A 144179-nucleotide genomic window follows, 5' to 3' on the forward strand; every position below is an offset into this window, starting at 1 on the left:
TGTCCTCCGGGGGGCATTCTCAGAGGTCCGGTAGGGGAAGTGCCCCCCCAAAAAACATGTCTGGAAGAAACACTGTTTGCAACTCGACTGCCATTGGTTGGGCAGAAAAATGTCAGCAATAATAGATATTGCTGACTTAGAGAAGAAATTGCTGACTATTTTGAGAAGAAATTGCTTCATTGGAGTGCTAAGTGCTATAGAAGTTTTGGGTAACAGTAAAGATAAAGAAGGTAAAAAAGAAAAGTAAGTGATATCGTATTGTTGAAACAGTTTGAAATACACAAGAGTATATTCTTCCAATTTCTTTAAAATGAACTACAATTCTCTCTTAATTTAGGGGGAAAAACATATAATTAAATTGTGTGATGCATAATTTTAATATTTATAAATCAAATTTTGACATAGACAACTAATATTAAATTTATTAGACTTCTAAACTGAGTTATCCAGACTTGTAAATGTCAGAAATTTTATAGAATGACTGTTCGTCCATCCGTCCTTCTGTCAACAGATATCAGAGCAAGAAAATTAAAACATATCTAGATGCGGTTATTTGCAATCGATTCACCACCACAAGAATACGTTACATTTTCTCCGTTAACTCTCTATTCAAACTCGAAGTTCTTCAAATTAGCTATTTTCGATTTCAACACGTATCGAGAATATATGAAGCTACAAGCAGTTTCTTGCAATGGATTCAGTGTCTCAAAAAATACTGAACACCGGAAGTGGTTCAAGTTTACTACTATTTCCGGTTTGAATACTGATTTTCATAGAGCAAAAATGGTAAAAGATATCAAAATGAAGTTTCTTGCAATTAATTCAGCGTACCAAGAACAGCTTCCATCTTCTTCGTTAATCCTGTATTCAAACAGAATATGGTTCAAGTTTATTACTATTTCCGGTTTCAATACTGATGTTCGTACACCAAAAACGTTCAGAGACAAACATAAGACAGTAACGTAGTCACTAACGCTCTCGTCTTCGGTGCGAGCAGTCCCGGGTTCGATTCCCGGTGGGGGCACTCGGTCGAAAAAGTGTAGAAAGCTTTTTATGGCAAGTCATTGTGAATGAGGTTTTCCTGAGTTTTCCTCATTCACACCAGGATGGGGTGATACCTAACTTATAGGCCCCAGGCCGCTCCTTCCTTCCCTTTCCCCGAATACTGTGCTCGACGGACGTCATCCCTCATACAAGGCTAACATGGCCTTAGATGTTGAAAGCCCAGAAATCTAAATCCTAAATACTAAACATAAGCCATAATTAAAACCAAAGCCTCTAATTTGCTCGTAACTCTATACTTACCCTTTACCCTCTACTAGGTTACTCCTAACCTCAGTAACCTAGCTTCCCCTTGCTTCAAAGCTCTGTGACTTAACCTCCCTCTACTTGAATGAAGCATTGCTGCTCATAAAAACCACTGCACCTAGCTTGTTTCGGAGCTCTGTGGAGACCCTGCCCTAGGCTGCTCTGGTCTTGGGTCACCTCTCTTTACCCAGTATTAGAGAATATTAAAGTGATATTTGTGATATATTGTTTATAGAGGATTTTGTAATAAAAGTCGGTAGTAGGAAAAACGATTGCGGACTGTAATTTCCTCTACCTATGCTCTACCTAAACCTGCACAAGAACTTTACAATATACTGAATAGACTGAACGTTAGCAAGGTAAGGTAACATATTGATTGCAAATAAATGTGAATAAGAAACCAACCTATACTTTCTGAACCTAGTCCGATACATAGTTCTCGTAGTTCTTTTTCTTGTACCTCTGTACAACTAAATAAGGCTCAAGTAAAAGAAGATAAATAGTAAGGGCTTAATTAATAATTTTTTTTATTACTTTTAAGCAATTTGGCTTACCAAAATTCATTTTTCCTTGTATATTTACCTTGTCTGCCCGTGATCCGTCCGTCTATGGAACAAAAACCTCAAGAACTACTTGATGGATAATCAGTAGGATGTAGAAGCTCAACAGTTACGAATCGAGTTTGGTGAGAGGAGATATTCAAACCAAATGTGGTAGAAATCAACCATTTCTGACATTTACTTTGATCACTATAGAGTTTTAAAAAACGGTGTGGATAACTTGAAGTGGTTTCTTGCAATCGATATTAAATCTCTCAAGAATACATTTCATCTCCATTCTCAATTCATTTACTAATATCAGAAGTAATAAAAGTCCACTACAATTTCCAGATTCAATATTGATCTACATAAAGCCGAAAAGCCTTTAGTTTGGAATCGATTTAGCGTTCTAAGAATAGATACCACCTTGTCTCTTAACCCTCTATTCAACCCAGAAGTAGCAGAGAGTCACCACTTCCTGTTTTAACACTGCTCCCTACAGAGTGAAAATTGAGATAGATAACTTGAAGCGGCTTTCTGTTTATCAATTAAGCGTCCCAAGAATATATTCCATCTCCACTTTAACCTGTCTACTAAAACCGAAAGTGGTAGAAATCTACTACAACCTCCAGTTTCAATATTAATTCAGAAAATAATCACGCCATGCAAACCAAACTCCTTCACGTGCTGTACATGTCACCTTGTTATTTAGTATCTGGTTGAAACTTATTTAAGTCTCTTTGAACCAATTACAGTCGGATACAAAATTTAATAAACAAAGAAAAACTGATTTTTGTATAATTACTTTTAATCATTTACCTTAAGGTCATAACATCATCTACTTCACATACTTATTTATGAAACAGAAATAAAATCTAACTGTTATACTATTCAGTTATTCAGTCGTATTTCCTGTATGGACATAATGCGTGAAGTAAGAATCCAAACTTATTGTACGATTGAGTTCATGTTCGTTACCTTGAAGTATACAGAATATGCAAATTATTGTCTTTTAATATAATTTTAAGAACGGATAGTTTTATGCAATGAAGGTCGGAATATGTTAACTTGAAGAGAACGTACAAGTTCCTTGCTAGTTTTTGGTTCGAATAACTTTTGCCGTACAGAACTGAACTCGTAAGATATAATTTAGTGCATTTTAAAGTTGAAATACAAATTAATTCTTAATGCAAGTTATATCAAATTTACAGATATTAATCGTTAGTATATACATACATAAACTAGTGAGTTACATATAGAAGAACAACGAAACTAATAACCGTTATAACTTACGTTAAAAATTAATCTGATGTCAACTTTAAAATGTATTGAATTAAATCTTAGAGTTCAATTCTGTATAATTCTGAAGAAGTTATTCGAACTGAGAACTACCAAGAAACATGTAAGATCTTATCCGATACATTATACCTCGATTGATCCTAATTCTCGATTGATCCCTGTCTCTAGGTCCTTAATTTTCATTTTCTATACACATTTTAAGTCATAGAGGCAAAAGTCTAATCCATCTACACATTGACTTCGTGGCCACACAAGCTACGTTAAGCTCGTGGGATAGCTGAAAACGTATCTTGATAGGACACTTAGACAGGGCTTCTATGTGTAGTTGGCACCTTTTAATCTGCAGTTGAAAACAATACATGAAAACTGGAAATTGGGTAACTGAAGTGAAGGAATAGGTTTATAAATTAGAGTTAGGGATACGACTTAAACAAGGCATAATTTTTTAAGTAGGATTTCATTACCCAAATATAAATGAATATGCCTCTACAAATCCTTCACAGAAATGACAAGGAACGTAATTTAATACTACTTATTAATAAAATTGTTTACAACTGTATTCTATAATTGAAAACCATTAATAAAAAGGATCGTATTATCATTCCTGTCATTTCAAATAATCATTTATATTTGGAAGTGAATATCTGTGTAACGAAACCATAGTTAGAACCTCATTTCTTGTTTATCCGGGACTCAATAAGATATATTGCGACACTAAGAAATGTCATTTTGTTCTTCTGGAACTTCATTTCAAACAAACAGTTTCCATTTACGGACATTTTTGGGACGAAAATTGCAAGACGGTAAAAGTTCTTTCCCTTCTGTGGAAGGAATAGATAGATGACTGACTTGACTCTTCTCTATTTGAAATAGTTGATGTATGGTTTTATATTACTATCAAATGTTCGAATGTATTTAAACGAAATCGTAATTAATATCAGAAACAGTGATAGGACATGTCAAAACTAGTTTTTCTTACTACTTTAATGCTTGAGAGTTGCATATTTCTGAAACCTAGTGTACCACTTTTCTTTCTTTCTTTTTTTCCCATGGTGGTGTAGAAAATTGTATACTTATACAAGCGTAATCAAATTCTAGAGAGGTGGGTTTTGGAAGCCACCTCTATCACAGATTCTCCTTAAATCCACCTGACAAAACCCATAACCTTCACCATATTTTTTAAATAGAGCGCATAGTCTTCTTGTGGGTTCTTGAATGATTAGACTTTTGATGTCCTTTGAACTTTTCAGAACACCGTACAAATGATTGTTAAAAATAGAAAAAGAAAATATATCTGAAAAGGAATAGCCATTAAGAAAACGATTTTAATTTATTAATTTCTAGCTATGAGAAATAATTTGTCAACTGGAATTATCTTTTCTGTAAAAATATTTTATTGCAAATTTTCTTTAAAAGTTAGAACAGCATTCAAAAATGAAACAAGTAATCATTATGCATTAACAAGTATATGTAGATCATGCTAATTTGCATCATTTTACATAACAAAAATTTAAATTCAAAATTTTAAATAAGCAACTTTTAACTGCAAGTGATTTTAATAAATAAAAACGGAATACATCAAATTGAACGAACAACATTTATTAGAGAAGCAATGTTTTGTTCTAATTATACCTGAGAATGTAAAGTAATTAACAATGCATATCAAATTCCTGACTTTTTCTGATCCAGCACATTTTTACTTATATGCGGAGAAAAATCACATTTTTCCCTACCATTTCACTCTTATGATGGCAGGTTAAAGTTACTTTATTTAGGTCTATATACTTGATTCAAATGAGTGAAACCGTAATAAAGGCAGAAATGTTCTTATATGAAGGTCAAATAAATAAATCAAATAATTTTAATTCTATTGTTACACTATGATGAATAACAGGATCAATCAACTTTAATGAAGTTTCACCTATTTATATTGAAATTGGTAAATTGTTTTCCTTGCATACTACATGCATATTTCCAGCATTTGACAGCAATTTGTTAAATTTCCACCACTCTAAATTTCACTTCATCATTTTGTTCATTAGTATCATCCATATACCATATAATAATTTATGGAATTGTATTATAACTAAGTAAACCAGTTAAGTATGGTAAGAACAGCATGGATCCCAAGTTCGAACCATGAGGAACACTTAAATAAACTGAATATTGTTTATATAAATCATTCTTATAGTGTATACAATGTAAATGTTTGCAAATATAAGATGGTACAAAACAACGTAGCTTATATATAAAATTAAATATAACTAGCTTATTCAACAGAATACCATGTTCAATAACATTTATATACTTCTGAAGGCGGTATATTTACTGTGTAGTTCATCTACTAACTAACTATATGGCCTATGGAACTCGGAGGTTCAATATCGCGTTCACAAAAGCTCTCCGCTGACTTCTATTCTTAGCTAACTGCATCCAGTTTCTACTTTGTATTCCTATTTCTGCGAGATCCATTTTAATATTGTCCTCCCATCTGCGCCTACATCTTCCTAATGGTCGTTTTCCGGTTGGTCTTCCAGTTAAGATTTTGAAAGCGTTCCTACTTTCTTCCATCCTGGCTACATGACCAGCCCACCTAAGCCTCCTAGACTTGATGACCGTAACAATGTTGGGTAAACGGTATAAATTATGTAGTTCCTCGTTATGAAGTTTCCGCCATTCCCCATTCCCGTATCTCTTGGGTCCGAATATTCGTCTCAGAATCTTGTTCTCAAATACTTTCAATCTATGTTCTTCCTTCCGAGTAAGGAACCATGTTTCGCAACCATACAGAACAACAGTCATGCTTATCATTTTATATATTTTAAGCTTCATCTTAAGCTTCATTTTAAGCTTAAGCTGTAGTTCATCTACTTGATTTGAAATCTCAAGTTTCGTTGCTAAATCTATGCATATTCAGCAAAATTAGTAAGTTATTGATTTTTCTGGCTAAGAAATCGTATTGTTCTCGAAAAATAACTAGATATTTGTGACAAAATGTTTGTTTCTATACAATAATTTTGTAAGCTTTAGTAGATAAAATAATTGCTTTCATTAGGATTATTATTACGTCACTACGATACCATTGACTTCTAGAAATTCGGCAGATACTTACTGATTTCATACGTCAGGAACATTAGTACTAGTTTAAGCTCAAAATTAACCCATATAATTTTTGGTGTTTCATTTGGGTCTCACTTATTTTATATCCATCTCTCTAGCTTTTCGGAAAACTTTTTCTTTCTTTCTTTCTTTCTTTTTTTATTTTTTTATTTTTTTTTTTTTGCCATCGCAGATGTTAAACAAACGTCACCATTTTAACACCTTTAACAACAAAAATGATTTTAGTTTTTCGAAACACCGTAATGGATATAAACTGATAAAAACACGAAGTTACTATTGAATGCTACCTACAACAAATACTTAAAAAGAAAAAAATGAAATGAAATCTTAGGTCCCATGATTATGCCTGTTAGGCGAAGGGAGACGAGATACTTAAAAAGAGTTTCAGATTAACCTCTGATGACGTAAGGTGAGACTTTATCAAGTGTATTAGAAGTTCTAGGCTTAAATTGTTTTATTGAATTAGTAAAATCACTAAATTCAAGAAGTAATTCCTAAATTCTGACGTAATACTGTAGGTATAGTTTCCTAAACGTTTCAAGGATTATTGCACTTATTCATAACAATTCAAATCTTAAATTAACAAATCGTTTGATTAAATAACATGAAATAATCACTACATTGTTCATAAAATAATGAAGAAACAAAATTTGGGTAATTCCCTCAGTATTCACCTTTTTTAGTTCTTGTTGTACTCCTACAAGTTGGCATTTTTACGTATACGAAGAACTTCAATATTTAGAAGACAAAACTTTCATCCACTTTGGTATTATTAGGAATGTAGTAACACTATAAACATCAAGGAGACGTTCCCTCCAGTTCTTTTTGTATCTGTCCTAAAGACTTTCCTTTGGTTTCAATAACCATTGTAAACACGAAAATGGCTCCGAATGCACACATCGCTGAAAATGTCCAAAACGTTACGTCAGAACCAAACGCAATTTGAAGATCATTGAAAAACTTAGTCACGACAAAAGTAATTATCCAGTGCACAAAACAGGACGAAGATCCTGCAATTCCTTTTATCCTTGATGGAAATAGTTCACCGATCATTAACCACGGAATTGGACCATTACCCAAAGAATGGGCAACTATAAAAATAACGAGTGAAAACAATGGTAACCAACTTATATATCTAACATCATCTCCTTCGGACTTTAGATAAAAATAAATACCAATGGCTCCTTGGCATATTGACATTACAATATAAGAAATAAGTAAAAGTGCACGACGCCCAAGACGATCAACAACTAATGACGACACAACTGTGGCTACAACCTGAGTGGCGCCGACTATTATTGTTGACACATTTTTGTCCAAACTGCTTCCGGCGTCTTGGAAAATATTAACTGTAAAGAATATTATAGCGTTTATTCCTGTAAGTTGTTGGAACAACATTAAACCATAAGCAATGATAATGCCTCTCCTAGCTGCTCTAGAGGACATAATATCCTTGAAAGAAGCTTGTGCTTCGTTGTTGATTCCGACTTCTAGTTCTTGAACCTCGGCAGCCATGTCGTATTTGGGGCCTCTTAGCCAGCGGAGACTATTAATAGCTTTATCTTTCTTACCTCTTTTTAAAAAGAACAATGGAGATTCTGGCATGAAGAAAAATATTAAAGCAAACACCAGAGGAATCATTCCGCATATTATAGATAACCACATCACATTCACACAAGCACCAACACCATACACAAACAAGATACCAGTACACACCATAATTTGAAACAAAGTACCCAATGTTCCTCGAATTTCCTTTTCAGCTACCTCCCCTATATACACGGGAGCAGCAACACTAAATGCTCCTCCAGCCATTCCAGTAATGAACCTTCCAGCCATGAACATAGAAACATATTTCGAGAAAGCCAACAACGCCCATCCCAAGATAAAAAGAGGAATTGTAAACAACATAGTTCGTTTGCGCCCAAATTTATCCATGGCATATGCCATTGGCACCATCATAGCTCCTGCTCCAATATTAATAATAGCACCAATCCATGAACCATCTTCTTTGCTAATCTGTATAGCTTCGTCTCCCTCTTGTAGTCTCCCAACTGCTGGAGAACTCCATCCATAAACGGTACCCAACGCTAGTGCACCCAGAGTCACTGGAAAGACATAAGATATTGGTGAGACTTTTCTCATCAACGAAATTGGGGAAACGAGAGGAGATATCAAAAGTAAGAAGAATAAAGTTAGAGATTTTACGTTAAGGGTGCTGGTATCCTTTTAAAAACATGACACAGAATAATGAAATCGAAACAGCAAAGAAGGTGGTTAGGTTACTCATAGGTAATTTTCCTGAGAAGAATCCAAATAACTTTACAGACAAAAAAAAAAAAAAAAAAAAAAAAAAAATGTTATGTCAAATATACTGGAAGTCAGAACATGAAGTTCATACACAATTTTTGTACAAATAGATGCAGTTCTCTTTTAAGTTTGATTTTTATATGTATTAAATGGGATAGCTTCATTGAGAACCAAATTGAATGAAACCATAACTACCTTCCGAAAATTCTCAAAATTACATTGGACAATATGGAATTTAAAATCTTTCTATGTCCTCAAAATCAGTTATTTTAATTCTTATCCTCCCGCCCTGTTTTCCTTCTAGACATGCTCTGGATTTGATTTCACACAGAAAAGAATAGTGGAAAGTTGTATTATTAGTTGCTTCCTCTTTAGCAAGAATAAGGAAGCTTCTATGAAACAGAGTTGATACTTTGACCAGGCTCACGTTTACTTTAAATGAAGAATTACTCAAGAAATTAAACTAGGTAAGCAATTCATATTTATTGACTTGTTAGTTTAACATTTCCTTCAGCTATGAAGGATCATGAATTAAGCTTAATATAGGTTTCGAACTGCATGTACACATCGAGAACCTAATACAGGTCTTTAGTACGAGGGACGAGAATATTAACCACCATGTTTTAAGTTTAAGCTATTATGCTATACGCGAAATAAATATTTTCGTAGCAGTGAATAAGAAATTAAAAAGTACCCAAGTTTCCTCGTATTATATAATATTATATTAACTGTTTTTACGAAGATCAAATATACAAATTGTGACTCGCGGGATGTAGGTTAATCATACAAACGGAAAAGACTCTCATGCTTCAGTCTTCCATGTTAAGAGTAAATACTGTTAGTATTGACTAAGGATTTCGATTTGACATATACCATAAGCACTTTTCATTATCTTAATATATTTCGGGTATATTAAAGTTTCTTTTCTTAAAATAAGGTAATAGTTTATTGTTACCGACAGATACGTTAATGCAGCTGCACTTCATGGATATATGAAAGTTGTAATTTACTATATTAATAATCGATTTCCTTATCAAGTTTCCGATTATTAGTATCATCAATTACAAATTTCTTTTACATGGAACTGTTGTTCCAGTTTTCCCCGAAAACCTTCACAGCTCTCACATAATGAAAAGTGTTCATGGCCTATGTTAGATCGAAGTTTTTAATTCATTTTAACTGTATGCATATCTGTTACCTCTTAAATAAACTAATTTCCAGGTATTCAACCTTTATAAACTATATAAGAAACTTCATGAAAATATAATTACAAGATATATTATTGTCAAAACCAGAATTGTTTCAGTACCTTCTATTTCTATATAAATTATCTAGTTATTTACAAAGATAGATTTTCACAGTAGTTGACAATGTTGTTCTTGTGACAACCTCCGTGGTAAGATGATGGAAGATGATGGAGGATGATGGAGGTCAGTGTATTCCGAAGTGCATTAATATTTTGTTTTTTTGTGAATCAAAACGTCAAACCTGTTAAACTGTGAGGGTTAAATTCCCAGAACAAATTGTGATTTGATTTAGTTTCCAGAATAAATTCTAAATAACATGCAAGTGTGTGATTTGATGTGAACAATATAGAAATGAGTACGAATTTGTTTGTAACAATGGAACGAGACAAGCTTGAAATTCTGCAGTCGTGAATAATGTTAATATTGAACCTCGAAATCCTAATCTTGATCGGTCGGTGAGTATCTTTCACTAAACAGTATAGAAAAGAGCCACAAATTTTGACAATGTTGAAAGAAAGAATCTCTGCAATCGCCTACACGTTTGTAAGGTTCCGGCGAGGTGGGTCCTGAGATCATCTTCAAAAGCAAAAGAGTGTTTATTCGAGTCTGTTCAGAACTGATTGATTGTTTGTCATCCATTTAATCATGAAATTTCCAATTATGTCAAATAAGTGCAGTGCTAGGAGCATAAATGTACCTAAGAAAATTGCTGCTCCGCACAGAACTCTCAGTTCTCGGTCATGGGCTTGCACAATCTAACTACCAAACCCTCATGTAGTAATTCTACAAGGATTATACACAAGGCGAGAATTATAAACCCATATCAAAATGAGAAACGAACTGAGAGTTAAAGGGGGTTGCCACGTTAGAAGAACTTGTAGCTGTCATAAAAAAAAATCTTGAAAAACTACCATATTTCACCATGTACACATAGTCTTGAAAGGGTCATAAAACATTTTTTTTTCATCTTGCAAGGAGTTGAACAGTGTGCAACTTTCTGGGACGTCTTGCTTGCTACCTGCTATCGCCCTCCCACTGTCATAAAGGAAAAAGCAGTTTCGTCGATTCCGAAACAACGGATTCTTTTGGACAGGGAAGGGGATTGCGCCAAAATACACGTTTTTAATGAGGAGGTTTACTGTTTGTCCACTAGAGTGCAGTGCTGCATAGGTGGAAGTACCTTTCTTGCTTTCAAGAAGTTGTAATATGTACACAGTAAATAGAGAGATTGGGTTTCAAGATTTTTTTTATGACAGCTACAACTTTATGTAAAGTGACAAGGCCTCTTTAGAAAAAGACGTATTGCTCTGTTGCCACATCGTAAGCATTCGGCTTAGGCGTCCGTTATAACTACCTTCTCTAGTTTTCTATAGTACTACTTTTTTTCGTTATAGAGCGTAGTTACAGTAAACGCCTTAGCAAAATACTCACAATGTGATACCAAAGTAACATGTCTTACTCTAAATGTCAATTCGGTTTTTATTTTGATCCGAGTAAAATTTCTGACTTCAAGTATTTTCAAGCGGATATCTATGAGGGGCAGAGCCGAATTTAATGTTTTACTGTTCCTAGGTTGAAAGGTGTTTGCGCCTTTCAGGTCGACGTACAAAAATTTTTACATAATAATAAAAATATTTTTAAATATTTTATAGATATCTTTGAACTCTTTTGTACAAATTTTAATAATTTTGGTACAGTGATAGGAAATTAATAGGCATCATACGCAGAATCGCTGCAAGGGAACGCGCTGCTTCTATGCTATTGTTTGTGGCAAATACAAAGGTAGAGGTCCACTCAACTTCAATCACTAATGATTGAAGCCAATAAACTCATTAAAGAAGTTATTGCTTAGAGGGCGTTTACCCTGATATTAATCATATTATTATTATTATTATTATTATTATTATTATTATTATTATTATTATTATTATTATTATTATTATTCAACTGTCGTATTTTTCGTCTTATTAGATTTTTCCAACGTGCGCCCCTAGATCAAGCCTAGTAGGTCTATTGGTAAATCTGGCCCCGATTGAGAGGCAGGGAGTAAAAGATAAAGAAACGGCAACTAATAATGTTATAATGGAAAGGATGTAGTGAAATATATATATAGTTTTGAAAACATGGAAATAACCCCACGTTTAAACTGCAGCAATTGGCAAAACTTCGAATCCAATCCAACTGTGTTACTGATGATTATTGGATCTAAAAATTGATCTTCATAAAGTGTCATGTTTCACTTATGACTGTGTGTCGTAAGGTGTCAATCTTTTAAGCCAATTAGATTCCAATGACTTACGTCACACTCTTGTCAACTTCACATGGACTAAATCCTATTTACCACTTTAAATTATACTGATTCTTCCGTGCATATGCGCCAGCAACTAAGTTTTTCTTGTGTTTGTACTTTAAATACTCTTCAACATTAACACATAAACAATACTTACTGCTGTTGTTGCGTGCCACAAAATCAAATCTCCTCCCTCTCCCCATACCGTCAAACAATTATCATATGCAAGCAAAGAAACTAGATTTTTCTTTTTGTGAGAAAGAGAATGGGCATTTAGTTGGGAAGTTCTATATACACCCACTACAGTGTCAATTAGCTCATTCGGATTTACACTTGTTTGGTCCCTTGAGGCGGTAGGTGTTTTCAGTCACAAGATGAGTTTAAACATGTGTCTCTTACTATGGTTCAAGACTCAGGATGACCTTACAATGACCACACATATATATATGGTATTAGTTCTGTCTTTTTTACCTGCCTAGAAACAAAATTCCGGTTTTGACGTAAAGGAGTTTCTTAGAAATAGATGCAGAAATAATTTAAAAACACAAATTCATTCTGACAACTTCTCCATGATAATACAACCTGCACTACAAACAACAAATCAGAGTTTGAAGAGGATTTGGACACTTTTTATAAATGACTTTTGGCCATTGTTTAACTACTCCAAAAATGTCCTGAATTGTCCTATCAGTGAACAAAAACATGTCTAGAATGCCTTCTAACAGTGGTTAATAGAAATTACTCCAAAAATATTCAAAATGTACCTGAACTTCTGATGTATCTGATGAATAAACGGTCACAGGAACGACTTTTAGACAGTGTTAGGACACTTAACACATTACCATTTACATGTTTACAAGTCGTTTTCCCCTGTATGTTCATTGAACACAACAGAATCTCTGGTATACTTTGAATACTCTTAAGGCAGTTCCTATTAGCCACTGATAGAAATTATTCTGGATATATATATATATATATATATATATATATATATATATATATATATATATATATATATATATATATATATATATATATTACTGATAGAGTATTTCAGGGCATTTTATACAATGACATTTATGAGTTCTGTAGATTGAAAAACAGGATATTTTAACTAAATTTATGTTGTATTAACAGCATACGATTGTTAAATGACATATGAAAAAAATTTAAAATACATTACATTATAATACATTTCCCAGTTCTGTTAATAAGCTAAATATTGATTAGTAATAAATTATATACAGCAGTTAGTTAGATTAGAACAATGTTGATTTATATAACTGTACACTGCAAATATTATTGGACTAGTTGAACAATATTTTTCTTCAAATTGACCTATTATAGGCTTATACTGTAGGTTTAACACAAATTTGGCCATTAAATAATCATTAATGGATGTGCAAATAAGTGAAATCCATTGAACTTATATTATCATCCATGTTTCGATACTTATAAGCAGCATGGATAGACATAGTAAAAATGATCAAAAGTCTTAATATTGCTGAAATATATTTTAAAATATTGATAAGATATTCATGAATGTCTATAAAATAACAATCAATGAACAATTTGATCTGTGGACGGCCTGAGATATAGTACAGGCACCGAATGGACGTTACCGGTACAGTCTGAAGTAGCATGATATTGGATGCTAATTAAACCAACTAAAAGGTTGTTAAAATTACGGCTGCAACAAGTATATCATGAATAGTACTAATGTCAATGGGCAGAATAGAACATGGAAGTGAAATTCTTGTAGCATGCTTAATGATGAAACTAATTTTTGTTTATTAGCTTCTAAATATCCTCGTATATTACACTGTTTCGGGGGCAAAAGGAAGGAAATAAATTTTTAAAAAGTTTGTACAAATTTCTTGTTCCGTTAAAACTTGTAAAAGATGACGTCCACCTGAGCATGTAATATGTGATATGACAAAAATCAGTGTTAGTCTTTAATTCACAATCTTCCGACTGTGAGCTCTAGAAAGGGGAAGAATAAGGACACTTGATAAATTTGAAATAATGAATTGGTATACGGGGACTGCATAAATCAGACATAGATAATTTACAAGTATTATGAAGAATAAAGTATATGCCAGCTCAGGTTTAACGAGTGTTGAGAAATTGAAGATCAAATTTCGTTTGCATATTATTCAATTCATGCACAAATAAAAAAAATCGTTAATAGCTTCCATTGGTTGGTTGGATTGGAATTTAACGTCCCTTTAAGCACCAAGGCTATTTGAGACGTGAACTTGCGGTTTAACGTAGGAACCGAACCACATGTGCTCGAATCAAGTATTAAAATTTGGTATCTTATCAGTAGGAACGTTCCTGAAGATACATAGCTTCAGTTATTCAAGTGATAGACTTACCAAACTACAATATCAAAATAACATCAGAAATTGCACTAGAATGTTATCGGAAAAAGAGGGGTCACTCACAAATGTTGCCTTAACGCGAGAGGATATTAGGTGTTGTTTTATTTGATTACATTATTGCATTGATACGTTTTAATACTCCTGGTCAGGAGAACTGTCTGATATCTCCTTGGGGTAACCATGCTTGGAACAATGTCTACTTACAGGACAGAAATAATTTCGGAAGTGGAGGGTATACGGAGAGAAATAGACAGAAATGACCAACCAAAGCGAACAAAATGAGTTACATCTCATTGGGTATAGCTATAATGCTGGTAAAAAAAATATTGATATAAAATGCCTATTTTTACATACAAACACTTGAGACATAGTGGGTTGTTTCAACCCGATGATTTGATGAAGAATGACGGATAGCACTAGAAAATTGTGCTAGGTCCTCTAAATTTAATTCCTGAATAACTCTACAGACCTAATTCCATGCAACGATAAAAACTTATTTAAATATACATTTTTGGGATATTCCTATTGTCAAATTATAGGGGTACAAATATGAATCGCCTGTCTCATTTAGTATATACTTATAGAACTTTACAATCAAAAATCACAAAATTCACAAGGATTCAACTTCCCGCATAAATATCCTGAGCTACAGGTAAACTTTAATGAACATTTCCCTGAAGAAATGTTATGTTTAATAGTATGATTGAACGTTATTTTGATCGCTTAGTTTTGACAGTCTCAACACACACAAATACGAGTATATATATATATATATATATATATATATATATATATATATATATATATATATATATATATATATATATATATATATATATATATAGATAGATAGATAGATAGATAGATAGATATATATATGTGTGTGTGTGTGTGTGTGTGTTGGGAGTTAGACTAGAAAGTAAGGAAGGTAGATTTCCATCATCCATTACTGTATAGGACCGTCATGGTGGCCATCTTGAAGTCCACCATCTTGGATTCAGATCTAAAATTTTTATACGAAGAGGTTTTGTGACATCTTTTAGGATGTTCTTCACCATAATCACACGTATAAACATTACTTATAATTTATGTCTAACCATTTATTAGTTATTACCTTTATAATATTATTTATATTAATATTATATACAGTGCGTCCCACTAGCTTTCGAACCCGAAAAAAACGTTATAATTTCCGAACAAATATACACAGGAGAATGAAATTCACAATACACGTACCTTGTTTCATTCTGAATGCATGACCGTCACAGCAGGTGCTGAAAGTGTCCTCCCTGGACGTCAAGACATGTTTGTACACGGCGTTCCCTTTTGTGAAAAGTCCGATGTAGAGTCTCCGGTGTGATCTCATGAATCGCATTCTCAATGTTGTTTCGCAACTCTTGCAGTGATCGTGGGTTGTTTCTGTAGACACAACCTTTAAGAAAACCCCATAAGAAAAAATCAGGTGATGACAAATCCGGGGATCTTGGCGGCCACAATCTTTGGAGATTATCCTGTCACCAAAAAAGGACTCAATTTCTGCCATGGCCACGTTGGAAATATGGCATGTTGCTTCGTCTTTTTGGAAATAACCGCGACGCAGTTCTTGAATGTCCAACTGATTCACAAATTCACTGAAGATGTGTAAGTAAACTTGTGTGTTTATTCTATCTTCAAAGATGATGGGTCCAATGATACGCTGTCGGGAAATTGCACACCAAACTCCCACCTTGAAGGGATGAAGTGGAATCTCATGGTACACATACGGATTTTCGGCGGCCCACACCCGAGTATTCTGCGAGTTCGCATAACCGGAGAGATGGAACCAAGCTTCATCTGTGAACCAAGTATAGTCTAGGATTCCTGGATTGTCATGCAACAAAGCTTGCAACCAACGACATCACGCGCTTTTCCCAATCTGTAGTCTTTAACTCCTGGACGACTGTAACGCGATATGCAAATAGCTTGGCTCTTTTGGCGGCTCTTTGCACAGTTGACTTTGACATCCCTACCTCTTGTGATAATCGACGCAGGCTCTTCTTAGGGGACTGCAAAAGACGTTGCCGCACATTCTGTACTGTCTCCTCGGACATCCGTGGACGCGCGCCTCCATGTTCCGTAAGCAACGTTCCTGTTGTTTCGAACTTGTTCACCAAATGATGTATTGATGATTTCGATGGTCCTTTACGGCATCCAAATTCACGGCGAAATTCACGTTGAACGGTCTGATACGATCCTGATATCCAATATTTTTTAACAATGAACACGCGTTCCTGTACGGTGTACAGAACCATCCTCGCGATGCAGCGAGTCCAGCGACTCGAGTCACACTAACGCACAGGCACCACGCCAAGCAGCCCTTCCCCTGGCGCCATCTATCGTCTTTGTTTTGACATGTGCGCTTCTGTTCAACTCTTTCTCGTGTTTAACATGGAACAAGGTACGTGTATTGTGAATTTCATTTTCTTATGTACATTTGTTCGGAAATTATACCGTTTTCTTTTCGAATTCGAAAGCTAGTGGGACGCACTGTATAATATTATATATATATATATATATATATATATATATATATATATATATATATAATTAATATTATATATATTAATAATAATATATATAACTTTATAATATTATTAATATTAGTTATTACCTTTATTATCTTTATAATTAACTTACAATTTTCTTTCCAAATTTAAAGGAAGCTTCATATTGTATTTTGCAAATTTATTCAAAAATTCAGCTTGTTTATTCAAAAAACAAATCTTTAAGTTTAACGTATCACGATTATGCCATTTATGGCTAAAGGAGACGGATAATTAAGGCAAGTGAATGATGATGGAAAAATTGGTGGAATGAGATTGTGGGAGGACATGGGAGTATCCCGAGAAAATCTACTTATACGGTATTGCCCACCACAAACTCACTTAGCTGGAATCGAACCAGAGACCCAACACACAAGACGTAAGCGCTCTACCACCGAGCCACGTGCTCCCTTGGAGCTCGCTTTGGATACCATTTAATACGTATTATTCAATTGAGCTAATTTTTCTCATGGGTTACTTTGATATATAGAACCATTTTACACAGTGAGATAAAAAAAAAACTCGTAAGTCGAAAAATGAGGACCACCCTGATATATACAGTGCGTTCCACGAATAACACTAAGGTCCACCTCCTGAAGAAACGAAGGCAGAAACATGAAACCTTTTGGAACCTTCAAGGAACTTAAAAGGCAACATTATGCTGAGAAGGAGAATCCCCCACAAGGGGGACTAAAGGGGGCTACTGGGGGTTACTGGGGGTAACTCAAAAATTTTGAATAGCAACCCCCATCGTGTGGTACCTCACTGGAAAAGTAATCGCGTATAGAGACCAGACCGTGTCGACAACAAACTCTAAAGTCTAACGTAGGTCTAGTTCGGAACGAATGCACAATACACATACCACACAACTAACACTATAACAGTATTGCAAATACAAAACATGCAAATTGAACTGAAACCGACAGAAAAGAGAGTACCATAATATTATTGAAAAATCTGAACCCTCCGAGGCTCGAACCCCGGACCGCACGTGTACTGAACCAACACTTTACCATTGCGCTACTGTCGAACTGCTACTCTTACGGACGAGGAGATGTAGTTCATGACGACGAGTTGCCCGTTGTGGCACTTTGGTGTTGGACACACGTACTTTAGCAAAGCTACTCTGTTTACTCGTGCACCATTATCAGATGTGCTTTTCCGACCAACAGTGCGCTATATTACAGCCCGGAACAGTAGGTCTGAAGGACGTAGACGTGTGTTTGTGCTGGTGCGTTTGACCATCCTACATTGCATACATAATGTGGTCACTTGAACAGAGAATTGAAATTGTGTTACTCTTTGGTGCTACGAATCGTTCGTACAGTGCAACAGCACGGTTGTTCAATGAACAAAATGTGCGCAACCCAATTAGTGTTTCTTCTGTACGCCATTTATTAATCAAATTCTTTACGACAGGCAGTGTGACCAATGCCCCAAAGCCTCGAAACCCTAGTGTTGCTACGGAAGAAACACAGATACAAGTGTTGGCGGAGCTGAATGTGCATCCTCAACAGTCCATAACAACTGTGGCTCAAACGTGTGGTGTGTCACGCACAACGACATACAGAATCTTAAAAAACATACCTTCCATCCATACAAACTACATATGGTCCAGGAGTTAAGTGAACATGATCCCGATATGCGTATCGAGTTTTGTGAGCAGATGTGTGAGGCATTGGCACGTGGGACCATTGTGCTGACAAACGTGTGTTTCAGCGATGAGAGTACGTTCTACTTGAATGGCAAGGTCAACAGGCATAACTGCCGATATTGGTGTGACACAAACCCTCATGTATTTCGTGAAGGCAACACTCAACACCCAGAGTCGCTGAATGTCTGGGCGGGTATCTTAGGTAATCACATAATCGGGCCCATCTTCATCGATGGAATATTAACGGGTGAGAAGTGCCTGGCGCTGCTGCAAGACTTTATTCCACCGTTGATTGTCGAGGCAATGGAAGAGAATCCGCAATAATTTGGAGAGATTCCGCCCGTTTTTCAGCATGACGGCTGTCCTCTCCATTTTCACCGCCTTGTACGTGACTATTTAGATAGTGAGTTTCCGCGACGATGGATTGGTCGTCGCGGCACCACTGAATGGCCAGCCCGTTCGCCAGACCTTGCTCCACCCGACTTTTGTCTCTGGGGCTATTTGAAGACTATAGTGTTCCGCACGCAGCCGAACAGCATTGCGGAGTTGCGCCAACGCATAGTTGATGCCTGTCATTCTATACCGGTAATGACTTTTACCCGTGTTCGAGAGGAGTTCGTCCAACGTTTACATTACTGCCAGGAAGTGGGCGGTGCACACTTCGAGCATCTCCTGCATTAATGAGGTATGTTCCAAATCATACTATGTTACTCTCTGCTTACAGGTTTGCAATGTTTCTTCAACCGTCCTTTACGGATGGCCGCCATGTTGACTACGGACATGCTAGTGACTTACAATTTTCACAAGTGGTCTTTACTCGTGATTACCTTTCAAACGAGGTACCACACGATGGGGGTTGCTATTTAAAATTTTTGAACTGCCTTGTTTGCCTAAATTTTTTGCAAACAATCCATCAAAGATATCTGACATGTCTTTTTAAAAATGATTTACACACTATTTGAGCATTATTTTTTTTTTGTATATCATTACATAGGATTTTATTTTGAGTTGCTTTTTATGAACTTTGCTATATTTAATTTTTTCATTGGTTCATTTGCTTGGTATATTTATTTCCCTCATAAAATATTCGTTACTCTAAAGAGAAATAGTACTTTAAAACTGTTAAAATTATTTGACTCGTAATTTTAAAAATTACTCGCTGTTAAAAATGGAAAGTTATTTGTTAATTATTTGTTGGATCGAATTATGGAAATTCGACTAGAAACTATGTTTCGTAGGAATAAAAAAATATGAACACTAAAATTTATTTATTAGATTATATTAATACGTGTTAACATTCCTTGTTTTAAAACTATAGGACTGAGCCCTAAAAGGTGCATTTCCATTCTAGGATTTGCCTTTTGCGGGACGCAGCAATAACGAAGTTAAAGTTCCTCTTAACATAACTTGACATACGTTAGAGCAAATGTATACACAAAGTGTGATAAAAAAATACAATGAATTAAATTTTTAGCAGCAACTACTGATGTTAAAACCATTTGATGTAATTTGTCCGATAACCTGATTCATTCAGGCATGCAGTGTCAAGTTAGAACACGTTCTGCCTTGCCAGTCAGAGTCCAGAGCCAATAGAGTGAGATTGTGTTTACCGTGTCTGTAGCGCAAAATTAATTTCAAGACACCCATGAACAGTAAGTTGTATCAAATTGCAAAAGAAACTCACGAAATGTTCTAGTGTGTGGAGAGTGTGTGGAGATATGCTGCAACTCTGAAGACTATTTGGTTTGAAGGAAAAAAGTGACTGTTTGTCCACCTCCACCGTACTCTAAAGATGTATGTATATGTTGATATACAACTAGAAGCGATGTGTTATAAAATTTTCTAGATATAACCACCCCTAAGATGTATGTATATGTTGATATACAACTAGAAGCGATGTGTTATAAAATTTTCTAGATATAACCACCCCTAAGATGTATGTATATGTTGATATACGACTAGAAGCGATGTGTTATAAAATTTTCTAGATATAACCACCCCTAAGATGTATGTATATGTTGATATACAACTAGAAGCGATGTGTTATAAAATTTTCTAGATATAACCACCCCTAAGATGTATGTATATGTTGATATACAACTAGAAGCGATGTGTTATAAAATTTTCTAGATATAACCACCCCTAAGATGTATGTATATGTTGATATACAACTAGAAGCGATGTGTTATAAAATTTTCTAGATATAACCACCCCTAAGATGTATGTATATGTTGATATACAACTAGAAGCGATGTGTTATAAAATTTTCTAGATATAACCACCCCTAAGATGTATGTATATGTTGATATACAACTAGAAGCGATGTGTTATAAAATTTTCTAGATATAACCACCCCTAAGATGTATGTATATGTTGATATACAACTAGAAGCGATGTGTTATAAAATTTTCTAGATATAACCACCCCTAAGATGTATGTATATGTTGATATACAACTAGAAGCGATGTGTTATAAAATTTTCTAGATATAACCACCCCTAAGATGTATGTATATGTTGATATACAACTAGAAGCGATGTGTTATAAAATTTTCTAGATATAACCACCCCTAAGATGTATGTATATGTTGATATACAACTAGAAGCGATGTGTTATAAAATTTTCTAGATATAACCACCCCTAAGATGTATGTATATGTTGATATACAACTAGAAGCGATGTGTTATAAAATTTTCTAGATATAACCACCCCTAAGATGTATGTATATGTTGATATACAACTAGAAGCGATGTGTTATAAAATTTTCTAGATATAACCACCCCTAAGATGTATGTATATGTTGATATACAACTAGAAGCGATGTGTTATAAAATTTTCTAGATATAACCACCCCTAAGATGTATGTATATGTTGATATACAACTAGAAGCGATGTGTTATAAAATATTTTCTAGATATATAGTTTTCTTAGGCAAAGATCGTATATGTTCCTGTTTATATTAAAAGGGATATAAGGTGCTCGTTACATAGCAACCACTTAACAATCATGGGAGTACTTCCTTTTAGCATGGTTTTAATTTTTGAGAAGAGACAGAATTCATATGCTGTTCTATCCTTAGAGTACGGTGGAGGTGGACAAACAGGCATTTTTTCCCTTCAAACCTTGCAGTCAGTCAAAAAACAAGGGATAAATTTAGCATTTACTACTTTTATAATCAAGTCGTGGGTTTAAAATCCTTTGCATAAACCGGTACGAAATGTTTTGTTATTCGGTAAGCTCTCTAATAGCTATTTGTCTGTTTCACCGAACAACTCTTGCCACTTTTCGAATGTGTCCTCGGTTTTTGAGGGTAATTTACGTCCCTCAACGTTGCTCGGATCGTACCGACTCATTTCCCCTTTTAAATAACTCATACCACTTAGTCTTCAGAGTTGCAGCATTATCTCCATACACTCTCCACACACTAGAACATTTCGTGAGTTTCTTGGCACTTTATTTTGCAATTTGATACAACTTAATGTTCATGGGTTTCTTGAAATTAATTTTGCGCTACAGACACAGTAAACACAATCTCACTCTATTGACTCTGGACTCTGACTGGCAAGGCAGAACGTGTTCTAACTTGACACTGCATGTCTGAGTGAATCAGGTTATCGGACAAATTACATCAAATGGTTTTAACATCAGTAGTTGCTGCTAAAAATTTAATTCATTGTATTTTTTTTATCACACTTTGTGTATACTTTTGCTCTAACGTATGCCAACTTATGTTAAAAGGAACTTTAACTTCGTTATTGCTGCGTCCCGCAAAAAGGCAAAGTCCTGCGAAAGTACTATACGTACTAAGATTCGCTTTGTGTTGTGTAGGAAGGATAGCGGACAACCACTAACGACATAGCACTGAATACGAAAGATGCAAAAGTGTATCAGTATTTCACTCTGTGAGTCAAATATAAAAGAAACAACTCATAATTCGAATTAAGGATAGGCGGCCTACGAGGCCGGGGTTAGAGCATTGTGTGCCGACGTGCCACTAGCAAAAGCTACCTCTCTTCTCGAAAGAAGATCTTGTGACACTTCTACACGAGGTGTTCGTTGCCTTGCAACCACTAACAGTCGTAACACTATTTCCAAACAATGTGATTTTCTCTTTGTTGTTTTCTATTGTTTGCATACATATAATGTGATTGTAAAATGCATTATTGTTGGAGACAAGTGATGTAGTGAAGAATGTCGTATGATGTGAAACCTGATTTCTTACAACAGTTTATTACTTAAATCTTTAATTGCATAAAGTATTGGTCCCAATCTTAGTTCGTAGCTCGCGTTCTTGAGGCCATATTCTTCATATTCACAGTGTTAAAGAAAACCCTTGTAAGCCGTTCCAACTTCCATTCGAGCTCCATTCTCTAGAATAGATCAGAGGCAATACCCGACACCTCCACCATGTGGTTATGCTTTCATTTTACCTATGAAAACATATATGCTTTGTGTTACCAGATATTTCAGTAACCTAAATATAACCAAACCTCTTTACTATGCTCTCGATAGTTAACTTTTATGAGTGATTTGAAACTTAATTCTAGGCTTGAGTAAAGAAACCCGAATGTTTAATAGTTCTGATTGATTAATGTTTTATGGGGTCTGTGAAATGATTATATAGAGTGACATGCACGGCGGTTGACAAATTGCAATTAAACACATACCTGCTTATTCCAATTGAAGTGATTGTCCTATAACTTAATCACTTTAAGCCCAATATCAGCACATGTACTTGATGAAGTAGAAGTCCAAACAGATGGTTGCTATCTGATAGGAACTGTCACTATTCCAAACTTTCAACACTGAAATCAATTACCTATAACGGAGCGACAGATCCACCAAACACAAAGGAAGAACTTATTCTATTAAATTGCCGGCTTCGACTGTTTTGGACCCGGTTCGTTGGGTGCTAACCAATGACGACGGCGCCGTAGAGTTTTGTACAGGACCCACTTCTCATCACATAACAACCTGTTAAAAATTGGCTCCTTCCTCAGACGAGACAGCAAAGAAACACACTTGTCTGCTCGCGTTGTCTTCTGGCCCGGATCGAATAATGTAAAACCCATCGACGCAACTTGCAGTGCTTCCCAAGTTGATGGAGGTGCTGCCGAATAGTTTCTGCAATCAGACTGAAATTGTAGTCCCAGTTCCTGACATGTTTGATCACTCTTCACCTCAATTGCTGCCTGAAGATCATTTTGTATATGTGTTGGTCTTCCGGCAGTTTGTGCATCTTCGAGAATTTCGTCACGGTCGTTAGATTTGTTAAACTACCACTACTCTTTTCGCATAGTCACGACACACTCACAAAAGGCTTGACATATCTTCCTCCTTGCTGCAGCGGCGTTTGACCCCAGTTTGAACTCGTATAGCATACAAGTCTTTAGGGCGCTCTGTGGAGGTCCCATGTTCACTCTGTCCTTATTGCCTTGAGGTATATTGGATATACCAACACCAACAACTGGCCTTCGCCTTATCTCCATTCACGTTCAACTTACTCTGTGAGAGCAAATTAAACACAGACCTCCTCAATAAGCAATAGAACTTTCTAGATTACCTTTATAGAATAGCTTCGCATTTGCTACATTACAAAACATTTAGGTTTACAACACACCATGCTCCATAATGTAATATGCTATGAACCAGATAATGATGCACCACCTCAAGACGTCGACACTCGTTTCCAACACTATACTACAACACTTACAAATGGACTCTGCCAATCGATACCCATAAGTTTGAAATATATCATCATCAGCTCTCACCTTACATTTATCATTTGCACAGTAATTACATGTACCAACTAACATGGGCCTTTGTTTTCTATGTCAGTTCCTAAATAGCCCCAGGAGTAGATAACTGCATCCATTCACTAACACAAAATTTGCGTTGTGGCATCTAGTCAATTCATTCTCATTTTACTATTTGACTTTATAAATTATTGCAATGAATTATTCCATGTTTTATTTTCACGCACTTATCCTTAATTCACTGAGATTAATTTTATTTTTCTACTTTCATACTTCTAATCTCCTGCATGCATATATATTTATCTTGTTAGATTTATAAAGGTAACCAAGAACGTTTTGACACTTTTTGTAAAGGTCTGTGTTCAATTGGACTTCACACCATGAGTTTAATGCGAATGGAGATAAGGCGTAAGTCAGCTGTTAGTGTAGGTATACCGAACATATACTGTACTACCTGGTTGTGGCTGTTCAGTTACACCGTGAACTTACGTAAAGACAAAGTGGATATGGGACCTCCGCAAAGCTTCATAATGGCGTGTGCGCTATACTAGTTCAAACTGGGGTAAAACACCGCTGCAGGGAGTGGAAATATACCAGGCCTTTGGTGAGAGTGTCCTGACTACGCGGACAGAGCAGCGGTGGTTTACCAAGTTTAAGGACGGTAATTAAATACTCGTAGACGTACCACATGTCGGAAGACCAACACATGTACAAAATTATCTTCAGGCAGCAATTGAGGCGAACAGTGACCAGACATGTGAGAAACTGGGACTACAATTCCAGTGTGAATGGAGAAACCATTTGGCAGCACCTTCAACTTTTGAAAGCACTGCTAGTTGGGTCGTTAGGTCCCACATTATTTAACTCCGGGCCAGAAGGCAACGCGAGCTCGCATCTATGTTTCTTTGCTGTCTCGTCTGAGGAAAGAGCCATTTGTGAGATGGAACTGACATTTCCAGCAACTGTATGTCGTGAAGCTGAATCTCACATTGTATTCCTATATCCGATAACAATAGCCTTCGATTACTTCCTTTTACAAATACCGACGCTATCTTGTCCGTATTTTTCTCCAAGTTCTTAGGATTAGAAGATATATGAGGAAATTGGCCAAGAGGATCACTTGATCTGAACCCCTTTTGCTCAACTGAAGAACCAGAACTGTTTAATGTATTGTACGAGTACATAGTCCGAATAATAATAATAATAATAATAATAATAATAATAATAATAATAATAATAATAATAATAATAATAATAATAATAATAATAATAATAATAGCCTCATGTACCTGAGTGTGCGAAGTAGACTAGGAAGAAGTTTAGCAAGTTAATGATAAACTAGCGAGAAAAATTCGTGCAGATATTTAATTATATTTTGTAAAACTCAATACATGATCCTCAAATGGAGGCAAAGATGATTTTGTACAAGTACACTTAATACGTTGCATAAAAACTGATTAAACATATTTAAAAACAGATAGAGATGTATTCAACGTTATAATAAATTTAATTGAAAAAGATGTTATTACCACTCATTTCATTGCCTTATATAAAACTACATTTAAAAAGATGACGAAGCGTAGTCTGTAAGGAATCTAACTACTCACTGGACTGATAGGGTTCGATACTAGGAGTGTGGGCGATTTATTTTTAATTGTACTCTCATTCCAGTACCTCTGAGAGGTTAACCAAGCCTATGTCAAATCTGAAGAGCATCTGGTGGAAGTGTGTGCTTTTGGGCACCTTGTATATTGAAAGGGAATTTTAATTTTTTTAGAATGTTAGAAAAACATGTTTTATTTTGTAGTAGGAAACTGTAGGTCGCAAATTTTGCGTAATTTGAGTTAAGTAAATCGTTTCAACGAGTATTAAATGAAGAATACATGATTAGTAATTATATTTTGTATATTTTTACGTATTTAGCCAAAAATATAACATTATTTTAGAAAATAAGTGTATATTTTAGCTTTTCCAATGGTTTTCAGTTTATTTTTATAGATATTTCGGCATAGGGAATCTTCACAAGAAAACTAAAATTTTAATTTCGTAAATTTTCTTCAACATTCCAAATTAAGAAAGTCAGCCATAATTTCTTCTTGGTGCATCTCTTTGTTTTCGGAGTAAATTTTTGATTGGATAATCCGCAATCACAGCTGTGGCAGAGATTTTCGGCTTTCTTTGATCTCAACACCGAAGCCTATCATCCTATAGTTACGTCACAATTATCTTCCAATTAGGGATCATCTTCTCTTTGTTCTTTGTCTTGCATCAGAAGTTGTCATCGGATATGGACGTGCTGTGTTCGGCGTCTGTATCAATTTGTTAAAATAGTTATTGTAAAACTGTGATTTCTTCTCGTCTTGCATCTTCAGCCATTATAGGACACAGACGTACAGTGTTCGTCGTCTGTATAAAATTGTTAAAATAATTAGTATTTTAAAACTGTGACTTGTTTTTTCGTCTTACATCAGTGTTGTTCGTATGGAATGGTGCTTCTTGAAAACTTTTACGTTCTCGAATAGCGAGAAATCACGAACGTCTAACCTTGGTACCTTGTTGCTTAATAGCTGGGGCCAAGACGTGGTTTCAGACTGTTTGTAAAGACATCAGTAGTTATGCGGAATTTGTGCGTCTATTCAGGGAACACTATTTTTCGGCAAGGATGGAAAGATTGCAAAAGAAGTTTATTCAAGGAATGAAGTATGATCGAGCGAAATACAACCGGTTGACAGATTTTGCCTAGAAAATTGTAGCGGAATATTATGCGGTGGCAAAGCATCCGGATGAAATCGAACTCATTGAAATAGTCTTGGACTGTTTACCAGCTGGTGATGCCAAGTTACTGCGGGCAGTTGAGCCGAAAAACATACACCTTATGGTTAAAATAGCCGAGATTGAGGGACATCCGGAGCCGAATGAACCGGTCACTGACAAAAAGCTTAGACGTTTTCAGGTGCGTCAGGCAAAAGTAGTCAAGAAGTCCGAAAAGTCAGGAAAACAACCCACCAAGGATACTTCGTCTCAAACGGAGGAAGACGAAGGAAAGAGGAATGAAGGAAATTCCAATGGAAAAAGAGGAGATGACCGATTTTCTAGAAACAGGGGTCGAAGAAGAAACTTTCAGACACGAAGACCTTGGCCCAATAATGGAAGGCCGAATTGGGTAAGAGATGACCATGGAAATCGGAATGCTCCGTATGGGTACAACCAACGCTACCAACCAGCAGCGATGAGTTACGGGTATCCGCGGGGTACATCCCAGACATGCGCGCCAAACGCGATGAACTCAGCAGGAGCGCAAGGCTATCCCGGATATGCGCCGAATTTACTTCCTGGAGGGGGAGTGGCGACTCCCACGTCCACTCCTTCCCCAGGAGTGAACATGGCGATGTCTACTGGATGGCCTCAGCAATATCCGACATTTGTACCTACGATGGCTCAGCCACCGGAATCGAACGGGAATAGTTTGGGAAATGCATATCGCAGCCCTCATTAGGGGAGAGTGTGGACTGCGATGTGGATTCCTCAACTCCCCAAAAAGAACAAGATCAGTTAGCGAGTAGTCAAAATTTCAATTTGGTTAGAACCTCATTCGGTTTTGATACAAACCCTCCAAATTCAAAATTCAATGTTTTGGCAAATTCCGAAAATCGGGAGACAAAATTGGGCACGCCTCTGTTCTCGATTCGTTTCGTGATCGACGAGAAGGAGTGTGACTCCAGTGCGGAGAAAGGTATTCTTTTAACTTACCCTTCACCTACGTTAACTTGTTCAGTTGGGAGTTTGACTTTAGTCTGTATCCTGGATTCTGGAGCGCATACGAATTTGTTGTCTAGAGACGTTTGGAGGAGGATCAAGGAAATTTATCCATCTGCTAAGCTTCGTCCAAAATCCAACATTTCATTACGAGGTTTCGCAGGAGACGAAACTTTTCAGGTCAAAGGTTTCCAAATTCTAAATTTTACCATTCAAGGTTACGTTTACGAGGTTTTAGTATATGTGATTCAGAAATAAAAAACAGATTGTATTCTAGGTTTCCCCTTTTTCATTAGGTATCACGTTCTTCTAAATTGCAAATCGAAAGAAGTTTCTCTTGAGACTGATTCAGGACAGATCATCTCCATTAGCATGGAACAGCAGCATTGTTGCCAAGTCACCGTTGCAGAGGTATCATCGGATAAAGAGGAAGACTTTATATCAACCATCTATTACCAAAGAAGAAATTCAAAATTTTGTTTCTCAAAGAACTGATCTAGATTCAGATTCTAGGAATCGATTATTTTCGTTGTTACTCAGGTTTCGTTGTCTCTTCACAGAGAATCCCAGAGTCGTGAAGGTTGAGCCGTATAGAATACAGCTTTCAGACGACGTTCCCGTGGTAGGAAAGTTGTATCCTATACCCGTTCATCTCCAGAAGGAATTTGAGCAAGTGCTGGACAAATGGTTGAAACTTGGGATCATCATAGAAGGTCCTTCACCTTACAGATGCCCTGTACATGTGGTTCGTAAGGCGTCTGGGGATCTGAGACCGGTGATGGATTTGCGTGGAATCAACGAGCGCGTGATTGCACCAAGGATTCAGGTCGAGCCGATCAATGATCTGATCGCACGAGTCAGTGGTGCCACCATCTTTTCCTCGTTTTACTGTACGCAGTCATATCACAGTGTTCCAATCCATCCAGACTCCTACAAATATGTTAGTTTCATTTACAAAGGTCGTCAATATCAAATGACGCGTCTAACCATGGGTTTGAAATCATCTCCAGCAGTTTTTCAATCAGTCATGCATACTTTTTTCGGCTTAGAACCTTTCAAAAATTTTCTGTGTATCTTGATGACGTCCTCTGTTTTTCATCATCTATTGACGAGCATTTTCAACATCTGGAAAAGGTCTTTGAAACTCTTCGTTCGGCAAATCTTTCGCTCAATTTTCAAAAGTGTAATTTTCTTCAGTTACAAATTCCTTTCCTTGGACACATTATTTCGGGATCATCAGTTAAAATTAATCCAAAGAGTAACGAGGCAATCCGTCACTTTCCTCTTCCGCGAACTAAGAAAGCTTTACGAAAATTTCTTGGTCTCGTGGGATGGCGAAAGCGACATTTCCCTGATTTTGCTGGGTTAACACCTCCATTCTATCATCTTCTCAAAAAGGATCGAAAGATTGAATACTCTCCGGAGTTACTGGAAAAATTTGATCAGCTTAGAGGACTTTTAAGTAGTCCTCCCGCACTTGCGCAACCAGATTTCGGTCTTGATTTTCATTTGTTCACCGATGCCTCTGCGGAGTCATTGGCCGGCTACGTGGCACAATATCCCCGGGACAGGATGATCCGGAGGTTATTGCGTATGCGAGTCGGCGAATAAAACCGCACGAGGCCTCTTTGTCAGTGTTCCAGTTGGAATTAGCTGCAGTTCTTTTCCTCTGTGAAAAATTTTCAAATTTCATTTTAGGTCGACGGACTACGGTCCACTGTGACAATGCAGCAGTCACATATGCTTTCAGTTTGAAAAACCTAGATGCTCGAACTACTCGTCTTCTGCTCAAACTGCAACGTTTCGATCTGCAGTTTGTTCACATCAAAGGCTCCGACAATGAAATCGCAGACCTATTGAGTCGTTATCCTCCAGAAATTCCTCAGGCAGAAGAGGATCATTTTGTAAATTTCTTGACCGCGGAGGACACTGACTTCTTGAATGTCGCGGAACTGAGGCGAGAACAGCGGAAAGATCCGTATTGTAGAAAATTGCATACCATTTGGAAGGGTTGTCAAAACAATACTAGGGTACGTGTGGAGAATAATTTGGTTTACGTTAGAAATTCTCAAAATTCTGTTTGGTTGCTGGTCATTCCTTCCAGCTCAGTGAAAAATATTGTTTCGGCAATCCACAACAAAGGCCATTTTGGAGTGAAGCGATGTTTGTCGTTCGCTAAGGCCATGTTCCATTGGAGAGGTATGCGTGAGACTTTTACAAAGTATATTCAAGAATGCCTTCTTTGTGCACGAACCAAGTACTTCTACAGGGTGATTAGAAAGGAGCCCTGTCATGTTGAGGTGTCTTCTTCCTTTGAAAAGCAATGACTCGATCTGGTCGGGCCTCTTCCTAAGAGCCAGGGATATAAATATATCTTGTCCATCCTGGACGTCTACAGTCGTTTTGTGTGTTTCTTCCCTCTTCGGACGGCACACACAAGAGAGATTGTGGCGGTCCTTAAGAAGAGATATTATTATCAGCTACCATACCCGAAGTACTTGGTGAGTGACCAAGGTCCGCAGTTCTTGTCGGGCGTCTGGAAAGAGTTTTGTCAAAAACACCGGATAAAACATATACTTACCACGCCATACCATCCGGCCTCTCATGGCATTATCGAACGCAGACATCGTGACCTTCATCGCATTCTCCGCCTATATTGCAGTGACAACCTGTCCAAATGGAGTAATTTTCTAAAATCCGCCCAAGATTTGTGCAATCACTCTTGGTGTGATGCTCTCGGATGTACTCCAGCAGAGCGTTTCTTGTCGTATTCAGCATCCAAGAGCTTCAAAGAAAACTTCGTTTGGCCCAAGGAGACTGTGCAAGTAAAAGAAGACAAGAAATTTGTAGTCTCATATTCCGGCAGCAGTACCGAAGAAGGAAAGAAAGCTGCGGAAACAACAAGATACCATCACAGAAGGTTCTTTGGTGATGGTGAACACTCACCATGTATCGTCAATACCGAAGAAGGTATTCGCCAAATTTATGAATACCTATGTTGGACCATATAAAGTTGTATCCTTAACCCGAAATTCAGCGAGTTTGCAAACTCTGAAGGGAGAAAACATGAAGGGAGGGAGTACAGAGTTTTGACAATCTGAAACTGTTCACATGTTCTGAAGAGAAAAGAAAAGAATTATTAGAAGGATGAAAAATAAAGTTTATAGGTTAAGGTTAGGTTAGGATATTATCATATTATATAGGGTGTATGTATAGTTGTGATTAGGATTGAGAATTCATTCAAATTAAAAAATTTTGTTTTGTCTTGTATAATCTTCAGTATTTGTGTAGTCACAAAAAAATCAACTTAAGAAGAACTCATAAGTTCAGATTTTTTTCCGAAGCTCCCGGAGGATGTTACCTTATGCTCGGCATAACGTAACATGGCCCGGTGCTTTTGGGCACCTTGTATATTGAAAGGGAATTTTAATTTTTTTAGAATGTTAGAAAAACGTGTTTTATTTTGTAGTAGGAAACTGTAGTTCGCAAATTTTGCGTAATTTCAGTTAAGTAAATCGTTTCAACGAGTATTAAATGAAGAATACATGATTAGTAATTATATTTTGTATATTTTTACGTATTTAGCCAAAAATATAACATTATTTTAGAAAATAAGTGTATATTTTAGCTTTTCCAATGGTTTTCAGTTTATTTTTATAGATATTTCGGCATAGGGAATCTTCACAAGAAAACTAAAATTTTAATTTCGTAAATTTTCTTCAACATTCCAAATTAAGAAAGTCAGCCATAATTTCTTCTTGGTGCATCTCTTTGTTTTCGGAGTAAATTTTTGATTGGATAATCCGCAATCACAGCTGTGGCAGATATTTTCGGCTTTCTTTGATCTCAGCACCGAAGCCTATCATCCTATAGTTACGTCACAATTATCTTCCAATTAGGGATCATCTTCTCTTTGTTCTTTGTCTTGCATCAGAAGTTGTCATCGGATATGGACGTGCTGTGTTCGGCGTCTGTATCAGTTTGTTAAAATAGTTATTGTAAAACTGTGATTTCTTCTCGTCTTGCATCTTCAGCCATTATAGGACACAGACGTACAGTGTTCGTCGTCTGTATAAAATTGTTAAAATAATTAGTATTTTAAAACTGTGACTTGTTTTTTCGTCTTACATCAGTGTTGTTCGTATGGAATGGTGCTTCTTGAAAACTTTTACGTTCTCGAACAGCGAGAAATTGTTTAGAAGCAGAATAAGACAGTGGCAAAATACTCAAATCTTGAGTTTGGTGTGTTAGCATCAGAGAAGAAGAAGTTGAGTGGCATTCCATTGTCACTAGGAACGACATCGCAGTTATTTGTGGATGTAAACATATTTTTTTAACCACTAAGGAAATCCCGTAAGAGGATTTAGTGGAAACTATTCATCATAATTTTAAACTCAGTTTGGAAAATCGACGTGGAATGGATTCATGTAAGTAGGAAACTAGTGGAAACAAAATTTCATTCAGGTAGTGACAACTTCTAAATTCTTTGTCTTGGCGGAACAGACGAGTGTGGTTTTTCTTGTTCATGTGTAAAATTTTCAATATGATGTGCTAAGTGCATTAAGTTTTCCCCAACACCTCTCACATGCGGGTCTGGACAATGTGACATCGTGAATTCATTCAATGGGGGGGGGGGAAGAAAGCTAGAATTATCTCAACGCAGAGCGATTGTCATAACAACAAGAAAATGTGTGTACCACACACACATTTTCCCCCAGTGAAAGAGATGTTAGATTCCCTGAAACCTCGAAATTATTCATTTTCGGTAGTACTGCTCGAATTAATTTGTATAATTTGGCATGTTTTCTTTGGTTTTAAAATAATCCTAAACGTTATAATAATAATTTTGGAAGTAAGTATCAGAAATCTCGGCTGAAGTCAAGTGCAAGGGTACATGAATTTTTGCGTAACGGTAACAGGAAACTATCGTCAATAGGTTAAATCTCAGTGATTTTATTCTGATACCCATCGAGTATAAAAATTACAGTTCTAATGATTACTAGTAGAAATATTTTAGTTTTTAAGAAAACACAGAATTTCAGAGCGACACTAAAGTAAATAGCCACTGCGTCTTTGGTTATAATGTGGTAGCAAAATAAACATAAATACATAAATGAGAATGGTGCTTCATAAATATGTGTATGATTTTTTTTCTTGCTTAGGTTAAGTTAGTATAATGTAGCTAGGTTAGGATAGGGATTTTAGGTTTAAGTTGTGTCAATATGTTATATGAGTGTCTACCTGTGCTAGGTTGTCCAGTGAGTCCGAGCTTTAAGAGAGGTAGCGAAAAGCGTAAATCCTTTATGCCGGCCACAATCTCAATGCGCAGAGGATTTTTGAGCACCAAAAGAATAGAGATAGAAAGTAAAATGTAGCTAACCACAACCATATGTAGTGAAGTTTTTTTTCAATAGTGTAGTGTATTTATATTGTGTTATTTTCATTTGTTTGTGTCGATCTAATGTGAATGTTTTGAAAAGTCGAGAATATTAATGAATATGAATATTTCAGGAATATCTGTGAAAAATTAAATAATGTTTAGGTTCTGAAAGTTAGAAAATCGATAATGTTAGTTTCTCAGATGGGTATGTCAGTATGAGCAAGTGTAAAGTTTTCTTTTATCAAATTTCTTGTCCAATCCTCTTTTCATGAATATTGTCAAATAAAATTTACTAGCCGTGGAAAACATCTTTCTTTTCAAGTACAGAATATAATTCTTTAGTAGTTTTAAGAAGTAAAATTTGAGTTACAGTTATATTTGGTATGTAAATGAAGCATGATCAAAGCAAAGAGCAGTACGTACAGACTAACTTTACTGGAAAAATGAAATAGCTGTGAATCAAGGGAAGAGACTTTTCCTTAGTGTGACCGGGGTTGGAAACAACCGAATCTGTAGAAATTTTCTTTATTTTATCAGTTTTAAATCAAAATCTCAGTTTGGATTTTTTTAAGTTGCTCGACAAAATTCTGTTTTGGGATTTGTAAGATTTTTTTTTATTTAGATAGGGCTTCTACAGACAACATTAAGTTCTTCATTGTGCTCATTGCCAGCTCCACTCGTAGGTCGATGTCCTGTGTCTGTAGTCGTGGTTCACAACCTATTTCCGGATGGGATGTGGATAATGAACTGCAGGCCTGGATACCGGACTATGAGTTGAGATGGAAGAGACTTTGGAATCTTTACATTTTCGGGCAAGATTTGAGTTCTATTTTCCGTAGATGATTGGCTTGGTGAGTGTATCAGTGACTGTTGATGACAAGCCCATACGGGCCCAGTAGGTTCGGTGTCACTAGTCAGTGATACATTCAGCATAGCCTATAGTCTCAACACATACAAAACACAATAGTATCAGCATAATTATTTTTATTTTATTTTATTTTTGTTTTTATTTTATTTTTTTAAAGTAAAAGTACACTAAGACCCCGACGTTTTATAATTTTATTGATTTCTTCATCTAAATGTGATTGATGGGAATCTATGCATTTAAAATTATATTGAATTTCATGTACGGCATTTTCAGGAACTAAAATCATTTTACATAATTCTGACATAATTAACGGCTAAAAATACTACCCACTGCTGCAAGAAGTGGTTGCAACATTAACGGTAGAAGCGCAATACCCTTTATAATAAATTACCCTTCTTCAATGCAGTACGCTGTTAAGATAAAGCACGTAAGATCCTTTTATGTCTACGTAAACATTGCTTCTGACGTGAATTTAAAGGTAAGCTTCCTTTTTTGTAGTTTTAGCTACTTGAGAAATTGTTCTTATTAAATCCCCTGAAGCATTTTGTTTTCGTTTTTACTCTTTCATTTTTGCACAGAGCACGGAGCGTGTTGTAGTGTTGTTTCACCTTCAACTTCTTGACATAGACTAAACAAAAATTTCTGCATGTCCTTCTTTTACGTTAGCGTACACATACATTATTTCATCAAGAAAAATATTTGTACGTATTCGCAATGCATCATTTGTTTTCTGTGTTGTCAAATAATAAATCAGTGTGAGGCTCAAGTGTTACTACTTCGAATTTATTCATATGTTTACTATACCGAGACATAATTTGAGTAGCTATATATTGTATTTGTATTTTATCACGAGATTTTTAAATACTATAATATAATGTGCAGTTAAACTAATATCACGTGCATGTTTTCCGTTTGGAAATAAATTTTGAATAATAAATGTTACAGTTAATTTTTTACGATTGTGCATACTTCGTAAACAAATTAGCCACATCACCATAAGTTTCTGACTTTAAATCATAAAGTATTAATAATGAATTTTCCTTAACTTCAAAATCATTCATGTCCGATATTTGCTCTACAAAATGTATTTTTGCACTTGCATCTAATTTTGGTTTTAGTAACACCATACATCATTAAATTTTATACTAAACATTTGATCACGTTCATCAAGTAAACGATTTAAAAAAACAAGTTTTATCAGCCCTTGAAGAACCAGCAATTAAAATAGTAGAGTGGTGTTGAAACATGAACATCTTGTACTCAAATGAATGCATACAATAGAACAATTGCCTCATATACACATATTCATACACACATCCACAAACAGTTAATACCGAGCCTCTGCATGAAGCGAACCAACAAAAACTTCACTGGGTCGTAAATGATAAAGAATAAATAAGAAAATTAAGATTAAGAAATAAATATCTTTAAATGGTTGACGCTCACACATTTAACACCGAGCTTCCACAGGAAGCGATCCAACAAAAAAATTTCATAGAAAAAGAGAAGACAAGCATTCACTCGTTCGTGGGCCTATAACCGTAAGGTACAGTTCCTCGTTTTCGCATGGGTTCATAGTCAGTCACGTTATATTCGTGAATATGTTTACGTTTTTTGTTGATCTCACAGTGTCTGGCTTTCTACAGCTAAAGATGCGGAACCCCGGTCTACGCACAATACTATTTGGATTTTCTATTACTGTGGATTCAATTTGTCCAGACACTAATTTATAGAAATTCAAAGTTAATTTTCTGAGAGGTCCTATCGTTTAGTGTTATCCCCCTAACTTTGAGAATATGCCGAACATACCCTTGGCATCTTAACCTCATATTATAATTTTTGCGATAAAGGTTGTAAACTCCGAACCTTCTGGTACTTCATCTATAGATTACCCAAATAGTTTCCGAGCGGTAACAAAGATTCCTCATTTTTTTTTCTGTAAGTGCATAATACTGTCAGTTTCACAATAGATTGCTCTGTCTGGTCCTAGAGTCGTCAGTAGTACGTACACTCTAAGTCTAAAAAATTAAATGAAATCTTTAGTTTTACGTCCCACGATTATGCCGGTTAGGCTAAAGAAGACGGAGATAATGAGAAATGAATGAAATAGTGTAATGAAGAAAGTGGGACGAAACGGGAAAACACCGAGAAAACCCACGAGCACGGTGTTTCTCCACCACAAAGTCTACATGGAATCGCGGACTAAACGGTGCTAAACGCTACGCTTAAATAAAGTAATTATTCGCAGAATCATCATTCTTTTATTTCTGCTGGATGGGTCCCTGGTTCGACCCTCACGTCATGACCGTCTCCTGAACTTATAAAATGCGTGATTTACAGTGAATCAAGTATGCAGATGACATGGTTATAGCTAAAATCCTAGAATGGGAATGCACCTTTTAGGGCTCAGTCTTATAGTTTTAAAACAAGGAATGTTAACATGTGTTAATATAATCGAATAAATAAATTTTAGTGTTCATACTTTTTTATTCCTACGAAACATAGTTTCTAGTCGAATTTCCATAATTCGATCCAACAAATAATTAACAACGACTTTCCATTTTTAACAGCGAGTATTTTTTAAAATTACGAGTCAAATAATTTTAACAGTTTTAAAGTACTATTTCTCTTTAGAGTAACGAATATTTTATGAGGGAAATAAATATGCCAAGCAAATGAACCAATGAAAAAATTAAATATAGCAAAGTTCATAAAAAGCAACTCAAAATAAAATCCTATGTAATGATATACACAAAAAATAATGCTCAAATAGTGTGTAAATCATTTTTAAAAAAACATGTCAGATATCTTTGATGGATTGTTTGAAAAAAAACTTAGGCAAACAAGGCAGTGTTAAACTTAGGTAATTCTCGTTCAACCCCAGTTAAGTTTAAAGTAGACAACATTACATTCTTTCAAAACTCCAAGGTTGGACTGAAACCTCTGGTACGTGAGGGGCCCCTGGTTCGATCTCAGACCACGCCAAAGCTGAAATTCTAACCTTCACGTACCAGAGAATATAGTTTTAATATAATTACAATCATGAATTGTTTATTGGGGACAGGGGCAGGGTTCTGAGACAGATACAAAAGAAATGAAAGCTTCTGGGGGCCAGGAGCAAGGTCCCGGAGCCAAGCGAGGGTTTTAGGAGCCAGGGGCAGGGTCCTGGGACCACAGGAACTGTAAGAGGCCAAGAATCACAGCCCAATGTCATTCAACCTTCGAAGAAAAGTCCACACCAACCTCTACCTTCGTTGCAATCAACGGTACAAGGTTTTCTCTACCACGTAAACATGACACGAACAAAACAGCTCCATTAACTAGTACAGCACGCAAGTTTCTCTGCCTACTTTCTTGTGGGTATCTGCTGGTTAGTGTTTTCTTCGCTAACTTGCTGTGAACTATGAAAAGCGATATTAGACATTAAAGAAAGGTTGGTACGATTTTATACATTAAATTAGATAAGGTTGGTGCCGAGAACTATGAAGATCTCGTGATATTTTATTCAGCAACAAAATCTACATACCCCGGTGCAGAGGGCAGGGATAGGATGGAGCATCAGTAAAGAGCGCAGTTTATAATGGTTTACAAGCAAAAATTAGTAATACTACTTAAAACGCTTCGTACGTTCATTGCTGTGCGCATACTCTCAATCTTGTTATTGCTGATGCTGAAGTCTCCACATCACACCTTTAAAAATTATTTTGATGTTCTTCAAGATATTTTCATTTTCTTTCTTTTCTTTTCTTTCTTAGTTCTAGTGCTCCTAGATGGTCACTTTTAGCTCTTGGGGATGACATGGCTCTAAAATTAAAGAAAAAAGCCCTAGAAAAAACAATGTATACAACAAAATGAACATACTGCTGTTAGCTGTGTAGAAGAGAGAATTCCTCATGTTCAAAAGTCCCTTTCCGATTTGACTGAGAAGTAAGAGGCTAGATAAGTTGAGAGCAGCTGAGCCCTTAAAAGAGGAAATAGAGACATTTGAATTTGTATTGATGTTAGTCATTTGAGAAGAGATCCAAATGTTCATGTATGTAACTTCCAAAATTCTGCAATCTTCGATATTGATCTGCAAGTACCAAAGAAAAATCTAAAGAAATCACTTCAGTGAATGAAATATCTTCGGGGAAAGTATGACGAGCTTGTAAAATCTACAAACGACCTGTGCTTGAAGTTCTGTATCTTAGAAAGATTTCAAGAGAAACACAAAAGGTTTGAAAAGAAATATTTTGATGGACTGGCTACGGATAGTAGACTAGAGGTATCGGAAGATTCATTCCGAGTTACTGTATTTTATCCTATTCTGGATTGTATTGTGTCACAACTTAGCACCTGTTTCCACGGAATGACTGAAGTGCTCAATAGCTTTTCTCACCCCAAGTTTTGTCTGTACCTTAAAAATACATTCAGAAATCTTTATATGACTTAAAGTACACTAGTGATGTAAGCTCAGATTTTCCACTGCAAATATTGGTATTCATAGATTATAATGGGGCTATAAGGTAACCTTCGAGCAAATCGGAAAATAGTTTTTTTGTTCTTTGTGGAAAACGGGTATTCTACGTCTTTTCCTAGTGTGCTTACCGCATTTGTATTTTGGCTCGAGCTGGGATCGAACCAGGGACCCCAAGCACCAGAGATGAACAGTATACCACTGAGCCACCGCGCAACATATTTGTTTGTGTGTGTGTGTGTGTGTAAAGTGTCGGGAACATACATCGAGTTCATAGAGAACAAATATCCCATTCCAATACTTAAAATGTAACAAGAAACTGATAAGAAACCTTTGTGAGTTTATCAATTATTTCAAAAAGAGAAGATTCCACTGTTTCTTCACATATTGCCTTGCCTATGTAATGAAATAACTACCTAAAAGTTCCTTATGAAGATTATTTTAGTAACAGAATAAGGAATGCTTTGATTCTATTATGTTTAACACTTGTAAACCATAATTTCAATATTGGAATTTTGTATAATCAACACCTTAGAGCAGATATCTGTATTGTAAAACTACCATTATTAGGTATAAAATGTATTAGAAATAATTACGATTCCATAGAATAAGTATATAGTGCGTTCCACGAACAACACTAAGGTCCACCTCCTGAAGAAACCAAGGCAGATAGAAACACGAAACCGTTTGGAACCTTCAAGGGACATAAAAGGCACCATTATGCACAAGGAGGGCTAAAGGCGGTTACTGGGTGTAACCCAAAAAATTTAAATAGCAAAACCCATCGTGTGGTACCTCGTTTGAAAGGTAATCACGAGTAAAGACCACTTGTGAAAATTGTAAGTTGCTAGCATGTCCGTAGCCAACATGGCGGCCATCCGTAAAGGACGGTCGAAGTGCGTTCAACGAATAACACTAAAGCTCGTCTCCAGAAGAAACGAAGTCAGATAGAAACATGCAACCTTTTGGAACTTTCAAGGAACTTAAAAGGCAACATTATGCTGAGAAGGAGAATCCCCCACAAGGGGGACTAAAGGGGGTTACTGGGGGTTACTGGGGGTAACTCAAAAATTTTAAATAGCAACCCCCATCGTGTGGTACCTCGTTTGAAAGGTAATCACGAGTAAAGACCACTTGTGAAAATTGTAAGTCGCTAGCATGTCCGTAGTCAACATGGCGGCCATCCGTAAAGGACGGTCGAAGAAACATTGCAAACCTGTAAGCAAAGAGTAACATAGTATGATTTGGAACATACCTCATTAATGCAGGAGATACTCGAAGTGTGCACCGCCCACTTCCTGGCAGTAATGTAAACGTTGGACGAACTCCTCTCGAACACGGGTAAAAGTCATTACCGGTATAGAATGACAGGCATCAACTATGCGTTGGCGCAACTCCGCAATGCTGTTCGGCTGCGTGCGGAACACTATAGTCTTCAAATAGCCCTAGAGACAAAAGTCGGGTGGAGCAAGGTCTGGCGAACGGGCTGGCCATTCAATGGTGCCGCGACGACCAATCCATCGTCGCGGAAACTCACTATCTAAATAGTCACGTACAAGGCGGTGAAAATGGAGAGGACAGCCGTCATGCTGAAAAACGGGCGGAATCTCTCCAAATTATTGCGGATTCTCTTCCATTGCCTCGACAATCAACGGTGCAATAAAGTCTTGCAGCAGCGCCAGGTACTTCTCACCCGTTAATATTCCATCGATGAAGATGGGCCCGATTATGTGACTACCTAAGATACCCGCCCAGACATTCAGCGACTCTGGGTGTTGAGTGTTGCCTTCACTAAATACATGAGGGTTTGTGTCACACCAATATCGGCAGTTATGCCTGTTGACCTTGCCATTCAAGTAGAACGTACTCTCATCGCTGAAACACACGTTTGTCAGCACTATGGTTCCACGTGCCAATGCCTCACACATCTGCTCACAAAACTCGATACGCATATCGGGATCATGTTCACTTAACTCCTGGACCATATGTAGTTTGTATGGATGCAAGGTATGTATCTTAAGATTCTGTATGTCGTTGTGCGTGACACACCACACGTTTGAGCCACAGTTGTTATGGACCGTTGAGGATGCAAATTCAGCTCCGCCAACACTTGTATCTGTGTTTCTTCCGTAGCAACACTAGAGTTTCGAGGCTTTGGGGCATTGGTCACACTGCCTGTCTTAAAGAATTTGATTAATAAATGGCGTACAGAAGAAACACTAATTGGGTTGCGCACATGTTGTTCATTGAACAACCGTGCTGTTGCACTGTACGAACGATTCGTAGTACCAAAGAGTAACACAATTTCAATTCTCTGTTCAAGAGACCACATTATGTATGCAATGTAGGATGGTCAAACGCACCAGCACAAACACACGTCTGACAAGGTCCAACACCAAAGCGCCACCACGGGCAACTCGTCGTCATGAACTACATCTCCTCGTCCGTAAGAGTAGCAGTTCGACAGTAGCGCAATGGTAAAGTGTTGGTTCAGTACACGTGCGGTCCGGGGTTCGAGCCTCGGAGGGTTCAGATTTTTCAATAATATTATGGTACTCTCTTTTCTATCGGTTTCAGTTCAATTTGTATGTTTTGTATTTGCAATACTGTTATAGTGTTAGTTGTGTGGTATGTGTATTGTGCATTCGTTCCGAACTAGACCTACGTTAGACTTTAGAGTTTGTTGTGGACACGGTCTGGTCTCTATACGCGATTACTTTTCCAGCGAGGTACCACACGATGGGGTTGCTATTCAAAATTTTTGAGTTACCCCCAGTAACCCCCAGTAACCCCCTTTAGTCCCCGTTGTGGGGGACTCTCCTTCTCAGCATAATGTTGCCTTTTAAGTTCCTTGAAGGTTCCAAAAGGTTTTATGTTTCTATCTGCCTTCGTTTCTTCAGGAGGTGAACCTTAGTGTTATTCGTTGAACGCACTTCGACCGTCCTTTACGGATGGCCGCCATGTTGGCTACGGACATGCTAGCGACTTACAATTTTCACAAGTGGTCTTTACTCGTGATTACCTTTCAAACGAGGTACCACACGATGGGGGTTGCTATTTAAAATTTTTGAGTTACCCCCAGTAACCCCCTTTAGTCCCCCTTGTGGGTGATACTCCTTCTCAGCATAATGTTGCCTTTTAAGTTCCTTGAAGGTTCCAAAAGGTTTCATGTTTCTATCTTCCTTCGTTTCTTCAGGAGGTGGACCTTAGTGTTATTCGTGGAACGCACTGTATATTCTCTCCCAATACATTGTAAAGTGTTTTACATACGACTTTATACATCAGAAAGGAAAAATAAACAATGAAACACAATTTGCGTGATCATCAAATTTTTTGTTTTCTTTTTGTCTGTCTTCGATGGCAAAAGGTTGACCACCGTTATTATATACATTAAATTAGTTAATCAATAAAGTACCATTACTTGATTTGAAAGATGAAGGTTCTGTGTCTATTTCTTTCCCTACCAATAAGCTTTCAATAGTATTATAACGACACAATATAATTGGAATCTTATATTAAGAGCTAATTATATTAATTGTGTAATTAATATCAGTACTACATACCGTGTAGTATCTGCCAGTGAACTATTATCTAATGAAAATAGTGAAGGTCGACAGAAAGTTGAGTTATGAAAGTTGTTGAATAACCGCTGTTAGTTAAACTCTGATGCAACAAGCACAAAAAATGTCTCTGGAAGAAAGCAGCGCTACCAGTGTGTTGAAGTAAACTACTGTGATTCTTTCTGCACTACCTAATCATGAATTGACTATTGACACGCTACTATTATATGAGATGAATACGCTATAAACGATTTTACAATCTTTGTGGTCACAGCGAGTGGTTAAATGCAACAGCGAAAAGGAACAAAGTCTCGCGAGGATAAATCGAGCATTGTTTCTCTTTCCTGTAAAAGGCACAAACTGATATAATCCTTACTTTGCAGAAAAGTCCGTTAGATGACAATTGCATTTATTTTCTTTGTGACATCTTCACATAAGTTTTCATATCATAACATTTCACTTTACAATCCTGTTCCTGTTTAAATATTAAAAGTAAAGGCCGCATTTTGTTGTCGGAACTGAGCAAGTGTGGAATAAAATATTAGGACTTCGAAAGCATATCGCTAAAAGGAAATAATAACCAAGAAAAAACTGTTAACGAAGTCACTATCCGGAAAGACAGTAATCAAGATAAAAAATATTTAGTTAGACACAAGGACATACAGGATAAGAGGATAAAGGACTTTTTGGTAAACTCCTTAAAAAATTAGTTTGCGATAGTACTGTAATGGAGACATATAATTGATGTCTTAAAATGCAATTATATTATCCTAATTATGTTATTGATATTAATGCGATGTACCGTGTAGTATCTGCCAGAGAACTATTATCTAATGAAAGCAGTGGAAATCGGCCACAAGCTCAGCAATAAATATTATAATTGAGTAACTGTATTTATTTGCTAGAGCAAGGAAAGGTTGATATCCAAAAATACAGATAGTCTGATAGTAGTTGAAATCCAGTTTGTGTAAGTGTGGATATATGTAAAATGATTCACAAAAAGGAAAAAGTATGGCAATTTATATGTTGTGAGTGTAGAAGTTCTGTACACGCCACCAGAATAGTCATTTTCAATTGACCAATGAATGCCATAGGAGCACACGTTTACAAATCATAGGAAGGGGAGAGAGAACATTTAGAGCGAACGAAGGGGAGGATACGAATCTGGGGAATTCAATAAAAATATGCTGATAGTGTATCCTTTGTGATGAATCCATGAGTAATATGTGTGAAACCATAAACTAAATTGTCTTGCTTACAATCATTAGCCTTTCTCAGCATCAGGTACCTGAATTCTCCTTCTCCTCTCGGTGCGATTTACTGAGAAGAAAAGCAGCAAAAATGCGATGTCACAGGGACTTTGTTTCGAAATAGCTGCAGTAGTCTGTTCACGAAATTATACTTCGTCAATGGTCTATTGCTTAGTGACCTAAATTTTTGAGGTTGTTTTCCGTTATCAGTAAGAGAAAAAAGCGCTTAAGAAGACTGACCTCACGAAATTCTATTTCCACTTCATGTCTCATTTCTCCCCTCCCCTTCATTGTCAATATTCATATTTGTTGAGATTGGATGAGTTTGAGTAATGAAGTGTAATTGAGTTCGACCAAGTCAGATCAAAATTCAATTGGTAAGTGTTCTCACAGCAGAGATATTGGTTTTTCAGGTCAAACCTGATTTGAAAATGGTAGAAAGTAATAATAGATGAATGGACTAATAAATTTGACATTTTACCTCAATCAGTGGCGTATTTAGGGGGGGCTTCCGGGCTTAAGCCCCCCGAAATCTTACTTCTATAGTAAAGTATATGAAATATCTTGCAGAATTTTCACATTTTCAGGCAAAACCCCCCTCCCCCGAAAGTTAGCAAAGCCTTCCCCGAAACAAAATCGTAAATACCCCACTGACCTCAATGAACGACACTTAAGGCTAGGTTATAAGGTCGAAGAGCTAAAGAGTTATGTGACAGTGGAATAGAATAAGATTATGGGCATGCACTGTAACATTCTTCAGTATAACTACTATGAACAACTATCACATCGTTTGCAACTTGAGATTGGTATTAAAATAACCACCAATCATCGTTAATATGATTTGTTAAATAATATAATTTGTTGTTATTTTAATATAAAACTTATTGCGAGTCTTACGTTTTATATCATTTAGCAACAACACCATGATGACAACATATTTTTCAACAATTTTGCACAGATAGAAGAACTTTAGATTGTGTAGAAAGTATTTTGAAGTTAACATGAGTAAGCTTTCGAGAAAATCTGATGATGTTCTTGTTACTGCTAGTCATTCCCGAAGATACAGTATATTTGTCTCACCTTATTCAAAACCATTATTATTATTATTATTATTATTATTATTATTATTATTATTATTATTATTATTATTATTATTATTATTATTATTATTTCTTTTGGAAGATCCTGGAATTAATGAGAGTTTTGTTTTAGGTTAGAGTCTGGAAATGTTTCTTCCACGTTTTGCGGTCTTCAGTTTTTACTTTTAACTCCCAATATTTTCTTCTATTTTTCAAATTACCGATCAGTTATGTTCTTTTTCTTCCTATTCCTCGCTTTCCTTCCGTCATTCCCATCTATGACAATATGAAGAAGAAAATTTCTTCGCAAGATATGTCCAATTCAATTGGCCTTCCTACGAAAGATGCTAGCTAAAGCGTCCTCTTCACTCCTATCCATTTTGAAACATCCTCGTTTGTTACTCTCTACGCCCATTTTATCTTTTTCATCTTCCTTGAATACTACATTTCGAAACACTCTAAATATTTCTTCTCTAACTTCTGTAATCTCCAAATCTATGAACCAGACAGTCCAATATTCCATATATAAAACCTGACCAACTTCTTTCTTAGTCAAAGTTAAGAGTGAGCTTTTCATGTTGAATGCTTCTTTCGGCTATGGCAATTCTTGACCTGATCTCTTTGGTGCAGTAAGTCTCTCTCGTCAAAATACTTCTCAGATACCAGAAATGATCGACCTCTTCAAGTTTTCTTTGTTCTAATCAGACCCTTAAAGACACATTTCTACGAGATATTTTCATGACTTTTGATTTTTCGATGTTGATAATCATACTATATAGTTTCCCAGTGTAAACTATTTTGTCAATCATCTCTTGTAGTCCTTGTTTGGTTCTAGCTATAATAAGTGTATCTTCTGTATACCTGATCTTGTTAATGATCTGTCCTCTTATCTTGAAATCTCCAATTCCCATTAATAACATTAGTGTTGCCCCGAGACGAGACATTTCTCGTGTCTCGTCTCGTCTCGTCTCGTAAACGAGACGAGACACGAGACGGGACAGAACCCTCTTAGACGAGACACGAGACGAGACGGGACGTCTCGTGAAATGTCTCGTCTCGTCTCGTGTCTCGAAAATGAAAACGCTGGCGGGAATGGCCAAGACTGAAATTGCCAGTGGTCATATAGATTGCAAAAGGAAAATCCCCTTTGTGAGAAAACATGTTGAAAAGCCTTCATAGAAAAGTGTCCTCTGTCTATTGAATGAAACAATCGTGATACATGAGCTTCCAGGAATATCATCCTTAATGTCTTGTCCCCAATTCCCCTTGCTGTAAACTGAGGAATTCTCATTTTTTTTTTTTAATTTCTGGCTGGAATGATGACAAACAAAATCAAAGACAGGGAAGATTTTTACAAGGTCAAGAAACCGAACTACCACCACCATCTATTCAATTTGAAAATTGGGTAAGGTCTACACTTGTCTTTATTCTCTGGTGGCGGTATTCTTTTTGCTATATGAACCGAAAACGGCAATTGAAGTATGTCATCTTGCAACTAAAATTTTGTCTTCTCTCTCTCTCACACACACACACACACATACACACACACATAAAAACACACTTTTACCATTTTACCTCTTCGTTTGGTAAAATTTACCATTAAAATTTACCTCTTCGTTTGGAAGGCGGGCAGACGACAAAAGAAGCAAAGATATTATCGACGAACCCTTCAAGTTGTTTGCTTTCAGCAAATTTATGATACTAATAATAACACTTTAGGTAAAGAAGTTTTACAGGGGGACCTTCGTTTTGTTACGCGGAAATGTTTGATCTGACCAGAGTGCGAAATTGCCCTCTGCTTCGAGAGGAGGGGAATACTTCCCTTTCCTAGTGAATAATATTCGTTAAGACCTGAATTATCTTCAGAAATTGTTTCTTACAGGCGCACTAAACCTCGCGAACTTGATAAGTGTAAAGAACATTTGGTATAATATTCATGGAACTCCGTTGAAAGCAGAAAATATCATGAGAATGATCAAAATTCGAACATTGAAGAATATAATTAACAGAAAAGAAATAGGATACCCAAACCATATTTTTAAACCTACTATAAAATGTATATCCTACATTTTTACTAATTCCTTACTCCCTTGAAATTATTCTGGGGAGGATATTCTCTCCATTTTTTTCAAACTGAAATCCTTTTATCCCGTACGATTTCCCCCCTGACACAGTACGAAAAAACAAATGTTGTTAAAATCCATACACATGACCCTTCCGGGACTCAACCCGGGGCCTTCAAGCCGATGGTCTATCGCCGCAGACCGCTCGGCTTGGTATGAAGATGTACGTTGTATGATTGCGAATAGATCCCGACAATATAAGGAACTTTAATCCAAAAGTTAACTTTTTTTTTAGCCATTAGCTAATCTGGGTGTACTGTCATGAGTTTGTTACACACACCCCGCGGTTATGGGAACAGATTTGAACCATGGAGATGAAGACTGGCCCCAAGCATTCTTTCGTCCGATGTGTCGTTCAGCTCCCATTACTATGGCACTTTAAGTAGAGCTTAGTGTGCAGTAACATATAAAATTTCAATCAAATACTTTCCATTACTCAATAAAATTATTTGGTTCCGAGCTTTTTTTAAAAAAAAAAAAATTGCAACAAATCTATATATGCTAAAATGAAAGTAGTTTTTGGATTGTTATGGGTTAATACTGTGAAACCTAAAGGCTGGAATATATGAAATCAAAGTGTACACACATATCTATCTCTCTAGTTATCTATATATCTTTCCATCTCTCTCTCTCTCTCTCTCTGTATAAGTGGGCTGATAGTATACGATAGTGTCGGGGATGATGACACCTTTACATCGAACTTTGCTTGTCGTATAAACATTATTTAACATTAGTGTTTTCATCTTCGACGTACCTATGAGCAATTTACTGTATATTCGTGTATTGAAACTGGTGAAACAAATTTCAATGTTTTAGAATAAAAAAAAAAATAAGCCAGGGTCGAGATGCCTCAGACAACTAACAGCAGAGATATATTATCTTGTAAACTATTTGTCCTTGCCTTGTGAGCTTATTTGAATTTATTTTTAAGACCTTTAGGCAACTTTGGCCGAATGGATGATGATGGGAGAATTAGTGGAATGAAGAAAGTGGTAGGATACTAGACAACTTCGAGAAAACACACACATTCGAAAAATGAAATGAAATCTTTGAGTTTTACGTCCCACGGTTATGCCGGTTAGGCTAAAGGAGACAGTGATGATGAGTAATGAATGAAATGGTGGAATGAAGAAAGTGGGAGGAAACGGGAGAACCCCGAGAAAACCCACGCACACGGTGTTTGTCCACCACAAAGTTCACTTGGCGGGGCTGGGATCGAACCCGAGACCCCAAGCACCAGAGGTGAACGCTCTACCACTAAGCCACCGCGGTCCCCACACACATTCAATGTTTGTCCACCACAAAGCTCACATGGCACTAACCGAGATCGAACCGGCTACCACATACACCAGAGGTAAAGGCTTCACGGTGTAGCTACCGTGACATTTCTTGTCTTATGTGTTCTGGGTAATACTTGTAACTTACAAGGGAAGAGAGGGAGATTATATATCGAAGTGGAAGATGGTTTATATACCAATCGAAAGCACTAATGAAGCCTATTACAAAACTGTAATAAAAATTTTCCGAATAGTCGAGCTAATGGCAAACATTATGAAGTGAAGGAATGGGAACCTAGAGTGAATTACGTACCTGGAAAATGCGACGTCAAATACGCTCCTTTGGTAGATCCTAATAAGATATTACTACCGCCACTTCATATCAAGTTAGGACTTATGAAAAACTTTGTCAAAGCCATGGACATATCTGGTGAAGGTTTCAAGTATTTGCGACATAAGTTCCCTAACCTGAGTGATGCTAAGATTTCAGCGGGAGTGTTTATTAGTCCCCAAATTAGGAAATTAATGCTTGATGATAGCTTTGACAGCAAGTTAAACAGTGCTGAGCTAGCTGCCTGGACAGCATTTAAGTGTGTTGTGCGCAACTTTCTGGGCAATAACAAAGCTGAGAGTTACACAGAAATCGTACAGGACATGATACAGAAATACAAAGAGTTGGGTTGTAGGATGTCTTTAAAAATCCACTTTTTGCACTCCCACCTCAGCTTCTTTCCTGCTAACCTAGGTGCTCTCAGCGACGAACAGGGGGAAAGATTCCACCAAGATATAATGGCAATGGAGAAAAGGTACCAGGGACGATGGGATCCTTCAATGATGGGGGACTATTGTTGGGGTCTTGTTAGAGAATGCAACATTTCTTACAAAAGAAGGAAGTAGTGTACGTTTTTGTAACCCAATGGAAGTTTCATATATTGTGATAGTTTTGATTGTCTTTTCATGACCTTTTGGTACATTTGTATTATTGTTTATTGTAAATTGTCACACTTGTAAATTATATTGTATTATATTTTATATATGTGTTTGTGGTAATAAAGCAAAACGTTTTACCTCAACTTAAGAGATCTGAAAGCATTACTATAAGGTGCAATAAACAGTACACACAGTATACATACAAACATATTTATTTCTCTAGAAAGAATAAAGCGATTATTACGAAACTTGGAGGGTTTGTTAAATATGAATCAAAGTATACTTAGGTATAATTTCTATGTTAGTATATGCAAGGGGACAAGATCTTGGGGTGTAAAATAAACGAAAAGGGAAATTTTTGAGGGATTTTCCCGAAAATCCCTCTGTTACGGGAAAATCGTACGTGATGGGGAAAAACCGAGTGCATATTCAAATTCAGCGCAAAAAGTTCCTTTAAGAACGGGTATTTCCTTTTATGTAACTAAACCTTTGTTAACTAGTGACATTCACTGTAAATGTTGAATAATTAGAGAGACATTCTACATTCTTGTCTGATTTCTCTTCCACACTATTGGTTTCTTCTTCATTCAAGTGCAACTTCACTCATTGTCCTATGTACAGGATGCGAATGATTTGTCGGTCTCTATACTAGACTCCGATTAAGTATTTTCAGAAGTTTGGTCTAATTGACCAAGTCGAAAGCTTTTCACCAGTTGATGAAGCACAAACTAAATTCTTCTATCTCATCTATCTTACTTTCAGTCGCCTGATCAGTATGCGCGCAGAGTGGGGAGTAAGACCAATGGTTCTGTGATTACTGCATTTCGTTGCCTGCTTTTTCTTAGGCAATGCATCCATTGTTATATCAAGATTCCCTTGGTCATTCTCTATTCAGGTAGATCATGTTAATAAGCGAAGTCAGTACTTTCATTGCATTCTCCCCTAATCCCTTGAGTAAATATGCTGGTATGTCGTGGACTTCAGTGTTTTTTCTACCTTCGCGTAGCTTGTGCTACTTCACTTTTCACTATACTGGGTCCTTTCTTTTCATCCACCTCCTCCTCTGCTTCGATCGTAATATCTTTCGAATGGCTCTTCTGATCATATAGATCCTTTATGTATTCCGCCCAGATTCGGAGGACAGTGAATACATGATATCGTTGATATTCGATTTCAAATGAGAGTATACTTTTGTTAGCTTTACCTCCTAATTCTGGAACTTTCTGATATGTCAGATCATATCTACCACGTCGTTGAAGGTGAAATATTTCTTCAAATATGTTCCATGTACTTACCTTTGGGCTTGTCAATCTCTCCTCTCAATTTATTATTCAGCGTTATGAATTCTTTGATGTCCGTGGTTTTCTTCTTCTGAGTTTCTCCATCTTCTTAAGCATCGCTTCAGTTAACCATGATTTTCTTAATGCGTTTCCATCTTCGGTGCTGCGGGATATGTTTAGTAGAGTATGTTTAACTTTACCCAGCTATTTTCTACATTATCTACCATATCGCCAACTGCACATAACTTTCTTCAATATTTTCCTTCTCATCACTGTCTATACTTCTTAGTCGCTCTAGATCCAATTTATTTTTCTATATTGGCTTTAACCAGGTTTGTACTTCCGTTAGTAGGAGATTGTGGTTCGAAACAATGTCCGCCGTGGTGGTGTCTTCACGTCTCGTACATTATCCTTAAAATGTTGCTTGACAAGAATGTAATCGATTTGATAGCGTTTCTTATCTGCCAGGCGTTTCCAAATGTACAGGTTGTTTTTTCTTTTCTTAAACCATGTATTCTTCACTACCATATCATGTTTCCTATAGAAGTTGATAAGCATTTTGCCCAGTATATTTCTTCTACCTAGACCCAATGATTCCATCACCTTACTCGCGGCTTTTTCTCCCACTACGCTGTTGAAGTATTCCGTTACTATGGCACTGTTCTTACCATTTCCCTCCTGATTCAGTATGTTTCTAATCTCGTCATTATTCTTCTATTTCATTGTCATCATGTTGTTGGCATATGCACTTGTATTATCACAATATCCATTGATTTTGCACTTGGCGGTCACTGCAACATTTCACATTGGTTACACTGTTTTCTATTTCATTCCTTATTGCTATTGAGACACCATTCTTGGCCTTAACGCTACATGAACAGAATATTGTGTAATATTTCGATACTTTTACCTTTCTCTGACCATTGCAATTCATACAAACCCATTATGTTCATTTTGCATTTATCTAGTTCCATTATTACATTTTCAAGTTTACCTGCATGTCAGAAAGTTTGTATGTTCCAGGTTCCTATGCAGTGAAAGTTATCATTTTCTCCTTTGATGATTCTTCCCGGAATAGTCCCCACTCGGAGATCTAAACGGAGGGGTATTTTACCTCCGGAATATTTCACCTCAGGAAGAACCATTAGGTATTTGTTCTCCTTCTTCATCCATCCTGGAAAAATTACGTGATAGTATTCACATTTCCCTTTCCATGTCTCCATGCCATTGACCACCTTGTGGTTCCTCTGTCTTTCAGACTAGTTTTGCCTCTAAGGTCAAGAAGGTGCCATGGACTCTGCATGCTCATCTGCCCTCCGACGAGACTCTTGGCACCTGGTAAAGACTGATTCCTTATCCTAAGTCAGTTGGGATAGTTCGGAATCAGTTTTCCGCCCAAGACATTGCCCGCTTTCTCCCGCGAGAAGGTATAGGTTGGGATTCTCCCTTCGTTTAAGGTGACACTTGAAGACATTTTTCAAATTTCTGCAGCACTTTTAGAAGCACTAAAACTATCACCTGCAATATTCCTTTTTTCTTGACAACTATAATCCAATATGATTTGAGCTCGTTCCACACTACGTTACTCGTAAACAATGCTCACCACTACAAATTAATGTCTAGAAACTTAAATACTTCTTCATATATATAATTCAAATTGAATTATACTAGGAGTAATGTGTATATTTTTCGTAGAAATATCACTAGTCGGTCATTGCTTAAACCACCATGGGCTGTCAATAGATTGAAGAAAAAAATAGTTATAAAACAGATGTTAGTTTGATCTTTGAGGAACATAAAATCATTTCAAACTGATACTGGAAATTTGAAAAAAAATGTAAAGTACGTCGACAAAGACGTCGCAAATTTGAGGCATACATGCTATCTCGCGCATTAATGAGAAAATTGAAGCCTTTGGCACGGTATGTGATGTGCGCATGAGATCTGGTAGTCATCGTGAATAGTTCACTGTAATGAAACGTGTCTATATGCTATTGGTGATCACTTAAAGCATTAATGTGATGCAGAATACAAATATGACTTTTACCATATGATGATTATGAAGACCTAATATATTCAAGTTTTTATTCAGATGTATTTTGCGTTGAAGTATCTACATAATTATTGGATCCTCTACATAGGCCTATATGTATTTGTTTAGAACTTAGATATATAGAATCTTACCTGAAACTGAAGCCACGTACTGCGGAAAACGTCTCGCTTTCTCTTTTACGTCATCTTCTTTGAAACGATAACACACTACAGCTTCATTGGTAGTGAAGATTTCTGATTTCAATTCCATTGTGTTCTACCTACAACGAGATTTAAAAGTGAAAACCATACTGCTTTGTTTTAAACGCAATACTATAAATTAACGTAATTACACAACTAAATTAAACCTACTTTTTATTATAGCCTAAAAAGGAACACTTTAACCAGATACCACATTTTCAACTTGATATGCATCAGGCCTGTATAGCCAGAAAAGTAAGACATGGGGAAGGGGGATAATTTTTGAGGTGCTAACTTCAGTACAAGACATATTCATAGTGTGTCTATTATGAATGTGTCTTGTATTTATTATGAAATCTGATTTTTCTTAATGAGCTACGTAAGAACAAAGGATTCGAAGTGCATTGTAAATTAGTAGAGTTTAGTGTACTGTACCTAGGTAGTTATAACAGCTTCTGAAAATTTAAGATTTATTACAAAATCAATACGTAGTATTATCAAGCGAATATACAATATAACATTCCTGCTTGAAGAAGATAAAACCACCTGAAACTTTCATGAAAATAAAAATAAAATATTGAAGCAGTTAAATTAGCACGATAAATGAAATGCTGCTTCCGCCAAAAACACTTGAATTTTTGAAAGCAACGAATGACTTAGTTCATCTCTCCTTCAGCAGTGATATCAAATTGTTGTCAAGTCAATAAGAACAGAAACCTCCACGTTAACAGAGGAGTCAGCTAAAAAGAAAAACTCTTGCTTTCTGTCGATAAATAATGGACCAGAAATACTAACATCTGGAACTAAGTTATTTATCCACCCCACCTCACTAGCGGTATCAAATCGTAATAAGAATATCTTAATAGGTGCTTCCTTTCTGACCAAAAGTTGTAATCTATTAATACCGTCGGTATAACTACTCTTCAATATAACATATACCCAAAATCCCAGGAAAATATTTCTTAGTTACAGAGACATAAAGCTTCAAACAATCCAAAAATACTGTATGCTGCTTACGTCATAGCAGCAGAAACAAACCGTTTTGGCGTGACGTCATATATCGGTTTCCGTCTTTGAGCCGTATGGAAAGCTTCAGGGAAAACTTTCATATTGCAGTTTCTTCCCGTAAACTACAAATAGATTTAATGGAATAGTGAAAGGAAAAGTAACAAAATAAATGCTTACTGTATAATAACGTGTTCATAAGACTTATTCTCCTAGTTTAAAATGATCTGTAATGTTCTATCATTACAAATATTTTAAATACATACAGTATATTACGTTAATACGTATAAACAATATTAATTTATTTTATTATTAGACCAGAAACATTAAGAGCCTAACTACTACATCAATTCAAATTAAAAATAATTCACGCGCAGATTGAGAATAAGCTACCATATTATAGCTACAAATATAGCTTTTCTTTATTTTGAAAATTTGGCTCCCTGCACATTGAAAGTTCATGTTTTATTGACGTGTATACATTTCTCAAACTCTTAATTGAACAACATGAAAATTTGTCGGCATACATATTATAAATGTTATGAATCTCATTGCTATTATACTATGGATGTAAATATAGCACTTTCTGCAATGAAAAGCTCTTAATGTCTTTTTAAAAAATCCATATCTCACTCCATTCTTTACATGGTTTCTACCATTTACTGTGCATTGTTAGCAATTGGTCACCACATGCCATTACTATAACTATTCTTTCTTTAATGCTGTAAGAATTGTATTATATATATAGCGTCTTTAATGTTTTACTATGTTTCCACACGGGAAATACTTTCGTGATAACCGCGGTGGTTTGTAGTTCAAAAAGCTATAACAGAGACAGACAGATTGCTAGGCTGCCGAAAGAGCGTTATGAACATGTAATATACCATTACAGTTGAAAGTAATGGCAATTTTTTTTTTACGCACCCTGTACCTAGTAATTTTTTTTTAATTCAATTTCGGTTTAGTTACACAATTTACTTACTCTCTTTACTTCGAATTAAATATAATAAACCCAAAGGTTTTGTTAGTAACCATATTCCCACTGTATAATATATTTATTTATATTTTGATTAAGTGTAAATCCTATTTACGGATATATAACTTGAATAGTTACAAGGTTTACCATTCTGACGTCATACCGGAACATAGTTCTGTTATTGGATATAAATTTCCTTAATTTCAGACCAATGTAGATTTTGGCCAGGTACCTAATCTTTCCCTCACCCCCTCTCACTAGTCCATAGTCACTTTCAGATCCGGTTATATCTGGATTTGCCAAATTTCTATTTGCTTTGTAATTTCCGCGGCTAAAGTTTCGTTCTGATTGGAGGAATTCTCTTACCTCTGGCTTTTTCGGCGCAATGTTATCGGAACAATCGAAGAAACCCTACAAGGAGCAGCTTGTGAATTTTGTGCTACATATTTTTCGGGAAGAATTCCAATTTCCAAGGACAACTAAGGTAACATATAATGTAATCCAATAGTTAAAGATTTACAACAGAATAGGAGCCCGAAAAATCCGCAAATTTTGGTAAAGAAGCTGCAATTCAGTGAAATAAATTCCAGTTCTGTTTGCTCGGAAGCCATGTTTGCTGCCTATCGAGAATAGACAACAGTGAAAGAGTGACTTTACTTTTTTTTATTTCAAACTCAAGTAGGGATTAGGGAAATTACGACCTGTTTGGTGCATGTTGTTCGTGTATTAATTAAATGTGACTTTCTATTATTTATTCAGTAATCGCATGTACGTAGGTTTGATGGTTGTAAAGTGAATAATAATAATGGCAGCTTAAGTTAGCTTAAAAGGGCTCCTATCCCCTTTTCCAAATTGAACCAGTTCTAGCGGGGGAATGGGTTAGTTATTGTTCGTTTTAGGGCCTTTTCCCCTTTCAGGGGAAGGGTCCCTCCATAAACCTCGTTAAGGTGCCCCCCGGGCATCAATTTTTGGCAATCATCATGTAAACAATTGGTCAGGTCAATTAGACCTAGTGTTACCTTTTTCATTTTTGACCCCCTTTAAATTAAATAGAGCCGACTATGTATATATCGACGAGGGAGTAATGTATTCTAAATCTAATGTGTTAGGTTATTTTCGTCAACGTGCATGTAACTAAATGGTGCATGTTTAGTTTAGTTAGTTGTCTTTATGTATAGTACTAACAGTGGTGTATGTAGTTAGTAGTTTTGTGTGAGTGTGTGAATTTTCGATTTGGACAGTGTATAAATATGCTTTAATTTAGTACCATTTTTCTAACATAAATAAACCAGAGTAAATAGTAAATTTCTGATTAATGAGTACAAGTATACATTTCAGTACACGGTAAATTATGCCTCCACTACAGCGCCATAGCGTCAGTTTTCGGTAGTCAATTGTTTGTTGACAGTACGACATCGCATGACTTAGTGATTTAGATTGTTTGATTTTGGACAGTTATTCTCAAATTACTTCCCGTGGACATGGTTTTCGGTTCGGATGAGTATACCTTCATATAAGATAGCATGAGATCTTACTGTACTGAAAATTTCAGTTTGCTAGGTCCAATAGAAAATGAATAATCCGCTGAAATAAAGAACACCTATTTTCTTAATAGAAGTAAAACCCATATGCTGTTACTGTTTGTTTAAAAATGTAGTATTAAATTCTTTTTCTTTCCCGTGGCTGTAGAAAATTCCATTGTTGCTTCAGTTTTATCAACAAATCAGAAATAGATTAATCGTTGACAATTTAACTTTCCGTAAATACATGTATGATTTTTTTTTAAACCTGCAAAGTAAATACAATTTGGGTGCTTCGAAATAAAGAGTACGTGGTTCGATGAATGTGATCGTGTGGTGGTTTGAGCGTGATAGATTGTGATAATTATATATATATATATTTATTACTGCGTAATGTAAATATGTGTATGGCCTGCGTGAAAATGTACGAAATAGGGTGTTTATAAAATATTATTTCGTGCGAAAATTAGTATATAATGAATGAATGTAATGAAATGTTAATAATATGATATATAATGTGAACGAGATGATGACCCCTATAGTTAAATGAATAGGCCTAGTGAATTTTATATAGTGAAAATACGAATGTGTTTACGAAGAAAAAAAAAATATCTCTCGCGTTTAGACTTCTACACCGGTGCATTCATCCAACCGAGTTTGCTACTTGGATAGTAAATTATAGTTGGGAATTGTGTGTCACTTTGCATTTATGTACCTCATAATAACAGCCCCAGATCTTAAGCCTTTCAATAGATAGAGTAGTATCATATGGGAATTACTTCTAAAGGTTGACAGAAATGATAATTAAGAAAACCAACTGCTATTTCCTGTGATCATCGAAAAGTACAGGTTTCGGTCAGTTGTACCTTTAACATTCATAGCCTCTCCGAGATTTTTTTTTTTGTTTTGTTGCTTACCTTATTTATTTATTGTGCAGTGTTCATATAACTCAGTTCGGACTATCCGATTAAATTAACTGCTACTAAATATAGCGTACCCGGATGTCGACCCCTAGTCCCCTTAAGTATTTTCGTTTCTTTTCTTAGTTTAATTAGATGAGGGAAATTAACGACATCCCAGACTGTGGCGTGTCTGCGCGGGGTAGCCATCGGTGATGTTTTGGTTATTGAAATCACCGATCCAAAATTCAGTTTATTTAATTTTTTTTAATTTTGGCAAATCACTAATTAGGGATATCTTAGCTATTACTCTAATTTCATTACTATTCTGGAATCTTCTAGTTTCCAAGTGGTCGGATGATTTTTTTTTTCTTTTGAAAATCTAAATTAACGCCGTCTCTAACCTTCCGGAGGATTTTCGGGACCCTGCTGGTTTGGGCCGGATACGGGGATCGGATTTCAATCTTACAACCAAACTCTTGTGGGATTGGGATCTGATGGACACAGAACTTGCATCCTTGGCAGCAGGGCGCTTCTTGAGTCTACGTATTTGAGTAGACCACCCCTTTTGGCATGTTAAGAATATTTTGGCTATGGATTTTGTTGAGAGCGAAATTCGACTTTTATCTTTGTAGCGTTAGTTATTTCCCACTTAAGTCTTTGGCGCCACTATTCTTCGTCTTCCTTCTTCTCTATCTCTCTCTCTGTCTTCATTACTTAGAGATTTTTTTTTTCAAATTTTTCAACCTCCCCCCCCCCCGGTTTCTGAAACTCATGAAAACGTACAATATTCATTTCACTTATTTCGATCGTATGTACTAACTGAGACATCGAAGGATGCAATTCGTGGAGGTATTGCAGCACAACTCAGGACCATTTTCGCGATATTCAATCCACCACGGGAGAAATTGACGGGAAGGTACACTATGCTTTCAGATTCCTAGAAACCTTCGTTATTCATTGATCATACAACTTATATCAATTGATTACTGATTTCTGGTTTTTATTTCTATTGATTGGTCATATAGTGTGTATGTATTAATAGTTTGGGCCCACTAGTTTTGAATAACATTGATTTTTTTTTATATACATATATATATGTACTTACATAGTTTTAAGAGTTACGTGCCTGCTCTATTTGTTGCATTTTCCACCTCTTATATCAACTCATTAAATAACACCAGCTATTTTTTTTTGTGTATATACGCGGATCTTTAGTAAATTGAAAATGATTATTGATTATCGGGTTTATTCATATGAAATACAATGTTGCAACCTTATGAAGGAAAAAAGGTGAATTTTGATAGTCAGGGTTTTTGTTTTGTCTTTGAGCCAAATAAATATAAATATTTATAAAATATGAATACTTGTCGAATATGAACGGTTATGTAGAATTTAAACGTCGACGAAATATTAAAGTGAAATTTATTGTATGGATTAATATGAATACATATATATATATGCGAGTATGTATGTAATGGGCTCGATATTTACCCTGGTCTTGTTAGGTTGCCATAGATTTTTGACACTCGGTATTAATTAACTATTTGTGATATATAGTATTCCCGCGTAAATTGTCATAAATTACTTTTGTTGAGTTGTTATTAATTTTTGTAACTATTAAAGTGGAATATAATGTTAACTACTGCATGTGAATAAAACAAGTAGCGGGTCGTAAGATAAATAAGAATAACCCTAATCCTTACCCAAATTTACTTTGCGAGTGAAATTAGCAATCTACGAAACAGTGCGCCCCTCCAACGACTTTTTCCATCAGTAAAACATGGAACAAATCCCTCCCCTACGATCGGACACCAAACTATTCAGTATCTAGAATTTTTGACTACAAGATCTATACTAGGAAAAAATTAGTGATCTTAAATTCAACAAACTGAAATCTGTTTAATAAGTTAATGTGAATCCCGGAATATGGAAATATGTTCCCAATATCTGTGACTGGATTTGATAAGTTTTCCTTAATATTGACAAACTTTGAAATTTTAGATAAAGTGCGTCGAGTGACGAAATGAGAAATATAGATATACATGTATGTGATATGAAGCAATTAGTTGTCTATAGTTAAGACAAAAACAATTGAATACTCTCACGGACACAAACCACAGTGCGTAAAGAGAATTGAGAAAAAAAAAGGAGCTATTATCGACGTGAGAACAAAGACTCATAAAACAGTCGATACGTCTCCTATTGAGACAAAGACTCAATAAAATATTACTAAAGTTTTTTTTTAATGATTAACCAATTATTTTTTTCTTTTCCTGCAATGATATGTATTCATAGCACTGAGTTTTAAATATATATTGACCCTTGAATTTTTTTTTCTTGTCTCGTCTTTGGTTTAATTCTCTTTCATGTAATCCAACTTTTAATATATATATATATAAAAAGAGAAATGTGTTATTTGATCTTGTTGAAAGTAGCGAATTTCTGTGCATGTTTATGAAACATTCTTTTCATGTATTAAATTTTTTCTCTGTTATGTCAAACTACATCTTCTTCTATTGAAATGTAATAAATGTCTATAGCATTGTAGTTAGGTTAGTTTAATTCAACCAAATACAACCCGAAGTATACATTGTCCTGTATGAATGTGTGTGTGAGTGAAATGTAGGTTTAGTATTAAGTGCACCAATTATCTTGTCATACATATGTGACTTATTATAATTATTGGTAGTTATCAATTGAACTCATTGAATGTTAATACTAACTTAAGTTGGCTCTATGAAGGAAGAAAAAAGGACTGAAGTAGCCTGAACGAATGATCATCATGAGAGAACTGTGAAAGTCAAAATCTTCGACACATATGTGATACTCTGATTTTTTTTTTTCCTGTGGTCGTTTCTAACATGCCATCAACTTCGTCGTTCATTTTTCAAATATTGAATATTAGTCTAAACCTTCTGGAAATATTGAATAAACGGTAAAATTAAACTTTCTCATCTATCTCCGAGCTAGATTGGGATAATTCGGTAGTTGGGGTCAAATGGATCTAGATCGGGGATGTATGGGTTAACATGTGTCTATCTTTGATCACCCTAATACCAGACATTCACCCAATAGCTAAAGGAAATGATCACAATTAGATAATTATTCACTTTCCTTTACCATATTCCTCAAAATATTTAGTAACAGCTTCCCCTTTATCACCTTCTTACTTTACATCTTTCCTCTTCTATCTTCTTTTTCTTTTCTTCATCTTCTTCTCCTTCTAATTTATTTTTAATAAAACTGAAAGGGGGGTCGTGACTGGGAATTCTATATGTAATAAACACGGTCATGTATTTAGTTAGTTTATTTCATTCTCTTTAGAAGTCCGATAAAAAGTTTTCTCGTTTCAATCGAATCTAGTATGTTCAAAATAAAGAAACGGTAGTTTCTATGGCAACGACGACTTTCCCTTTTCCAGTTTTAAAGTGGCGACACGTGACAAGACTGTTGCCATGGTAACGCATGTTTACTGTGGTAACGGATCTGAAAATGCTTATTGAATAATACCAGTTATCATGCCAATCAGTTTGAATTGGTGAACCGCGACAAGAATGGTTGTCATGGCAACGCTTGTTCCCATGGCAACGGATCTCAGTTTAAATGGCGACCGATAGATTTGAAATTTTTTTTAAGAATGTCAAAGAGTGAGGTTGAAGGCATGTTGAATTGATTACAACATTGAAATTAATAAGAGAAATTTTATAGTCAAATGAAATAAGTAGAGTCGTTGGCTACTTTGTCATTTTTGTTTCCTTTTCTAAGGGGGAGAAAGAGAAGGAGTGTCCAAATTTTTCTAAAATTAGAATTAAACGCTAGAAGGGTTTCAAGGAAGGAAAGAGAATGGGAGTCCTTTAAGTCATGAATAATACTTGTCTGGATAGCAAATAAGTATTTTATAGTATATGTGTATTTTTGCTATATATATCTTGTCTTTTGTAAAGTGTAAAGTGTCTCAAAGCTATGGCAACAAAAAAGGTTGTGGTGTCACAGGGCGAGTGTGAAATCACGTGCACTCAATGCACATTAAATGAAAAAGAGAAAAGATCTCGCGCCCCGCGAAGATTAATTAGATGCACCGGTTGTGGACAAAAATGGATCCACTTTGCTTGTTCCAATTTAGATGATACTGCGGAAAATGCAGAAAAAGTTCAAACCGGCGAAATAGAAAAATATTGTGAGGACTGTGAAAAGGACCGAGGCCAAATATCTCCAGCGGAGATATCTGACCTCGACGATGAGGAAAAGAGTGGAAATCAAAGTGATTCTCGGGATCAGACGGCAAACCCGAAGGAAGGAATGTCATCTGGAGGGTCTGACACGTCTGCATTAATTCGCCAGATGATGGAGATGATGAACGAAAGATTCACTAACATGGAACAAAATAATACAGAAATGAGGCGTGAGAATGCAGAAATGAGGCGTGAGAATGCAGAAATGAGACGTGAAATAAATGAGAAGTTTGATACCTCGAAACGAGAGACCGACGCTCGATTCGAGGTATTAAACAATAAAATTGACCAGATCTGTTTGGACTTTGCTTCTTCGATGAGCAAATTGAAAGATCAAACATCTACTGAACTGGAGCAGGTTAGATACCGGGCCCAACAGTCCACCGAGCAGCTCAGAGACGAAACAAATGAGAAATTCAACGAAATAGATATAAGGTTTGAGAGTACAAACAAAAGATTTGGTGACATCGAACAAAAAGTTGAACAGCAGCAGGCTGAAATAAGTAGATTGAATGTTGTAATATCCGACCTATCAATAGAATCTAAACTAGAGTCGGTTGACCAAAGAATTAGTCGAATTCAAACCGAAGTAGACAGTATTAAGGGGAATATTACTAAATTGCCAATCGCCAAGCCTGATATCTCCTATCCTTTTCCTGATGGCGATTCTCCAGGGAAAATTCTCCCAGAAAGAAGTAACGTCCTCCCGGGTAAGAGTCAAGTGTTGCCTGATGCACGGGACACAGCAATGTATTGCCCCCCGCATCAGCCAACCTCAAAATCATGGTTGAGTAATTTTGATGTACCGATGCAGTCGAGTGTTGTGACTACAACAGTCACTAGCGTAAATGCTCACTCTACCTTTGGAATGGTACAATCGTACAGCGTGCTGCCAGGAGGGGAAAGGAGATGTGCCGGACCGTCGGTTACTACCGTGGTGGGTCCTAAGTTTGAACCTTACATGGTCAACACAAATTACAAAACCTCTCTTGGTCATATGGGAGCGTTCAGTTCAGTGACCACTCCGTCGGTGGCAAATCCGGTTACAACCCCAACTGCTCAGGATAACGCGTTGATTCCACTGGATTATTTTCCTGCCCCGTATAGTATGAGCTCTAAAGTTTCCCTCCGGGATATTGAACGTTTTCCCACTTTCGATGGGAACATTACTAACGGGTTACCTCGAGTTTTCCTGCGGAGACTGCAGCAATATTTAGACATGTATAAACTTACTGATGGGGAACGCCTGCAGATAGTTGAAAAATGTTTGATCGCCGCTTCGGGCGCATGGTTTGCTTCGGTTAAATACCAAATCCGGACGTTTAGTGATTTTTTGATTCTTTTTAAAGAAGAATATTGTAATGAGCACATCGAACGGCTCCAAAAGAGAAACTTACAATCACTCCGGTATGATCGCTCCAAGTATGGGTCCCTCTTGGACTATGCTTGGAAAATTATCGAACTATATTATCAGATAGCTGAACATCCCTCTCAGGCTGAACTTGTAGATATTATAGTTAACGCTCTTCCACCCGATGAGTCCCGGGCCATAGCGTCCCACTTGTGCCAAACGGTGCGAGAAGTCACCTCACGTTTAGCTGCCTTGTGCGGTAAGGAAGTTGGTGGTCCACCAAAACGATACTTCGCCCGACAGGCAAAAATTCTAAAACCGACGAAGACAAAGGTAACGGCAAGTTGCCAGACAGATTTCCTGAGTTATACCCAAGCTGGATCTCGTTATCCTAGTGGGTATGGCTCAGAAAACAACAATAATGGCCGGCGACTATTTAGGAATCGGCCCATGTTCAACAATCGCCGGAGTTATCGTCCCTATGACCGTACCAACATGGCATCGAACCCGGATAGGGGCGATAACACCAGGAGGAATTTTAACAGGACGTACGGAAGAAGCGAGAACGGTAATAGTCAGGGCAATAATAATAACAATAATAGTAACAATAATGTAAATCGACCCCAGAATTCAATCCATTCGCAAGTGCGTGGTAACGGTGAGCCTAGAACAATATTAAATGGCAGTGATAGACGGGAAACTGCGGCCTAATGTCATCAGATATACTAGTCGACGGCTGAAGCCTTACGAATTGTATCTGTCGATTTCTCAGTTATAACTTCTGTCCGTTCTATTGCTATATGAACACTACTGAAAAAAAAAAAAAAAAAAGTATCGGAACTCACAATTTTCGAAATTTAAAGATTTTCAATTGTACAGAAGATAAACGTAGTGAATTACTTGCGCAATACCCCAAGTAGATATAATATACTGTCCTAGTGTGACTGGTAATGTTTGAATGAGATGAATGAGTGTGTTAATTTAACAAGCATCAGTAGTTAGTATTCCCAATTAGCAAAATTTTGTTATTCTAACAAAATTTTGTTAATGGGCCGGGGAAAACTGTAATATACCATTACAGTTGAAAGTAATGGCAATTTTTTTTACGCACCCTGTACCTAGTAATTTTTTTTTAATTCAATTTCGGTTTAGTTACACAATTTACTTACTCTCTTTACTTCGAATTAAATATAATAAACCCAAAGGTTTTGTTAGTAACCATATTCCCACTGTATAATATATTTATTTATATTTTGATTAAGTGTAAATCCTATTTACGGATATATAACTTGAATAGTTACAAGGTTTACCATTCTGACGTCATACCGGAACATAGTTCTGTTATTGGATATAAATTTCCTTAATTTCAGACCAATGTAGATTTTGGCCAGGTACCTAATCTTTCCCTCACCCCCTCTCACTAGTCCATAGTCACTTTCAGATCCGGTTATATCTGGATTTGCCAAATTTCTATTTGCTTTGTAATTTCCGCGGCTAAAGTTTCGTTCTGATTGGAGGAATTCTCTTACCTCTGGCTTTTTCGGCGCAATGTTATCGGAACAATCGAAGAAACCCTACAAGGAGCAGCTTGTGAATTTTGTGCTACATATTTTTCGGGAAGAATTCCAATTTCCAAGGACAACTAAGGTAACATATAATGTAATCCAATAGTTAAAGATTTACAACAGAATAGGAGCCCGAAAAATCCGCAAATTTTGGTAAAGAAGCTGCAATTCAGTGAAATAAATTCCAGTTCTGTTTGCTCGGAAGCCATGTTTGCTGCCTATCGAGAATAGACAACAGTGAAAGAGTGACTTTTTTTTATTTCAAACTCAAGTAGGGATTAGGGAAATTACGACCTGTTTGGTGCATGTTGTTCGTGTATTAATTAAATGTGACTTTCTATTATTTATTCAGTAATCGCATGTACGTAGGTTTGATGGTTGTAAAGTGAATAATAATAATGGCAGCTTAAGTTAGCTTAAAAGGGCTCCTATCCCCTTTTCCAAATTGAACCAGTTCTAGCGGGGGAATGGGTTAGTTATTGTTCGTTTTAGGGCCTTTTCCCCTTTCAGGGGAAGGGTCCCTCCATAAACCTCGTTAAGGTGCCCCCCGGGCATCAATTTTTGGCAATCATCATGTAAACAATTGGTCAGGTCAATTAGACCTAGTGTTACCTTTTTCATTTTTGACCCCCTTTAAATTAAATAGAGCCGACTATGTATATATCGACGAGGGAGTAATGTATTCTAAATCTAATGTGTTAGGTTATTTTCGTCAACGTGCATGTAACTAAATGGTGCATGTTTAGTTTAGTTAGTTGTCTTTATGTATAGTACTAACAGTGGTGTATGTAGTTAGTAGTTTTGTGTGAGTGTGTGAATTTTCGATTTGGACAGTGTATAAATATGCTTTAATTTAGTACCATTTTTCTAACATAAATAAACCAGAGTAAATAGTAAATTTCTGATTAATGAGTACAAGTATACATTTCAGTACACGGTAAATTATGCCTCCACTACAGCGCCATAGCGTCAGTTTTCGGTAGTCAATTGTTTGTTGACAGTACGACATCGCATGACTTAGTGATTTAGATTGTTTGATTTTGGACAGTTATTCTCAAATTACTTCCCGTGGACATGGTTTTCGGTTCGGATGAGTATACCTTCATATAAGATAGCATGAGATCTTACTGTACTGAAAATTTCAGTTTGCTAGGTCCAATAGAAAATGAATAATCCGCTGAAATAAAGAACACCTATTTTCTTAATAGAAGTAAAACCCATATGCTGTTACTGTTTGTTTAAAAATGTAGTATTAAATTCTTTTTCTTTCCCGTGGCTGTAGAAAATTCCATTGTTGCTTCAGTTTTATCAACAAATCAGAAATAGATTAATCGTTGACAATTTAACTTTCCGTAAATACATGTATGATTTTTTTTTTAAACCTGCAAAGTAAATACAATTTGGGTGCTTCGAAATAAAGAGTACGTGGTTCGATGAATGTGATCGTGTGGTGGTTTGAGCGTGATAGATTGTGATAATTATATATATATATATTTATTACTGCGTAATGTAAATATGTGTATGGCCTGCGTGAAAATGTACGAAATAGGGTGTTTATAAAATATTATTTCGTGCGAAAATTAGTATATAATGAATGAATGTAATGAAATGTTAATAATATGATATATAATGTGAACGAGATGATGACCCCTATAGTTAAATGAATAGGCCTAGTGAATTTTATATAGTGAAAATACGAATGTGTTTACGAAGAAAAAAAAAATATCTCTCGCGTTTAGACTTCTACACCGGTGCATTCATCCAACCGAGTTTGCTACTTGGATAGTAAATTATAGTTGGGAATTGTGTGTCACTTTGCATTTATGTACCTCATAATAACAGCCCCAGATCTTAAGCCTTTCAATAGATAGAGTAGTATCATATGGGAATTACTTCTAAAGGTTGACAGAAATGATAATTAAGAAAACCAACTGCTATTTCCTGTGATCATCGAAAAGTACAGGTTTCGGTCAGTTGTACCTTTAACATTCATAGCCTCTCCGAGATTTTTTTTTTTGTTTTGTTGCTTACCTTATTTATTTATTGTGCAGTGTTCATATAACTCAGTTCGGACTATCCGATTAAATTAACTGCTACTAAATATAGCGTACCCGGATGTCGACCCCTAGTCCCCTTAAGTATTTTCGTTTCTTTTCTTAGTTTAATTAGATGAGGGAAATTAACGACATCCCAGACTGTGGCGTGTCTGCGCGGGGTAGCCATCGGTGATGTTTTGGTTATTGAAATCACCGATCCAAAATTCAGTTTATTTAATTTTTTTTTAATTTTGGCAAATCACTAATTAGGGATATCTTAGCTATTACTCTAATTTCATTACTATTCTGGAATCTTCTAGTTTCCAAGTGGTCGGATGATTTTTTTTTTTTCTTTTGAAAATCTAAATTAACGCCGTCTCTAACCTTCCGGAGGATTTTCGGGACCCTGCTGGTTTGGGCCGGATACGGGGATCGGATTTCAATCTTACAACCAAACTCTTGTGGGATTGGGATCTGATGGACACAGAACTTGCATCCTTGGCAGCAGGGCGCTTCTTGAGTCTACGTATTTGAGTAGACCACCCCTTTTGGCATGTTAAGAATATTTTGGCTATGGATTTTGTTGAGAGCGAAATTCGACTTTTATCTTTGTAGCGTTAGTTATTTCCCACTTAAGTCTTTGGCGCCACTATTCTTCGTCTTCCTTCTTCTCTATCTCTCTCTCTGTCTTCATTACTTAGAGATTTTTTTTTTCAAATTTTTCAACCTCCCCCCCCCCCCCCCCGGTTTCTGAAACTCATGAAAACGTACAATATTCATTTCACTTATTTCGATCGTATGTACTAACTGAGACATCGAAGGATGCAATTCGTGGAGGTATTGCAGCACAACTCAGGACCATTTTCGCGATATTCAATCCACCACGGGAGAAATTGACGGGAAGGTACACTATGCTTTCAGATTCCTAGAAACCTTCGTTATTCATTGATCATACAACTTATATCAATTGATTACTGATTTCTGGTTTTTATTTCTATTGATTGGTCATATAGTGTGTATGTATTAATAGTTTGGGCCCACTAGTTTTGAATAACATTGATTTTTTTTTTATATACATATATATATGTACTTACATAGTTTTAAGAGTTACGTGCCTGCTCTATTTGTTGCATTTTCCACCTCTTATATCAACTCATTAAATAACACCAGCTATTTTTTTTGTGTATATACGCGGATCTTTAGTAAATTGAAAATGATTATTGATTATCGGGTTTATTCATATGAAATACAATGTTGCAACCTTATGAAGGAAAAAAGGTGAATTTTGATAGTCAGGGTTTTTGTTTTGTCTTTGAGCCAAATAAATATAAATATTTATAAAATATGAATACTTGTCGAATATGAACGGTTATGTAGAATTTAAACGTCGACGAAATATTAAAGTGAAATTTATTGTATGGATTAATATGAATACATATATATATATGCGAGTATGTATGTAATGGGCTCGATATTTACCCTGGTCTTGTTAGGTTGCCATAGATTTTTGACACTCGGTATTAATTAACTATTTGTGATATATAGTATTCCCGCGTAAATTGTCATAAATTACTTTTGTTGAGTTGTTATTAATTTTTGTAACTATTAAAGTGGAATATAATGTTAACTACTGCATGTGAATAAAACAAGTAGCGGGTCGTAAGATAAATAAGAATAACCCTAATCCTTACCCAAATTTACTTTGCGAGTGAAATTAGCAATCTACGAAACAGTGCGCCCCTCCAACGACTTTTTCCATCAGTAAAACATGGAACAAATCCCTCCCCTACGATCGGACACCAAACTATTCAGTATCTAGAATTTTTGACTACAAGATCTATACTAGGAAAAAATTAGTGATCTTAAATTCAACAAACTGAAATCTGTTTAATAAGTTAATGTGAATCCCGGAATATGGAAATATGTTCCCAATATCTGTGACTGGATTTGATAAGTTTTCCTTAATATTGACAAACTTTGAAATTTTAGATAAAGTGCGTCGAGTGACGAAATGAGAAATATAGATATACATGTATGTGATATGAAGCAATTAGTTGTCTATAGTTAAGACAAAAACAATTGAATACTCTCACGGACACAAACCACAGTGCGTAAAGAGAGTTGAGAAAAAAAAAAAAAAAGGAGCTATTATCGACGTGAGAACAAAGACTCATAAAACAGTCGATACGTCTCCTATTGAGACAAAGACTCAATAAAATATTACTAAAGTTTTTTTTTTAATGATTAACCAATTATTTTTTTTCTTTTCCTGCAATGATATGTATTCATAGCACTGAGTTTTAAATATATATTGACCCTTGAATTTTTTTTTCTTGTCTCGTCTTTGGTTTAATTCTCTTTCATGTAATCCAACTTTTAATATATATATATAAAAAGAGAAATGTGTTATTTGATCTTGTTGAAAGTAGCGAATTTCTGTGCATGTTTATGAAACATTCTTTTCATGTATTAAATTTTTTCTCTGTTATGTCAAACTACATCTTCTTCTATTGAAATGTAATAAATGTCTATAGCATTGTAGTTAGGTTAGTTTAATTCAACCAAATACAACCCGAAGTATACATTGTCCTGTATGAATGTGTGTGTGAGTGAAATGTAGGTTTAGTATTAAGTGCACCAATTATCTTGTCATACATATGTGACTTATTATAATTATTGGTAGTTATCAATTGAACTCATTGAATGTTAATACTAACTTAAGTTGGCTCTATGAAGGAAGAAAAAAGGACTGAAGTAGCCTGAACGAATGATCATCATGAGAGAACTGTGAAAGTCAAAATCTTCGACACATATGTGATACTCTGATTTTTTTTTCCTGTGGTCGTTTCTAACATGCCATCAACTTCGTCGTTCATTTTTCAAATATTGAATATTAGTCTAAACCTTCTGGAAATATTGAATAAACGGTAAAATTAAACTTTCTCATCTATCTCCGAGCTAGATTGGGATAATTCGGTAGTTGGGGTCAAATGGATCTAGATCGGGGATGTATGGGTTAACATGTGTCTATCTTTGATCACCCTAATACCAGACATTCACCCAATAGCTAAAGGAAATGATCACAATTAGATAATTATTCACTTTCCTTTACCATATTCCTCAAAATATTTAGTAACAGCTTCCCCTTTATCACCTTCTTACTTTACATCTTTCCTCTTCTATCTTCTTTTTCTTTTCTTCATCTTCTTCTCCTTCTAATTTATTTTTAATAAAACTGAAAGGGGGGTCGTGACTGGGAATTCTATATGTAATAAACACGGTCATGTATTTAGTTAGTTTATTTCATTCTCTTTAGAAGTCCGATAAAAAGTTTTCTCGTTTCAATCGAATCTAGTATGTTCAAAATAAAGAAACGGTAGTTTCTATGGCAACGACGACTTTCCCTTTTCCAGTTTTAAACAAAAGCAGTCCTCGAAAGTTTTTCTTCTAACTTAGGTGTCAGTTCTCAAAATCAAGCACTGTACTCAAATACAATTTCATGCATTTGCTTACATATTTTGGGTTTAAATTATCTAGGCACCAGTGACCAGACTCGTATTTCCAGTTGGTATGGCTGCATGGTGCTCGAGATCTTTCAAGCCTGAACATGAGGAATATTAGCACATAATTCATTATGTATTCCTCGAATTTATTATGTATTACATGTGTTGTTACTGTTAGGCCAGCCGGCAGTTGGGGGCAGAATGACCAAGTTGTAATACCTAACAAGGTGGTTAAATATGAGCGTAGCAATTTTTACAGTTGAGCTAAGTCCTCCAATCAGACAACAGCTTCCGCCATTTCACTCTAATTCTCTGACCAGATAAAGAGACCTACGTCTAAGACGACCGGATGAGAGATATCTCTGTAACGCACAGCTCTACTAGTCTCCCAGCGAAAAGTGGTAAAAGGGTCATCCAGAACTCATGAATCTACTCTGACAGGTAATTCAGACGGGGGTACTCTAAAGTACTAGTCGCTAAATTGTTAAAGTGTGGGAAAACCCACGTCAGAGAGAATCGATTTCGAGATGTCTGCTAACTGCGTGTCGTCCTATGAAGTGGTAGAGCGAAAAATAGATAAAATGTAACACGTAACCAGACGGTAAAAGCTTCAGGATCGTATACGGTGCTTCAACTCTATTATATCATTTCAGAATTCAGAACTCGAAACTGCATTTGTCATTATTCTTGAATATCGTAACCTCAATTATACATGGCGACTCAAACTTCAATAACAATTCAATATTACAAAAGCAAAACAAAAATACATTTACTAATACTAGTATAGTTATATAGCGCGAACTACATGTTCGGAATTTACAGTAATATTTTACAAAGTATGGCTCTCACGTTATCAACTGATACTCACTGAAGTTACTTAATAGTCATTAAAACTCAACATGACAAACATCTCCTTTAGCCTAGCCGACATAAGTGTGGGACGTAAAACTTAAAGCTTTCTTTCAATGTATAACATTCAAAATCCCAAAGTGTTCCAAGATGGTATAAATATGCAATAGACCGAAAGTAGTGAAAGGGACGTCCGTCTAAGATGCTTATTAAAGTGTCAGTAGGAAGAGAGAGAGAGAGAGAGGGAGAGAGAGAGAGAGAGAGAGAGGGAAACGAAAATATAATAAATAACGAAAAATGATAATGATAATAAATATTAAATAATATTTATCTTCACTGCCCACTAATGTTAATAATATCTCTCCGTTTGTCAAATTTCAATTACTGGTATTCGTTAAAACTAGTGAGAATTTATAAAGGGAAAAGTCATGTTCGTGCTAGATATGGCGAAGCGATGAGAAAATTTCTATCATTTCTTAAGAGAATGTGTTAAAAATTGAAATAATTCCTTAAAAGAGACATTAGAAATTCCTAAGTGACATTCTGTGTGAAAATCTGACAAAGTCTGATTAATTCATGAAAATAACAAAAGGTTTGCGAAATCACACTCTTTGTGGACCTATCGTGGTGCAGTAGGGTTATGATAACTAATTGATAAAATTCAGAACAAAAGTAGGGCATACATTTTCTTCACAAATTAGGAAACTAGACGACATGAGAAAATTTTTAAAACAAGACGAGAAAATCTTATCGAGAATCGAGAAGAGACGAAAACGGTTGAGAACAGATTCAATTCTTGAATAAATTTGAAGATCAATGAATTTTCTAGTAAAATAAAGAAAATGTTTTTCACTAACAGACAAGTGTCCTTAATCGTAAATAGAGGCGGTTCGGACCGAGGTGGTCGATTAAGGTAGCTTGGTGAATCTATTATGGTGGTCGCCAGAAATTGTCTTCTAGCGAAAAGAGAGAATAATTGAATTAATTCCGTAGGGAAAATTCTAAGTTCAAAAGTTAACACACGTGCTAGAAACTAAGTTCAGCTTTCCGATTCGATGACACTAAATCATTTTTAAGTCTAAATTTCTAAGCCCGAACTTACCTAAGATTTACATGGTGGCTTCGTATCTGTCGACCAGAGGGAGAGGTCGAGAGCGTCCTACTTTTGAAGACACAACTTGCCAGCGGGGGCAGAAGTAGCTCCATATAATCTCGGTTTCCGGTTTCATTTCCGGGTTCTAACTGCAGGGAATAATAAACTGGTTGAGATGCTTACGTCTCTTCAAGAACGAATGATTAAAGATGGGTGGACATTTATGTTTATTGTGACTGATTTCATCTCATTAAAAGAGTTTGATGCAACATTATACAGTAGACAGAAGTTAAACTCTCGTCTCGTTTCGTTTTTCTTTTTCTTTCTTTCTTTCTTTCTTTCTTTTCTTTTAGTTAAATTCTAGTCTTGCTTCGACTCTCCAAGAATTCTTTCTCGTCTTTTCTCGATTCTCGATAACCTTTCCTCGTCTTGTTTTAAACATTTTTTCGTCTCGTCTAGTTTCCTAATTTGTGTAGAAAATGTATGCCCTACTTTTCTTCTTAATTTTATCAATTAGTTATCATAACCCTTCTGCACCACGGTAGGTCCACAAAGAGTGTGATATAACAAAATTTAAACCACATTTATTATTGAAGTATAGGTGTAATGATTTGCCTATCTTTAAATGTTGATAAATGCTCTTTATTATTATATCATTTATAGTTTTTTTTTAATTACTATGCATCATGCAAAACTAAAACTGCGTTTGGGATCTAAAACTTGAGTGAACTAGTATTGTTCATGGGATTCGAGAAATTTCTCATCTTGCAGGTAACACTATTAGTATTCCGAAACCTTCCCTCACTGAAATAAATGGAAGTGTAGAAGTGCAGATGAACATATTCGGCTCATTTCCCGGTAACTACATTCCGAATAAAACTAAAATCTTCCGTGTGAATTTCATCAAATTCTGCTGACCTCTATAACCATTGGGATGCACAAAGAGATATGTGTCCAACTGCCAGTGCCACCTAAACTAGAATTCACACTAATTCAAATCGCAATTATTAACAAAAAATCACAAACGTGTCTTTGTCATAACCAAGACACTCTTCATGAATTCATGTATTGCACTGAGCGATTGCGTCCACGTTTTATCAGAACACCTAAAGAAAATTTATAGGGGTAAAAAATTACCATTTCACTTGAATGTTAGATAATTCAGAATACTTTGGCATATACTATATTCCTCTTTATTGGAACCATGGAATTCTAGAACCCCGTACGGTTACGAAATATCTGCGAAGTTTTTCTTCATCTTTTATTTTTTTATTTTTGTTTGTTTGTAACAAAGACAAGTTTCGAGAAGAACACGAACACTCACTCATTCAATGGCTTTGACCTTCATAAAGCTCTTCAAATTAGAATAAAGTTGCATAATATTTAACGTGAAATATAGTCATTAAACTTTATTAATGAGAACACACTTGTCAAAGTTTATGGCACATCCATAATTTAGTTTTTCACACTATAGTTCTTCTCCACCTTTAACAGAAAATCTCCATGTTATGATATCATGCGCGATCTTCATACATATCGTTTCGATAGTCAGTATGAGAATTATAACCCAAAGCAGAACAGATAGGGTGTTTCAAAAAGAATGACCTGATTTTAAAAGTCTACAAGTATTAATAAAAACCTATTACAAAAATAGGATAAATTGCAAAATGCTCACAAAATGTTCAAGTTTTAGCTATGCTATTACAAATGCTCTATATGTCCACCAGCAGCACGAACAACATCTTGATGATAGCCAAGTTCCACCATTTCATCGGAAGTGCGAAGCCGACCTGGACTCTTACCTTTGCACAAGCATCTTATCTTTTCAACTTGGCGATACCAACGACGAATGTTTTTGGTTGCAGGTGGATGCCAAAACGCCGACGGAAAGCACGCTGGACCGAAATCACTGACTTAATCTTTGCAAACTGCAGCTTACAAAACGCCTTCTGTTGAGCGGACACCATCTTACTTTTGATTGACTGCAAACTAAGAAGACCCATTGACTGACATGGAACGGCGATTTTCTTAAACTCTACGCCACACCCAATCAAACAACACTCATTTCCTTGCCAGCACGTCCCATGTTCTGTAATTAAAACCGTCCAAAATCAGGTCATTCTTTTCGAAACACGATATACAGTATAACCTCGTTAACACGAACTCGCTTAAAGCGAACACTCGGTTAGGACGAACAAAATTTCGGTCCCGCCATCGCTGTACGTTATCTTATAGGAAGTTCTATCGGTTAACACGAATTTCGGTTAGCACGAATTACGAACTAATTTTTAGTCCCTTGAGTCAGTAAAGGTTTTCATTTAACACGAACTTTCAATCCTTTTTTTTTTCTTCATATCATTTTTCTTATTTCAGATTTCCCTCCAGATCAGTTTTTGTCATACAGTATTTATACAGACGAAAATTGCCTTGTAAATAGGTACAGAAACAGGTATCTTTCCTCTCTTATGTGGTGTTGATTCTTTCCTCCGTCAAGCGCTGAACATGCAGGACCTTGGCAGACGAGCTGCTGGCGACAGCTCGAGACAAAACATCTCTCCCCTGTAACTCCAAAGCTTACTGTAGTGTTTTCACTTTTCAGAGGACAGTACCGAGACCGAAGCTAGTCTCGATCCCGATCTTAATTCGAATTTGAGACCGAGCTGTGCTTTTCAAAATCGAGACGAGACCGAAACTCTCAGCCTCGTCTCGATACAATTCTGTGGATGGTATCAAGACGGAGAAGAGTCTTGGTCTCGTCTCTAATTTGGAACCGAGACAATACTCAGTCTCCTCTCGATACCATCTCTAGTGTTTTCTATGACATACATAATATACTGTAGTGGTATGTATAGTCTGTATACTGTAGTGCGTATGTATTGAGAAAATGTATTCGAATAATAAAATTTAAGTCCCCGGTTAACACGAATTTTTTTTAACACGAACTCCTGATTTTTCAGTCCCTTGGAATTCGTGTTAACGAGGCTTTACTGTACTATCATTCCATAACTCTCATCTTTTCCATAACCATATTCTTTCCTCTATCTTTTTGAGAAAGATTTGAAGGAGCAACTTTGACATTTTTTAAAATTCTTAAGTAAATGGTTTTACAACGCCTTAGTACTTTCGAAGTGATAACAATGTTTCTGGAAGTTGTTCTACTTTTCTGCACCAGAAATATGACTACAATTACTTTCATCTTTTCTTTAACTAAAACTTTTAAGAAGGTATAAGAGAAAGAAAGATAGTGATCAAGGAAACGGAAATCGAAACTAAACTGTCTTCAGTTATCACACACTAAGCTGAGTTCTGATCTTTACTAAACCAAAATCTGGAAAGAGAAACGGGGAAAGTTTGTCCTTGTCGTTCGTCTTCATAGCTAGAAATGAATGTAACGATATTTTACGTTTGACCGATTTTGATGATTTTTGGTGTATGAGTGGACCCAGTCTTAGGTTTTAAACACACATACTTGTAAAAAATAATCGAAAATGGGCGATATTAGTGTCCAACCGTAATTTTCAATCTCATTGAAATGAATAATGACTCTGGCGATGGCATTTAAGTCCGAGTAATTCCCCATTGGTATGAGGTGGTGAGGGTGGGTATGGGAAACTGTTGAAACGTAAAAATATTCAAAAACAACCTATATTAGTGTAAAATCCATAGTTTGTGGGCCACAGAGATGAATAGTGACATTCCTGATACTTTCGTTTCCAAATTAATTCCCCAAACATGTTCTAAGGGATCATCATTATCATCATCATAGGTATTCTGTCATTATTGGCAGCTTACTTGTCGCAACTGAGAAGCTTCGATGGTCCACGGTCTTCCGCTAACCTCTTAGTCTTCAAGTACGATTTTTCTATTTTGATATCGTCCATTAATTGTAATATCCTTCGCCCTCTCCCTCTCTTTCCTGTCACCATACCTGTAATGTGCCATTACAGTCTAATGAAATTATGTTTTTAATAGGAGGGTGCCCGAAATTTTTTGCACCGACTGTACTTGATGTTTAACAAAAAATTTCTGGCTGTTCATATAATTCGTAATTTTATTTGTTATTCTATTTCAAATTAACATGGAAAAACTGTAAAAAATTCATTGGGAATGATAGTTTTGGGAATCAATATCTTTATTTATATTTTAAATTAGTTATAAGTCTTGCATATGTATATGTAAATGGATTATTACAATTCTTACGGTGTCAGTGCTATCCGAAAATATAGATCCACTATTGGACGGAACTTTCCAGATCAAATAACCAATCTAAAATTCGACAGAATTTTCAGGACCACCCTTCACCTCTCTTTTAGATACCTAGGTCCTTCTAAAATCTAGTTTAATCCAGTTTTTACCAAATTTTATTCGTTTCAAAGCCCCACCGCCAAAATGCTTAGTTTTGATTGGCTGATAAACCCACGCTATGATATTAGGGCGCAATTATTCCATTCCAAGCCGGAAAATCTTGCTGACAACAGCCAGATTTCGATCGTCGAGCTTAAAAGGTCGCAACGGAGTGAGAAAAACTGCAGTAAAAGGTAAAACTAATATAATAGTCGAATAACTACCAAGCAGGAAGCTACGGAGCCATAATTTGTTAGTTTTTCCTAGTAAAAACCGGACTGAAGAAATAAAAAAATAGATGACGCCATGTTGTGCAGATATTGTTAGTTATGGACAGGCTTTGTAAAGTGCATCAGTTTGCGAGTTTTCTTAGGAATCTATAAACAGTTTCGGAGGAGTGGTGTTTTCTCCCTTAAAATATTCTTATCCTTAAAATTATTCCTTTTCTAGTTACGTAAGGCCTGCCTCACTACCGTTTGTGTTCGTGTATGTAGTGGATGTGATTTCTTTTTGTATTTATTTATTAGTAACATGGCGGTATTTAATTTTGTGGTAGTCAGTCCAGTAATCACAATGCACGTGTAAATTTCAGTAAGGGCTCCTATCTGACTCCCAAATTGGGAGTACGGCTTCCAGCGGGATGAGTTGAACATTCAGTTTGTTCCGGGTTCCTGCCCCTTCAGGGCAGGGGTCCTATTGCTAGCTAATACTCCGATATGTCCCCTCAGGGCATCGATTAAACAGGTTGATTTCAAGAATATGATTTGGTAAATATAAGGGCCAGTTGGCCCTGTTCATTTCTTTCCTTTCGTTACCTTTCATAGAGCCGATTTAACATGGTGAAATCTGAATGATTTCTGTGTATATTTATTAGTATAACATGTATTAATGTAGTGTGTAGTATGAATGTGGCATGATGTGTCTTGTAGTTCGAGTAGTATGTGTATATTTGTAATGTAGTATCAGTGATAGTGATAATTAAGTGATGAAAGAGTGTGTTGGACAGTGTAGTATTTACTATGCGATAAATTTTGATTACTCCGTCATTAAGTGAACGTAATATAGTATAATGATTCCGTGTACAAGGTCACTTTCAGTTGTTCAAGGGTTGATTACATCGTCGCTAGCCCTAGTGTCAAAAGTCAGTACTAACCGCCATTCTTCTGTCGAGGTGCTTAGTGATTTAGTTTCCGTGAAATTGACCTTTCTTTCCGAAATAAAACCTAGAAGGTATAATTCACAGCCCATATGAATGTACAGTTAGGTCAAGTGACCCAAAATTAATATATTCTGAAAGTTTCAACATTCTGCCTAGTCTAGAAATCTAAATATTTAAATAAATAAACAATACGTAAATTTTTAACAGAAGTCGGGCGATATGATGCTAGTTCTTCGCTTTGAAAATATATTAAATGTCCATTTTTCTTCGTGGCTGTAGAATTTCATTGTTGATGCAGAATTTTATAAACATTAGACATTATCGCAGATAATTCTATTTTCAGTGAACATACATAGGATTTTTTTTTCTTTCGTTCTTAATAAAGCTACCAAGTATTACATAGTATTGTGTGTGTGGTAAAAGAGTCTTGGGTTCGAGTGAGGTTGTCGTGCGGTGATCGGAATGGGAAAATGTTTGTAGTGATTATAGATTTTAAAGTATTATGATGAAATGTGTAAATAGGCTGGGCGTAGATAGAGGAAACAGGGTGTTTGTAGAATATAGCTTCGTGGCAAATGAATATTAATGTGAATATGAATATTAATAAGTATATGAATATTGTAGTAAATGAATATAGAATATAGGACACCCATATAGTTAAATATATAGTAGCCCAGTGAATACTTCGCCGCGTGTTGATATATAGATATTGAATAGATACGTGTAACTACAAACATCTCAGGTTCTGACCCCTGCACCATAATATCACGCGGACCGGAGGGCGATATATAGTCGGACTACGGTAATACTTTGTAGTTTATGTGTCATAATAGTAATCAACCATAGTAATACCATCTGATAGAATGGGTAGCATCATATAATCGCTGACTAGACATATTGAATAATAAATTATGAAAAGACAATAGTAGTTAGACAACAGGGCTGTAGTGAATCATATCTTCTGGTCGGTTTTAAAAATAGAATGTACCACTCCGTGAGATTTTTTTTTCTTCACGTTACCTACTCAGGCTAGCTTACAATGTTCGTGGAGGCGACAGCTCTGATAGGGTACAGAATCAAAGCAATTAGTTATTGAAATTTATTTTCGCGTACCCGGATGTCGACCCCTAGTCCCTTTAAGTATTTTCATTTCTTTTCTTAGTTTAATTAGACGAGGGAAATTAACGACATCCCAGACTGTGGCGTGTCTGCGCGGGGTAGCTATCGGTGAGGTTTGGCATAGAAATCACCGATCCAAAATTCAGTTTATTTAATTTTTTTTCGGCAAATCATTAGTTAGGGATATCTTAGATAATACTTCTATTCTAGTTTCATTACTGTCCTCGAACCTTCTTAGTTTTTCTAAGGGGTCGAATATTTTTTTTTACTTAGAGATTTCAAAATTGGGGACGCAGTTACCTGGTCCCTTTCCCCCCCTCCTTTTTTCCTGCTGGTCTGGGCCGGATACGGGGATCGGATTTCAATCTTACAAGCCAACTCTTGTGGGATTGGGATCTGATGGACACAGAACTTGCATCCTTGGCAGCAGGGCGCCCCTTGAGTCTACGTATTTGAGTAGACCACCCTTTTGGCATGTTAAGAATATTTTGGCTATGGATTTTGTTGAGAGCGAAATTCGACTTCTAACTTTGTAGCGTTAGTTATTTCTCACTTAAGTCTTTGGCGCCCCTATTCTTCGTCTTCCTTCTTCTCTATCTCTCTCTCTGTCTTCATTTCTTCAAGTTTTTTTAATTTTTTCCAACCTTCCCCCCCCCCGAGATTTTGAACTTGTTACTTACGATTTATTTAACGTACAACTCTGATCTGAAATTACCAGCTGAGACGTTGCAAGACACGATTCATGAATGGAGTAGATAATGATTGGGTCCTCCATCACATTTTGACCTATCGCTGAAATGAACAAAGACTTAGTATTTGACGACACTTCGATTACGTTCTTTCACCGTCGTTCCTCTTAAGTTTTTTTTAATCCGTTGGTCACTTTCCTTTCTGTTTTGGTTTTCAATTACCTTGTAGTTAACCTGGGCCCAGAAATTGTATTTTGATTTACCTAGTTATATCTAGAAATGCTCTGTGTTACGTGCCTGCCTCACAAAGTTTTTTTTTTTTTCCTTCATGATTTAAACACGAATTGATTATATAAAAGTTAAAAATTTATAGACGCGCGGTATCAGATAAAATTTAATTTGTTTCCAAATGTAATGTTGGAAGTCATTTGTTTTCTTGGACAATGTTGCAACCTTGTAAAATTTTATTGTTGGGGATGATTAATTTAAATGTGTGCGCATTTATTATATATATATATATAGAGAGAGAGAAATAAATACTTCGAAATGTATGTGTAATTAGTATGTGAATATGATGTTAAAGTAAAAGTAAAAGTATGATATTAAATGTATTATGAATATATGTAAGAGCGCTCGTGTCTGTCCCCCTAGACGTGTATTGGTTGCTATAGTTTACCAGAAGTCTTCCGACGAATTTAAGAACGTAGATTTTGTTAAGAATACCGCCGTGCACTTAAGTAATTTTCCTTTTCCTCTGAATCAATGTAAGTGATAACCTCTGTACTTATATAATGGCATGCATTGAAAAAATATCGGCAGGTCTAAACGTAACCCCCATCATAACAAATATTATCCCTGGACAATTAACCTAAAACCATTGTGGAAAGTGCACCTTGAATCCTTCTCACCTACATGTGTATCCTGTGACTTGACCAGTTTTTTTTTTATCCTCAATTTGAACCATCATACTCCGTACACCTGTGGAAGATCATTTTTTTTTTAAATCCGAACCATGTATAAACATATACGAAAGTGATCCTAATGAAAGGTCTCGTGAAGTGTCCCAGTGTTGGATAAATAACTTGAAATTATTCGATTAATAAATTTGGAAATAGACCGTCTAAGAGGAGAAACTTCCTCTAGTGAAAGTTATTTTCTCGAAATCCCTAGATGGGTATAGACGTAGCAGTGTGCGATTGCAGATATAAACTGTTACCAGTTACAAACCAAATATAGACGACGAATGGTTTTGTAAACCAATAGATATATATATATACATATAGAGATATATGTAAATGACCACAAACTAAGTTAAATGGAGCGAAACGTTTTGGACACTACGACTAGTGCGTGAGTTGTGATTTGGACGCTCGAAATTATTAATATTTTAATATCTCGACGTGAGGTAGAGACTCATATAAGTTCTAATACACCAAAAAGTTTTTTTTTCTTTCCTCTTTGTCCAATTTTTTTTAAGTGAAATAAGTTTTTTTCTTTTGCGTATGTCGCAAATCATCATTTTGGTTTAGCATGCCTAAGATATGATACGTGTAATTATTTTTTTTCTTTCTTTTTCATTTGTCAATATGATTGAATATATAAAAAATTACTAAAATATAACACTATGTACTCTATTAATATATAACCAAGAACTTGTGCTTTTAATATTTTCTTCATAATTATTTGTTTTGTCCTTTTTTTTTCACTATGAATGTAATAAACTATTTGTACCTTTGTAGTTAGTTGGTTTCCTTTAAACATATATACACTGTCCTGAGTGAGTGAGCGTGTGAATGCATGATAGATTTAATATAAGTAATTTTAGTGATATCATTTGTCATATTAACATCTGTAAAATATGTGTCATGTTTTAATATATGTGTTACGGTAAATAACCTAGGTCATGAAGGACCGTCACTAACGGTTTAAATCGGCTCGAGGAGTGAAGCAAAAATAGCAAGAATAAGCCTAAATACGACATCTTTCTTCCAGGAAGTTGAAATTCTTATTGATACGATACATAAATTTATATTGAGTTTATAAGTTTGATTTTTTTTTCCTTGGCTAATTCATATGTGTGGTCGATCCTAGAGGACAGAGTTCAGATGCTGGATAGTTATCAATCACCGGTCGGAATAACATTACAAAGAATTAAATTTCACTTTTCTCATTTCCAGGTCTAGGTCTGGGCAACCCCATGATCGTGGTGCCTGGAGCTAGGTCTGGGTGGTATGAGGGAACATGTGTCTATTCCGAAGCATTCCAAAATTGATTAGTTGTTAATAACATTTAGAATGATTCATCTTTCAACGACTTTCCCGACCTTTTACTATATTTCCGGAATTATCCAGTAATCTGTTTCTCATTAAAATACCCTATTTCTTTTCTTTCTTCTTTACCTACCTCCTTCTTTTACCCTTCTACTTTCTTCTCTTTCTTTCCTATTTCTAAATGAAAGAAAACGGAGTCATGATTGAGAGTAGTCGCTATTGGCACGGTCAATAAGTTGTTTCGATGAGTTTTCTTCGGGAGTCCGATATGGAATAATTAACAATAACAAAAGGTTTATTGGAAGTTACTCTATTGGAAAATAATCTGGATTTCAATCAGTAAGTGATCTTTCGTAATCGTCCTCATTAAAGAAAATTAATTTTAGCGACTCCTCTCCAACTCTACATTAGCTCTTTTATCTTCGTTGATTTTTTTTAACGGTTTTCTTTCAATTTTGGCGACCGTTGACAGGACAGTTACCATGGAAACAATTGTTTTCCCTGGTAACGAATCTGAAATTATTTATTAAACACTGTTTAGGATCGAGCACATATTGACTTGGCCACAAAAGGTGCATAATTAAAAGTTACAGTGAGATTAAATAATTATAGTCATTGGCTGTTCTGCTATCTTTGTCTCTCTCTGTAGAAAGGGGGAAATGAAGGAATTTGCTAAAGTGACTTCTAAAATTTGAAAATGCTGGAAGTTGACCCAAGGAGGGAATTAGATAGGAGTCCTTAATTTATGAATAGTACCTGAATAATAAGTATTGTTAGTTTATAAGGATATAATTGCATGTGTTTATGTTGTGTCTTTTTATATGGAAACTATGGCAACCAATAGGGAAGTAGTATCACACGAGAACGCGGAAGTCTCATGTACGCAATGTACTTTAGAAAGTAGTGAGAAAAGAGCTCGCGTCTCTCGTAGGCTAGTGAGGTGTCACGAATGTGGGCTGAAATGGATTCATTTCAGTTGTATTAATTTAGAGGATACTGCGGAAAATGCAGAAAAGGTCCGGGCTGGTGAGATAGTCAAATATTGTAAAGAATGTGAGGGGAAGCTCCACCAGTCGCGTGAACCCATGAGTTTATCCTCTGAGAGAGAAAAGGAACATCCCGATTCGGACGGTGAACGAGGGTATAGTACCCCGAAGAACCGAGGCCAAATATCTCCAGTGGAGATATCTGACCTCGATGATGATGAAAAAGATGGGGATCCAATTGGTGATAAACCCAAAGAAAAGCAAAGGAAGACTGTGTCATCTAATAATGACGCTCTCCTCCTTTCATTGCAACAAATGCTACAAAAAATAGATGAGAAAATAGATAATAATAGCCGAGAGATGAGACGCGAAATGAATGAAAATAGCCTGGAAATGAGACGCGAAATGAATAAGAATAGCCGGGAAATGAATGAAAAAATAGATGCCTCGAACCGAGAAACCGAATCTCGATTCGAAGTATTAACTCACAAAATAGACAACATATGTTTGGACTTTGCTTCCTCAATAAACAAATTGAGAGAGCAAACGTCTACTGACATCGATTTGGTCAGATGCGAGGCTCAACAGTCCCTAAAGCAATTTCAGCAGGAGACTGAGGGTAAATTAGATCATGTAAATTCTGAAATTGAAGAAATGGACACAAAATTACATAAAATCGACAATAAACTGGAAACACACCAGGCCGAAATTGATAGTTTAAAGTCAACCTTGTCAGACTTATCATTGAAAACCGAACTGGAAGTAACTGACCAGAAAGTTTTGAAAATTCAAAATGACATAGTAAATATTCGAAAAGAAATGACAAAATCTAGTCGCGAAAAATCAGAGGTAACCTATCCTTTCCCCGGTAGCGATTCCTCAGGAATATTACCCGCTACAACTACCCGTGGCGCAGGAAAAGAAAATTTAATGTCGGTTGATGCACGGGATATTGCGACGCACTACCCCATGCATCGGTCAGAACCCAAGTCGTGGTTCAATTCTAATAGTGTGCCGAATCAGTCGAGTGTTGTGACGACTACGGTCACTAGCGTGAGTGCTCCCTCCTTACATGGAGGTATACAATCACATAGCGTGTTGCCGGGAAAAGGAGATGGGTGCCATTCTGAGTCGTTGTTCATGGGTGCGATTGGTCCGGTGATGGAGCCCAACATGTTCAATACGACCAACAAAATCCCTTTCCCTTACATGGGTAGTTATAACACCGCTACTACGTCGTCGGTGGTAAATCCGGTGACGACTCCGATCGTGCAGGAGAATATGTTAATTCCCAGTAACTATTCCTCTACTCATGTTAGCGTGAGCTCTAAAGTGTCCCTCCGGGATATTGAACGTTTTCCCACGTTTGATGGGAACATTGCGAACTGGTTGCCTCGTGTTTTCCTGCTACCTAAAAGGTGAACTCGCAATTTTCAAGATCTTAACCTTTCAACTGTACTGAGGACAATAAACGGGAACTTCTATCTCAATACCCAAAGTGAATGTTACACTGTCTCATTTGAGTGTATGAGAGTATGAGTGAGTAGTTAGTTTATTAGTATTAATACATGTTAATTCTATTCAACAAAATTTTGTTATTCAAACAAATTTTTTTTTAACGACGCCGGGGAACTGTAATGTGCCATTACAGTCTAATGAAATTATGTTTTTAATAGGAGGGTGCCCGAAATTTTTTGCACCGACTGTACTTGATGTTTAACAAAAAATTTCTGGCTGTTCATATAATTCGTAATTTTATTTGTTATTCTATTTCAAATTAACATGGAAAAACTGTAAAAAATTCATTGGGAATGATAGTTTTGGGAATCAATATCTTTATTTATATTTTAAATTAGTTATAAGTCTTGCATATGTATATGTAAATGGATTATTACAATTCTTACGGTGTCAGTGCTATCCGAAAATATAGATCCACTATTGGACGGAACTTTCCAGATCAAATAACCAATCTAAAATTCGACAGAATTTTCAGGACCACCCTTCACCTCTCTTTTAGATACCTAGGTCCTTCTAAAATCTAGTTTAATCCAGTTTTTACCAAATTTTATTCGTTTCAAAGCCCCACCGCCAAAATGCTTAGTTTTGATTGGCTGATAAACCCACGCTATGATATTAGGGCGCAATTATTCCATTCCAAGCCGGAAAATCTTGCTGACAACAGCCAGATTTCGATCGTCGAGCTTAAAAGGTCGCAACGGAGTGAGAAAAACTGCAGTAAAAGGTAAAACTAATATAATAGTCGAATAACTACCAAGCAGGAAGCTACGGAGCCATAATTTGTTAGTTTTTCCTAGTAAAAACCGGACTGAAGAAATAAAAAAATAGATGACGCCATGTTGTGCAGATATTGTTAGTTATGGACAGGCTTTGTAAAGTGCATCAGTTTGCGAGTTTTCTTAGGAATCTATAAACAGTTTCGGAGGAGTGGTGTTTTCTCCCTTAAAATATTCTTATCCTTAAAATTATTCCTTTTCTAGTTACGTAAGGCCTGCCTCACTACCGTTTGTGTTCGTGTATGTAGTGGATGTGATTTCTTTTTGTATTTATTTATTAGTAACATGGCGGTATTTAATTTTGTGGTAGTCAGTCCAGTAATCACAATGCACGTGTAAATTTCAGTAAGGGCTCCTATCTGACTCCCAAATTGGGAGTACGGCTTCCAGCGGGATGAGTTGAACATTCAGTTTGTTCCGGGTTCCTGCCCCTTCAGGGCAGGGGTCCTATTGCTAGCTAATACTCCGATATGTCCCCTCAGGGCATCGATTAAACAGGTTGATTTCAAGAATATGATTTGGTAAATATAAGGGCCAGTTGGCCCTGTTCATTTCTTTCCTTTCGTTACCTTTCATAGAGCCGATTTAACATGGTGAAATCTGAATGATTTCTGTGTATATTTATTAGTATAACATGTATTAATGTAGTGTGTAGTATGAATGTGGCATGATGTGTCTTGTAGTTCGAGTAGTATGTGTATATTTGTAATGTAGTATCAGTGATAGTGATAATTAAGTGATGAAAGAGTGTGTTGGACAGTGTAGTATTTACTATGCGATAAATTTTGATTACTCCGTCATTAAGTGAACGTAATATAGTATAATGATTCCGTGTACAAGGTCACTTTCAGTTGTTCAAGGGTTGATTACATCGTCGCTAGCCCTAGTGTCAAAAGTCAGTACTAACCGCCATTCTTCTGTCGAGGTGCTTAGTGATTTAGTTTCCGTGAAATTGACCTTTCTTTCCGAAATAAAACCTAGAAGGTATAATTCACAGCCCATATGAATGTACAGTTAGGTCAAGTGACCCAAAATTAATATATTCTGAAAGTTTCAACATTCTGCCTAGTCTAGAAATCTAAATATTTAAATAAATAAACAATACGTAAATTTTTAACAGAAGTCGGGCGATATGATGCTAGTTCTTCGCTTTGAAAATATATTAAATGTCCATTTTTCTTCGTGGCTGTAGAATTTCATTGTTGATGCAGAATTTTATAAACATTAGACATTATCGCAGATAATTCTATTTTCAGTGAACATACATAGGATTTTTTTTTCTTTCGTTCTTAATAAAGCTACCAAGTATTACATAGTATTGTGTGTGTGGTAAAAGAGTCTTGGGTTCGAGTGAGGTTGTCGTGCGGTGATCGGAATGGGAAAATGTTTGTAGTGATTATAGATTTTAAAGTATTATGATGAAATGTGTAAATAGGCTGGGCGTAGATAGAGGAAACAGGGTGTTTGTAGAATATAGCTTCGTGGCAAATGAATATTAATGTGAATATGAATATTAATAAGTATATGAATATTGTAGTAAATGAATATAGAATATAGGACACCCATATAGTTAAATATATAGTAGCCCAGTGAATACTTCGCCGCGTGTTGATATATAGATATTGAATAGATACGTGTAACTACAAACATCTCAGGTTCTGACCCCTGCACCATAATATCACGCGGACCGGAGGGCGATATATAGTCGGACTACGGTAATACTTTGTAGTTTATGTGTCATAATAGTAATCAACCATAGTAATACCATCTGATAGAATGGGTAGCATCATATAATCGCTGACTAGACATATTGAATAATAAATTATGAAAAGACAATAGTAGTTAGACAACAGGGCTGTAGTGAATCATATCTTCTGGTCGGTTTTAAAAATAGAATGTACCACTCCGTGAGATTTTTTTTTTCTTCACGTTACCTACTCAGGCTAGCTTACAATGTTCGTGGAGGCGACAGCTCTGATAGGGTACAGAATCAAAACAATTAGTTATTGAAATTTATTTTCGCGTACCCGGATGTCGACCCCTAGTCCCTTTAAGTATTTTCATTTCTTTTCTTAGTTTAATTAGACGAGGGAAATTAACGACATCCCAGACTGTGGCGTGTCTGCGCGGGGTAGCTATCGGTGAGGTTTGGCATAGAAATCACCGATCCAAAATTCAGTTTATTTAATTTTTTTTTTCGGCAAATCATTAGTTAGGGATATCTTAGATAATACTTCTATTCTAGTTTCATTACTGTCCTCGAACCTTCTTAGTTTTTCTAAGGGGTCGAATATTTTTTTTTTACTTAGAGATTTCAAAATTGGGGACGCAGTTACCTGGTCCCTTTCCCCCCCTCCTTTTTTCCTGCTGGTCTGGGCCGGATACGGGGATCGGATTTCAATCTTACAAGCCAACTCTTGTGGGATTGGGATCTGATGGACACAGAACTTGCATCCTTGGCAGCAGGGCGCCCCTTGAGTCTACGTATTTGAGTAGACCACCCTTTTGGCATGTTAAGAATATTTTGGCTATGGATTTTGTTGAGAGCGAAATTCGACTTCTAACTTTGTAGCGTTAGTTATTTCTCACTTAAGTCTTTGGCGCCCCTATTCTTCGTCTTCCTTCTTCTCTATCTCTCTCTCTGTCTTCATTTCTTCAAGTTTTTTTAATTTTTTCCAACCTTCCCCCCCCCCCGAGATTTTGAACTTGTTACTTACGATTTATTTAACGTACAACTCTGATCTGAAATTACCAGCTGAGACGTTGCAAGACACGATTCATGAATGGAGTAGATAATGATTGGGTCCTCCATCACATTTTGACCTATCGCTGAAATGAACAAAGACTTAGTATTTGACGACACTTCGATTACGTTCTTTCACCGTCGTTCCTCTTAAGTTTTTTTTAATCCGTTGGTCACTTTCCTTTCTGTTTTGGTTTTCAATTACCTTGTAGTTAACCTGGGCCCAGAAATTGTATTTTGATTTACCTAGTTATATCTAGAAATGCTCTGTGTTACGTGCCTGCCTCACAAAGTTTTTTTTTTTCCTTCATGATTTAAACACGAATTGATTATATAAAAGTTAAAAATTTATAGACGCGCGGTATCAGATAAAATTTAATTTGTTTCCAAATGTAATGTTGGAAGTCATTTGTTTTCTTGGACAATGTTGCAACCTTGTAAAATTTTATTGTTGGGGATGATTAATTTAAATGTGTGCGCATTTATTATATATATATAGAGAGAGAGAGAGAAATAAATACTTCGAAATGTATGTGTAATTAGTATGTGAATATGATGTTAAAGTAAAAGTAAAAGTATGATATTAAATGTATTATGAATATATGTAAGAGCGCTCGTGTCTGTCCCCCTAGACGTGTATTGGTTGCTATAGTTTACCAGAAGTCTTCCGACGAATTTAAGAACGTAGATTTTGTTAAGAATACCGCCGTGCACTTAAGTAATTTTCCTTTTCCTCTGAATCAATGTAAGTGATAACCTCTGTACTTATATAATGGCATGCATTGAAAAAATATCGGCAGGTCTAAACGTAACCCCCATCATAACAAATATTATCCCTGGACAATTAACCTAAAACCATTGTGGAAAGTGCACCTTGAATCCTTCTCACCTACATGTGTATCCTGTGACTTGACCAGTTTTTTTTTTTATCCTCAATTTGAACCATCATACTCCGTACACCTGTGGAAGATCATTTTTTTTTTAAATCCGAACCATGTATAAACATATACGAAAGTGATCCTAATGAAAGGTCTCGTGAAGTGTCCCAGTGTTGGATAAATAACTTGAAATTATTCGATTAATAAATTTGGAAATAGACCGTCTAAGAGGAGAAACTTCCTCTAGTGAAAGTTATTTTCTCGAAATCCCTAGATGGGTATAGACGTAGCAGTGTGCGATTGCAGATATAAACTGTTACCAGTTACAAACCAAATATAGACGACGAATGGTTTTGTAAACCAATAGATATATATATATACATATAGAGATATATGTAAATGACCACAAACTAAGTTAAATGGAGCGAAACGTTTTGGACACTACGACTAGTGCGTGAGTTGTGATTTGGACGCTCGAAATTATTAATATTTTAATATCTCGACGTGAGGTAGAGACTCATATAAGTTCTAATACACCAAAAAGTTTTTTTTTCTTTCATCTTTGTCCAATTTTTTTTTAAGTGAAATAAGTTTTTTTCTTTTGCGTATGTCGCAAATCATCATTTTGGTTTAGCATGCCTAAGATATGATACGTGTAATTATTTTTTTTCTTTCTTTTTCATTTGTCAATATGATTGAATATATAAAAAATTACTAAAATATAACACTATGTACTCTATTAATATATAACCAAGAACTTGTGCTTTTAATATTTTCTTCATAATTATTTGTTTTGTCCTTTTTTTTCACTATGAATGTAATAAACTATTTGTACCTTTGTAGTTAGTTGGTTTCCTTTAAACATATATACACTGTCCTGAGTGAGTGAGCGTGTGAATGCATGATAGATTTAATATAAGTAATTTTAGTGATATCATTTGTCATATTAACATCTGTAATATATGTGTCATGTTTTAATATATGTGTTACGGTAAATAACCTAGGTCATGAAGGACCGTCACTAACGGTTTAAATCGGCTCGAGGAGTGAAGCAAAAATAGCAAGAATAAGCCTAAATACGACATCTTTCTTCCAGGAAGTTGAAATTCTTATTGATACGATACATAAATTTATATTGAGTTTATAAGTTTGATTTTTTTTTCCTTGGCTAATTCATATGTGTGGTCGATCCTAGAGGACAGAGTTCAGATGCTGGATAGTTATCAATCACCGGTCGGAATAACATTACAAAGAATTAAATTTCACTTTTCTCATTTCCAGGTCTAGGTCTGGGCAACCCCATGATCGTGGTGCCTGGAGCTAGGTCTGGGTGGTATGAGGGAACATGTGTCTATTCCGAAGCATTCCAAAATTGATTAGTTGTTAATAACATTTAGAATGATTCATCTTTCAACGACTTTCCCGACCTTTTACTATATTTCCGGAATTATCCAGTAATCTGTTTCTCATTAAAATACCCTATTTCTTTTCTTTCTTCTTTACCTACCTCCTTCTTTTACCCTTCTACTTTCTTCTCTTTCTTTCCTATTTCTAAATGAAAGAAAACGGAGTCATGATTGAGAGTAGTCGCTATTGGCACGGTCAATAAGTTGTTTCGATGAGTTTTCTTCGGGAGTCCGATATGGAATAATTAACAATAACAAAAGGTTTATTGGAAGTTACTCTATTGGAAAATAATCTGGATTTCAATCAGTAAGTGATCTTTCGTAATCGTCCTCATTAAAGAAAATTAATTTTAGCGACTCCTCTCCAACTCTACATTAGCTCTTTTATCTTCGTTAAATTTTTACGTTTTCTTTCAAATTTTGGCTAACCGTGACAGGATCTGTTGCCCTAGAAACGGCGGTTTCTATGGCAACGGACAGAAGTTTTCTTTCATACCCTCTAGCCATCTCTCATGGTACAGTTCCTTCTTAGCCCAGATCCCAACCAATTTCTCTTACTCTTCTCAATAATTTCTAAAATTGTCCTTTTCTTCCAATTTTTCAACACCCTCTCATTCGTTTTCCGCTCGTTCCAACTAATTCTTCCCATTCTTCTCCACACATACATTTCGAAAGTTTCCAGTCGTTTTTCATCATTTTTACGTAATGTTCATGTTTTTGACCCATACAGTACAATACTCCGTACGAAACATTTTATGAGTCTCTTTTTCAACTCTTTATTATAAGTCCCCCAAAATAGTATTTTCTTCCTACAAGGAGTTTAAGTAATTCTCACAAACCTATTCTTCATGTATGAAGACTGTATTTCAGCTAGTTTTATTCTAAAGACAGATGATTCAAATGTTCGTGACAGAAAGTGGCATTTTTGACCTATATTATTACAAAAAGGTAGAAGGAAGACTTTCACTGGAGTTTCAAGAAACCTCCCCCCGAGGCCTGTAGATGGGTTGTCGATAGCAATTTTCTTACATGCGAAACGTTGCTGCTGGTGTTTTGTTGTTACTTCTTTCGTATAACAGTGTACTCACGGGTAACCCTTTCTTTAATTATAAAACGAGTACAGTTCTTGAATATAATAAAACAATTGCAAGGTTCAACATATTTTGTTTGCATATAATTTGAGCGTACATTAATATCAATGGATCTAGTAATCAATCAGATGCCGCAATGCTAGATTCTTTCTCCGCCTTCAATGTTTCACTGAGAAGCAGCTGATAAATTTTCATCCAAATCTAAAGATCTTTGAAGTTGGAACTCTAAAACGTATGAATCATCTATATATATAAAAGAGAACGCACAAAATCCTTTGTCCGCTCATCACGCTAATACGGCTGAACCGATTTCTTTCATTTTTGGGGGGTTGTTAGGATTTGGACCCTAGATGGTTTTTATCATATCACTTTAATTTTCAATTACCAGTGTCTTGAGATAATTGACCAATCAGGTGTCAATACGTACAAAAAATCCTTTGTCCGCTCATCACGCTAATACGGCTGAACCGATTTCTTTCATTTTTGGGGGGTTGTTAGGATGTGGACCCTAGATGGTTTTTATCATATCACTTTAATTTTCAATTACCAGTGTCTTGAGATAATTGACCATTCAGGTGTCCATACGTACAAATCCTTTGTTATTAGTTCATCATAGGTATAAAAATAAACGTATTTATATGCAACCCGCATGACCCTGTGACTCGGCGGGTTAACATAACTGACAGGCGCTATAAATCACTTGAAAGCGAAAAAGTAAAAATTATCTAAGTAACAAAGTTTATTGCGTTCCGGGATGACCGCAGCGAAGCGGGGCGGGTTGGGGTGACCGCAGCGAAGCGGGGCGGGTTAACATAAATGACAGGCGATATAATGTTAACATTAGTGCAATCTTCTATGGTTTTTATCATATCACTTGAAAGCGAAAAAGTAAAAATTATCTAAGTAACAAAGTTTATTGCGTTCCGGGGTGACCGCAGCGAAGCGGGGTGAACGCTGCTAGTGTACACTAAAATATACTTTTAAAAAATTGCCTAAGTTTCTTTACGCTGCTGGACATTAAAAAAAATACATAAAAAAAGAGGCATGTGATTGACCTCGCGTTTGTTGAATGTGTATAAAATGGAACATCAGTAAAATGATTAGAAATAGTAATTCCTGACATATCACATGCTCAGCCGATTGCATCCTCTGGAAACAGCAGCCGAAAACAGGGCAGAGAGTAATTTAGTAATGATGACCAAGTGTTCACCTGAGATGAGTATGCCTAGACGACTGAACAACGCAACGTTTCCGAGTACGATAGCAATCCTTCCACGATATTGAGGTTCGTTTTGGATGAAATGAAGGCAAAGAATGCGAATATGGAATCGATAACTCCAGAGTGGCAACAAATAGGAACATGTGGGATTCCAACGGCCTAGTCATACCACGGATCAAGATGAGAGATGGCTTTGGGGCATGACTTGTGAATAAGACAATTACATCTCGCATACCGGGGAATAAATTCGGAATTGTTGAGCAATGACCAGTGTTTCCAAGAACAGTCTAATATCATCCGGTTGGACTAGGCATATATGCATCCATTCCTGCGGGTTCCTTTAACTGCATAGGTGTAAGCAGCTGCAAAGATGCTGTGAACGTCGCGCAGAGAGAGAGAGCTGAGTGGCATAATATCCTCGTCTTGGACGAATCCTGCTTCTGTTCGGAGCGTGATGATGGTTGGCTGATAGCCACGTCAGTCCGGTGCCCGGCGTTATAGTATAGAGTGATATTTAAATTAAGTGCCCGTTCGTATCTAGTACGTATGGATGGGTTTTTGATCAGCCACTGGTAAATCTAGGGCTAGCTCAAGATATTTTGACATCCTAGGCGAGAAATGTTTCGGCACCCCGCCTCCTCTGCCCTTAATATCTGGTTTGCCGATCTGATTTAGTGGAATTGCCCTTTTTTGTTGAGGACCTTTACATAAACAAAAAATCCCTCCGTTACCCGTCTAACCTTGCCTAGTAAGATGTATACCTATTGTTTAACGTGGTGTCTTTCCGTTCTCCCTAAAGACCCTCCAGCACTTTGTAGAAAATATTTTAAATTATCTTATCTTTAGGCAGAACGGGAATTCCCGTTCTGTCTAATCTTTCGAGATGGGAAATTCTGTGCAGGGGATTGTCTCTAGGGAAGTTTCATTTAGTAATTCTAAGATTCTATAAGAAGAATAACTAAAACTTCAAGTTTCATCATAAATTTTAGATGTTAGTCTACTTCTTCTTCTCGAAAAAATGACTAGGTACAGTTCTGTTATTAACAACGTTATTCACATTCACTTTTGTAAAGATGAATGTATTTTATTAATACCTGTAGGGAAATGGAAAATTGACTCAGTTACAAGAACGTTGTTTGACATTGTAACTGAAACAAACATTTAAAAAAAGTTACTTCGGTATAATATCAAGTTATTTCACAACAAAGGTTTATTCGGATTTTCAGTAGTTTATCTCCAGCAGTACTTAAAACGTGCCACAGTACACATCCTCAAGACATATTTGGTCATATACTAAAGAAAAAATGCAAGAGGATGCATAAGGAAGCGGCTCTTAAAAAGAGAGGCTTTGTCTTATACATCACAACTCCTTTTTTGGCATCACCTGATCAGGTGATTTGTCTTCTATACTAGATGCAATATTTCATATACTTGTCAACGTAAACACTAGCAATCACCACATATAGTCAACCACATATAGTCAACATACAATATACAATTTAAAACAAGATCTCATCATCACTATTCTAAATATAAACAGTATGGAACCGCATCTACATAAGCCACCAAGTCTATTACGTGTGATTCCAGCCTTCTCAATGATTTGATTTTTTATTCAACTCGCTTCGGTTCCTTCGGCTTCTTTCCTACCTCTATCATTAACATAGAAACTTCATTTTCTGATAGGTGATTGGCTACTGGTGAACCCAGTAGGTAATCACCTTCAAAAGTAGCAAACTAAAACATCTTATAAATCCCTTTCCTCCCCGATTATCTGACATTTTGATTTGATTGAAGCTCTACAGAGAGATACAAGCATTTCAATATATGATATTGATATTTTGTACTACTGCTATTTACAGAAGACAAATCAGCTGATAAGAAGATGCCGATAAACGAATTGTGATGTAGAAGACTATGACTATTTCTTAAGGGCCGCCTTATGCATCCTCTTGCATTATTTGCTTAACATGTGACCAAAACATCTCTTGAGGATTTTAACTGTAGTACCTTTTAAATACTGCGGGCTCTACCATGCTGGAAATAAATCACTGGAAATCCGAAAGAGTTTTGTTGTGAAATGACTTGATATTAGACCGAAGTAAGTTTGTTTTGCGTTCGTTTCAGTTATAATGTCAAATGGTTTTCTTACAACAGAGTCAATCCATTTTCCATTGCCTTGCAGGTATTAAAAAAAAAAAAAATCACATTCATCTTTACGAAAGTAGATGTGACTAACACTGCTAATAACAGAACTGTATCCTAGTCATTTTTCCTAGAAGAACAAGTGGAATAAGATCTAAAATTTATGATGAAACTTGAAAATATAGTTATTCTTCTTTGATAATCTGTTAGAATTCCTGAACAGATTATTCGGAATGCACGACAAAATCCAAGGAAAATTCTGTCAAAACGGACAAAATTCAAGGGACAGAATCATAGCCCAATAATAAACGTAAGACTGTTATAGTAAGTATATTATCCAATATTTTCATATGGGTGTATGTGAAATTAATTAAAGTCAGTCTGCCCTTTTATTATAACATTTTTACGTTTTATGGGGTTTTAAGTATTGAGAAAAAAGAGAAAAAATATTTCAGTACATTGAAAAATTACAGATAATATTATATATTATATGATAATTGAAGGAAAAAATAATCATATAGGGTGTGCACTGGTACATCCAATATATACTCCTATGATTCTACCCCTTGGATTTTGTCTGTCTCGTCAGAATTTTCGTTGGATTTCGACCGCTTACATTTTGTCCTCGCCCTTGTTACTACAGCCATTATATACATGAGTTACGACCTGCATAAAAGTACAGTAGGAGTTAAGTATTTCTGTGCTGTATTTTCCTTTTAAAAATCCCTCCCCACATAAAATTCTCTGTCTCCAACGTTTAGGCAGAACGGAAATTAGTTAGAACTGGAATTTCCGTTCTGCTTAAAGATAAGATCATTGGAAAATATTTTCTACGAAGTGCTGGAGGGCCTTTAGGTAGAACGGGAATTAGGCACAATGGGAATGAACCGTTTAACGTACAACTGAATTACACATGCTTCTACCAGGAATCTACCAAGAAGCTCCAAAATACGCATACGAATTTACCGAACCGGCCGTAAGTGTTCACCGCCATAAACCTACAGTACATGACTTGATAATTGACTAATCTCTACCTGGTATTTTATAATTAGACACTATTTATTTCAATATATTACGTGTCAAACAGTTACACATTTGTCTATGACTTCACATGTTTGAATTCACAGTAACATTTCAGAGGTAAATCAACTTAAAATCTAATTTAAGAATATTCACTCGTTCCCTAAATGCTAAAAAAAATAATAGTAGCAATAATATAATCGTACATCAGGTATTATTAAATTCCGAAATTGTAAAATGAATTAAGAAAGTATTTTATTTTTTCGTTAATAATAATTTGTATATAAGCGTCGCAAAGAGCTCTTCGAAAATGTTCTGTGGAGTCTTCTCACCCTTGAAAGAATATGAGTCAGTGACTTTTCCTCCATCTTCATCGTGCAGAGGGTGTAGAACCAGCACAGAGCTCAGAGGCTTCAGTCTGTCGCCGGCTTCCTGTCCTCTCTCGCAGGTCTCCAGGAGGTACATGGAGAAAAATCTTTTCCGTTACGTTTAAATTGTGATTACATTGTACGTAATGGCAGACGTTTAAAGGACTGTTCTCTGAGGCAAGCTAACGCAAGAAACAGCCAATACGAACACGTGAACCAAGGGAAACGTCAAACCGGGGACGTCATTTGGCAAGGGCAGAGGGAGCAAATACTACCTCTCTGAGGTTGAGAGTATATGTTTATATATATATATATATATATATATATATATATATATATATATATATAAAAGTGGTATACTAACAAATATGTGAAACTCTTATGTCCGTGGATAATCTTGCTTCCCTTTTGGCAATGTCGGAAATGACACTTCTGCATCAAGCATTACGACTTACCGCTCATAGATATCAATGAGCATTCCAGACTCTATATTAAAATAAGTAACTTTTTGGTTCCCCTGCATTTTTATACAATAATTGAGGTTCATTCTTATTTTTTCTACTAATTATTTCCCTTATTAATTGGGAAGACATATGACTTTGTAACTGATTTACATAGCTTCACGTGTGCAGTGAAGCTTGCTACCGTTTATTGTAATAATTATTCACTCTATTAATGCTACTATACTCCGCAAAGGAAAAAAAATGATCCGTCGCGTCACCCCTAAAATTTGCCTGATAGATCGCCTATATCGAACTGGTCCTGGGTAAATCGATCAGATGTTTGATCTGGATGTAGTTCTTTACTGCAAGTAATAAGTCATTCTCCAATAAGACAACACGCAATCACGTGTGGGACGCGAAGTCCTACATTTCGTGAATGAAGACAGTTCTAGTTGGGTAGTCCATGGATCCCTTGCCGAATGAATACGTTAGGTCTTGCACTCCAGAGATATTCCCAGCAACAGTTAATGTGCTTTGCGAATGGTTTCCCATACTCCAGGAAGACATCCAAGATATAGTCCTCGCTACGCTTTATCATATCGCAGCTATTCTGCGCCATTGATCTCTGAATTCCAGCTAGGCTCTCGCTTTGCTTACTGTCACACATTACACAAGAAGCGGTAAGTATATATTTGTACTTGCCTGTCTTATTTCGAGCTTCTACTTCTTCTTATTCTTGGTGTTGCATTTTTAAAACTGAGCAGTGTAGTTTTGAATATCTTGAGTGATTGTATACAATTGTAAGAAAAATAAATTTATTTTATCTCTTGGTGATGATATAAATTATTTTTAATACTTCTGAATGGTTTGTTTGTCATCGATTGCTCCAGCAAGAGTTACATGTTATTAAAAATAATAACAATGTGATCAAACAATCGCTAAAGTACATTAAAATTAATTTCAAACTACTTTTGTTCTGGTGGTCACTATGTAAACACGTTAACAAAATTCAACTTGCTTAATCAACATGGTTTATAGTAGAGTTCGTATTTGTCACGAAATTGAGGCATATATCTACTGCAGAGGTCTCCAAACTTATTAACCTAAGGACTTCTACACTAAATCCCAAGGGCCAAGACTAAGGACTCCTGAATAAAATTTTCTAGTGGGGGGGCATCTCCCTAGTTACTATATTACGTTTTGTATTTTTTTACTTGTATTAAGAAAATCTTAAGAAATTGAAGTTGTTGTTATAATCGTGCAGCCATATATTTGTGAGCCAGGGGGGCGGGTCTCACCCTGCCCCACCTTGGGGCGCCCATGGCCAAGACTTCCCACCAACATACTGTAGCACCAGCACTATTTTGTGGGGAGCGACAGAATAATGCGAAACGTCAATTGTACTTGGTTAGTCGAAGTATACAGCGCCAATTTGCAGTGAATAGCAGAACTACAGCATGTTCTGGAAAACATCTGCTGCGTGATTTCTCGTCTGGAATATTCGAGTACGCCGAGGATGCGTGGTATAAATACGAGAAACAACCGAGATGTCAAATTTTGAGTTCAGAGCGACAAGTGCGATCTGAAAAACGAAATATATTGCTACTAATGTGTTTTGTGACAATAGTTTCTTAGTGAAAATATATGGTGTTTAATTGTGAATAGATAAAACCAATATATTTTATTTATTCAGAACCTCGGCTTATAATGGTATTAACTATCATTATTTTAATTTGAAGTTACATGCCTTTTGTGCAGATTTGTAAGTATGGAAATGAAACGAACTAAGTGCAGAATATTCGTGATTGAGTTAAATAATAAGAATAAGGCAATGTGTGTAATTTTCAATGAAACAATAACAGTTCTCAAAGAATACAATATAAAACAATTATCAGACTAAATATTCTGAGAATTACTGCAAATTTAACTTGAAACTTAGAGTTAGAAAAATATGGATCTTGGTAAAGCGAGTTGAAAACTCAGCAATTAATGTTTAAGAAAGTAAATGCTGAATAAGAAGCAGCATCTCCAACTTTTGTTAGTTTCCATTCAATAACGAAACATGGAAAACAACCATTTACTGACGGCGAATTAATCAAGGACAAGGGCGCCCATCAGGGGGGCAAGGTGGGGCGCTCGCCCCCTCTAGAGGAAATTGTACTTGGGAATATCGAAAACCCAATAGAATTTTTACATTAGTTGCAGCAAAATTTGAAACTATATTTGAAACGTCGCTTATACTTGCCCCTTCTTGGAAACCACAAAATCTGCGCCCTTGATCAAGGATTAAATGATTGGAACAGCAGAAGAAATGTGTCCAGAAAAAAAACGAATTTATATAAAAACATCAATTTGTCAATAAACACAATAGCTCGAGGAGTAGACGATATTGCAGAAAATATATATAAGACAGTTGGCTGATAAAAATTGACATTTAGAGTGGTTCTCTTTGGTCCTGGATGAATCACCAGATGTCTCAGATAGTGCCCCGATGTTACTTTTCATTCGAAGGATAGATAAAGGTTATGAAGTGTATTAAGAGCTTCTTAACATTCAAAGCATTCAGAACGCGACCACTGGAGAATATATTTATACACTCACGTTAAGTCTATTCTATATTTAAAAAAAAAATGTTTCACGCATTTTAATAAAAGTCAAACATTCAGTCATCAAGCTGAGACTCTATTTCCGGTAGATTTTGCAGTCGAAATTTTAGGTGCTTTAAAAATAAATTTTGATTTCCGATTTTCAAATGGTGATGCAATTGCAAAAGGCATCAATATTTTTAAAAATATTTTATCGCCGATATAAAAGCCCTTGCTCCAGAACTTCAAATATAAATGATTGATTTGCGGAATAGCGTTATTTCTAAAGAAAAAAGAGATTTTTAGAAGAGTCTGCCACTCACGTAGTTTGGCCGGTTGCATAAATTTGCTCATGGCATTCTTTCCACTTTTGGAACTACTTATCTGTATGAAAAGGCATTCTCCAAAATGAAATACACAAAAAAATATTTACTGATCCAAACTAACTGAGAAAATTAAGTTAAATGATGAGCATTTAAAGTTGCTCTTGATAATTTCCATTAATAATCTTGATCTACAATTGCTAACAATTATCAGTGGAAAGTTACAGCTGAATAATAATTATAATGTTTAATTTCATTATATGAATTTCTTATGTATGTCATTATTATAAGTTTTGAGAATAAATCTCATAGCTTAAATTATAGTTAAAATGTTCAATTTCATTATGTTTGTCAGTAATTGCGTTTCTCAATTAGATATATAAAATCATCTAATTATTATTTTGTATTTAATAAATTTATTAAGACGGTGTTCATGGGCCGTAGTTTGGAGACCTTTGATCTAAAGAAATCGTTTCCATATATATATATATATATATATATATATATATATATATATATATATATATTAGACCAGTGCAGTACTTTTTTACTGTAGTGCAGCTTTCAGTTACGTTAGCAAACACAGAAGATGAAATCTCCAGTAGACTTGCAGCTGTAAAACTGGCCACAGAAATTATGTTTAAATCAGGAAGTTGAGCGGGCCGAGCGATTTGTTGTTCATTCTGATGTTACTCAGGGCACGACTGATCAGGTTTGGGATCTGGTTATGTACAATGGCGCTTTTTTCATGTTGGAAGACAACAGACTTGCTTTTATGGAGCAACATGTGAAGCCTATGATGCACGCATACATATAATTCCTAAAATGTCCTCATAATTATTGCGATTAGAAAAAAAAACTAGAATAGGAGCAATAGGAATACTATGAAATTGGGTCTCATGCCTACGCGGAGTCTCTGTTATCTTCAACTATGTTACGCATGGAATTCAAGATATACGAATATTTGGGCGTCCGCCGTATATAAACCATGCCTGTTGTTAAAAAAAACTCACGGAATAGAAGGAAGTGGCTCACGAACTACAGTAAAATCCCGATTAATCGTGGAATTGGGCGGTGTGACAATCTCAGATATTCCGAAAATGGCTGGAATAGAACAAAAATCAATTGGAAAATGCTTTTGAATATATAGTAGAAGGCCTAGAAAATTATAAGACAATAAACAGTAGTTTTATAAAGTTACAAGTTTGTTGGTTTATTTTTCACACACACAAATATTCACACAAAATATCGGCCAACTGTTTTTCTTTCTTCATGTTAATACACCACTTCCTCATTTGTGATTGTTTTTTTTTAACATTTGGTCAAAAAAGGAAGAAAAAGAAAGACCGCGAATAATCCATAGTTTACTGTATACATATAGATGTCAAACTAATGAAAACACCCATCTGCCGCAACACCTAATCTTTGTGAGTATGTAATAGTGGACATTTGTGAACTGTGGCTGTCTTCTGTTAATATTGAATGATGGTTCTCTTGGTGGCACAAAATTGGAAAATTCTCCCAATTTTCGGAGAAGGTAAATTGTGGATACAGAATTTATTTGGAGAAAGTGTATCAAACATTGTCAGCGTGTTAGATATATCGAGACCAACAGTGTTTCCAGGGCCATGATGGCATACAGAACTCGTGGTAAGAGATCGTCAGATAAGATAAATAATGGACAGAAGCAATACTAGATGAGAATTATTCTCGAACATTGAGAAGGATTTTAACAGACGGTATCTTGAATGATCTGTTTGTTCGGCTCGAACGGAAGCTCCATAACTGCAACATACGAAGTCGGGTTCCGTTTTCGAAACCTCTTGTCATTGTTGCACACGTGGTAGTGGGGAAAGGGCGATGTCGAAAATATAAAATATGAAAGGCTGGTAATTGAAAGAGTAATATAGAGTGAACTTTCGATTATCTGCGATCATTCTTTCCTTTTCTTCTCTTCTTTTGTGATGATAAAGTACAGTATTAAAAGAAAATCAATTCGTAAGAAAATGTTATTTAAAAAAAAAACTTTCAATAAAGAAGGGATGTTATAAGAGAAAACTCAAATACAAATGACCGATTATTTGTACAAAGGTAACCAATAAATTTATAACGACGGAAAACTACTGATTTTTAAATCACTGTTTAATGTGTGTGTGTGTGTGTGTGTGTTTATATGTAAACACCTACTATAAATAAATATTGTTTTAAAAATATTTCCGTGTTGATTTGTGTTCTCTTTGGACCATTATTTGGGATGGCCCCAGGGCCCATTTTCACGGATAATAGGAAGTTTACTGTAGTCTATGAGTCACCTTTTCCGTCTCCTTTCTACCAATATGCAAGGTTTACATGCGGTGGATACTCAAATAAGCTTATACCCTAGATTCTCATTTGTTTTCAATGTTCTTACACTTGTTCTGGTTATTACAACCCATAAAAACTGTCCAAAATGGGAAACCCCGCCATGGCTGGTCCCAAGCCCTAGCTGAGAAAGGGGGAGGGGACCCCCCTCTACGTTCCTTGGTTGCATGCATTGCGGCGGGCAGATAATGAGGAGGGGAAATAGGTTCGGGATAACATGGAGACACGCAATTCTCCAATGTCCTGTAATGTGGTCGGTTTCTTTTTTATGGACTGTACTAAAGGCAGGACAACAACCTACCGGCGGAGGTGAGGCTTCGGCTATCCTCCGAAATGGGCAACTAGGCCGTGCCCTTGGGTCCGGGAGATAAGGCTACGTGGTACCCCAACACGTATGAAAGAGTGGGTAGTTGGTGTGTCCAAAGTGTGGGCGGATCCAACGCCCTACTGGGAGGATAATGTAGGTACTGCTCTCAAAGAGCGTGTAGTACGTGCTCTTGGATCCGGGATGGGATACCTAGTATCCTAACGCACACTCGTACCTGAGGAGCGCTGAGGAAGTAGGTTACGTCCCACGACCCTACCAGGGGAGCCGCCGCTCTCAAATAGCCATTATATTCAAAGTCAGACAGTTTACATCAGTCATTGGGTCTGGTAATGTACGGTGTATGTCTACCGTAATTAGAGGAAGTCTCGTATTGCTTAGACGATCCTACCGGGAAGGGGGTTTCGGATTCCTGCCTGCCGAGGGACTGAACGGAGGTGGGTAAGGGCCCAATCCCAGAAATCTGCGTAACGGCTCTGATCCCGCGGAAGGGAGGAAACTCTGTAAGAGTTAAGTCAAATGGTGACTTAACACGTACCATTGGATCCGGGATGAGATGCAGGAGCATCTCGACGCGTGTGTGGTACCTCTAACGTGAAGGCAGTGGCCAGTTGAACGATAGAAGTAGGCAGGGACGGGGTTGAACAAGCCCCCTCGGGCATTGCCTGGGACCCCGGATTTAAGTTGGACTCTGCCGGGCTGTGGTCATACTGTGGGATTCGGTAGCTCATGAGAATCAATCCCAGGAATCTGGGTAACAGTGAGCATGGGCGGGAGGTGAGCTTGCCTTACAACGCTCGGGCGCCATGCCTGCAGAGCATGGTAGGACTGGCTCGCTTGAAGTCTGTCTCCACCAGTAGGTTAACTGGTAGGCACTCAGGATTTCAGTCTGGCCGAGCAGTGGGCGTATCACACTCCCTCAGAGAATGGGGGTTACATCGCTTAGGGGAGTCAGGATTAGGGGACAAATCCTGGTGGTGCACTTCGTGGACCAGTTCTATGGTCCAAACATGAGCAACTACGGGCGGGGTGTAGAAGCGGTACCCGTCCATTAAAGAGACCGAATGGTCGCAGGCATGCTCTCCATGCATGCAATTAAGCGTGGAATATCTCGACCACCAGCATCAACGTGTCCAAAATGGGGTTACGCCGAGAACATTTGACATTGCACTTGATCTCTTTATACTTACTTCTCGATGGTCTCTTTTTCGGTCAACAAAGCCGGTTGCCGACTCGCAACATTAAAGCCTACTATGTTCCTCTTCCTCTCCGAATTTATTTAGTTCCTCGTTAGCACTTATATAAATAATTTATACCACATACTTTATCCCTCGTAATAGTCGTGTCCGTTTAATATAAAAAAATGTTTTTGTAACCGTAGTTGCTTGGCAACTGTACACAAAACAAAACCAAATAACTAAACTAACTTCGTGCTAAAAAGTGTCGATGTCAAGCAGTCTATTTAACAACTACCATTTTAATAACTTACTCCATGGTCGGGATCGTAATACTTCAAATTTATGGATGCGTTAAAATGTCGAATAATACTTTTGATAAAATGGATACTTTTAAATATCTAGGACCAATATTAACAGATGAAAACCATATTTACGAAGAAATTAAATGTCGACTAAAAGCAGGGAATTCGTGTTATTATTCAGTTCAAAATATCTTGCTGTCGCGAATTCTGTCGAGGAATTTGAAGCTTAAAATATATAAAACGATAATCATGCCTGTTGTTCCGTATGGTTGCGAAACATAGTCTTTTACTCGGAAGGAAGAACATAGATTGAAAGTATTTGAAAATAAGATCCTGAGACGAATATTCGGACCCAAGAGAAACGGAAATGGGGAATGACGGAAACTTCATAACGAGGAACTACATAATTTATACAGTTTATCCAACATTGTTAGGGTCATCAAGTCTATGAGGCTCAGTTAAGCAGGTCATGTAGTCAGGATGGAAGACCAATCGGAAAACGACCATTAGGAAGACCTAGGCGCAGATGGGAGGACAGTATTAAGATAGATCTCGTAGAAATAGGAATACAAAGTAGAAACTGGATCCAATTGACTAAGGATAGAAGTCAGTGGAGAGCTTTTGTGAACGCGGCATTGAACCTCCGGGTTCCATAGGCCATAGGGTTAGTTAGTTATTTTTTTTTCTGTATGTATTTACCTAAACAAACATCCGAAAGTTTCACGGGAAAGCTGACGATAGTCGCAGGGGAAGCTGAGATCTCCTAACTATGAGTATATATCACATAGCACTAAGGTAATTCATATTTGTTGATAATTCCAAAATAACTATTGCTGAAAGTGTCTCTTTCTACAAGTATTAAATGTCTACATTCTCATAGAAAGCACTTGCGTCAATTACCCGCATTGCTGGGTTAAAGTAAGAAAAAATAATATGTTGCATTCTTCAGTCATTTTTTATTATTTCTGAAGCACTCTCTGATATCGATCATTTTCATATATCTCCCTCTCTCCAAGCTGCAGGGTTGAATTTGGATTTAGACGGTATCGAAAGTGTCACTGTTCAGCTTAGCGAACCCGAAAACTATGGACTCGAGGCTAATATCGGTTATTTTCGATCATTTTTATAAATTATATCTTCCCCTTCTCCTCCCCTAAGTTGCGCCCTCAAAGTTAAATGATAAAAAAAATAGCATCTCAGGCCCGAACGTAATTTATGTTGAAAATTTGATCGAGATCTGTCGAGTGGTTTAAGAGTCATTAACTCACAAACATAGCCACTTTTATTTTTATTTATATAGATAGATAGATATGATTCACAAAGTGTGATTGCCATGTTTCTTTAAATTTTACGTGAAAATGATATTCCAATATTTACCTATTTTACGATTTAGGTACCAGAAACTAGTCACTTGTAATTGATACATTTATAAATAAAAATTTACGCTGAAAATATTAATTCACTTACCTTTCGCTAAGAAAACATATTCCCATCTGTCAACGAGGTGTCCTCGGACACTACTATTGTATAGAATGGATATAAAATACACAGCCTTCAAACTGTTTATTGACTTAAAAAATTCTCACGATTCCCTCCTTTTCACTTCCGATCTAAGGAAAGCCTTTCCCGAATGCAATTATACAGACAGTGTTGCGTAAAAGGAAAGTTCTTCAAATGAAGTAGTAGTTGCTGGCATGCTCTTCGTGAGTTTGTTGCTTCGCCATGAGGAGGACTTGAGAGAAAGTGTGTGGAAAGTGTACTACATCCATCTGTTAGTCTGTTTTTGTTTACTAACATTAATTACAATACATCATTATGCGCTAAGCATACCGGTACTTGTTTGTAGGGAACAAGAACGAAAAATTAGATCATACTTTTAATTTTATTCTTCCCGGACATTAAACACTGATTGTACCGGCTGCACGTGACAAAACATCAATGTTAACATTTAATATTTTAATCTCTTATCATCTATTAATAATGAATGATTATCCACGAAATCTTTGATTCAGACAATCATACAATTTATTAGCCAATTATGTTGCTTTATGGATTGGAAGATGCGCAAAGCATACTTAATTAAATAAACGCTCCACTGACAAAAGCTATGGTGATTGTAACGAAGCGATCGGTTATATAGAAGTAGGGGGGGTGAAACTAGAACAGGTGACTAGTTTTTGATACTTGGGCAATATTATTAGTAATGATATGAAGTGCGAGCGTGAAATAAAAGCAAGGATAGGAATGGCGAAAGAAGTCTTTAGGAGGAAGAAAATATTATTTTATGGGACCTTGAATAAAGAGTTGAGAAACTCATAAAATGCTTCGTGTGGAGTATTGTACTATATGGGGCAGAAACATGGACATTACATAACAAATGATGAAAAATGAATGGAATCTTTCGAAATGTGGATGTGGAGAAGAACGGAGAGAATTCGAGCGGGAAACAAATGAGAAGCTCTTAGAAATGGTGGGGAAGAAAAGAACAATTTTAGATATTATTAAGAAGAGAAAGAGAAAGTGGTTGGTACATTGGTTAAGAAGGAACTGTATAATAAGGGACGTTCTAGAGGGTATGGTGGCAGAAAAGAGATGGTGGGGCGAAGGAAATTACAATTAATGGGCGTGGGTTAAACTGAAAAATCGTATGTGAAGACGAAGAGGTTACCGAAAAACTGTGGAGCATGGAAACTTTTCAGTTGTGGCAAGTGACCTGGTAATAATGGCAGAATATCTATGATGATGATGATGATGATGATGATGATGATGATGATGATGATGTATATGTATGAAAATGGCTACCATATTATTTGAATAATAAAATATGTAATAAGAAAAACACATATATTATAAATCAAAATTAGTTACAATTATGTTTCAAAGAAAAGTTAAAAGTAGATGAAATACAAAATTTTCGTTCCTTATACTGAAAGTTTGAAATTCATTTCAACGAAATGATTTAACATACGTTAAATAGGAAAACGGGAAGGAGCTTTTCAGAAAAATCTCGCAATTCTAAACATTTCTTTATACATACTGGCGTTCACTGCAGCGACATTTAATTGTATACATACATTATACTAGGCTTATGAAATAAGAAACAACTTACCTTACGGATCACCAAGAATAATCGAAAATTAAAGGAAATCACTTGGTAACGTTTACACCTTCATTTTCTCTTGTAGCTCAACTTTTTCTCTCCTATTTTCCGGAAACATCCTATCATTCTACCTCTGTATACGAATTTGTTAATACGTTTTCTGACTTGCCACTTACATACACACACACACAGACATACAGAAAAGGAAATGTTTTAAACTATAGATTGATAAGTTGCTTTGTTTCACAAGTACTATGTGAACCAGAAAGATAAGAAAAACAAAAGTAATCAGAGCATATGTTTGTAGGTTATTGACAATAATCACATATCTAATAGACTAAAGCGGAAAGAGTTAAATCTTAATAGAATAGTAGAAACGACCAACAACTTATGACAATTTCTTCACTAACAACAACGGTGACTGGCGTTCAAGTAGGTACGTCACAGAATGTATTTTACTATTCTGTTTATGTTTTAGCTTTAGAGTTTGCTTTTCATGTAATTTAGCTACAAAGTAATATTAGAGTAGGAAGACCAAAACTGAATTTTCAAAGAAACTGTAAGATACAAAAGACATGAAATGGATTACGAATTTTATAGCCCGTAAATCCACCAGAACCTGTGATTCGAAGGGATCCGGTGAGCAGAAAAGACATAAGCAGACCTGTGAACGGTATAACCAAAACAGATCTCATCACCCGGAGTTACCAAGACGGATCTAGCGTGACTCGTAAACGACGGAACATTATCGACATACACATGGAGAATATGTATGAGAATTCTAATGTTTTTCTAACAAACAGTATTATCTTCTCGCTGTCTACCTGTCTTCTAATTAAAGCTTGTGAGAAGAGTTTTCTCCTTTGTTGTGTGTCAAAACATTGCACTGAAAGTTAATTACAAGGTCTATCAGAGTATCAATCCATGTGAATAACTAAACATAAATTGTATGTGTTCCTGTTATGAAGGATCGTCAAAAAGTAAGTAGCAAGTCAGTGAAACTTCTGTAGATATAAGTGGTACCGCTGACCCCAAAGAGTGTTTTCTTAGACCGTTCAAAATCATTGCATAATTTTTCAGTATGAAGAGACGAATAAACTTCAGGTTATATTTGAAATGATCAAGACATGATACTTTGATTAAGAAATGTCAAATCATGTGAATATTCGAGTTCATGTATTGGACATCATTAATCTAATATAAATAAAATAAAGAGTTTATTTTGTCTGTCTGTCTATCTGTGTGCGGTCTGGGGACCAGACGAGTGGACCGAAAGTTACCAAATTTGTGTCACGGGTACCTTGGTCCAGGCTCCAGGCCGAGGCCAGGTTTCTTTTTAAATTTCGAACTAGGGGGGCGTTTACCGGAACATGTAAAAATAGTTGAAAATGACCGATATTATTGTCGAATTGATAGTTTTCGTGAACGCTGAGATCAATGGTGGTACTTCGATCGCATTAGGTTACAAATTCACCCCATTCGGCTGTGGGCCGGGGGCCACTGAGAGTTGGGTGATACCGAGACATGTAAAAGTAATTCAAAATGACCGATATTAGTGTCAAATCCGTAGTTTTCGCGGTCGCTAAGATCAATGGTGAAACTTCCATTAGCGATGACTTTCAAATTCAGCTATCATTGTATGCAGGTTGGGGTTCACCTGCGGGGTGAGGGGTTACCGAAACATGTAAAAATAATGCAAAATGACTGATATTAGTGTCAAGTCCATAGATTTCGTGGGTGGTCGCTGAGATGAATAGTGATACTCGTACAGGCGTTGACTTCCAAATACAGCCCCCATGCGAAGAATGGATATTTCAGCTAGTTCACAATAAAATTCTGAAGTAATGCTGTAGAGCTGATATCTTAGCTGCTTCTGAGTCATCGAGTCTGTCCAGATCACCAGGTCATACCAAATCTGGAAAACGAGACCCAAACCTAGGAGGTAATTTAGACAAAAGTCGTGACTTAAGTGACTCGATGACTCGTCCAGTGCTGAGGCACAGAACCATTAAAAAAAAAAAAATCCGAATATATAGTAACAAATTTGTTTCCTGTAAAACAGAAAATTAATTGTGGGAATACTAATTAATTACATACAATTCTTTGTTTAGCTTCATTGTGACAACACTCCTGTAACTAGAGATTCCAATGACTTCTAAGGTTGGTTGCAAGAATTGATGCAGCCTGGTCTCGAAAAGACGTAGTAAAAGTGGTGTCTCATCTCGGAAAGTGTATCTTTCCCTAGTGCTTCTTCTCATGAGCAGTAGCGTCATTTCAAATTTTGTCAAGGGGATGGGGGACAAAATTGCCTACCAACATAAAAGTTTCACGTTTTTAGTGCAAAATCGAGCTTGGATACTTTTGCACTGCACAAATGACGCTCCTTTTCGGACGCATCACTAATGACTGCGGGCGGAAGGATAAAATGAAAATGAAAATCAAATATTTCAGTTTAACGTCCCATTCCCATTATTAAGGATAAAACGAGAGTGGGATAAGTTTTGCTTGAAACTCTAAAGAGCCAAGAAATATCAACTGTTTTAGGATTTATGAACAAGGGGTACGATAAGCAATGCAACAATACTATTTATACACAATGAAAATCGGTTACAGTTTCACAGTTTTATCTTTTATACATTCGATAGGTTTCAGTTTTATCTTTTATATATTACAATACTTTTACCAAATGACGTGCCTAATGTATAATTTACTAGAAAAGCAAACCTGTGAGTAGTTTATTTTTGGATCAAAAGATCCCATATATTTCAGGCAAAAATTTTCTTGTAGGACTTATATCTGGAGAACTACATATAGTGTAGCTAAACCAAAACTATCACTTAACTCAGTATAATTGCTTATTCCGTTAAAAAAAAAAAAACTCGATTTAAGGGCCGTTCAAAAATTGTGTAGTCCCTGATCAAAAAAATCCAATATATTTCCTTCAATGAGATTTTTTTTGTACGCCTTATATCTGGAGAACTACATATAGTGTAGCCAAACCAAAACTATCAGTTAGTTCACAAGGAGACTTACGGAAGTGTCACTGGCCGATTTGAATGAAATTTTGCAGACCTGTAGAACAGCGCTTCCCAACCTTTTCCAATTTGCGGCACACTCATATAAATATTATTATTATTATTATTATTATTATTATTATTATTATTATTATTATTATTATTATTATTATTATTATTATTATTATTATTATTATTATTATTATTATTATTTGTACATATAAAATACAGTGGTATTTTTTTCTCTGTGATTATTGATCTCCTCACAGAGGAGAAAGCTCGATCACTGGTTTTCCACCGTGATAAATCATTATGCATATTTTCCATTCTAATTTAAAACTTGACAACAATTGCAATGAAATACAGGACTCAGGTTTCTAAAAATACAATTCCTTTTTCGAAGACTGTATCCAACCTTTTACAAAGAAGGAAGATCACTAAATAATGAACGAACAAACAAATCTCTTACTTTTAAAACAGAAATGTAGGTAATTTGTATGCACGTTTGCTTTGTCGAAAGGATTGAATGATATTTTAAAATTTCAAGTTACGAAATTGTCTGCAACAATAAAGAAGCAATAATGATCATAACAATGATAACAAATCCTTTTTTCAACGTTAAAAATGTACAGAAAAGTAAGTCAAGTGTGATACTTAAAATTGTATATTCATAGTAGAGGTTCATAGTAATGTGAAATACAAATATACATTTTTCCCTATGTCTTGCAATTTGATTGCTATAGAATTAATAATTTTGTTTCAATTTCCTCGCGGCACACCAACGGCCCACTCGCGGCACACCGGTTGGGAAACGCTGCTGTAGAATATCAAAAAGTAATCGACACATTTTTTTTTTTTTTTTTTTTTTTTTGTTTCAGCAATGATGAAGATTTAAGAGCGGAAACCACCCTTTAAACGTTAGGGGTGGTCTCTAAGCATAGACCGAAAACAATAATTTAATATAGAAGAAAACATACTGCCAGAGGTGTTTTAAGACAGCTGATTCAGAATCTGACGTCAAAATTACAGAATTCAAAATGGCGGATCCAATATAGTGATTATAATTACAAAATGTCTTCTGGCTTGAAATTCTCTGCAGTTACCCAAGAACAATTATAGTTGGCAGAGACTACTGAGAGGAGGTTTTTGTATTTATTTTAATGGGATGCTTGATTAAAGTTAGTCTCTCACCTCTCACTATAGCGTTTACAGGGACACAAACAGTAGAAAGTGTGACACACTCAACCTTCTATGACTCACCATACAGCCTTTAATTTCTAAAAATAGTGTTGTTATCATCGTTGTTAATTGTTTTGCATTAAAAGAATGGAACGTTTGTCCCTATGGTCCAAAACAATCTCTTTTAATCTGAAAATGTCCTTGTGAAAGCATCAAATTCGGGAAAATTAACATCAGGTCTTGTGAGATCATGGTTTGAAGAGGTTTTTCTCCAAATGTCTAATGTAAAGTCAATTTTGTTATTAGATTCGTGAAGTGGTCACAATTCATCAACTTTTCAATCTATTTTACGTACAAAAGAGTACCTCAAAATAGAAACAATTCTGCAACTAACAACTAGTGGAATTCAGCCTCTTGATGTGTTCGTCTTTAGGCCATGGAAAAAACTTTTCGAGACATTTTACTGATATTGTCCTCTACAACTATAACATAAATTTACATCTCCGTAATAATATAATTTAGATCCAAATCACTGATTCATAATCAGTTTTCTTCTCCCAGATTTGCAAATCTTATTAGATATGCGTGATACAAAAATAGTTATTTGGAAAAAGATTGTGCAACCTTTTGCGGTTTGTCACAGTTATTGCCGCAATAAGGTGAGCTTGGTGTAAACAATGTTTATGCATCACACACTTTTTTTTTTTTTAACGAAATATCATTACTGTGAAGCGTTTTCTCATTAAATTCATAATTATAACAATTGAGAATATATGAAGTTCTGACAGTGAAAGGCGAGGGGACTCACTGTACATATGTTTCCGAATAAGGAGAGGTGCAGAGACTCACTTCAATCAAGCATTCCGTTAAAATAAAGATGTTTCAAATCAATAGAAAGGGGTTTCAAATTGGTCTGCAATTTCTCGTAGTAACCCTTGCCAACTATAATTGTTCTTTGTTAACTGCAGAGAATTTCAATCCAGAAGACATTTTGTTAATTGTAATCATTATATTGGATCCCCCATTTTGAATTTTGTAATTTTGACGTCCGATTCTGAATCAGCTGACCTAAAATCCCCTGGAAGTATGTTTTCTTCTATATTAAATGATTTTTTTATGTCTATGCTTGGAGACCACCCCTAACGTTCAAAGGGTAGTTTATACTCTTAATTCTTCACCATTGCCAAAACAAACAAACAAAAGGAAAAAAACGTGTCGATTATTTTTCGATGTTATACAAGTGTGCAAAGTTTCATTCAGATCGGTGAGTGACACTTCCGTAAGTCTCCTTATCAGTATAATATGCTTATTTCGATTTGGGTTCCGTTCAAAAATTTTGACCCATGTCCCACTTTGTTTGTAATTATTGGTCAAGATCGCAATCTTTTGATGCATTTTTTTTAGATCATTTCTTAAATTCTTGGCTAAGATCGCAATCTTTTGATCCATTTTTTGGATCATCCTAAAACTCTTTTGCTCACATTGAATTAACAAAATTTAAAATTTCCTGATTTTTCGTTCAACCATTGAATTTGATTGATTGTTTGTATAATAAAAATTTTATCGTAGATTTATCTTGTAGTATATAATGTATTGTACTATTATTAAAGCAATTATATGTACGCACACCAAAAGTACGTGTCGTTTCGTTCTCATTTCCAAGAACAAGGAACTAACTTGGAACTAACAGAGAACTAACTTGTGTCTATTTCTCAGCAAACCCTTTCTTTTCATTGATACGCAGTTACATCTCTATATAGCATGTTGCATATCGTCGCTGCGCCTCGAAGAACCGGTATGTGACATTTTTGTCGAAAATGAGTTATGAGGTACAAATAGAGATGCAAAAAAGCCGGCTTTTTTGAATCGATGTTTTTTTTTTACATAAAAAGCCAGCTATTTTGGGGAAAAAAATGAGAATTTTGGAAATTTTGGCTTTATTTATTTTCATGATTTTTCTATCTAAATAGCTTTCTTATAGTATATTCTATAGTTAGATAAGAATTCCATGACCTAAATTCCATATTTCGCTCTGAAATTCACCATCAAGATGGATGGAGCACATGTTTTACGAATTAAAGCTAACATGAAGAATGTAGTATTTGAGGGCAATTTTAGATTCTATTTAACTTTATTTTAACTTTTGAGTTATCGACATTTTTTTCTTCTCGGGATCATTTCAGTTTGTCATCCGTGTTTCATTTCTAAGAGCTTAGTAGTCTAGCTTCTAGCGCAAAAGTTAAACTTACGTTTTCTATATATCCGTCAAACCATACTTCCACATTTCTGTTATACTATAGCTGTGCAATGATTTAGCAATAATTTTCCGGATACAACCTTGAATATCAATTTATACAAATAATCAGTAGCGGATTTAGAAAAGTACTTTGGGAGGAGTTTCTCTGATTGTTTCGTTTTCTAAAAAGTCCTAATTTTATTTGGGAGGTGCATGAAGTTTATGAGTACAGGCATAACTAATATTTCGTTTAGTTTATATATTTAGCAATAATCTTCCGGATACAATCTTGAAGATCATTTTATACTGAGAATCAGTGGCGGATTTAGAAAAGTATTTTTGGAGGAGGTTTTTCTTACTAATGTTTAGTTTTTGAAAACATCCATAATTTTTATTTGACGGGAACTTAAGGTTTATGAGTAAAGGCATAACTAATAGATATTTCGTTTGTTTTAGATATTCCGTAACTTTGGGGAACAGGCTTCAGTCCAAAAGACCGCCCCCCCCTAACCTTCGCAAAACCGTCACTGCTGGTAATTAGTAATAATAACGATTTAAAAACAATAAGAAAGGAAGTCAGCCAGCTCGCAGTACACGCACTATTTCTACATTCACAGATGGAATGAAGAAAAGCTTTGTCAGAATGGTCGAATGCTGGGTTGAATCCCGGACTTCCCGATAGAAGCGCAAAAGCTAATCACTCAGTCATGTCTGTTGTGCAATTGTATTTAGCTTAAATATATTCCGTAGTCCTTTTTTGGTAGGAGGGGGAGGGAGTTTCGTAATGATATGTTGAATCCCTCTTGTTAAAAATTCAGAAAACTTGAGGATTGGGTAAACCGTGATGGTGTTTATATAAAACTTAACTGTAGAATTTCAAGAATATACAGAACCAAAAGCTCTAGATGTGCAGCCTTTAAGTGTATCATATAAATCTAAGTATTTCTTTTATGTTTTAATTTTATTTTGTTTCAAAAAGAGGCTATGGAATATTTTGAAGTAAAAATACTACATACAATTTTGCTAGTTATTTGTGTATTTTTTAAAAAAAGAAGTGTTTACTTTTAGAGTGCTAGTTTACACCAGCTGTTTTTTAATAACTGGTTTAAACCAAAAAAAAAAAATAAAAAGAACTAAAAATGCGAATCGTGTGAACTTCATGGTGACGTTTCCACATATCAAACCATCTGCATTAGTTTTATTTCCTTTTCACCTTTTAATCAAGGTGTCCCATGTTCAATTCTCTGTCGAACCACAACCCTTCTTTCATGCGTAAACCAAGTAGCGGTTCGGATGTCACTTTAAGCGAAAGTCTTCTTGATACCTCGGTATTACGTAAGGATGTTAAGCCTAAACATATGAAACGAAACGAAATTGTATATTTCTGAATGCCTGAATGCCTGCTGTTTTATAAAGAAGCCAAGGTTGCTTAAATATATTGATAGAAATTGGCAAAATTTATCGATTGCCTACGTAGCTTCCAATATGAGCTTGTATTGGACTTTCAGTGATATCTACATACTAAATTTGTAATTTAATGTCTCAGTTTTAGCGTATTGATTATGATACGTTGACCTTTAAATTTTACATGCAAAGCAATAACAGGATTTTCCCGTTATTGTTTTACATTTAAAGTAATGACGGGATTTTCCCGATGGCTAGGGCGTTAGTTTCTCAATTTAAGAAATTTACTGACCGGACTTCTTTAAGCTTATGGGACCTCTTCCAGCATAATCCCGTTGTTGCATAATAACACCAAGGCGAAACAAACTTATTTCTGTGAATATGTAATATAAATACATAAGCAAAATATCTAAATTTAAAAACCTTGTTTAAACCAAAAAACCTGGTTTAACCCCCCCTCCCAAAAAAAACGGGTTTTTGACATTTTTAAAAACAACCATGGTTCTTGTCAACCCTGCTTACTTTTGTATATAGGAGGTTAAAAAATTCTTATTACATACATTGATTAATCCTTTGGAATTCATAACTTAAATATGTTGAAGAAAAATGGTTTGAAATACCTTTTCGAAATTCATGGTTTATTTTCGAGGTTTTATATTATTATCGGCATCAAACACCAATTAAATGACATTTTGTGTTATAGAGAAGCGAAACAAAGTCTGCTTTATCAATTTAAAGCAGAATTTTGAAAAAAGCCCAAAATTTCCCAAGCAAAAAAGCGAAGCAGAAAAAACCGAGTTTTTTTTTTAAAGCCGTTTTTTTTTCGAGCCCTTGCATCTCTAGGTACAAATAAACCAGAAAGCTGTCAGATAGCGTCCCATATGTGATAAGTGAATATTCAATTGTTTCGCCACAACAATGAAAAAATAATATATTGAAATCAAAGGCTTTAAGTTCTTATCACGTACGTATCGATTAGTGCATACACATCCTCTATGTGCTTATAAAGGCGCAATAAACACTAAAATAGTAATATAGTATTGTTGAAGCAAGCTACAACAATGTCCAGTGCATAATATACGCAGAAATAATTTTCTTATATTTTTCAAGAGTTACCGTGTATCTGGCAAAATTTTAAGAGTTTGGAATGTTTTTTGCTTCTCCTTAAAATTTGTGGTTTTAACACATAGCGATTCTTCGAGGCGCAGCGACAATATTCATCTTTGGCAGTATGATTCGGATAACTGGAAAATTGCACTTCCCAGGGATGATCTACTGGCAAAATGTGTCCAAGAAGATAATTCTTGAAGTCTGGAAACAACCAGCAGTCGCTCGGGGCTAAATCTGGTGAGTAGTGTAGGTGTGGCAGAAGTTCACTACAATGGTCAGCCAAGAATGAGGTCAGAAGATTAGAATGATGTGGCAGTGCATTTTCAATGTGGAGAATGACATTACCATTTGCCATTTGTGGTCGTTTCTTAGTCAATTTTGGCAAACATACTGTATCCAAAAACGTATGCTCGTAAACGTACTTGCTCGTAATTGTTTGACCTTTTGGAACAGGGTGGGATAATATCACTTCCTGGGAATCCCAGAAGCATACAGCACCTTCTCACGAAAGGAAAGATTTTAATTATTATCAAATATGGTGGCTTTATGTAAAACAAAACTCACTCAGAAGGTTTTGTTTCTGTAGCAGTAGTCCAAGATTATTAAATTATATAATCATCATCACAAATATTCTTTCATTATTGACCGATCATCTGCTGCAACCGATAAGCTTTCATGCACCCTAATCTCTTCGTCTTCACGTACGATTTGTAGCCCGTAGCACCACCTCCCTCTTTTTCCTGCCACCATACCTAGTAGCACGTCCAATGATATAAATCTTAACATTAATTCTTAATAATTACAACATATTTCAAAAATAATCAGCATTTATTTATATGAAATGGAATGACATATTTCAGTTTAACGTCCCAGGATTATGCCTTTTATGTGACATCTATTTATAGACAAGTGTATTATTTATTAGTCTGAAATTTTGTTGATTGGTATAAAAACATGTTTCATTTCTAATCGAAAATTACAATGCACACTAATGCAGGAACGACATTTCTCGTGGAATAAGAAATGCATAGATGGATATTGGCTTCTTAACGTGAAATTATCTATGTTTCAACAACTGACGAAAGCTGACAGCTATTGTTTCCAAGGATGTTATAAATAGAGGATCTGCCCATATGTAACTTCATCCTATTAAATCGGTGAAGTCAAAAAGCAACCGAGCAACCGGCACGTCTGATTGGCTACTCTCGTTTCTACCATCGTCTGATTGGCTACTTTCGTTTCTGCCATGATTGTTGGCTCAAAACATTGCAATCCTATTGGGCGGAGTGGGCAGAGTAGGGGATGGCGAAACTGTGACGTATGGCTTCAAGGTTTTGTAGTAAGGGCAGATCCTCTATTTTATAAAATCCTTGATTGTTTCATACAAGCAATATTTTCATATGAAGCAAGGTGATCCGTAGTGTGTATGAGTCACTGTATCAGTATTTCAATGCTGTATTTTCTTTCTTTTTACTTGACTCACGTGTTGCTATCAGTTGTTATTTTTTTCACTTATTTCCTAATGTTATTAAAGAAGAAAAAAACACTTTTTTCTGGAGCGGATTGGAACCACTGATCTTTAGCTACATCACTGTCTTTTTCCGTATTATTTTATCACTGGTCTACCAGTCAGAATTTTAGTTGGGCTTACTTTCTGGCTTATATAGATAGTCTCTCAAAGAAGTTTTCTCTTGTCATATTTCGATTGAAAGTTTCCTTCGTTTACTTCATATATTTGTAAATCAAAGCTTGGATAAAAATATTAGGATTTCATTGTTAATATTTATAATAATTTCATGATAGGAAAATACTGGATATGTTTTGAAAAAATGTTTTGTACATGGTCTAATCCGAAATTTATTCGCGATTTCGAAAGTTAATGTAGCGGTATTATTTACACGCTGTTTATATATATATATATATATCTATATATCTATATACCCTTAACGGCCTCATAGTATTATAAAGTACTCAAAATAAATTTAATTATGATTTTTTTTTTTAAAATTGGTACTTTATAATAGGGTATAAGTCATTTTCCAAGGAAAAATTTAAACGGATAGACTACTTTTAGGGATAAGTTCTTTATGGATGATTGTCTCAGAAACGACTCAGACGATGTTGTTTATCATATATTGCATAAACAAATATTTCATCAAAGCCTTATAATTCGGCATGTCATTTCTCCAGAAAAAAATCTGCAAAGGATAATTTATCCTTGACGTGGTAGAGTAGTTTTTATGCCCGAAAGTTTTCTCGAATACGTTACAAGCGATTTTATTATTTTATAAATAAATCTATATATTAATAGCGGTGTCTGTGAACAAAAAACTTCGGATCCAAATTGAAAGTGACTATGTTTGTGACTCTTAATCTCTTGAACCATCCGACCGATCTCAATCAAGTTTTTGAGGTAGATGCAGTTCTGGCCTGTGAGTGTTTTTAGCTATTCACTTAGACCAGCGTTTCCGAACCTTTTTCAACTTGCGGCACACTACGGGTGTTACTTGGATTCTCGCGGCACACTTATAGATATTATTATTTGTAAATATAAAACACAGTGGTATTTTTCTGTGATTATTGATCTCCTTACAGAGAAGGAAGCTCTATCACTGGTTTTTTCCCGTGGTAAATCATTATGCTTATTTCTCATTCTAATTTAAAAATAGAAAACAATTGCAATGAAATATTGGACTCAGGTTTTTAAAAAAATACGCTTTCTTTTTAAAAACTGTATCCAACCTTTTACTAAGAAGGAAGATCGCTAAATAACGAACAAACAAACAAATCTCTTTTACTTTTAAAACACAAATGTAGGTAATTTGTCGAAAGGATTGAATGATATTTTAAATTTTCAAGTTACGAAATAGTCTGCAATAATAAAGAAACAATAATGGTCATAACCAGTGGCGGCTGGTACTATATGTTGCATGGTTGTGCAACCGGATATGTTTTTTTAATACTACAGATATTTAAAAGTATTAAAGTAGTGTATCAGTAAAAAATAAACCTTTGCTCTTGAGCGCAAAACAGTATTGATGAATTTCTAAAAAAATAAATTTAAAAAACTGAAAGAAAGAGAGTGATTTACAAATCCAGTGGCAGAGAGCGTTGCAACTGGAAGCAGTAACATTGAGCATATGGCAGCGAGCTCCTATCTCTTAACATGAGGAAGTGGATTTATTCTTGCGTCGCTGCTATCCTCCCGTATACCTCTTTTCCAGTTGCTACTTCGTTTTCAACTGGTATACAACAGTCAGCTTCTGTAGTAGTTACGAATTCCTCCGCTTGGCAGCGCTTGACTCAATTGATAGGTTGAGTGAGATATAGACGCTTGGAAGAAAGAAGTTATTCACCAAACAGAAACTCGCAAAATTACAAATACGAATCTGGTGGTAGCAGGGGCGGATCCAGGCTGAATGTTTGGAGAAGGGCGGTCGTTCGAAGTCAATAGATTTTATTTTACATTTATAATACAAAAGTAAAAATTCTTGGCATAGATTTTATTTTTAAAATAAAAATATCCTATTCTGGAGAGAGTGAAGGGGGGGGGGCGATCGAGTCTCGAAGAAGAAAATGTCTTACCACTGGTCTAATTCCTAGCTCTGTGTCGTTCGCGCACATGATTCGGTGTTCGACTTCCGGCGGAGAGCATAGAAAATAATCTCAAATAGTTCACTTTCAATACTCATGTGTCTTCTTTAGTCTAAATTCCTGGAATGTTAAACGTTTTTTCATTTTCGTAGAAGTTTTGTATATAAATAGTGTATAAACTTACATTGATAGTGGTTGTTTGAAAGCTTAAAAGACTTTCCTCTTGATATTTTCTGAATATTTTTTGGATAAGACTCAAGAATACTGGGGAAGGGGAACACTTGCGCGTAACTACATACCTTTGATATTGCAAGATTGCAACCGGTGCTTCTACAAACCACGAACCGCTACTGGTCATAACAATGATAACCATTTTTTTTTTCAACATTAGAAATCTACAGAACAGTAACCTGGCATGAAACTTAAAATTGTATATTCATAGTTGAGGTTCATATTAATGTGAAATACAAATATACATTTTTCCCTACGTTTTGCAATTTGATTACTATAAAATTAATAAGTTTGTTTCGATTCCTCGCGGCACACCAGCAGCCCATTCACGGCACACCAGTGTGCCGCGGCACACCGGTTGGGAAACGCTGACTTAGACGGTAGAACTTAGGGGAGGGAGAAGAGGAGGAGTGATAAAAAGATAAATAAAAGTTAATAACTCTTGAACCAAACGACCAATCTCGATCAAATTTTCAACATAGATTACGTTTGTGCCTGGGATGGATTTTACTATTTCACTTTGACGGAACAACGTAGGGTTGGGGAGGAGGGGGAGATATACAAAAATCAATAAATATAAAAATAAAAGTGACCATGTTCATGAGTTAACATTGAACCACCCGATCGATCTCAATCAAATTTTCTACATAGATGAAGTTCGAACCTGAGAAGTTTTATATTGTTTCATTTTGATAGTAGAAATTACAAGGGAAGAGAGGGAGATTATATATCGAAATGGAAGATGGTTTGTACACCAATCGAAAGCGCTAAGGACGCCTATTACGAAACTGTAATAAAAATTTTCCGAATGCATATACTGTGCGAGTTATATGAATATACAGGGTGTCCAGTAAGTCCATTGCCACCCCTAGAAATCGTAAACGGTGAGACACATGCCAAAACAGGAAAACACGTATTTGATCATTTTTAAAATACAACATACCGAAACCAAAAGTGCTGTCCCAGGGCTACCCGTACGGTCCCAGGCGAGGCCCAACTCAAAAATTGCAAATGGTAAGGAGGTCAAGTAGCATGTCCTGGGAAAGCTGTTGGGAAATAAAAGAAGACGGAACAAGTCTAGACTCTCTAAAATTATCTATCCTGTGTAAAATGGCGACCGGTCAAAATGTCAGCAAAAACGTCCTTGAAAGTCCATAGCCACCTGAAAAATCCTGAAAGAGTGACACAGACGCCAAAACAGGAAAACATGTGTCTCATCATTTCAAAAGAACAATGATTGAAAGTAAAAATATATGTTCCAGGGTACACCGAAGTGTTCCAGACGGGGTCCTACTCAAAATTTTCAAATGGCAAGGGGGGGGGGTTCAAGTAGCATATCGTTTAAAAGCTGATGTTAATTGAAAGCAGATGGAACAAATCTGGGCGCTCTACGATAATATTGTGCAAACATCTTGCGTTTTAGTTCTTTCTGTAGTTACGTTTTAGTTTAGTTTAGTTTAGTTTTTTACCTTCATTCTTGTACTCAACGGAAGGAGAGGAAATGTCCCTACTGTGAGATTCTGCTCTTTGGGTCTACTAATGTCTAAATAAATAAAGAAATATAATAAAATAAAAGAAAATAAGAAATAAAAAAAAGAAAAGAAATAACATTTGACATCTTTGAGTATAGAACTGACTAGTTAACATATAATTTAGAATAGTGGTACTTGTGCTCGTTTCAGCGGCGTGCCGTCAAGGTGACTAGGGGACTAGGCTAGTCCCTTGGAATTTTAATTAAAGTATTTCTGATAAATATATACCAAAGAAAACGAAAACATTGTTTATATTTCTCTATTTTTGTAAAATAACACTATTTCAATTGTTCTGACACAACTATAGTCAGCGCCCGTGTGCTGGGTGCGATAGCGAAGTGGAGATCGGAAACGCTCGGGTTTTAATCGGCTTTTCTCGGGGAAGGGAACAGGATCCAGTCAGCTAGTCCGCATATTATGTTGTCTAAGCTCTAAACACGGGCGTTCTGTCGTAAGCGAATTTAATGCTCATTTGCTTTTTACAGTTAATAGTTTTAACGCTATTAAATTTACACTATTAATCTTGACACTTGAAGAAATCTAGTGAAGTGTGAACTTTTTAGATTATCAATATATTTTGAAAATTACTCAAAGAATAAAGTATGGAAGGGGACTCGTTTGAGAAACCGAGTCCCTTGCAGCAAAGCGATGGCGCAAGCAGTGATATTACTTCAATTGGTATAGGGGACAGTAGGGGTGGGGATCGGCTGTTTCAGTCTTGTATTCTGGACCATTGGAATCCTTAATTTTCAAGAAATGCAACAAAAAATAACCAGTGGTAGAACAACTCCAAGGATTTCCATTTAAACAAAAATGAAAGATTATATACATAATATCAATACGGATTATTTTGCTTCTTCAAAATAGCTAACTGCATGTAAGACAAGAAACAAACTGTGTTGCTGGCCTTGTATTCTGTTCCACATAGAAAAGGACGTGTGGAATAATGATTGCTTTTGTGACATGAACAATTTTCACAAACCCAAGTTGCTCCAAGAAAAATGTTATTCACACCTGTCCACAATAACTAAATTGAAAACTTTCAGGAGAACCAGAATTGATTTTTAATTGAGCAAGCAATGCAGAAGTTGATTCAAACCAAGAACTAATGAACCGATTGATTTATTCCTCTTGTTTTATGGCTAAACAAGAGCTATAACAAACAAGAAGATTCTGTCAATTAGGGAAATTATATTGAAGTAATTCAGTTACTTTCTAAGTACGACACTAAATGTACTTGCAGGGGCGCCTGAAGAAATTTTTCTAGGGAGGGGCCCATCTCCATGGTTGCTATGTTGCATCTGGTATTTCTGGTATTTAATATACGTGGTTTGCTATATTACGTATACATTTTCGTGAGCCAGAGGAAGGCCCGGGTCACACCTTGCCCTCTCGTTCGGGCGCCCATGTTGACTTGTCATCTTCACAGCATGGGAGTGTTTAAAGGAACGTCAAACAGAATTCAGAATTATATTATTAAATGTGTTGGTGAGTAATTCTGGATAAAATTAAGTCAGAAATAAACAATACACTTCTTACAGCAATAATGTTGGACAAAACTACGGACATTGCAAAGATCTCTCAACATTCAATCGGTACGTCAAAGACGGCAATTCAAGAAAGATTTATTTGTTTTGCAGATGTTACTACTAAAAAAAGCAGTGATTCCACTGCGACTGCTCTAAGTGAGCATGCTTTCCAAATTCTCTCTCAGTTTAATTGTAAACAAAAGCTTGTAGCACTACGCTATGGATGGAGCTGCCACATTTTCTGGACATTTGAACGGTTTACAATCTTTTGTGAAAAGGTGTTTGAGTGCACTCACCATACATTGCTATAATCACAAACCCAATCTCGTTGTTCCACAGTCTGTTAATCACATCAAGAAATGTAAAATATATTTTAGAATAAGCGGCATTCCAAATTTCTTTTCATATTCATCGAAACGCTGTAACGCGCTTGCTGAATCAGAAGTAACTAAGCGATTTCCAACGGTTGCCACTATAAGATGGAATTACAATTCCAAAATTGTGAATGCAGTAAATGAAAATCAAATAGAACTCTTACGATGTCCTGAGAACATTGTAGAAGATTCAGGTAATTGTGACACCAAATCTTTCATGACTACAAAAAAGAAAAAAAATGTGTGAGTTATCATTGAAGGATTTCGATTTAGCTTTTTTCCGCACGGATATACTATACAACATTCTTTAAAGTAAAACCTTGGATGTGAAATATTGCATCCAAAAAGTACAAAAGATGGTATCTCAACTTAGAAATGCAAGAAACGATTTTGAAGACTTATAGAAAAGTAGAATTGGATGACAACGGGAACCTTCTAATAAAAGACGTAAAGTAGATGACTCAACAGATTCAGAAATTAAATATGTGCGTATCTTCAATGACATTATTGATACTGTGATTTCAAGATCTCAGTGAGTTACAATTTCTTGAGCTGTTAGATTTAAAGAATTTTCAGTGCTTGAAATCTCGATGTCCTGATTGCTTGTTTTTGACCCTTAAATCACTTTAGGGAGCTTTTTTTTTAATTTTAACAATTTGCGGACTGAATTAATATAGGTTTACAGACTCTTAGATTTTTCAAATAAAACTGTGACTGAAATTATCCATTTCTTGAAAGAAAGAGGCTTGGTAGAAGAAGTGTTTACAGAAACATATAAATTGTGTTATTTGGTGTCAACAATACTACTCAGGACCTCCACTCTACAGCACACATTCTCTTCGAACCTAGTCCCCTGTGAGAAAAGTCACGGCACGCCACTGCTCGTTGTCTGGATTATCAAGTATAAAATGATTCAAACAAAAAAAAATTTTTTGCACCAGAAACAGCGAATATGTACAACTGTCTCACAAGGACAAGTACCGATTGCATAACGTAGAGCGAATGCGCTCGGAGAATCGAAATGAGGATGAACCAGGGCCGTGCTGGGATACTAATGAGGGCGGTGGACAAGTCTACTAAAAGGGCGCCCATACAAACGGGAATATATATATATATATATATATATATATATATATATATATATATATATATATATATATATATATATATAGATATATATAGATATAGATATAGATATAGATATAGATATAGATATAGATATAGATATATAGATATAGATATAGATAGATAGATAGATAGATAGATAGAGAGAGAGAGAGAGAGAGAGAGAGAGAGAGAGACTTTGAAAGAAAATATGGGTGCCATTTTAATCTCGAATCGAAATCCTCTTTACTCCAGAAAAACGTTTTAGTTCCTGTAATAACATTTCTGTCAAAAAGAAGCCAAATGTATCAACCACTTAATATAGCACGCCTATGGACGCAGGAGGCTCATTGCCGGTTTACAAAAGCTCTCCATTGATTTCTGTCCTTAGAAAACTGAACCCAGTTTCTACTGTATATTTCAATCTCTGCGAGAACCATTTTAATATTGTCCTCCCATCTGTGCCTCGGTCTTCCTAACGGTCATTTTCCTATCTGGATTTCCAATTACAACTTCGAAAGCGTTTCTAATTTCTTCCATTCTGGCTACATAAACTTACCATTTGAGCCTCCTAGACTTGATGACCCTAACAATGTTTGGTAAACGGTATAAAATTATGCAGTTCCTCCTTATGAAGTTTCCGACTTTCCCCATTCCCGTTCCTTTTGGAGTTCGAATATTAGTTTAAGAATCTTGTTTTCAAATACTTTCAGTCTGCGATTTTCCCTCAGAGTCAGTGACCATGTTTCGCAACCATACAGCACAACAGACATGATTATCGTTTTATATTTTGAGCTACAAATTCCTCAACAGAATTAGTGACAACAAAAGATTTTTAACTGAATAATAGCACGAAATCCCTGCTTTCAGTTGACATCAATTTTTTTAGTGATTATGGTTTTGGTCTGTTAATAATGATCCTAGATATTTGAAAGTATCGACTTTGTCGAAAGAAAATATCATTTGGAATTTTAACGCATCCATAAAATGCAGTATTACGATCCCGACAAACTTCCATTTATTTAGTTTTCTCTGCATTTACTTTTAAGCTTATATCCCTGCAAGCGTTAATTAAGATGTCTGCATTCCTTTCTATTATTTTATCATTGCCTATTAAATTTACATCATCAGCATACGCCATAACCTGGCAAATACAATTATTCAGCTCTAGGACCTGATTGCTGTCTTTGATTTTCCATACAATGTTCACCAGAGCAAAGTAAATAATAATGACGACAATGCATCTCCTTGTTTCAGGTCATTCTCAACGTGAAAGCTCGTGAACAAGAATTTCTCTACTCGAACCTTACTGTGGGATTCATTTAAATGTATCTTAATTAATCTACCTTTTTCGGTATTGCAAATTCTGCAAGCATGTTGTACAATGTTTCCCTCCTACCAGAGTCTAAAGTCAATAATTGATGTGCCAGGATGTTGTATTCTCTCATTTCTTTTCAAGTAATAGTCGAATGGTAAATATCTGGTCGATAGTTGATCAATTTTACCTAAATCCCTTCTGATAATCTCCAACAATTTCATCTGCGTATGGAGCCAATCTTGCTAATACAGTACAATGTTTAAGAGGATTTATTGGATGTTGACAGAAGAGAAATGCTTCGATAATTATTAAATCTGTTTTGTTGCTTATCTTCTGAACTGGAACAATGATTGATTCTCTTCACTCTTATGGTAATTCCTCCTTGTTCCAGATAATGGGAATGAGTTTGTGTATCTTGTTCTACAATTTTTCCCCTCCAGCTAAAATTAAGTCAACCAGAATTTCGTCTACATCCGGAGATGTGTGTTTTAACTTTTTTAAATAGCGATTTCTATTTCTGTCTGCTTAGGTTCTGGAATATACGGTTATGCTGCATGCATTTCACTTTCTCCACGCGCATTAGTTTTTGGCTATGTGTTAAGCAAATCGTCAAAGAAATATTTCCATCTATTTAAGATGCTATCTGTATCAGTGAGAATTGTTCTATTAGGTTTTTTTAATATATAAGCACGAAGTTAATAGCCTTTCTTAAGTTCGTTGATGCATTTATACATGTCCCGAATGTTTTTGTTTTCACTATTATCTTCAAGTTAATTAATTTTAACTTTTAAAAGTCGCGCTTCTTTGTTCTAAAAGTTTTAGAAGTTTTCTGCCAGATGACAATGAAATTTTATGTAGTTATTTCGTTCGGATTTTGTAGCCAACACAGTTTCTTCTGTTTTCTCTTCTCTGCTACTTTAGTACATTCCTAGTTGAACCATGGTTTGTTCCTACGTATTTCTGCGTACTCCAATATTTCTTCTGCTGAAATTTTAATGTTATCTCTAATTTCAACCAAGTATCTTGAACACTAGTGCACTCCGAACCTTCTAAAACCGAGAATCTATTCGACACTTCAATCTGGCTCCCCTCTCACCTGACTCTTCTCTATTAAAAAAAAAACACTCCGTTTTCAGATATTGAATATTTCCTTTATTCAACGATAGTCTCTCTCTTAGTATCACAATCAACTCCTCTGAACGACCAAACATCAGTTGTGCTAGACTGTTCTTTTCTGTCTACTAAAACATGATCAGTTTGAAGATGTGTTTTTCCATCTGATGAAGTCCAAGTATATTTATGAATGTCGCGATGTTGGAATTTTGTAATCTTCACGATAAGGTTTCTGGATATTGCACAGTTCACGAGTCTAACGCCGTTGTCACAACCTTCCTTATGCAAACATTTATTCCCTATAACCGGTTTGAAAATACCCTCTGGTTCTACCTTCGCATTGAAACCGCCTAACAGAATTTTCATATGGTATTGCAGAAGATGATCAAATACCCGTTCTATTCTTTCATAAAAACTGTATTTTTTTAATCGCCATCCTTATTTTCTGTTGGGGAATGTGCATTTAAAACAATAATATTACACAACTGACCCTTAAGAGAAGTAAAAGAAAATCTATCATTTACAAATTCAACCTATGCAATTGCTGATATTACGTATTCGTTTGTGAACGGAAAGCCCTGTTTCTAGTTGGTAATTTTTAATTTGTTCCCCGTAAAAGAACGTAAAATTTCCCGACTTGACTCCTCCATTTCCTTCTCATCTAACTTCCTGATATCCCAGTAGGTCCAACCTCTATTTCCAAACTCATTTTTTACAAATTTTAACGCGCCTGCCCTATAGAGACTTCTTATATTTCATGTTTCAAATTTCATGTCGATTTTACTTTGCGGAGTTCGTGCCAAGTTATCAGTTGATCCGAGGATTCTGAACTTATCTGAACATTAAAAAAAAAAAAAAAAAAGGATGAGGTTGTTAGCCTCATACCAAATTCTCAAGCTGGATTATCACCCCTTGTCTGTCCTCGACTGCTTACTCAGTATATTCGCAGTTAACCTCTATATCCCAGAGGCCTTCTCCTCGATCCACAACCTGAGGACGCGCCGTGCCGTGGTGACAGGAAGACCACATTTTACGGAAATTAATACAGCTATATTTCAGAAATACAACAAGTACTGATTATCCGAACACTGCTTTAAAACACACAGGAAAAATGAATATGCTCGTATATATGGATACATATTAAGATTGTGAAAGCTTCGATGCCGTAAAAATCGTAAATTAGAGACTAGTGTCAGTGTAGTATTACATAAATGCATCGTACGTTTGACTATCCGAACTATTCTTGATGCATCACATTGTTTCGCTTTATAGCTATATACCTTTATAAGTGATTATACTGTTTACCTGTTCTCTGCCAATAGCAACTGTATAAATTTACAATACAAAACTGAAATACAGAAGAATGAAATAAAATAAAAAGTGATATTTCGCAGGGCGTCTTATGTAAAGGGCGCCTTGTATTCTTCACAGGTTCTGTACTACCAGTCAGTATTTGAATTTATTAAACAAAGCTGGTATACAGGATAACTAAAACCACTTATCTATAATGTGATGTTTCATAGGGCGCCTTATGTAAAGGGCGCACTGTGCCTTTCACGGGTTCTTCGCCAACAGTAACTGTATGTATTTATTGTACAGAACTGTGGTATAACAGAAGAGTAAATAAAATCGTTCATCTTTGATGTGGTCTCGGAAGGGCGCACTGCACCTTTCACGGGTTCTTTACCAATAAAACTGTAATAATTTATTACTAACAACTTGTACCTTTATTTATACTGTGATATTTCGGAGGGCGCACCGGGACACGTCCCGGTGTCCCGGTGGGCCAGCACGGGCCTGGGATGAACATGTTGATCGGCCGCCATTTTGCACAGGGTAATTTTAGAGATTCGAGACTTGTTTCGTCCTCTTTCATTTCCCAACAGCTTTCCAAGGATATGCTACTTGACCCCTTACCATTTGCAATTTTTGAGTTGGACTCTGCGTGAAACCCTGCGGGAGGCCCTGGGATAACAATTTTTACTTTGATACGTTATACTTTTAGAATAACCGAACACGTGTTTTCCTGTTTTGGCACCTGTCTTGCCGTTTGCGAGTTCTAGGGGGTGACATTGGATTTTCTGGACACCCTGTATATTCACAAAACTCACACAGTATATGCATTCGGAAAATTTTCATTACAGTTTCGTAATAGGCGTCCTTAGTTTATAAACCATCTTCCACTTCGATATATAATCTCCCTCTCTTCCCTTGTTAGGGGAGGGAAGGGGAGGAGGGTAAATACATGAAAATGAATAAAACTTAATAACTCTTGAACCACCCGATCGATCTCGATCAAACTTTCAACGTAAATAAGTTCGAACCTTTGATGTTTTCTACATTTTACTTTGACGGCACAATGTAGGGGAGGGAAAGAGGGGCATATATGTAAAACTAAAATAAAAATAAAACTGACTGTCTTTGTGACTTCATCACGCTTAAACCACCGAACCGATCTTAATTAAATTATCAACATAAACGAGGTTCGGGCCTGAGGTGGTTTTTATCATATCCCTTTGACGGTAGAACTTAGGGTAGGAGGAGGGGAAGGGAGGGATATATAAAAATAAATAAAACTTAATAACTGTTGAAACACCTGACCGATCTCAATCAAATTTTCAACATAGATAACGTTTGAGCCTGGAAAGTTTTTTTTTTTTTTTTTAATATTTTCCCTTTGACGGTAGAACCTAGGGGAGGGAGAGATTAATGTATAAAAATAAATAGAACTTAACTCTTGAACCACTCGATCAAATTTTCAACATATAAGACATTCGGGCCTGGGATAATTTTTATCAGGTAACTGATCTCGATCAAATTTTCAACATACATGACATTCGGGCCTGGGATAATTTTTATCATTTAACTTGGACGATGCAACTTAGGGGTAGGGGGAGATGATCACATTTTCAACCACCTGACCGATCTCGATCAAATTTTCATCAACCTAGATGACAATCTAAGATCGAATCTAAGATGGTTTTTGTCATATCACTTTGACCTGTAACTTAAGGAAGGGGAGAGACATTTGAAAATGATCAAGGTTTTTGGTCGCACCTTGTATGCTGCATTATTCTTAAATCATTTTTAGGTCGTATTAATGCATTAGTCACTTCACTTAGGAGAAGCAACGCTCGCACATACGTAGATTAAATTGAAAGCTACGCCCCTGGTACCATTGCTTGAGTAGGTGCTTATTGTTGGCATACTATTCTCACAAGTCTTCAGCAAACTAAAGCCGTAAGTTCTCTAACTGTATGGTTTGATTGGTGCTTAGATATACAATTCAAGGAACTCATTTACATAATAAAAATGTATCTTCTGTTCAATAACCAGTACGAATTCTTTTTGTTTAGAAAATAAGATTAGCTCTAATAAATAAATGCAACTAGCACAGAAAATAATTAAATTACTGATCAGCGATTCTTCGGGCTGACGAAAATGAACATGCATAGATGGTTACCAAAATCGGATAACTTCCTTTTTGTGACAATAGTAAAAATAAAGTGACACAAAATGTTAAAATAAAAGAATTCATTCAGCCGTCTGATAACACTAAATTGTTTGCAATGGTTGCAGTTTACACAATTACGCAGATATACAAGTCGTTCACCACAACATAGTGTTCTTAACATTTCGGTTATCTCCATAAAACTTGTTCGGTTCTTTGCCGAAACCATTTCGTTTTTCTCCAAAACCGGTTCGGTTTTTACACCCAAATTGGTTTCGGTTTTCTCAAAAAATGGTTCGATTTTTCCACCCAAATTGGTTCCGATTTTCTTCAAAACTGGTTCGAAAACTAAAAACTTAAAACTGTTTTGGAAGAAACATAAAACTATTTCTGTGGAAACGGAATCGGTTTCCGGAAAACATCGAAACGCTACTCTGGTCAGAAATAGATGAATTCTGGAAAGACTGAAGCTGGTTTCGATTAAAAACTGAATCGGTTTTGGATAAAACCGAAACGGTTTCGGTGAAAACCGGTTTTCGAAAAAGCGGAAACCGATAAACCGGTTTTTCTGCCCACCAAGTTCTTAATAAGTATTATTCTTGCGGTATGTCAGGAAAAGTATTTTATAATTTCTCCAGCAAATAAACGAACACTTCTTTGTAAGGTTAATATAAACTAATTTGTTCCTTCCCTTTCATCAGATAGTGTGCTCACCAAGGGACATCATCCCTCATATACGTGACGGGCTAAATGGCATTGGATGTCGACAGCCCAGAAATGTAATTCCTAATTTATGAAAATAGATATATAATGAAATATAATTGATCAAGTTTTAAAATCATTGCAGTTTATTTTACAAAGTATTTTGCAAGTTAAAATAAAGGATATATTTTTTGGAACCGTTAGGCTTTCCCGAAATATAACATGTTTTGCAAACCGCTTGTATTACAAATGTCTTTTTACAAATTGTGGACATCATTCATTTTACTTTTAATAGTTACCTATATAAACGGTTGTATAGGACGATTAAATATTAAATAATCCATAAGGAAATCATTCAGCAGAAAGTAATTACTTATTATTTTTTCTACATCTTGTCCCTTATTTTACACCATTGGTCACTCTCCTGGACTCAAAAAGCATGACGATATTGAACTTAAGTATACGTCCGAAGGAGAGACGCATTGTCCAGTGGTGAAATAATTGTCGGTAATCTGTTTAAGGTGACATAAAGGAGCGCTAGTACTCAATAGGTGGAAGCAGATGGGCCCAATCTAGGGCTGTTCCTAATTCCGGAATTCCGGAATTTTTCGGAACGGAAATTCCAATTCCGGAATCGGAACACAGCTTCAAGACGTTCCGGAATTCCGGAACATTCCGGAATTTCGAAACGTTCCGGAATTTCGGAACATTCCGGAACTTCTTATTGAAAAAATAATTTTTGCTGTTACCCCGAACTGAGAGGTGTGCGCAAAGCTTAGCTTTGAAACTGGATATTGATTCCGTTGTGCTGAAGGAAGGAGTTTTGGTCCACGGTAACTGGTTTGTTTCATTCTCTAGATCCGTTCACTGTGAACGATTGCGCATAAGATTTGGAACTTTGTCTGGTTATCCATAAAGTCTCAATCATAAGTGTTTCAGTGTAAATTTCGTGATTTTGTTGCAGAAATCGGAACATAGAAATTCGAGCTAGTTCTTCCCTTTAGTTTGGTTTATCTTCCAAGAAACACCTTTTTTATAAACCACTTTGTATATTCTTTTTTTAAAGAATACCGACTGTACCTTTTCCATTTATACGAGGCAACCCTAACAAGAAATTGAGCTGCATATCTTTTGATGTATGGCCATTGTTAAGTATAAGTACCTGAAGGAGGGGCAGAGAATCATTTAAAAGAAAATACGATTACGTGGTACTGAAACTGGCTTTGAAAGATGTTCAAATTCATATGAAAAAGGTAATTTTAGAACCCTTGCATGATAGGTATGACACCAAGGAAGAAACCAGAATCCTTAAGATTTGTTCCTTTTTCGACCCAAGACTTAAAACTGAACCAGCAGGAAACGATGTCGATGTAGTGAAGGCAGCTGTTTTAGCAGAATTAAAAGATATTACCATAAAATATAACTGGTAATGTTCAAAGAAACGTTCCGAAGAAAGGATTTGCAAGTTACTTGAAACGGAAAAAAGTTGAACAAGGTACTGTTGAACAAAGTGAAATTGTCGAAATGAATAGATACTTAAATCTTGGAAACGCTGAATTGGAAGAAGATCCACTTACTTGGTGGAAAAATCATTCTTCTCTACTCCCCAGGTTAGCACAGTTGGCAAAAAAATATTTGAGCATTCCTGCCACAAGTGTACCTAGTGAAAGAGTATTTAGTTGTGGAGGTAATGTAGTGACAGACCACAGACCCTCTTTTACACCTGAACATGCCGAGCAGTTGATATTTTTGCCCATGAACAAATCCATTGTTCCAAAAGCTCTTTAAGTATGTTAAGTTAAAACGCATTCTTTAATCAACATTTGAGAATCTTCATAGGATGTAATAATTCTGTGGTGTTATGGCAAAGCTTGGTACGCCTATGTTACTTTTAACAACGATTCATGAAATTAACTTTCCACTCCAGTAAAGAATTTAAATTATCGTAATAGTTGGTTTTTTATATGCTTTAAGGGAATCTTGTGATTTTTCTTTTCCCGTAATTAAAACATATTTTCTAGCGTTTATAATTGTAAGAAAGTACATAATTATGAACTTTGTAATTGAAATTTTGCACACACACACACACACACACACACACACATATATATATATATATATATATATATATATATATATATATATATATATATATATATATATATATATATATATATAAAATTTGAGGCTAGAATTTATAAACATTTCTAAAATTGTCCCTAAAAGTAGATTACATTTACAAAAAGTCGGGGGGGGGGGTACGGATCCCAGGACCCACCCCCTGCGTACGCCTCTGAATTACAAGATGATTGCTAACTAATTGTAAATTTAACTTATTACTTTTCAGCTCAGCAAAGGAAATTAAAACAACCAACCCTACAGAAATTGATTAAGTCTACCTTCCTCTATGACTTAAAGTAATTTGGAAAGCTTTGTGTACAAACACTCGTCTAATATTTAATTGAATTAATCAAGGATCACGTAATTTAAAAAAAATAATATAAGACGAGGGTTTGTAAATGAGGCTTTGCATTTTTTAAGCCATAAAGGAAGAATAACTTTTGAATTTCCGTCGTTGAGCTGAAAAGTATATATATATATATATATATATAAAGTAATTAATTAGCATATATATATTTTTTTTTAATTTTCAGTTACAAAATGCATAATATACCTTCTTACTTGCAAATATAGATAGTAAAAATATTTTTTAATTACGGAAAAAGAAAAATCAAAATGGCATGGCGAAAAATCAAAATAAGAGAAAAATCTCCTTAACTTTTATTAATGAATAAAGTAGAGATAATATGGGAAAAGAAAGCACTGAGGTCATGAATCGTCTCATCAGGACTAACTATAACGAACTATTCAAAAGTTACATATAAAGCTGTACGGCCAGGACTCTGCTTTTCTACATCTTTACACCTACGCCTCTCGCGCGACAGTTTTATTTTTATTTTTAGCCTTAGTTGCCTAAAAATAAAAACTAAATTCAAATTTAGTCATTCAAGTTTAAACTCAACCAGTCAAAATTCAATAAAGTTTTTTCATAACACCACAAAATTCTAGTAATTTGTAATGACAGTTTAATACTATGACGTTATAGCTGGTAGGCAGATATTATTGTGGTACCGTTTAGTATCTTACATAATTTGTTACAAAATAGTGTTTAATATTCTTTTATCTTCAGATATATAAATGTACAATTATTATGCTACTGCCCGTGTTATGTAAAAATATGCATTATTGATGTTACATGAACTTTTTGGAAACTAGAATCAGTATTTCATATTTCAGCTAAAATTAATAATGCATCGCTTGTATTGTATTTAGTATACTGCATGCTATAAACAGCAAAAAATTTCTTAGAACAAAAGATTACTGTTTAATGTTTTTTGTAACTTCTATAATCATGATGCTACTGCTGTTTTTTTTAAATGAAAGCTTTATCAAGCATTATTTGCATAACTTGTCAAAATGTACAACGAGAGTAAATCGAATAGAGGTGCAAACTTTACATAATATCTTATAACTATTCACATGTACGCGCTACTCTTGTCTTGTCCTGCGACACTTATTTGAATAACTAACTAAATAAAGGTGTCTATCAGTTAAATACTAAGCATTGGAACCTACGTATGAAGATTAGTTCTAACTCTACTAATCAAAATTTTATGCAAGGTGATAAATGAATTGTGTGAGTGAAAAACATTTAAAATTGGTTTGTTGAGAAATTGTATTAATCACCAATGTATTATCAATGTTTTGAAATTCTTATGTAAAAGCATGTTACTTTCTTTAAACAATTACATTGATACAAGCCAACAGAATATCTACATTTTCATACAAAGCTGCAATATGAAGGGTAGTTATGCATTCAGATGAAAAGGTCTGCACCAATGACTAACTAACAAGAAAGATAAATGTTCAATTAGTATACCCGAAATTGTGAGTAGCGATGGTAAAAGTTAAAAATGAAAGAAATCATTTCGTAAATGATAATATTCACATTAAAAGTATTAGCCTAATGTTCATATTTCGCTCTTACGAAATAATTAATTTGTATCAAAAACTATTCGTATTTCGCGTAAATTGATCTTTACAAAAAATGATCTTACTTTCCTTGAGTAGAAAAGTTGGCGAAAACTTTCTTTCTCCTGATTTCTCAAATAAATCAGATAAAAAAAGATCAATGAGATAAAAGAAGTTTGTTAAGCTAAAAGTCTCTAAGGCCCATTTTATGCGATGCAATTTTCTATGCAATCTTGCATGCTAAGAGTCATGCGTTCAAATTATTTCGTGTAATAATAATTAACATTCAACTTTCCATAGTAAATTGCACGTATTTCACCTTGTTCGGAGATAGAACATGTGCAATCTACCATGGAAAGTTGAATTCTAATTTTTATTACAGGAAATAATTTGAATGCATGTCTCCTAATTTTGCATACATAATTGCCTTGTCTAATATCGTCTAAAGACTACTTTCCCCTAATTTAAAAAAAAAATCATCTGGGCATTTATATGAAAATTGACATTTAATACATGCTCTTATAATATTTTATCCACATCATTGTTCTCTAACAGTATTATTTTGTAGCACAGAAATTTTGCTTTTTCTTTCAATAGTAATTTACATTTACATTTTTGTTGCACTATTTGATGATGTCTCAGGTAGCATCAGTTATACCATTTCAGGGTTTCAGTTGTCAAAATTTTCACAATTATGTATTACTCATGTGTACTCCTTGTACTTTAGATTAAAAGTTCATTAATATAATTCCAAATGACATGACTACAAATGTTTCGTGTGCTCTTGTATTGTTTGCTTAATAGTAAAACAAATATTTTGGAATTAAAATGCCAAACATGTAAATTGTTTCCTTGTTGGTACTTCAAAATACAAAATGTCAATGATTGAAAAAAATGTAAAAGATAAAGATAAAATGCTGTACTTTATTCCAATAATTGTAAATACGAGAATGCATAACTGTTTAAGACATGTTGCTACTATATTCTATAGATACCAAAGTGAAAACGAGAAAGTATTTGCGAGTAAATTTGTGGGATTAAAGCCTTCTAACAATGTTTGAGAACCATTGCCTCAGGACTGTTTCGAACTTTTATATTCAAACTTCGAACTAATATTAATATTACGATTCCAGAATCAACAGTGAGCTTTAAAATTTCAGTCTTGAAAACAGTTCCAAAATTCATACTTTTGAGCATTCCACAATTCCAAACTTTTGGAATGTTACGGAATTTGCGGAACATTCCGGAATTTCGAAACGTTCCGCAATTTCGAAACATTTCGGAATTTCGAAACGTTCCGGAATTTCGGAACATTCCGGAATTCCGAAATTCCGGAATTCCGGGACATTCCGGAATTAGATGAATTCAGAATTCCGGAATACGAAATCGAATTCCGAACACCCCTAGCCCAATCCTTCCAATGTAATTTCTAAGTAGCGATAATATTCAAAATAATTTAAGCAAATTCAATAGATAAATTTTCAAACTCTGACCAAAGACAAGTTGAATAAATAATTAGAGAATAATTAATATAGTTATGCTGTATTTTGTTTCTTTCGTTGTTGGGCCAATTTTCTTTATTGGGAGCATGTTTGTGAAGAGTAAAATTAAGTGGTGTCTTCCAACCCTTTTGCCACATCTTTACCATCTACGTCAACGCTATATCAAAATACGCATCGATCTGGCACATGCAATAATCCATGAGTTTCCAGCTATACCACGCTATGCCTGCCCACCTACCTTAGTTATATACGAACGCAGCGATGCCACAGAAAGGAAATTAAATTAAAACTTTGAGTTTTACGTCCCACGTTTATGCCGGCTAGGCTAAAGGAGACGATGATGATGAGTAATGAAAGAAATGGTGGAATGAAGAAAGTGGGAGGAAACGGGACAATCCCGAGGAAACCCATGCACACGGTGTTTGCCCGCCACAAAGTTCAAGAGGTGAACGCTCTACCACTGAGCCACTGCGGCCCCTACCGATGCCATAGACCAATACAATCCAGACCGCCGTAATCCACTTGCACATAACCTCAGCGCATTACTACAGACTTCATGTACTAAAGAAGCACTTATCATCAACTTGTTCTTGTTATACATTTTCCCACTTCAGCTAATAGTACCATATAGTATCTTAGAGCAGTGGGAGTTTCATTTAATGTTTGCGTGTTTGTACAAACCTGGTTTCAATATTTTCAATTTTTATTTGTGCTAAATCACTTTTCGTTTTATTGTCAACATTATCTTTTCTTAAACAAATGCGTTTGAAATGGTTCTGGCCAGTTGCTTTCTGCTTGGAAGGTTCACAAACTTCCCAGCTTAACAGCTTCTGGGCAACTACGGAGGGTGAGCGGTGCGGGGATTATTACTGCCTCATAAGGATCCATATGTTTGCAGATCTTTTGCAAGCAAGTCTACCAAAAACAACTTTTCAAAAACAAAACACTTTGGAACTGGAAATTCTCCATCGTCCCTCACCCTTCAGTAGAGGTTGACACGGTTCTCGCCTGAAAGGGAATGGTCTGCTTTTTTCTGATAATGTTGTGTACCGTAATCAAAGAGGGGAAAAATAACCCTTGCGCCTTGCCTAAATGCGAGATTGCCAAGTGGTCATAACTATTGGTGCTGTCAGCCAAGTAAGGTCAAGGCAGCTATGGAGTGTGTAAAGGCGACCCCGTGCAGAGTGAAGACAGATTGAGGGGGGTCAACATTTAATACCCTCGTGTCTGAATGAGTAGAAATTGGCAGCATAGATAGAATGTTTTCCTTTTCGTATGTGAATGGGTGAATGAGAGAGTTGGAGAGCAGTGTTTAGAAAAAGAGCGTTAATTGTCGAGGGGGTGAGATTTTAAAGCGGATTGTCCTTAACACTACTGATCAATGTCCTTGCATAGGCAATGTAGGAGAGCATACGAGACGAAACCCTTTCTTTCTTCAATTCACCTTTCCGCCTACTATCACCCACACCTTTGGCTGCTTAAATATGGGCTAGTACCCCTCCTAGTAAAAGGTCTTTGAGGGATGGTTACTCTTGGCGCAAAATAAATCACACCGGAGACGGACGGGAGTATGTTCACGATCGAATTGTAAAATCTGTTCCTACTTTGTATGTTTTTTTTTTTTTTTTTTTTTTTTTTTTTTGCATGCGTGTGCCGGTCTTTGATGTTCATTCGAATATGGTTACTGTAATTGCATAATTACGTGTCTGTTCTTGATATACGTGAAGTAACAATGAATTCTGATTTATATTATTATTATGATTTATATTATTATGATTATTATTAAACTAATACTATTTGTAATATTAATAATAACGAAAAAGACGAGGTCATATATTGTGCAGCACCTAAAATTCAAAACACGAGCTGCCACTGGTCTGCAGCGTTTTCTACACGTTTCACAATTCACATGGGGAATAATTTAGTTTACTAAATTATTCCCTTCACGGACAGAGAAGCTATTGCTTTTTATGACCCGCCTATTCTCGGATGGGAATGGAACTCTTGTTAAACAAAATGGTCTCGCCAATGAAAGAAACAAAATATCAAAATGTGTACGGGATTGTACTCTGATTTATTTATTTAACATATCTGTAGATAAAGTTAAAGCATATACCTCTTGAATGTGCTGGCATCTATTGGTGATATACGAGTCTATCAGAATTATCTCCTAATCGGTTTAAAAGTTTAGGAGATTGCCTCAGATAAAGAAACTCTCAAACCTTCTTTCTCATAATATTAGTATAGATGTGGTTTACACTTTGAATATTATTAACAAGATTGATTGGTGTTTAAAGGGATCGTCAGTAGTTACTAGTTCTAGATACAGCCGAAAGGGTATTTTGACTTAACTCTTTCATTCATTTGTAATCATTTGGATGCATAGTTCTCGTATTCTTCTGTTACTTTAACGAAACATTTAATTGACGTTCTTGCACATTGTGCCCATTTGGACACATTTCCTGCTGATGTTTGGGGAGTGCTGCCATCATGTGTCGCTTTTCAGAACTGTAGTCTGCAGAAGCACGCTATATAAGGAACCGCACACAGTAAGTGGTGTTTCAGATAGGTAAATTACGATTTAATTTTTCTCCATTTTCGTTGATAGCTGTAATATTTCTTGTTATTGTTGTTTAGAAAATATCAAATGTAATGCTAAAATTAAATTATCAAAGTTTTGGCTCGATATCAACTCGTAGAAGTACTTTTAAATCCATTGAACCACATGACGACATTGTGCCGGTGCTAAAATCAAGATGAATTCCCGTTGTCACCATTTGGTTATAATGTGAAATACAGAGAAAGTGTAAACATGATTCACAGAACTGAAAGATAGCTATAAAACGAATTTACTTTTACTAATTGTTGAGAGATCACTGCGTATTGTTATGGAACTTATGTACATCTCATGTCCAAAATGATTGTCGCATATCTATAACTGTCTTCTTGTAAGAATATAATTTGATAATGATTTTGCAGGATACTTTTAATACTGATAGTATGTGTATAACCGGGAAATGTATATTTATATTAAATTTCATAGGAAAAGAATTATAAATACGAAAATTAGAATGAGTAAATCAAATGTTGCTAAATGGACAAGAAAGTTTTATTTTCGTTTTATTGTTCTTATTTACTGCTAAAATCATAAGAAATACTGGGCGAATTCGTCATCAAAGTATATTCCTACAACAACATATTTATAGACATGCGATAATAATTTTGGACATGAGTGTACTTACCTAATTAGTAGTATTTCAGAGGGATATATTTTTATTTATATATAGTCGATTACTTGTAGTTTTCTAACAATATTATTGCATTTATCTTTTGTTAGTAATTATGCTCGATCTTGTTCTGCATAGCCTATATTTTTACAAAAAAAAAAAAAAAAAAAATTGTTCCTAGCAGTAACGTTGAAGATCATGAACTACGTTGGAGCAGAGAAAGAAAGAAAAGTATGTACTGTAGTCCCTGTTGATACAGCTCTTCCTCATTTCGCTATTCGAGCTGCGAATGGCGAAGAAAATTAACATTTTTATGACCCTGACTGTTGCCCAAGAGATGATATCCCGGATGCCACTGAGCTAGTAAGACTGTTTATGACCGTTTGTCACAAAGATTTTTTTTTTTTTTTTTTTTAATGGAGTTAACGTACGTCAGTAGTCCACTCATACGGATGCACAGGGATATGAGGAAGGTATTGGTCACAGTCTTATTAGATGCCATTTCTGCATTCGCTTACTGAGACCGAAGCTCAGCTGAAGTTTCCATCACAATGACGTTTACTTGATTCCAGCCCAGGATATCTAGAATATAAGGCCATCTCTCTAACAGAGATCCACGTTCGCTCTCTAGATATAAAATTGTTAAATTATTTTAGGCAACTGAGAAAGAAATATATTTTTTTTATTTTGAAGTTAAAAAAAATGCTAATTTATTTGCTCATGCAATCTCTAATCTCTTCCTGTAATTACATTTGTGGTATTCATTTCAGAAAGTTTTTAATAAATGTTATGAGGCTCATTTGGTTAATCAAATGAAAGTAGGTAAGAAGTTCTAATAATATTATCTAAGAATTATCTTATACTTACTTCATACAAAGACATTGCATGAAAAAAAAAAAAAATCAGTGAAAAAATGTATTGAAACTTTGGTGTCGACGTAACCACTATATTCGCAAGAAACGTATAAAAAGTATTTTACTATTTTCACCGGAATAGAATTTGGATGTGACTAATGTTCGAAAATGGAGAAAAACGTTACACTATTAACCACCTTAAAGAAGCAAAGATATAAAAGAAGAGCTCGATGAGTTATATTAGAAGTTTTACGCATACATTTAGATTATATGAATTCAACAGTTCCATTGTAGGCCAACTAGAGTGACCAAATCGTCAACTAGAAAAAACGGGACACCTTTTATTTCTGGATAGGTTGCTCCCCTAAATATAATTTTTAGCTTCTCCGTTCTCTCTCTCTCTCTTTTTGAATCTCTCACAAAAAAGAGCAAATTTACACTTTTTCCGTTTTAAAACCTATTAGAAAGGTTGTGGAATTAATTAGATAATAAGTAACTATCAGCAGCTAACAAAAAATGAAATATTTGAAAACATTACTAAAAATATATGAGCGCTCAAATCTATCCCCGACAGGATTTATAATTACTCTCAGCATCGAATTCCAACTTCTTTTATTCTCATTTTCTTACTTTAAAACATTATTTCATTTACAGCTAGTTTTTCTTTTCACTTTCACTTTTATAGTTCTATACTTCTGGTCATCTTTCGTAAATGTAAGTATGTTACATTTTAGTCAAAATTACGGAAACACTGTACTGTACTGATGACAGCTCCTCAATCTTCCACCGCCCGAGACAGAGAGTAAAAACAGGTTACATTTGTTCTCCATAACACTTTCAGCCCCTTGCACTGTCGCCTGCGGAGTGGGGAGGCCTAGGAGGGAAAACAGTGCAGCCACCACATCCAATATTGCAAACGTCGTAATGACGTTGCTTAGCAATTAGACGTATTCCAATATAATGACATAGCTTAGAAAAAAATAATATAAATTAGGAAATTTTAGCGATTCGAAAGGTTTTTTGTACCTATTTGGTCTAGGAATTAATTCGTGCGGGTGGACAAGAGATGGCGCAACGAACGGAGCGTCCCACAGTTCCGTGTATCCACACATGTGTTGCAAACCCCTGTTATCGCGTATCGTTCGTAGTATAGGGCAGTGGATTAAAGCGTCAACAACACCAGTTTGTAGTTAAGTGAACATGGCGCAATTTGTGCCTGATAAAGTGTTTTTGCGGGGTGTCCTGCTGCATTACTTTAACATGCAGAAAAATGCGACTGAAAGTCATCGTATTTTGGTGGAAGTGTATGGTGACCATGCTCTAGCTGAGCGAACGTGTCAGAAGTGGTTTGCACGGTTTAGAAGTGGTGATTTCGGCTTGGCAGACCAAGAGCGAGCTGGACAGCCAAAAAATTTCAAGACGAAGAATTGACAGCATTGCTCGAGCAGGATTCGTGTCAAACGCAGGAACAACTTGCAGCAGCATTAGGCGTTGATCAAACAACAGTCTCCAAACGCTTGAAAGCCATGGGAATGATTCAAAAGATGTCACATTGGGTTCCACATGAATTGAAAGACAGAGACGTTGAAAGACGAAAAACCATTTGCGAATTGCTGCTTCAACGACAGAGCAGAAAGGGGTTTCTGCATCGAATTATTACGGGTGATGAGAAGTGGATCCATTACGAGAACCCTAAACGAAAAAAGGCCTGGGTGAAACCAGGTGAACCAGATCCATCACAACCAAAACGAGATATTCATTGTGCAAAGGTTATGCTGTGCATATGGTGGGATATGAAAGGTGTGGTGTACTATGAGCTGCTGCAACCGGGTGAAACTATGAATGGAGAACGTTATCGACGACAATTAATGCGTTTGAAGCAAGCTCTGGCCAGAACACGACCAGAATGGGAGAACAGACATGATAAACTTATTGTTCAACATGATAACGCTCGCCCACATGTCGCAAAACCGGTCAAAACCTATTTAGAAAATGTCGGATGGGAAGTTTTACCCCACCCGCCGTATTCACCAGACGTTGCTCCTTCGGACTACTACTTGTTCGATTGCATGAACAACGATTTGATTGGACAGCGGTTTACTTCTTCAGAAGATATCGAAACATGGGTCTCTGACTGGATCGCTTCCAAGGATGAGGACTTCTTTCGCCACGGAATCCGTACATTGCCTGACAGATGGGCGAAAGTGGTGGCTAGCGATGGACAATATTTTTCTTAAGGTATTTACGTATTTTGTGTTGTACTACAGCTTCAATGTGTGCGTACCAACCGCACGAATTAATTCCTAGACCAAATAGTATACGTAAATATGGGACATTTTGGTGTCCCGGGAGAAGTTTTCGGGACACCGGGATTGGTAGTGAAAAAACGGGACAATCCCGTTTTTACGGGACGGTTGGTCACCCTACATTGTAGGCTACTTCTAATGTTGTTGTTCATTTTTTACAGGTATCGGATGTTGAGTGTGAGGAAGGTGTAACAAGTGTAGACATTGTCAAAGTTCTTGAAGATGATTCATAAAACACAGATAACCAAGAGCCTTCTCAAATAAAGAAGACTAAACGGTAATATAAATGGAACAAGAAAGATATTCCACATAAGAACATAACAGACAATATTTTTACAGTGCCAACGGAAGTGAAATTGTACATAAAATACTTTCCGATGTTTTGGTCGGATGAACTTTTGCAGTATATTGTAGATCAAACTAACTCGTATTCTGTACAAGAAACAGGTTTCTCCAATGAAATGTTCCAAGTGCAACGTGGTCTTGTGTGTCACGCAAGAAAGGAACTGCTTTTTGTATTTTCATGTCAAGTAGTATGTTTAGGAACTTTCCTCTTTGTATCAAGCACAATTTCCAAAGACAAGTTACAGTCACAATTTGTACAAAAACTAAGTTAAATGTATTGGCAATTTAGAGTGACACGACAGTATTAGATATGAATACTTTATTATATTTACAGTTATGTCGCAATGTAACCATATGGTCACAACTCTCAAATACAAAACGATTGGACCAATTTTCGAAATTTGCCTCAAAATGTGTTCTAATAGTCCTAAAATATACGAAGTATAAGAATTTTCTGCATTTCAGAAGTAGGTTTGTGAGTCTATCAGAATTATCTCCTAATTGGTTTAAAAGTTTAGGGGATTGCCTCAGATAAACAAACACTGTCAAACCTTCTTTCTTATAATATTAGTATAGATGTGGTTTACACTTTAAATAATTTATTTATTTATTAACAAGATTGGTTGGTGTTTAAAGGGATCATAAGTACTTACTAGTTCAATATACAACCGAAATGGTATTTTGAATTAAGAACAGGAGGAAAGACATTTTGGAACAAAGACCTGCAGGAGTTTTATATTAAAGGTATCCTCAAACTGAGGTTGAAGAATGCTATGAAAAAATGCAAGTCAGAAATGTCGACTCGTGATTCGAATTACACAGCACAAATGGAGACTTCTCATGCTGTTGATACTCACTATAATATATTATACAGTATAACCTCGTTAACACGAACTCGCTTAAGCCGAACACTCGGTTAGGACGAACAAAATTTCGGTCCCGGCATCGCTGTACGTTATCTTATAGGAAGTTTTATCGGTTAACACGAATTTCGGTTAGCACGAATCACGAACTAATTTTTAGTCCCTTGAGTCAGTAAAGGTTTTCATTTAACACGAACTTTCAATTCTTTGTTTTTTTTTTCAGATATTTTTTTATTTTAGATTTCACTCCAGATCAGTTTTTGTCATACTGTATTTATACAGACGAAAATTGCCTTGTAAATAAGAGAAAAACCAGAAACCGGTATCTTTCCTCTCTTGTGAGGTGTTGATTCTGTCCTCCGTCAAGCGCTGAAGATGCAGGTGCTTGGTAGACGAGCTGCTGGCGAGAGCTCGAGACAAAACATCTTCTCTCCAAACTGGTGACAACAGTCATAAATACCTTTTCCGTTACTAGCGGTACCCAACCTGCTAGCGGAGTTATCAATTTTATAACTTGACCTGGATTTTCTGCGTGGATACTTCTTTTTTTTTAATCTTCGAAGATAGGATAATAAGCTTACTGTAGTGTTTTCACTTTTCAGAGGACGGTACCGAGACCGAAACTAGTCTCGATCTCGATCTTAACTCGAATTTGAGACCGAGCCGTGCTTTTCGAAATCGAGACGAGACCGAAACTCTCAGTCTCGTCTCGATACCATCTCTAGTGTTTTCTATGACATACATAATATACTGTAGTCTGTATATATAGTCTGTATACTGTAGTGCGTATGTATGAAGAAAATGTATTCGAATAATAAAATTTGGGTCCCCGGTTAACACGAATTTTTTTAACACGAACTTCTGATTTTTCAGTCCCTTGGAATTCGTGTTAACGAGGGTTTACTGTATATAGTACAGTACATAGTACATCATATATATTCCACTGGAAATTATATTATATTCAGTTACGAAAATGACATCCTTTATTTTCGAAATATCTTAGTATGTACATATGCAGTACGTGTACACGAAACCGTAATTTCTTCCTTTAAAACAAATAAACAGTAACATACATCTCAATGCAAGGGCGGTCCGGCCGA

General features: G+C 35.9%; 1 protein-coding gene across 1 annotated transcript; it reads right to left on the bottom strand.

The window, feature by feature from the left end:
• Positions 1-4574: 4574 nt before the first annotated feature.
• LOC145666789 (facilitated trehalose transporter Tret1-like) lies at positions 4575-104560 on the bottom strand. The gene is made up of 3 exons (XM_081734348.1): positions 104427-104560; positions 52632-52759; positions 4575-8374 (listed from the first exon to the last, which is right to left on the bottom strand). Exons 2-3 carry the CDS (start codon positions 52747-52749, stop codon positions 7065-7067), a joined length of 1428 nt encoding a protein of 475 aa, XP_081590474.1. The 5' UTR covers positions 52750-52759; positions 104427-104560; the 3' UTR covers positions 4575-7064.
• Positions 104561-144179: the final 39619 nt, after the last annotated feature.

Source organism: Thermobia domestica, chromosome 12 (assembly GCF_964235325.1).
Source record: "Thermobia domestica chromosome 12, izTheDome1.hap1.1, whole genome shotgun sequence".
NCBI lineage: Eukaryota > Metazoa > Arthropoda > Insecta > Zygentoma > Lepismatidae > Thermobia > Thermobia domestica.

Excerpts from the sequence above, each read along its gene's own strand:
- LOC145666789 (XM_081734348.1), bottom strand. The coding sequence starts at position 52,749 with ATGGAATTGAAATCAGAAATCTTCACTACCAATGAAGCTGTAGTGTGT. Across the intron at positions 8,375-52,631 it reads GTACGTGGCTTCAGTTTCAG|TGACTCTGGGTGCACTAGCG; the intron begins GTAAGATTCTAT and ends ATGTCTTTCCAG.